Genomic DNA, 144179 nt, shown 5'->3' on the forward strand with positions numbered 1-144179 from the left:
AGCATTCCTTTTTCTCCACAACCTCACCACCATCTGTTGTTTTTTAACTTTTTACTAATAGCCATTCTGACTGGTGTGAGGTGGTATCTCATTGTGGTTTTGATTTGCATTTCTCTCATGATCAGTGATATTGAACTTTTTCACATCTGTTGGCAGCATGTATGCCTTCTTTTGAGAAGTGTCTGCTCACGTCCTTTGCCCACTCTTTAATGGGGTTGTTTGTTTTTTTCTTGTAAATTTGTTTAAATTCCTTGTAGATTCTGCATATTTGACCTTATCAGATGAATAGATTACAAAAATTTTCTCCCATTCTGTAGGTTGTCTCTGATGACAGTTTCTTTTACTGTGCAGGAGCTCTTAAGTTTAATTAGATCCAGTTTGTCAGTTTTTGCTTATGTTGCAATTGCTCTTGGTGTTTTCATCATGAAATCTTTGCCCAACGTGTACAATTTTTTTGAGACGGAGTCTTGCTCTGTCGCTTAGGCTGGAATGCAGTGGCTCCACCTCTGCTCACTGCAAGCTCCACCTCCCGGGTTCATGCCATTCTTCTGCCTCAGCCTCCCCAGTAGCTGGGACTACAGGTGCCTGCCACCACGCCCCGCTAATTTTTTATTTTTATTTTTTGTATTTTTAGTAGAGACGGGTTTCACCATGTTGGCCAGGATGGTCTCAATCTCCTGACCTCATGATCTACCCGCCTCAGCCTCCCAAAGTGCTGGGATTACAGGTGTGAGTCACTGCGCCCTGCCAATGTGTACAATTTTTTTTAGCAAAGTTTTTAACTACTACTTATGGTCAAATTGGAACAAACCAGTAGATATAGTAGTAAAGAGCACAAACTATAGCACAACACTGCCTGCATTCAAATCAGCTCTACTAAAATGTGACATTGGACAAGATATAACTGGTAATTTGTGTCTAAGTTTCTTCATATGTAAAGTTTGAACAATAATACCTGTTTCATTGGACTGTTTAAAAGATTAAATAAAATAACATCTGTAAAGCTCTTAGAACAGTGTCTGGCAAGTAGTTAGCACTATATGACTGTAAGGATCATTATGAATTGGTTGTTATAGCTATTATTATTATGAATTGGTTATTATTAGTTGGATATCAAGTAATATAATTTTCACTCCATTTGCTAATTTGAAATCCCCTTATCTCCAAAATTAGGAAAAAACTTATTTTAAAAACATCTAACTGCTATATATGTGTTGGCACCCACAAAACAGGACTTTTTTAATATATCCTATAGGAATAATTTTATTCTTTTCATTACCTTATGATATTGAAGTAGCTTCTTCATAAACATAAATCATATTTCACATAACCAAAAAACAAAAAACTTGTTACTGGTATTATCCTGTAGAATACCGAGGAAAATACAAGTCTTTTCTTTATAAGCTTTATTTAAATATTCATAGACTTGTATGAAAAGACCATCTTCCTGAAAATCTATTTGTGTATATATTTTGTCAGAAGAATGTGGTGTTTTTTTTCGTGAAGTACTTTTAGGATTTCTTTTATTTTTCTCACTTAAAAGGAAACTGCCTCTGTAAAACCAATGTTTTAAAATCACACCAGAACATTCTGAGCAAGAGATGCACTCCAGCTCTGGCTGAGTCAGAGAAACCCCTAATGAGGACTCTGGCACTGACTATGAACCTCTGAGGCCTTCCTACTGTGACACATTCTGCAATATTAGTGATAAACTGATGTCTGAGGTATCAGGCATCTCAGCAAGTCCTCATCAGTGAATGTTACAACGTCAGGGAAGAGTGGTCACAAAAAGAAGCAACTATATTTCTTTTCCTTTCAGAAATAGGATTGATTCTTTATTAACTCTTACAATAGAGTTGTGGGATTACAAACATCCATAACCAAATGGAAACAAGAGAAAACACCTCACAAAATATATCCACTTGAAACCCACCCTTGATCATCATAGTGTGCACAAACTGGCACACACATATACACATACTCACATCCATATACACACACTCACAAAATGTTCGTAAACTACAGTCACCAAAGAAGTATGAGATTAAGTAAAACTCAGATGATACAATAATAGAATTTTTGTATGTAATAGAAGATTAAATATTTGGATAACAACACTATCCTGATTCCTACAAATAAATTTAAGCAATACAATATAGAACTGGTATTTTCCAATCTGGTATATAATCACACATAAAAAGATATCAAGTTCAAGACTCTATTAATGAAGAAATTTTAGTTACAGCAATTTTTATTACTAAATATTGATTTAATAATAGTTAGCTTTAATTCCTGAGCTTGTGATTTCAATGTTACTTAAGACATTATTACCAAGGGTGGAAGCAACAAATGTGGATCAGAGATGTATTATTTTCCTTGTCAGGCTTTAAGGAGGGCTACCATGTTGCCATGGAAAGCTCTGTTTCCTCAAGACAACCCACAGAGTAGGAGAAAATCTTCACAATCTATACATCTGACAAAGGACTAATATCCAGAATCTACAAGGAATTCAAACAAATCAGCAAGAAAAAAAACAAACAATCCCATCAAAAAGTGGGCTAAGGACATAATTGGACAATTCTGAAAAGAAGATATACAAATGACCAACAAACGTATGAAAAAATGCTCAACATCACTAATGATCAGAGAAATGCAAATCAAAACCGCAATGTGATATCACCTTATTCCTGCAAGAATGACCGTAAGCAAAAAATCAAAAAATAATAGATATTGGTGTGGATGTGGTGAAAGGGTAACACACTGTTGGTGTGAGTGTAAACTAGTACAACCACTATGGAAAACAGTGTGAGATTTCTTAAAGAATTAAAAGTAGAACCGCCATTTCATCCAGCAATCCCACTCCTGGGTTTCTACCCAGAGGGAAAGAAGTCATTATACGAAGAAGACTCTTGGCCATGCATGTTTACAGCAGCACAATTTGCAATTGCAAAAATATGGAACCAGCCTAAATGTTCATCAATCAATGAGTGGATAAAGAAATAATGGTATATATATACCATGGAATACTAGTCAGCCATATAAAGGAATGAAATAATGTCATTCGCAGCAACCTAGATGGAATTGAAGACTGTTATTCTAAGTGAAGTGAATATTCTGAGTGAACTAAGGAATGAGAAACCAAACATCGTATGTTCTCCCTCATAAGTTGGAGCTAAGCTGTGATGTTGCAAAGGCATAAAAATGAGACAATGGACTTCAGGGACTCAGGGAAATGGTGGGAGGGGAGTGAGGGATAAAAGACTACACATTGGGTACAGTACAGTGTATACTGCTCAGGTGATGGGTGCATCAAAATTTCAAACATCATCACCAAAGAACTTATTCATGTAACCAAACACCACCTGTTCCTCAAAAACCTACTGAAACAAAATAATAGTAATAATAATTTAAAAAGAAAACTCTGTTTTCTCATAGATAAAATGAGGATGATGATATCTACCTCTTAGCTTTGTTGGAACATTAAATGGAACAATGTATATTTCAGAGGCCAACACACACAGCCTGTCATCGATTAGTGCTGGTAAATAGTATTTCTCCTCCTGTCCTAGAGGTCACTCAAGGACTTAGTGATGTGAGGCCATACATAACCGCCTAAGCCAAAAAAGGCTTTAGAATGTGGGTCTAAAAGAAGACACGGAAGTTGGGGCCCAGCCCTTATTTGCATAGTATTTTCTATTACGTACTTATGCACCCGAAGAGCAGCGCTGGGAAGAACTTTGGTTTAGCAAACTCCCAACAAGGCCAACTCTGTAATTCCAGAAGAGCAATTAACTACCTTAGCTATGAACTCTGTACGAACGTATCATTCGAGTACTTTGTGAATGTGCAAAGGGGATTCCTATTATCATTTGCTCACATGATGATCCTATTACTTATGTACAGGTAGGGGACTTCCAGATTTCTTAAGCAAATAAATAATTCTACGGTTGCAAAAAATGTGAAAATTTTAAAGACTAGTTTGGGAAATGATTAATGCAAGATTCCAAAACTGAAAATTAAAAGAAAAATTATTCTTTATCTCTGAAAACAAAATTAAGGATAAAATAGGTCTGGACTAATTTTAGACTTAAAAATGATAGTTGACTCCTTTAATTGTGGATATTTTAGAACCCAGGCTTCAGTTTCTCAACTAACTCGAAGTTTAATCTATAGATCTTATATGCAAGGAGGTTTTTTCTTCTAAGTAACTAACCTTCCTCTATACCATCAGGGCTACATCCACATAAACTGAGGCCTCCCCAGCCATGCTTCATCACTTAATCAGATGGTGAACTAGCTGAGCCTCACTAGTGCAACAATAGGTATTAAAAAGTCCTTTCTTATAGGAAATATACTTGGGGGACATTGGGGTTCTTAAAATGAGTCTTTCCAGAAACATACCATTTTGCCACCGTTTCCTCTTTATCACCACTGACAATTCTATGAATTTCAGAAAATAAATTTATAGACTAGAATAATCTTTAACTGTGAGGAAAAAATATTTTAATAGCTCTATTAAATATCTTACTGAACATTTTTTGGATATATTTGTCACTTTTCAATAACCTCTTGTCTTGAGGTTAGTTTTCAAAGATCTGATATTGTATTCCTCCTAATTAACAAAGAAATCAACGTCTCTAAAAATTTTCCTTATTTTCACTTCTGGTGAATTGTCTTTCGTACTCCTTTTAAAGTTGAATCCTTTGAATTATTTAACTTAGGTAATGTTTTGATAGGTTGTAGAATTATTTAGAACCTTAAGAAAGACATTTATTAGCATTTTAACATGACTCTTTTACTTTTCCCTTTGACCCTTATGGTTTGGGTCTGTGCCTCCACCAAATCTCATGTAAAGTTGTAATCCCCATGTGTTGAAAGTGGGGCCTGGTGGGAGGTGATTGGATCATGGGGGTGGTTTCTAATGATTTAGCACTCTCTCCCTAGTGCTGTATCATGATAGAGTTCTCAAGATACCGGATTGTTTAAAAGTGTGTAGCACCTCCCACTTGTACTCTCTCTCTCTCTCTTTCTCTCACCATGTAAGACGTGCCTTGCTTCCCCTTTGGCTTTCACCGTGATTGTAAGTTTTGTGAGGCCTCCCCAGCCACACAGAACTGTGGGTCAATTAAACCTCTCTTCTTTGTAAATTACCCTGTCTCAGATAGTTCTTTATAGCACTGTGAAAATGTACTAACACAACTGTCAAACAAATCGATATAAGAATATTCAAACCAATGGCATATAGTTTCTGAACACACTTACTTGATGGCACACATTTCATTTTGGAACAACAAAGTCACTAGGTCAGTTCCTGAACTTCTGATTTCAATGTTACTTAAGACAATACTGGAATACATACACATTCTTTTCTTAAGAACTTAAAGAGAAAGTTGCAGTAGTTTCTCCAGAAGTGCATCTGAGACTCACAACTAAAGACCATTTTCCCTCCATCTGTAAGGATATAGCACTACAAAATCGGCTATGCAAAGAATTTCTAAAAATTCATTACAAGATTTTTTGATTTACTTATTTGTTCTTTAGTAAACATTTACAAATAAATTAATAAATGAACACAAGAATGCCCATTATATGTAAGACACTACAGCCCACCTATCTTGGATATGTAGTAAGAGAAAAAGCATGGTTTCTGCTCTCATAAAACTTGTAGTCTAGCAGGTAACAAAACATGATACAAAGAATCATGAAAATAATTATCTAATTACAATTTCAATAACAATATTGTTGATGAGTTGCTGAGTCGTATGATTTTTTTTCTCCATATGAAGATGAAAACATATAAGACATACCTTTTTTGTTTGTTTCTCTGTCGCCCACGCTGGAGTGCAATGGTCCGATCTCAGCTAACTGCGACCTCCACCTCCCAAGTTCAAGCGATTCTCCTGCCTCAGCCTCCCAAGTAGCTGGGACTGCAGGCACGTGCCACCACACCCGGCTAATTTTTTGTATTTTTAGTAGAGACGAGTTTTCACTGTGTTAGCCAGGATGGCCTCGATCTCCTGACCTCATGATCTGCCCACCTCAGCCTCCCAAAGTGCTGGGATTACAGGCATTAGCCACTGTGCCAGGCTGGAAATACTTTTTTAAGTGTAAAATCTGAAAAATAATTTCTCCTCAAAAACCTATCTCCCATGACGGGAAGCCATTTACTCATTCCCTAGGTGGAAGTAGAAAGCAGTTGTGTCATATTGACTTCACTTTCCATCTTTCACATTCAACTTTGTGCTACTGCTTACTGATTTTATTATCAGATGTATCTCATATTCATCCTCCTTTCTCCATTTCCATATCCAAACATAGTACTAGTTGATATGGTTTAGATTTGTGTTCTGACCCAAATCACATGTTGAATTGTAATCCCTAATGAAGGAGGAGGGACCTGGTGGGAAGTGATTGGATCATGGGGGCGGATTTCACCCTTGCTGTTCTCACGATAGTGAGTTCTCATGAGATCTGGTTGTTTAAAAGTGTGTTGTACTTCCTCCTTCTCTCTCTTCCTCCTGCTCCGGTCATGTAAGACTGTGGATCCTTCCTCTTCGCTTTCTGCTATGATTGTAAGTTTCCTGAGGCCTCTCCAACCAAGCTTCCTGTACAGCCTGTGTAACTGTGAATTGATTAAACCTCTTTTCTTTATAAATTACCCAGTCTCAGGTATTCCTTTACAGCAAGATGAGAATGGACTAATACACTAGTCCTTTGATCATCTTGCTCAAATTGTTTTCATAGAGTCCCAGAATCACAGACAAAATAGGAGGATATTAAAAGTTGGAAAAGATCCTAGAGAACTTTCTTCAGATGAGGAAATTGAGGCTCAGAAAGGCAAATATCTCACCCAGTACTTCACAATTCAGCCTAGCTACAGGCATGTCATTTTTTTCTTTAGAGCAGCCATGGTAGACACTGTTGGTTATCTGCTCATAGACATTCCCATCCCTTTCTTCTTTGTTAGAAAATCCCACCTCCCATAATAGCAGTCAAAAAAGACAAATACCATTATGCATCACTTAATGATGGGTTTATCTTCTGAGAAATGCACCATTAGGCAATTTTATCACTGTGCCCACATAATAAAGAGTACTACACAAACCTAGACAGCACAGTCTACTACACACCTAGGTGGGCTATATGGTATAGCCTATGGCTTATAGGCTGCTACAAACCTGTGCAGCATGTACCATAGTGAATAGTGTGGGCAGTTGTAACACATGCTTAGTATTTGTGTAGCTAAACATATCTAAACATAGAAAAGGTATTGAGTTGACATCGTGGGGTCTATGACGTCACTGGATCACAGGAATTTTTCAGCTTCATTTGAGATGATGGGATCACCATCCTGTATGCAGTCTATTGTTGACTCAAATCTTGTTATGCAGCATAGGACTATACTAGCTTTCCTAGGGATGCCATGCGATCCATTTATGGCCACTGAAATGTAAAGGAAAGTGTGCGTGATGGTTTTTGAAAAAGATTTTGCTTCCTCATGAAAAGAAACAAAAAAGAGCCACCTCTCCTACTTTCTGTCTTTGGATCTGAACCACGCAGCCTCAGGACAAAAAAGCCAACATCTGAGGAAGGTAGATCGGAAGAATGGGAAGCATTTGGGATCCTTATCTATGAGCCCTGAGCTAACTCTTGGGACTACCTACCTGCAGACCTTCTATTACATGAGATTATTTATATCTTTATGTCATATATTCTGTTACTTGCAGCTGAGTGCACCCTGGATGTACTACTGCTTTATTTCTTCGTTTTCTATCTACTGCATTGAGCTCCATAGAGCAAGGAATTGGCCTATTTTTTCATTGCCATATCACCAGTTCTTAGAACAGAGCCTGGTACATAGTCGATTCTTAATAAATTTCTGTTGAATGAATAAATGAATGAAAGAATGCATGTCAATAACCTTAATTGGCCCTCTACTTCTATAGAATAAAGTCCAAAGGCTTAGCTGGTATTTAAGGCCCTTCATGATCTGGCCCCAATCTATCTTTGCAGGCTAATCTTTTACCTTCACATACCGTACAACTCAGGAAAGCTGGGCTACTTCCTGTCCTCCCAAATATCCTGTCTTAGTCCTTCTGTGCCGCTTTTACAAAATACCACAGACTGGGTCATTTATAAGAAACAGAAATGTATTTCTTACAGTTCTCCAGGCTGGCAAGTTCAAGATCAATGCACTGGCAAGTTCAGCAGTCCGGTGAGGGCTGCCTCCTCCAGATGGGAAGAATGTTGTGTCTTCACATAGCAGAAGGCAGAAGCACAAGCCAGCCAAACCCATGTGAAGCCTCTTTTATAAGGGCCTTAGTCCCATTCAGGATGGAGTAGCCCTCATGGCCTACTCACTTTTTTTAAGGGCCCCACCTCTCAATACTGTCACATTGACAACACCTGAGTTTTAGAGGGGACCCATTCAAGCCATAGCACAGCCCTCATGCTTTTTTGATGCAGGACTTTGACTCCCTGGACTGACATATGCTCCTCCTCCTCCACCTCTCCACTTTTCTCTCATTCTTCAAGCTCCAGATCTTCTCCCATAGCCCTTTCTCCAATACCTGCCAGGTATAAATGTCTTTTCTATTCTGTGTTTCCTTCTTCTTTGTGCCTTTATCACTCTTACACATTTATGATAACTGTTTGGTGTACTCATTTCTATTAGATTAGAAGTTCCTTGAGGCTAAGAAATTCACCCTTCTAAGAAAAATACAATGTTTTACCCTAGTAGGTGGCTAACACATTTTTGTGAGTGGAGGCATAAATAGTATTAAAGTGAACACATGAAAAATTTCCATTTAAAAAATAATTTAGACCCAGGAATTGGTGCAGACTGTCATGGAAGCAAAGATCAGGAGGGGAAGGAAGGGAGGGAAAGAGACTTGTTGGAAGTGTTAGGAGCAAGCACAAATGTCTTTTCTCTTGCCGATGATAGCAAAGTTCTTAATGGAAGATGATCCCAATCAATAGAGCCAGACAGTTGATTTATATAATGGCATCAAGCCGAAATCGTGGTCTTCGCATAGTGTTGTGAAAGGGGAAAAGGCTACCAAGACTGGAACAGCCAGGGGACTCCACAAGTAGATCTGTGAGTATCAGTCGGTGGTCATAAATATGTTTCCCCACCAGCAAGCCACGGAAGAGTTCAGAGAGCAGCCTGCTGGAGGCTGGTCGCGGAAGACTGACGGTGGGGCTAGTGAGGCTGCTGTATTTTGGCTGCCGCCGCCGCTGCTGCCACTGGGCAGATACCGCAGTGAGGGGTCTGACCGCGCTGAGTGCTCTCGGGAATCTGGGCTCTGGCTAGGAATGAGAAGTTAAGAGAGGGAGGGCTGGAAGGTGGGCAGGGCTCACCAAGGAGCTGCAAACCCAAACGAGAAATCTAGGGAGCAAAAGGAGAGGAAAGAGTGAGCTTGAGCCAAGACATCAGGCCAAGTGGAACTGGAGGAAATGTCATCATTGGTAAAGGAGGACTTGGAGAAGAAACTGTTTAAGCCACTCTCGCAGAATCTGTACGAGTTTATTGAAATAGAGTTCTCCGTCCAGGACAGGTATTACCTCTGTGTGTCAGGTAATCTGTTCCTTCTGTTATCATTTCAAAAAGCAAGTCACCCAAAGATGCTTGGATGATAGAGGGAATTTTTTTTTTTTGTATTTATTTTCCTATACAGCACTTGCACCTTCTTCTGATGAGAACTTAACTATGCCAGGTTTAAGAATTTGGGTTCTACAGAATTTTTTTAAAGTGTTAAAAATGAAAGAACAAAACATTGTATTAGAACATTTTGGTTAATCGTGGAGAAATGAAACTGATATGTACTTCTCCTGATTTGATTATTTTGTCTCCAATCGTTTGTTTAATTCATTTGCATGGCATGGAATTTTATCGTGTAAGAGCTCATTTTAAAAAATGCAACAGAGAGCTGTCCGTATACTTTTAAATACGTTGGAGAATAGAGTTATACAGCACCATTTGCAACCAGTCTGGACAACCGGCATTATCCCTTTTCATTCTAGGAAAAAAACAAAGCCTTAGATTTTCTTCTGAGGGCTTTAGACTTCCTGGTGGTTTATTTGAAGAGAGAAATTATATTTTAAAACTTCTTTATCTTATAGGAAGTGTGCTCACAAAAACAGTACCTTAATGGTGAAACTAGTTTATGAAAATGGAACTTTAAGGATTAGAGCATGTTCTCCAAACTATTTAACTAAAATAAAGATTTTACCCTCATGTTTCTAAAATTCATGAAAATTGTCCAAAGCTAGAAAAAGGATTTTACACTTAATTAAGATTTGCCTAAACTGTGATTTCTGTGCTGAATTTAGACAGGAATGCTCATGCCACTATTGAACAGAATATACAGCACTCCCTTTTCTTGGTCCATGCCTTTTAATACTTTTCAGGGGCTTAGGAGAAAAGAGCTTAGAAGCTTCGTGTTCATTGTGGACTTGCCTATCTAAGGCACACACCCATTTTCAGAAAACAACTTCTTATAATTCCCTTTCTGATAATTGACTTAGAAGGCCTTTTCAAAGTTGCCAGGAGGGAGTGCTGTAAGGGAAATAGAATGTCTTTAAAGAAAGTGCCAAGAATTTTTTTAAATTCTGTCATTTCTAATAAATATAGTAATATTTACCCAATAATGGCATTAGAAATATTTATCTGACACTTTAGCATATTTTGCTATATAACTACAAAGTATAGAGGGTATTCTAGTGACATAAAAAAATTAATTGACCCAGGAAAAAGAAATTAAATATTTTAAAAAGTCAATTTAAAACAATTTAAGAAACTATACTGTATCCTAGCCATCACATCACTGTATCTTAAAATATTTTTACTGAATATATTAGAGACGATGCTTATTCCAACATTAAAATGTAATAATTGTGTACTTGTTGTAATTTCCACTTTATAAAGTTGATTTCTCACTGGTAACATTAGTATACACATATTTTTAAAGAAAAACATGAAAAATTAAATAATCACAATAATTTATATATCTAACTTACCAAATACATCTTAGTTTCTCCCTCCAAATTATGTAATTAACTAGACTTGTTCTATCTGACATGAAAAAAAAGTCTCCTAGATTTAAATGTTTGGAAATAATTCAATAATTCTGTCATGTAAGAAGCAAGGAAAAAACAAGATCTTCTCAGAGATGAAGAAAAGAAGACCATATTGTGCTATTCTAGATACAAGTTAACTTTATAAGCCCTATCAGTTCACTAACTTCACTCTCTTCTACATCACATCCATCAATTTGAGAGCACTTTCTCTAAATGTAACACTTTTTTATGGCAATTAAAAATACATTTTGCTGGAACAGTAATTTAAAATAAGTCAGTGTGTTGCTTGAATAGTCTTGGCTTTGACCATGCTGGACTCAGACAATTTCCATTGGTAACGAATCAAACAGATCACATCACAATTGTTGAGACGCGGAACTCCGTACTTTGAACGATGCCACCTTCATGGAGTAGAGTCATATTATGATTTCCTCTTCATTCCCTACAAGCTAGCACTTCTAAATTTGTGAGACTCACGAGTCCAGTGTAGTCAAATTCCATCATGTATTTTTTCAATTAATGAAAATATGTTTAAATATGGTTAAGCTTTCTATTTATCTGACCAGAGTCTCTATTGCAGGGGTCTCGCAGTCAAAGGATTGTGACTTACCATTAAATCTTGATGCTTACCTGGTTGATGTTAAAACTAGATGTCAAAAACTCAAATTTCCCTTTCTGGTTTGCTAGGATGTACATGGGGGATTTCCTGGGACCTCAGCCCACTCCCACCTTAGGGTTTGCATAGTCATTTCTCCCTGGGACTAGCTTCCCCTACCTAGAACATTATCACTGGAAGTTAAAAGCAGCATCTTCTTATAAAGGAGGAAGGAGCTCTGTTATGTGCTGGCACTAGAAAGGGATAAGTCACATGTGCAATGAAGAGAGTGCACGTGAATTAAAGAAACGCTGAAGGACTTGACACAGCGTACTAAAGCATTAGCCAAACCTGGATGGAAAGTAACAGGGCATAGTGGAACAGACCTTCACACACTTGGAATCAGGCAAACTTGGTGTGAAACCTGGTGCTGCTTTGCCACCCACCAGCTGTGAAATTTAGGGCAAGATAATTAGGCTCTCTGGCCTCAGTGGTGACATCTCTGAAACGGAAATAAAAACACTTATATCTGCCCACAGTGCTCCCCTGTTAAATTCTTACTAGGATAAAACCAAATGTGATACATTATATTCTAAATAAATAAAATTAAATTAAAGTTATAATTTTCAGATATACAGAAAAAATAATTTGCCATTAAAAATATGCTGAAATATATGTTTATATATGTATATATTATAAATACATATTTGTAGTAAAAACAAAATAGTAAACACGTATGTATATTTAATATAAAATGAAAAATTAATATATTTTATATTATATTAATTTAAAATTGTATGTATATTCAGATGTTGATTATTTTTCAGTATTCTCATACCTCTAGAAAAATATCTTCCATTCATAGATATTAATCTGAAAATAAATGGCATTTTCTAGAATTATAAAAATAATATGCGTAAATTCTCTATACATATTGTTTTTTAAGCCGTACCAGAACTTCTCTGTGAACCAAAAAATTTAATAATTTTGTCAAATCATTTACAATAAGAATGTTAATAAGATTGTTAAATAAGAACAAGTTAACGAGAAAAGGAGGTTGCTAAAAACAATTTTAAAGACTTCATTTGGTACCACTGCTGCTATATTTGCGAATTCCCAACATCTTAACAACAGAGCACAATCTAAAGAATTTCTTTCTTTAAGTTGTCATTTCAGGAGATAACAGTATTGTCTGGAAGAGGTTAGTTTAATTTTTCAACTGTGAATTGAGAACAAATTATCCTGATACATAGTGTTTTGAAGAATCAAACATGGACTAAAGCTTTAAAAAGTTTTCGTATAATTAACGATGTTATTAGCAGTAGTAGAATAACAATTACGCAGGCCAAAATATATCCAAACAGCTATACGTATGTTCTGATTATAGAGCCAAACATAGTTTATGTGTATATTCTTTTTTATTTTTCAAGTTGCAGGTTTACTCAAGGCTGTTTTTGTTTTGTTTTGTTTTGTTTTGTTTTGTTTTGTTTTTTGAGACAGAGTCTTGCTCTGTCACCCAGGCTGGAGTGCAGTGGCGCGATCTCGGCTCACTGCTGTCTCCACCTCCTGGGTTCAAGCGATTCTCCTGTCAAGGTTGTTTTGCTACACAATAATTTAATATCTTCCCTTTCATGACCTATAATACCTCCTTTAATAAATATGAATAGATTTGGTTCTGTGACAAGACAGAAATCTTGTGCTCAAAAGGAGATCACACTTGAAGAAATTCTAATTTGACGGTGTTTATTATCCTCTATGTTAAAAAATTCTGAAAAGATGAAAGGTAGGATTGATTTCCAAGAGATACATTTTATTAAAAAATAAAATACATATATCATAAAATTCACAAAACTTACTAATTGTTACTCATTGTAACAATTAGTTACAATCAGAATTGTCAAATGGGGAACAGGCCTTGAATAAAAAGGTAGGTTTTATACTTTAAAATTCTTGCTCTTTGTCTTCTAAAGGTAGAAAAAAAACACTTTATTATTCTTGTTCAAGACTCTCTCTATATATATTTTGTTCAGGTCTCTCTCTTTCTCTCTCTCACACACACACACATACACACACACACAAACACAAAATGCATTTGTGGAATATCACTAAATGTCTCTATGGAGGAATTTATTTTAATTTAATTTAATTTATTTTGTTTTTTTGAGACAGGGTCTCACTTTGACACCCAGGCTGGAGTGCAGTGACCTGATCTTGGCTCACTGCAGCCTCAACCTCCAGGGCTTAGGTGATTCTCCCACCTCAGCCTGCTGAGTAGCTGGGACTATAGTCATGTGCTACTATGCCTGGCTAATTTATTAGTCTTTTTTGTAGAGACGGGGTCTCACTATATTGCCCAGGCTGGTCTAGAACTCCTGGCCTCAAGTCATCCTGCTTCAGCCTCCCAAAGTGCTGGGATTACAAGCATGAGCCACTGCACCCAGCCCTGTGGAGGAATTTAAATAAAATATTCTGACTCTCCAAATCAGGGTAATTGTAGGTGAAGGTTACAGTATGGAAATGATGAAGCTCCCATTTGAGTCCTCTTGTTACCTTGCATTTATTGTGAGTTAGTGTTTGGTTCTAAAAGGGCCAGTGGCTTGGATTTTAGAGTGGGGATATTATCATTATCTCTAAAATGAACAACCCACATCACCATCATCAGTTAGTAACTTATGAGACAGATTCTCCCAGTGGCTAATCTATTACCTTGGAGATCTAAATATGGAAAGATCTAAATATGGCTAATCTATTACCTGGGAGATCTAAACTCCAAGCCATTTGCCTCATTTGTAGAGTGAATAGAAACTTGATTTCAGAGCTTTGAAGGGGAGAAATATTTAAAATATTTCATTATTAGTATGGCATTATTGATGATGCAATAAAAGGGATAGCCTATCATGTAAAGGCATGCCTGCTGAGTGCCAGGCACACGTCCATTTAGTACCATTTATATTAATCTTCACAACCACCTTATGTGATAGACAAAATTCCTGTTTTACAGATGAGGAAACCATAGGTCACAAGAAGTTAAATACGTAGTCCAAGGCCCACAGGTCATAAATCTAAATCTAAAACCCAAGTTTTTTTCCACTTTACCACATTGCTTCTAACCGGTAAGAGTAGATGCTTTTCTTAACACATTTGCCAGGCACTATGGTAAGTCCTTCACATATTTTATCCTATTTGCCACATCTATGCATGATAAAACTGAAGTACACAGTAGCTAAATAACTTGCCCAAGATAATCAGCTCATAAGTGACTAATGGAGGCTTTAAATGCAGGTCCACTTGTGCCAAATTACTATGCAATATTACTTTTAGTAGGGGCACTGAGTAATGCTAGATTGGAGCTCATAAAGCCAAACCTTGCATATGCCTCGTTGGATGTCCCTTTTCTCTTGGTGCTTCTATTCCCACAAAATCACTTTCCTTCTCTTTCATTCTATCTCCCATTCTGTAAAAATATCAGCAACTCATGTCCTTACTTGCTTATACCCCATCTTTTTCATTTTAAAGACACTCAGTGCAGCACAAAATTTGATTTTAAAAAATATTTCTAAAGAAAAATGTTACATGAAAACTACTCTTTTGGCCAGGCATGGTGGCTCACACTTCTAATCCCAGCACTTTGGGAGGCCAAGGTGGGCATCTGGATCACCTGAGGTCAGGAGTTTGAGACCAGCCTGGCCAATATGGTGAAACTCTGTCTCTACTAAAAATGCAAAAATTAGCTGGGTGTGGTGGTGGGTGCCTGTAATCCCAGCTACTCAGGAGGCTGAGGCAGGAGAATCGCTTGAACCCAGGAGGTAGAGGTTGCCATGAGTCGAGATCGTGCTGTTTCACTCCAGCCTGAGCGACAAGTGTGAAACTCCATCTCAAAAAACAAAAAAGAAAGAAAGAAAGAAAATTACTCTTTTGATGAAAGCAATGATAGCCTTCTCAGTGAACCCAGACAGCACCACATATAACATTTCACTATTGCTGCTTTTCTGCAATATCTCATAGTAATTTCTCTCCATCATTTAACTTAAATGATGAAAACAATTGTATAACAATACAACATAAAAGAAGAGTTGTTTCTTTAAAGCATTCTGTGCAACTTACTTGTGAGCTACTGTTTTCTTCTATTCTGCCAAATTATATTGGATCAATTGGGCAATGTTCCTTCCATTTAGCCTCATGAATAATAGTGACTATTTTATCATGGTAACAGAGGCATTTATTAATGGCAAAGTTTATTTTAAAATTTAAAGTGAAAATAAAGTGATTGGCATGAAGTTAAAATTATAATTCTGAAAATGCTGATTAAAATTAAAACTAGAGCAGATTAACTCTGAAGTTCCCTTACTCTGTAGATATTATTCACTAAATCATAATTCAATAACGGAAACTCTGATGTAACTGAAAACAACTCTCTAACATTTTGATTATATAAACACATTTCTGTTTTAAGACAATGTGATAGGTTTCCACTTTGCCACTGCATTAATGTGGATACGGCCATTTAATTTTAGTTGGCAGCAAAGCTCAAGTGTGGAAATTAGGGATTGGGTTGACTCCAGGCTGAGTAGACTTCTTTGGCTTGTGGCTAAAGACAATTCTTGGAGCCTCCTTAGCTACAAAGGAAGCTGTTTTGTCAAAAGGTTAACTTTTAAAGAATGCTTTTTTATTTTCTTAGTTTGGTGTTAATGGGACACTGACCTTTAATATAAGAAAATGTGATGACTTGTAGGACTCACCTTCTTCACGTCTCTTCTCTCCATTCCCCACCTCCAACCTATCCTTTATGGAAGATCCCAAAAGAAATTTCTGAAATTTAAAAGCTCAGTCTGTCCATTCACTTTAAATCCTTCAGTGACAACTTCTCTCTCTTACACAGATAAATGCATGGCTTTCAGAATAACCTTTGATCTTCTCAGCCTGATATTCTAGACTCCTCAGGGACTAGTCTTGCCTAACTTGTTCCCTTCCACCTGTCTGCCCTCAAACCTCATGCCAGCAGTACCAGATGCTTTTAATGACTTTAAAATGTCAAGTATTTCATGCCTTTGTGTGAATGCTTTTCTAGAACTACCTTTACCGCATCTTCATTCTGCTAACTTCTACTGCCCTTTACAACTCAGGTTACCTCTTTCAGGAAGCTCTCCCGGACCCCCACTTGGATGAAGACATCCTTCCTCCACGTTCCTTAATTACTTTGTCTATTTCTTCTTTGCAGAACTGTGAGCACGGGTTTTCTTTCTGAAGACTCCACTCCCTACAGTCTCAGCGACAGCAGGAATGATGCCTTATGAGAATTAATGTTTTCAATTCCTAACACAGTGCTTGGTATAAAAAGGGCACTCAAATATTTATCAATTTAATGAGATGAATGAGTGGCCTACAGATGACTATAACATGCTTATCATAACACGTAGACGAGGCAGTGGAATTTGCTCAGTGAAAATACGTTTTCCATACCTCCCCAACCCCATTCTCTCCCACCCGCTAAGCAGCATGTGAGACAGCGAGCTGGAGCAAGAACATAGTCCTTTGGTTATGGGGTACAGCTTCTTTCTGGGCATACAACTGCCTCCTGGTGGAGGAGAATGTCTCCAAGATCTTGTCCTTAGTAAGCATGATAGATTCAAGTGTGCCTCCACTTCACCACCTCTGCCTAATAGCTTTACTTTTAATCCTTTCATCTTCCCAAGGCTAGCATCTACATCAGTGGAGATAGAACCTTTTTAGTGCTAGAGAAGGATAGATGGACAGAAGCCCACCAACTTTGGCACACTGTCAGGGGGATCACAGACTCTAAACTAGCTCATTGACCCCAAGCTAAGATATTCTGCTTGAGGTCCTCTCCAGAAGGTGTGCCTTAGTCACTTCCTCTGCCTCCAAAATGTACAATCCCTCCTTTTCCAAACTCCTGGAATATGTGATCTCAGTCATAGCCTTTAGTCTTCATTCCTATTATCTTTGTAAATCCTACCTAACCTTGAGGCTGGCACACAGTGTGCACTCAAATAGTGTTGGTGCATGAAGGAGTCCTCTGCAGAAGGAGTCTTCTGCCCTCAGCATTCTAGAGAAACTGCCCTCGTGGAGGAAATTCATGATCTTCTTCCAAGTCAGATTCAGTGCTAGGGCTGAACTCCGCCTTACCTAGCAAAGGGACTTCATGGGATAGTCTCCAAACCTTTAAACTTCACTATTCTCTTGATTCCCATAGCATTACACACCTGGGCCTGTCTCTCAGACGTCTTTCTTGGCATCTATTCTTCTTCTCACTTTCTCTCACCTCTTTCCTCTGCTCTTTTCTCTACAAATTTGGTTTGGGAGCCAGGCATGGTGATTCTCACCTATAATCCCAACACTTTGAGAGGCTGAGGCAGGAGCATAGCTTGAGGCCAGGAGTTTGAGACCACTATCACTATCACTATACAGTGAGACCCATCTCTACAAAAAAAGATAAAAAATTAGCCAGGCATAGTGGTGCATTCCTGTAGTCCCAGCTACTCAGGAGACTGAGGTGGAAGTATGCTTGAGCCCAGGAGGTTGAGGCTGCGGTGAGCCATTATCATGCCACTATACTCCAGCTTGGGTAACAGAGTGAGACCCTCTCTCAAAATGAAAAACAAACAAACAACAACAACAACAAAAAACTGCCCTTGGAAACTTTTCCACACGCAAAAAAAAACCCAAGTCTGTATCTCCATTCGTAAACTACAAAACTTCCATCTCATTCTCTTTTGAGATAATTTGTGGCTACTTCATCTGTGTGTCAAAAACAAAACTCATTTTTCCACCCAACCAACTCACCCTCTCTACTTTCCTATTTGGGTTTGTGTCTAGTGTTTGGTTTTCATCCAGTGTTGTTTCCATCCAGTGTTATTTAAAATCTTACTTGGATTTTCCAATTCTATATCCATGACCCACATCCCATGCCCAGGTTACTACAACAGCCTCTTAAACAAAACAAAACATTTTTAACAGTTACTGTAAACCAGGCACTATCTTAAGTTCTTTATATATTTTGTCTACTTTAATCTTTACACCCTATTAATTTGTATCATTCTGATGTCTGTTTTACAACATAAGAAAACTGAGGTTTAAACTCTTTAGAGATTAAATCATTTACTCAGACCATGCTGTTCAGAGGTGGTGTCGTGATTTAACTCCAGAATGTCTAGTGCCAGAACTCACTAAGATGCACTGTATTTTCCAGGGTCCTCCAGTTCCTCTTTCATTTCTTCTCCCAGGTATTCTGTACATCACTGCTGCCAGAAAAAATTCCTCTTTAATAGGGCACCATTTTATTAGCCTTTTGCTACAGAAGGAGGGAGACTTAACAAACAGGTATTGCTACATGAGCTTTCACTGAACACCCAACACAGTGCCTTCTTCTGAGATTTGTCAGACTGCTCCCACTCCTTCTCCTGAGGACTGAGCTCCATCATCAACTCTCAGCTCAACTGGCTGCCTTGATTTCAGTATCACTAGCACCTTCAGGCAATGGATGCTCCCTTTGCTAGACCCAATTCTAGAGCCCTTACTATAATAGGTCAGCCTCACATCACTCCATCCAGAAAAGAGAATTCAGACACAGGTCCAAAGTGCTTTCTGTTGCATTTCAAATCCAGAGTCTTTCAAAACATTTTCACAACCTTCTGTAACTAGTGAATCCTATTGCCCACAAATCTTAACATCAACCCACCCATGCAGTGCACTTTCTTTAATTCTACCTGGTGACGTTAACTTCTGTTGCTGATGCATTTCCACATGCTGTCCTTCACCTAGAAATGTCTGCAGTATGACCCTTGTCTTTTCAAAATTTAAGCCTTATCTCAAATTCTATTTCATTTGTAATTCCTGCCTTAACTACTCCAATCCTTTCCCTTCTCAGAACTCATTGAACATTTGGTCTGCTCCACATTACTTATCTTTCACTACGATTATACTGTGATGTATTGTTTCATGTCTACAGAGCTGGGAGAGCATGTCAAAGTGATCCTTTCCAGAACCAAGACAGAGTCTTCCCCGCCCCCCAAGAAAAAATTCCAGAGTCACTCTTAGAAGACAGAACCAGCTTCCAACTCTCTAAGTGACATTACTCATCTTGAAGGGAAATCCTAGGCATTCAATCCCCACCTGCCACCTCTTTATAATATGCTATTGTATGTGACATGTGTGTTAGCCTTGTCTCACCAATGAAACCATAAATTTTTAGAGGGCAGGGACCATGTCTTTTACTTGTATCCCCTGTGGCATCTATTACAGTTCTATCACGTGAGTAGCAAATACTCAGTAAACACTTCTTTATTATAATAACTCATTGATAATTTTCAACTTAAGATCTCTATGCTCAAATATTGATTCTTCTGATGTGTATATATAAGACCAAATAATTTTAAAACCAAAAAAAGCATTTCCCTCATTTTGTTCCCACAAAATAAGCAAAAATATTCCCATATCTTTCAAAGTATAGTACTAAAACCTTTTGTGCAAGTGGCACATTTTGAATACTAGAATTTGAGAGACACACTTGAGAGGATTACAATCTCAAGCAATACCAAGCAGGTTAACAGTAGGTGTGATGCAAGCATTTCTACATTGTAAGTCTCAGAGCGAATTTAAAGGCAAGTGTCCATAGTTACTGCAGTATTTGCTTGGTCACTCACTCTTCAACACTGTGTTGCTGTAAAGCAGTACTGTTTACTTCCATGACCTCACTTTCTTACATTGTCATAAATTAAAATTCCAACCTGTTCTGATAAACACTTGGCACTGAATGTATGCTAAGGCTAAGCCTCTTATTTCCTGCCCCAAGGTGAACACTATTCTCTACCACAATGCTCAGAGCTCAAAGCACACAGCTCAATGTTCTATTTAACAGACATTACTGTGGCAGTATGTAACCACAACTGTAGCAAAAATAAAGTTAATACGTTGAGCAAATTTGGGTGCATACTGTGAGGATTCAGATACATCAGGGCTCACAATTGAGGTGCAGCTGTAATACAGGTTCAAGGTCATTTTATTAAAAGGGGATACATAAATACCAAAAAGTATAACTTGAATAATTTATTAGCTTCTAAGAATTTATGTAAACTAAGTATTTTTCTGTCCTACAGTGACCAAAAAGGAAGAAGTAAAAATAATCATGGTGAAACACTACAGGATAGGTTTAGATGAAAAATATGAAGTAACAAAAAAGTGGTCTTTGAATGATCTGAAGATGATTGATGGAAAAGAAGCAGATACTGTAAGTGTTACATTTTATAAGGAGATGTGGAATCAGTATGCTGGAGATCTTTATGTTCAATATCCTGCTTCATATATTCGTGGCATGTACTAAGTGTTACGATGACATTATATTGTTCATAAGTGGAATGGTTTAATCTACTGGGATGATGTACCGGTTTTTTGGTTCTGTTTTTATGAGTTTCAAGTGGAATTTTGTCTATTAAATTTAAAAGCACCTTTCCCAAGGGCCTCTTAACAGGTTAAACACAATCTACCAGTCAATCCTGAAAATTTAAATGCCATTTTTCCAGATATATGATGCTTCTACCATCACTTTCTCCCCACCACAATTTCCTCTATAAATTTAGGGGATTTCTTCCCTCATCCTCACATTTTACCGTCAGCAAGCCCACTTCATCCTCTAGAAGGATGGAAATCCTGTAATCTTAGAGTTGAAAGGCGAGAAAGACTAGATACTCCAATCTCTCCACTTGAGCCCTGGCAAGTGATTTTCACAGTGTGTTCTTGAACTCTGATGTTGATGGGGAACCCTTCCCCTTTGAACCTTCTACATCCACAGTGCTTACGTACTGACTCCTGAGGCTTCAAATGTCCAATTACCTTTAACTGCTACCCAGATTTCCCATTGAGTAAAGTCCTATTGACTCTCTGCCCTCCACTCATTATGGCGTGGGTGGAAATGTATTATAACCGTAATCCTACAAACTGCAATTGTCGGGTTACTCTGTATTCCCTCTAGATGGAAAGCTCCTTAAAAATTAGGACCATGGTTTTCATCCTTTATCGTAGCCTGATAGATGATAGGCATTCACTAAATCTTTGTGGTATTATTGTTGAATGAATTAGAACTTTAAGCTCATTTATTTTTAATCTTAATAAATGCCATATTCTTCACTTGGCCTGTTATTCCAACCTTTAAAATCTTCTAATATCGTTATTTTTTAGTATTACTATAGTATGATTCAGATTTAATGAACACAACATTTAGGACTTCATCCAAGTCAATAATAAAATTGATGAGGCAGGCAGGGCCAAGTATGTACCTCTAAATCATTGATGGTTACTGTTACTGCTGCTAGTAGTACTGTTACTTGCTACTACCAATATTCAGTAAACTTTTATGAGGTGCCAGGAGCCAAGCTAAGCTCCTTTCATGTATATTTTTACATAATCATCATAAAACCTCATGATTTAGATTCCATTATTCCATTTTACAGATGAAGAAAATGAGACTTAAAGAGATTGACTTGCCCAAGGTGACACAGCTATTAAGTGGTAGAGCTAGACTTTATCCAGAAATCTATTAATTTGCCTTCTTCAGATTGGTTGCTGAAAGTCTATACAAATTTATATATTCATTTATTCCTTCATTAATTTATTGAGAATTTATTGTATACCAGGCATTGCTAGGCTCTGAGGATACAGTAGAGAATTAGCCAAAAGCACTTATTTCTGCCCTAATTATTCATCTAACCTGAATATCTAAAATTTGTCGTTTACTAAAATCAACATATACTATCTACTGTTACCTTGACTTACCACCTTACAAACCTTTTTTTAAAAATTGGTGTGTTTGACATGACTTCTTGGCAAAAGAATGCTGGATTTCATTGCTGTGTTTCCTAAATATTCATGTAACACTTTTCTGACAATATGTTCTACCTAAATGTTTGATGCTTAGGAAATGGTTAAATATATCATTACGTATTTATATGATAGAATGTTATACAACCGTTATAAAATAGGCTTCCAAAAGAATATCTCAGAACACAATTGTTCAGCCACTTAACAAGTTTTCTAAAAATCAACTAAATATAAAACTTTTCTAAAATATTATCTCAATTTTGCATATTTAGTTTGTCATGTTATTGAAATATGAATCTTAATATTTTTACAAAAAATATATGTCAGTATATGTATATGTGTATATATGTATATGTAAAACAAACCAGTACTTTAATAAGTTATCTCAGTGATAAGATTACACATTTTTTAACTATGATTTTATTTTTTATATTTTTCTGTACTTGTCAAATTTCTATAATACTGCATTTAATTTGATCAGAAGTGCATGTCAAGTTCACTAAGCTGTAGTTTCAGGAACTATCCCCACAAATTAACTATCCCCACCAATCTTTGGCCCATTTTCCTTGTCTTTTTTCTCCAGCTCTCAAATATTACCGATGTTATCATTGGTTTTTACAAGTTTGTTCAACGCCCAAGATTGTATTCACCAGGACTGTCAATTTAGACTCATTTCAGATCACCTAACTGTGGTCTATTTTTTCCTCACTTTTCATGGTCTTTAATTCCATCCCAACATTGTTGATTCTTCCCTTTCCAATTTGAAGATCATTATCTTTCATAGTAAACAAGATACAAAAGATAAGCTGAGTATTTCTGGTTTTCTCATCACTTTAGGACTTAAAATACTAAATTGCCAGAAGAAAAACCATAATATCCAAAGAATAGTTCTTTGCCAGATTTATTTTCTATGGATGAAGTAAAAATATTCTGACTGTTCTAGGAATTTCTATTTCTCTTTTTTGGAATCAAATCCTTGGGGGTCAGCACTTATTACATTTTTTACACTTACATGATTGCATTTAATTTATAATAAATTTACATTATTTACATTATTACATTATTTACATTATTACATTATTTACATTATTACATTTACATATCAATAGCAATGATACAGTTTTATAGAGAGCAATTTTCAGCCAAAAAGTTGTCAACTTTAAAATGGAATGGAATTGAAATTGAAGTCAATTTATAAAGCAGAAATCAAAATGACTGGGGATTTGGAGACTGACTGGTGCAGCAGGAGACAGGATGATGTAGCAAAAACTGAGCTTGTGCTGATTGAGAGCTTGGGTTTTGTCCTGGCTCTGCCAATAACTAAATGTGTGACCTGGACTTCATATCTCTGGAAACTACTGTGTAATCCCAGCTAAAAACAGGAGATCAATAAATGATTCCTGAGATCCCTTTTAGTTCTAGCATTCTATCAAAAGAGAGAGAGACAGAGACAGGCAGATTTGTATCCTATGTGCATGCATACTCAGGCTCCAATTATTAGGCTAAAGGAAAATATTACTCTTCTGCAAGTATCTCAAAGGCATGAGGGGTATTTTCTATCTGATGAGGAGCAAATGTTTGCAAGAGAAAACTCCCTAAGGAGCTTGATTGGTATCTGGTGATGCAATGGATGTGATTTCTCTTTATGGACATTCTTGGCAGAATTGTCTTTCAAGCTGTAGTTATGAGCACCAGAAAAAAAAAATTTTTTTGAATGTGACTATAAAAGTGCTGCACTTAAAATCACACCACCTTTATACATTGTTTTTTAAGCATGATTATGGTTTTTTAATTTTTATTTTATTTATTTCTTTTTATTTCAATAGGTTTTTGAGAAGCAGGTGGTATCTGGTTACATGAATAAGTTCTTTAGTGGTGATTTCTGAGATTTTGATGCACCCATCACCCAAGCAGTGTAACTATATCCAGTGTGTAGTCTTTTATCCCTCACCGCTCCTCCCACCCTTTTTCCCTGAGTCTCCAAAGTCCATTGTGTCATTCTTATGCTTTTGCATACTCATAACTTAGCTCCCACTTATGAGTGAGAATATACGATGTTTGGTTTTCCATTCCTGAGTTACTTCTCTTAGAATAATGGTCTCCAATTCCATCTAGGTTGCTGTAAATTACATTATTTCTTTCCTTTTATGGCTGAGTAGTATTCCACGGTATGTCTATATATATATATAATATTAATATATATATATATATAATTATTTCTTTATCCACTGGTTGATTGATGGGCATTTGGGCTGGTTCCATATTTTTGCAATTGCAAATTGTGCTGCTATAAACATTCATGTGTAAGTATCTTTTTCATATAACGACTTCTTTCCATCTGGGTAGAAACCCAGGAGTGGGACTGCTAGATCAAATGGTAGTTCTACTTTTAGTTCTTTAAGGAATCGCCCCCTTCTTTTCCATAGTGGTTGTACTAGTTTACATTCCCACCAGCAGTGTAAAAGTGTTCCCTTTTCACCACATCCATGCCAACATCTATTATTTTTTGATTTTTTGATTATGGTCCTTTTAGCAGGAGTAAGGTGGTATCACATTGTGGTTTTTATTTGCATTCCTCTGATCATTAGTGATATTGAACATTTTTTCATGTTTATTGGCTATTTGTATATCTTCTTTTGAGAATTGCCTATTTATATCCTTTGCCCACTTTTTGATGGAATTGTTTGTTTTTTTCTTGATGATTTGTTTGAGTTCGTTGTAGATTCTGGATATTAGTCCTTAGTGGGAAGTATACATTGCAAAGATTTTCTCCCACTCTGTGGGTTGTCTGTTTGTTCTGCTGATTATTTCTTTTGCTATGCAGAAGTAAAAGCATGATTATGTTTTGTTTTTAACTTTTTTAAATGGTAATATCACAATCTTTAGGAACTATCATTTATTAAGCTCCACACTCGTTTATATGATCATTCTCATGTAAATTTCACAACAGCACTATCTAAAATAAGGAGAAAAATGAGAGTCAGATCAAACAAGCATTTTGCCCATGGAACAGTCAAAATAGTTGTCTAACTTTAAAATTCATGCTCTATTTACTACCTCCTGCAAGAATTTTCCTATTTAAAAATCAAATTGCAAATATGTAAGTTGCTTGTATATGATGTTACATACTACATGACGGTGAATTATTAATACTCTGGTTTGGTTTAGTCCTTCTCTGCCTATTTGCTATTTGGGGCAATGTTTGCCTCCACTTCTCCTTTCTTAGGACTACTTCAGGTCAGTTCAACACATACTTGTTGAGAAATTAGTAGTCATCATGCATAACTACTAAGAACATGATGATAAATAATGCAAAATCTCTGTCTTAAAGGAGAGTTAGGAATTAGGCAGATAATGAATGTGAAAGCATTTTGTAAACTTTATAAATGCAAGGCATCGTTGTTACTGCTATTAACAGTAGCAGTTATTATTTTAACATGTAGGACCTAGATCAGGTTTGGTTTCCACTTTTTCTTGAAATATTTCTGCTACAGATATAGCAAGAGCCCAGAGGCAGTCTTTAGTAAATTTGTCAGTTTCAGTCGAATGATTCAATGGTCCTTACTATTACCTTCAAATGTAATTCCTTGCTGTAAAACTTCAAAGACAGAAAATTGGTGATCTATAGCATGCCAATAGCTAGCTATTGTGTATTTCTTCCTTCTGCCTTTGAAATAGCACAAGGAACCAACCTCCTACTAAAAAGGGAGAGAAACCTTTTCTATTTTCCAGAAGTCTGTGAGTTTATTCTCTGCTTTATTTATTCCCTACTCATCCTCTCCAATTCATTACATTGAGAAGACTTAATAACCACACAGTCTGAGGCACATTTTATTTGTATACTTGAAAAAACCTAGATGCTTCAAAAATAACCTTTCTTATTGTTGATTTTTAGAAGCAATTACTTTGAAGTAAGTAGCTTTGGAAAGCCCATTTGTAGATTTTAGAAATATGTTTGATACTGATACTTTACAATCAATAAACATATCCAAGAGAATGTGAGAGAATCCAGGAAACTTAGCTACTTTCTTGGCTACAAACTAAATCATGTCTCTCATTCTCTTCCAGGACAATCCATTTTTTGATCTGCACTTCAAGAAAGTGTACAGTTTGGAAGCATATAGCTGTGCTTCTAAATATGCCTTTGCTCGAACGGTAAATAAGCTGAATCATGCATATCTTAAGAAGGACTTACAGATTGTGAACTTTGATTCTACATACATTAACGATGATTCCATTTGGTCTTCCAACAATAAGGATTGTTTGGTCCTTATGAGAATATGCTTTTATGCTTTCAATCTTGTGTGCTTGTCCCTATGTCCCTTCCCACTCTGAAGCTGTGTACCACGTTCCTTCATCAGTGACCTATGAAAATGGTTTCCCAAGTAAATACTGATTGTCATAATTTTGTTTTTCCCTTCATCAGTGATTACTATAATTTAAATAAAAATAAAGTAATGCTTGTGAATTGCAGTGAAATATATTTTAATGTAATCATTCAACATTCAAGACTTCTTGCCAATGTGATCCTTGGTAACTTTGGAAGGAGCTGTGCGGTTTTGACTAAATTAGTATTCTCCTAAAGAGTGTGAAGAAAAACCCTAAAAGACCTAAGTATGTGGAAAAAGACCTTGCGTTCATGGATAAGAAGACTTAATATCATCAAGATGTCAATACTACTAAAAGTGATCTGCAGATTCAATGCAATTCCTATCAAATTTCCAATAGCCTTTGTTGCAGAAATGGAAAAGTTGATCCTCCAAATTCATATGGAATTTCATGGGGTCCCAAATAGATAAAGAAAAAGTACAAGAAAAAAAGTACAAAGTTGAAGAACTCACACTTCTTGATTTCAAAACTTATTATTAAAGCTATAGTAATCAAAACAGTGTGGTACCTATATAAGGACAAACCTATAAACCAATGAAATAGAATTAAGAGTTCAGAAATAAACTCACACATTTATGGTCAACTGATTTTTGACAAGGGTGCCAAGTCCATTCAAAAGAGAAAGAATAATCTTTTCAACAAATTGTCCTGGGATGACTGTATGTCTACATATAAAAGAATTAAGCTGGACCCCTACTTCACACCATATACAAAAATTAACTAAAAACATAAAACAAGAACAAAACATAGAGGTATATCTATAGGACCTTGCATTTGGCAATGGGATTTTGTGACATCAAAAGCATGAGCCAAAAAAAAAAAAAGATAAATTGGACTTTATTAAAATGAAAATCTTTTGGCATCAAAGGACGTTATCAAAAAAGTGAAAAACCTACAAAATGGGAGAAAATATTTACAAATCATGTATTTTATAAAGGTTTAATATCCAAACTATATAAATACATTCTACAACTCAATAACAAAAAGACAAGCAATGCAATTTAAAAATGGGCAAGAGCTTGAATAGACATTTCTACAAAGAAGATAGACAAATGGCCAATAAGCACAGGAAAATATGTTTAATATCATTAGTCAAGAGAAAAATGCAAATCAGAACTGCAAAGAGATACCATATCACTGACAATACCACTTAGATACCACTAAGGATGACTATTGTTTTAAAAATGGCAGGGGTGGGAGGGGATAAGTGTTGACAAGAGTGTGGAGAATTGGAACCATCATACATTTCTGATGGGAATGTAAAATGGTGCAGCCACTGTGGAAAACAGTTTGGCAGTTTCTCAAAAAGCTAACAGAGAATTAATATATGACCCAGCAATTCCACTCCTAGGTATACATACACACAAAGAAATGGAAACAGGGATTTGAATAGATATCTGTACACCAGTGTACACTGTGGCATTATTTACAACAGCCAAAAGCTGGAAACGACTCAAGTGTCCATCGAAAGATGAATGAATAGACAAAAAGTGGTCCAACCAAACAATGGAATATTATTCTGCCTCAAAAAGAAACGAACTTCTGATACTTACTACAGTACGGATGAACCTTGAACATGTTATTCTAGGTGAAATAAGCCAGACACAACAGGATATATATTGTATGACTCTCCTTATGTGAAATATCTAGAATATACAAATTCAGAGACAGAAGTAGATTAAAGATTTACAGGAACTGGGAGGACAGAAGAATGGAGAGTTATTGCTTATCAGTTACAGAGTTATTGTTTATCAGTTTCTGTTTGGGGTGATGAAACAGTTTTGAAAATGGTGATGGTTATACAACCTTGTGAATGTAATTAATCCCACTGAATTGTGCATTTAAAATGGTAAAATAGCAAATTTAATGTTATATATAACCACGAGTTTTAAAAAAAAATGTAATAAGCCAAAAACCATTGAACTGTATACTTTACATGGGTAAATTTGTATGATATGTGAATTATATCAGTATCTACATAATTATATAACCTAGATCTATAATCTATAATTATATCTAAGCCTATTAAAAAGGGAAAAAGTGGTCTTTAAAAAGAAGAAAATGTTGTCATTTGTGACAATATGGATAACCCTGGGAGACGTTATATGAAGTGAAATAAGCCAGGTCCAGAAAGATAAATACCATATGATCTCATTTATACGTGGAATCCAAAAAATCAGATTTCATAGGTGAGTAGAGTAGTGGTTACCAGCAGCTAGAGGGTTGGGAGGGTTAGAGGGATTAGGGAGATACTGTTCAAAGGATATGAAATGTCAGTTAGACAGGTGAAACAAGTTCAAGAGATCTATTGTATTATATATTATGGTAACTACTGTTAATAATTACATATTTGTGTACTTGAAATTTGCTTAAGAGAATAGATTTAGCTTGATTTACCCATTGTTCAATATATACATATTTCAAAATATCATGTTGTACACCATAAATATATACAATTTTAGCCAGTGCTTTGGAAAGCCGCAGTGGGAAGATTGCTTGAGACCCAGGAAATTCAAGACCAGCCTGGGCAACGTGGCAAGACACTGACTCTAGAAAAAATTAAAAATTAGACAGGCACAGTGACATGCTCCTGTAATCCCCATTACTCAGGAGGCTGAGGCAGGAGCCCAGGAAGTCAAGGGTGCAGTGAGCTATGATCGCACCACTGCACTCCAGCCTGGGCAACAGAGTGAGACTCTGTCTCTAAAATAAATAAATAAATAAATAAATAAACAAACATAGGAGTAATTGCTGCAGACATGACCAACAAATTAATGCTTAAATTAGTGGGTAAAAGTTTAGGTAGAGATGGGATATTTTAATAGCCTCAAAGTGTCCCCCCTAACATATTTGTTGATTAAAAATGAAAAAAAAATAGTAAGTTTGCAATGTAGACACCTGCTAGACATCATCTTAACCAGGGATCAAGGATAGCATTCCAGTATGGGGACATATCTATATTGCATGCCACTGGATATGAGGCACTAAGAAAGGCACATCACCTCTGATATTCCTCCCAAATCCATAACCCTAGTTTAGCCATGAGACAATATCAGGCATACTCAAATTCAGGGACATTCTACAAGGTACCACTCTTCGAAAGTGTCAAGGTCAGGAAAAACAAAGAAGAACTGAGTGTATTTGTTTGCTAGGGCTGCCATAACCAACTATCACAAATCGAGTGACTTAAACAACAGAAATTTCTTGTCTCACAGTTCTGGAGTCCAGAAGCCCAAAATTAAGGGGCTGCAGGGCTCGTTCCTTGTGAGAACTGTGAGGGGAGGATCTGCTCCTGGCCTCTCTCCCTCGGGCTTGTAGATGGCCATCATCTCCTTGTCTTCACTTCATCTTCATTCATGTCTTTGTACAAATTTCCCCTTTTTATGAGGATACCAGTCATATTGGATTAGTATTGGATTACCACTCTATTGATATCGTTTTAACTTGATTACCTGTATAAAGATAGTATCTCCAATTAAGGTCACATTCTGAGGCACTGGAGGGTAGGACTTCCACATATGAATTGGATGTAAGTAAACACAATTCAATCCATAACCCTGATGAACAGATTGGAGGGAAGTTTAAGGAGACATGAAAATGATGTACAATGTAGATTGCTAGAATGGATCCTGGAGCTGAAAAAAAATATTGGTGAAGAAGCTGGCGAAATCTGATAAGGTCTATAATTTAGTTAGTGGTATTATGCTAAGGTTAATTTCTTAGTTTTGATCATTGTACCATGGTTATGTGAGATGTGTTAGCTGTGGGGGAAGCTGGGTGATGAGTGTGTAGGAATTCTCTGTACTATCTTTGCAATTGTTCTGTAAGGCTTTTTTTTTTTTTTTTTTTTTTTCAAAATAAAAAAGTAAAGATCTATTCAAGTTTATTTCCCATGAAGGAGCTAAAATATAAAGGCCATCATTTTACAGACAGCATCAAAATGTGGAAAAATTAGTTAGTTTAATCTTATTCCCTGAAAACAAGCCATCTAGTATCTAGTTGTGTTGAGAATTGTCCATATTGTTGAGAGTTAACAAAGAGGGCAAGAGGTAAAAACAACTTTTGATCAAAGCAGAGAGTGAAAATGATGATGTGCTTTAAAAAACTCATATATCCTATGCCAAGTCTTGCATTGCCCTCTCCAATGAATAAAAACCCATCTATATAGTTCATGTGTTTGATTCTTGGGGGAAAAGTTCAGACTGTGGTTAACAAAAGTGACCACTTCCTATATTAGAGTGATGTCTTTCTAAAGAGAATAAAGATAGTATCTCATTCACCTTTGGATTATATACAGGAGGCACTCAAGATATACGTATTTAATTTTTGACATATAATTTTTATAAAGGAAATATGACTTTTGAGGTATTTGTTGAAAACCTAATCACATTAGCACTACGTCCTCTTATGTTTCTTTTCTCTCCCCTTTGCATTCTCTGTCTTCTTTTCTCCCCCCACTCTTTCTGTTTAATTCCTCTGTAAGCCAAAATATCTTTATTTATCTACACTCTATCCTTATATATTTTTTCTTTTACTCCTTTTTTGCTGTAACCATTGCAAGCAGTTTGAAACCCCTAGAGCCTAGGCACCAAGAGTGACAGAGTCACCCATACTGGCATTCAGGTTGTACACCACACCTAAAGGAGAATCAGTCCTATCATAGATGTAAATTAACTCAGATGACAAAGTACGAGTGAGCTCTACAATTTTAGGCCACCCAGCTGAGTTCTGGAGCAGTGGACAAGAGCTGCCTCCTTCATAAACCCTCATCAGCACACACAGAGAATACCCATAAACGTCCTCACTGGCACACACTCCAGCAATTGTCTGCACTCTCTTTCTCTCTCTCTTTTTTTTTTTTTTTTTTTTTTTTTTTTTTTTTTAAGAAACAGAGCCTTGCTAATGCCCAGGCTGGAGTGCAGTGGTGCAATCATAGCTCACTGCAGCCTCAAACTCCTGAGCTCAAGTGATTCTCTCACCGGTAGCTGGCACTATAGGCACATTCCACCACACCTGGCAAATTTTTTTTTTTTTAATTTTTTTTTAGATACTGGGTCTCACTATGTTGCCCAGGCTGATCTTGAATTCCTGGCCTCAAGCAATTCTCCTGCCTTGGCCTGCTAAAGTGCTAAGGTTACAGGCATGAGCTATTGCACCTGGCCTGCATCCTCTCTCGGCCACATTCTGAGCATCTCTTTGTATTAGCTTGTAACTGAACCCAGGTTCAGCTGCTTGCCACTTGAAAGGCTAACACAAGAAGTGAGGTTTGGTGGGAGAAAAAGCAGATTTTCACTGGAAAGCCTGCAAACCGAGAAGATGGTGAACTAGCATTCTAAGGTACCGTCTGAAGTGTTAAAACTTACTATAGGATTTTTAAAGGGAAACTTGGTATGGGAGACATGGGAGTGGTGCAGGCTGCAGGGTCTGTATGTCTTGTTCCAATGGCTGTCTTGGGTAATTGCCCATCTGGAGGTCTGGTTGGTGTTATCTTGAGTTCAACCAGATGATGGCGGACTAATTGTTCACAACTCCCCCTAAGCAGGAGGATTCTGTAGGGGCTTCATGCCTGGGTTGTTTCAAAATTAGCCCCTGAAATTTTAAACAAGCATATAGTTAGAGAAGCATGCATGGTGCAAGGGAGAGAAACAGAGTTTCAAAGTACATTTCAAGGTCATATTTTAAGACCCAAGAAAAAAGTGTTAAAATGCATTCCAAAGCTGAGATGCTTGGTTACAATCTGGTTATTTTCCCAATAATGCTATGTGACAAACAGTCATAAACTGAGAGGCTTAAAAACAAGCAGTTAGCTCTTGTTCATGCATCTGTAGGTTGACTGCAATATGGTTGATCCAGGCTGGATTAGGCTGGACTGGACTGGACTGGACTGGGCTGGGCTCCAAGCTTCAGGTTAGGTTCAGGTTTGCTCCGCATCTCCTTTCCTCCTGCTACCGACAACTACCCGAAACATTTTTTTTTTTTGTTTTGTTTTTGAGATGTAGTCTTGCTCTGTTGCCCAGGCTGGAGTGCAATGGTGCCATCTTGACTCACTCTAACCTCCACCTCCCGGGTTCAAGTGATTTTCCTGTCTCAGCCTCCCAAGTAGCTGGGACTACAGGCGCATGCCACCACGCCTGGCTAATTTTTTTTTTTTTTTTTTGAGATGGAGTCTGCCACCCTGTCACCCAGGGTGGAGTGCAGTGGCGTGATCTCGGCTCACTGCAACTTCCGCCTCCCAGGTTCAAGTGATTCTTGTGTCTCAGCCTCCCAAGAAGCTGAGATTACAGGCGTGTGCCACCATGCCTGGCTATTTTTTTGTATTTTTAATAGAGACGGGGTTTCGCTGTTGGCCAGGCTGGTCTCAGACTCCTGATCTCAGATGATCCACCCACCTCGGCCTCCCAAATTCCTGGGATTACAAGTGAGAGCCACCACGCCCGGCCAATTTTTGCATTATGGCTTCACTATGTTGGCCAGGCTGGACTCAAACTCCTGACCTCACGTGATCTGCCCCCCTCGGCCTCCCAAAGTGCTGGGATTACAGGCGTGAGCCACCATGCCCAGTGCAAAGCCTTTTTTTCTTATGGTCAAAGACAGAAACACAAAAGTCAAGTTCAAGTATACAAGCACATTTCAAGCTTTTACTTACATTATGTCTGCTAGTAATCCATTGTTCAAAGCAAGTCACTACACCAAGTCCAAAGTTAAAGAACAGGGAACTACCGTGAGGTCATATCAAGGATTTGAATGAATAGTAGGAACAAAGGGGGATAATAAGGACTAATAATTCAATCTACAGACCCCTCATGTTGCTTCTCTTGCTCACATGCTACTCTCAGAAGCCTGAGCCCTACCTGCTGTTGTCTCCTCACCTAGGTGGGGATTGGGAGGAAGGCTGGTTACACAGAAGGCATTCTGCCTGCCTAGGTTCTGGAAATCCCTTGCATAATTCAAGCTATTCAAGAACATACTGCTTACATTATTATTATTATTTTTACTTTTAAAAAGCATAACATATGCTTCACTAAATTCACACCAAGGTATTTCATGGGCAAGGAAGTGGTAGCCCTACAGAGTGAATATAGCCAAGGTCATCAGTTTTCCGTCCAAGATTCTTGAAGGCACATTGAAAACTGGTTCATCTTTGGGCTCTTTATGGCACATAATATACTGTCTGCCCCAATACATGTCTTATGTCTTCATTGCTTGAAATAAGTGAGATTTGGAAAATCTGAATTTTTTTTTTTTTTTTTTTTTTGTGACAAGGAGACCTAAATTTTAAAGGTATTTCGTTGATTGATATTTGCCATAGTTCCCATTTGCAACATATACATTTTTTATCCTTACTCAAGCAGCAAATGGGTCTATGATTCTGCAAATCCATTGACTATGTTTTTTTAATTACAAAAAAGTTCCCCTTGAAGTCTGGTTGTGGGAGAAGCTTGAAAACTTTCAGTTCTTGCCTAAAGTGAAGTCAAGCCCTGATAAAAGAGAACTGATGGATCTGTGACCATTTGCTTAGATAACCTCTAAGAATAGCTTATTCATGATGTGAGAACAGTCATTTGCCCCTTCGTGGGGAAGTTTCAGTCAAGAAATTATGAATTAACATAATTATTTCCCAGAGATTGTAGAAGTGCTTAAAGAGACAAATATTTGTTTATCTTACACAGTATTTTAAAATCATCTAATTCTCTACTAAAAAATTCTATTAAAAGAAAATAACACTAAATAGAACAGTGGTTAGCAGGGGTTGAGGGGAGGGGAAAGGGGACTTACTGCTTAATGGCTATAGAGTTTCAGTTTTCAAGATGAAAAGTGTTCCGGAAATGGATAGTTGTAAAGGTTAGACATTATGAATGTACTTAACACCATTGAACTGTACACTTAAAATGATTAAAATGATAAACTTTATGTTATGTGTTTTAACACAATGAAAATTTTAAAAAGAAAATATCACTGAAAATATTAAGAAAATAAACAATTTCCTGTGCTTTCAAAAAATTTTCCCACCCTTAGGGAGAGCATTAGGTCAAATGTGACCTAATGCATGAGGGGCTTAAAACCTAGATGACAGGTTGATAAGTGCAGCAAACTACCATAGTACATGTATACCTATGTAACAGCCCTGCATGTTCTGCACATGTATCCCAGAATTTAAAGTAAAAAATAATAACAATAAAAATCCCACCCTTACACACACACAAAAAAAAAAAATAGAAAAAAAATACCCTCTCCTAAAAGTTACCACTGGGACTAATAATTCAATCTACAGACGCTTCATGTTGCTTCTCTTGATTACACGCTATTCTCAGAAGCCTGAGCCCTGCCTGCTATTGTCTCCTCACCTAATAGGGATTGAAGGATGACTGGTCACACAGAAGGCATTCTGCCTGCCTAGGCTCTGGAAATCCCTCTCAGATGGGATAGTTTCAGTGCATAGTTTAAGTGCTACTTATCAGAAAGTTACTACTATTTAAACACTTACTACTAAATACATGTGAAAATATATCTTCTTATTGAATTTAATCCATACAAATGCTGAGCAATTTAATAACTCTTTGGGATAAAGGAGGGGTATAAGTTTAAAGCAGAGTATTCAACATTGAATCTGATTTTTAATAAAAATGAATATGGTCAAGCCTGTGTAGTCAATTACGTTTATATTGGTTTGCTTACACTTTTAGAGTGCAGGTCTAGGCTTGCTAGTGGCAAAGCTCCTGAAGTGCCCAAGTACAGAAAAGAGAAAATCCTGTGTCCAGTGCTTAACCTAAGTGTATTAACAAAGTCACACTGAAAATCATTAACTTCCACTTAAAGCCAAAATATGCATATGATATCTATAGTGACCAATTCCTAGAAGAGATGCAGAATGAATTAGGTAAGAGATGATCTCTGCACTTCTGAGAGAATCTCCTGGAATGTGTGTAAGGAGTTCAGCACTGTGCATTTGTAATGACTGCTCTTTATTGTAATATCACTCTACAATATGTATATTAAATAAGGCAGCTGCGTAAGAAAAGCATTGAGACACATTGTGATTCTGCAAGCCAATCTTTGCCTTCCTTATATTTATTTGTATGTCACATTATATTACTTTATCATAATGATGTCAAATGTGCATCTACCATATAACTAATATTTATTTATAATATTTACTTAATTAGTATTGATACAGATAATTACCATCCTCATTTAGTGACTCCTTGACTTCCTCCCATAAAGCTATGAAGAAATGGAAAGTATCTTCGTAAATGGGGATATTTACATCTATTTCTAACAAAACCTAAAACAAACACCAATTGCTTTATGTATTTAACAGTAGAGACATTTCTTCTTTGCTGCAATTGTTAAAGATATTTAGAAAATAAAGAATCTGGTGAAAGGCCAAGGTGGGCAGATCACTTGAGCTCAGGAGTTCGAGACCAGCCTGGGCAGCAAAGCAAAACCCCATCTCTACTAAACCCTGTCTCTACTAAAAATACAAAAGATCAGCTGGGCAGAGTGGCACGTGCCTGTAGTCCTAGCTACTTAGGAGGCTGAGGCAGGAGAATCGCTTGAACCTGGGAGACAAAGGTTGGAGTGAGCTAACGCCATTGCACTCCAGCCTGGGTGACACAGTGAGACTCTGTCCAAAAAAAAAAAAAAAAGAAAAGAGTGAAAAAGAAGATAAAGAAATAAAGAATCTGGAGAGTGCAGCACTTTAACTCTCATTGTCCACCCCCCACCCCCACAAAGAGTTACTTGGTGTTCTTTGTGTTGATACTAATAGTCTTACATCTCTGAAAAAAAGTTCTTTCTTAAACAGGAACATGCATCATTAATTAAATTATAAGAAAACAATGCTAAGTAATAGAGAAGAGAAAAATCAAAGTAAATGTCATAATAAATGTCAAATGTTTAAAATGTCAAATTTCAAAATGAAATTATATAAATCTACATTAAACATTTGAACATTTTAAACATTTGAAGATCCCTTAGCTTTATACCCAAATTAAAATTAATCAGACTGATATCAAAGGACAGTTTGGATGACAGTAAAAGAGGCATCCAAATATGAAATATGAAAGTCCACTTCCATAAAATCTATGAGTTTTCTCACTAAACAACGTCCTCAAAGCCAGTGGAGCTACCACCAATGGATGTGTCATCAGAGACAGCCCTAGAGGGAGTGGGGCGCCTTTGCCCTTCCTCCTTCAGGGGTTCAAGCTGAGGAAAAGGATTGTCTCCTTCCCCCTTCAAAAGGTGCAAAATGGATTCAGGTCTTGAGAAGAACATGAAGTCTTTACAGGCTTCAAGCCTCTGCTTTACCGGTGCACAGTAACAAAAGTGAGTTCTCTGAGGGAACAATTAACTTCTATAAATCATCAATATTTACTACTCTTCACCATTTAGAAGAGGCTTTTCCCTTGGAGCTTACTAACAATGGAAAAGTTATTTCATGCTATGTAAATATGAGATTCCCTCATATGTGATATATGGTAATATATGCATCCTTCTTTCTATGTAAAGGAAGCAGGACCTCCGAACCTCCTTGGGCAGAGAACTGGGTGACTATTATATGTTTTACAAGAAGGTAAATCTGCCCAGTTTAGTCTACTAAACCAATCTGCATGTAATAACAGCTACCATTTATTGAATGCTTACACTTGTGCCAAGCAATGTGACAAGTGCTTTACAAGAAACATCTTAGCAAATCTTCCCAAGATGGGATTACTGTTTTTTATTTACAGATGAGAAAATTGAGGCTATGAAGAGTTAAGTAACTTGCCCTGTGGTCATTGACCCAGTAAAGGGTAAAGACCAGATTTGAACCCCTGGTCCGTGTGATTCTGAAACAGGAAAAGTTCCCTCATCCCCCTCGCAGGGCATGCGATGGGGGTGTCACTCAATTCCTCAGTGCCCCACTGCTCAAACCTCTAGGGGGAGCATGCAGAAGGGCAGGTTGTGGGGCTCTGACCCTACAGCAGCATATAGGGGTGAATGTTTCCAGCTCCTAAAGGCCCACTTGGCGTTGTTACAGGGTGCTCTTTTAGTTTATGTACGGCTTGTGTTAGCTAGCTCAATTAGACCTCCTGCCTTATCGCAAGGAGAGGGCTTTCTGTATCCTGAGGTTTCTTGCCTTGGTGTACCAGAAGAATCGGATCCCACGTGGGCTTGGAGAATGAGTGCAAGGTTTTATTGAGTGGAAGTAGCTCTCAGCAGACGGGGACGCCAGAAGGGAGATGGAGTGGCAAGGTGGTTTTTCCCTGGAGTCCAGCTGCTTAGCAGCCCACATCTCCCCTGACCACCTGGGGCCAAAATCTGCATCATTCCACTGGTGGATGGCCTGCTGGTTGATAGCCTGCCTGCATCTGTTGGTGTGCTCTTCCCCTGGCATACTTCTATGCGCATCCAGTTGCTTGTGTATTCCTCTCAACACCCGCCAACGTGTTCCTCTCAATGCCCAGCTGCTTGTGTCTCTGCCTGGTCTCAGGGTTTTTATAGGCACAAGACAGGGGTGTGGTGGGCCAGGGTGGTCTTGGAAAATGGAACATTTGGACCGGAAGGCAGGAGTGCCTATCCTCACCTAGGTCCGTGGGCACAGGCCCAGGGGTGGAGCACTAGCCAGGAACCACACCTTTCCCTTCCCAGCACTTCCCTGCCCCACTCCCATGTCAATTCCAGTAATGATATACTTTTCATTATTTCAGGTTGCTTCTTAAGTCTTCTTTATGCAGTGGGCTGTGGTGACATAAAGATATTCACTGAGAGACTACCATGGTATACCATGTGTCCTAGGACTAGACAATTTGTTCCTCAGTTTTCTGATTTTAAAATGAGGATATAAAGATTCCTTCCTCACAGGGTAGTTGTGATTATTAAATTAATTAATACATGAAAAATGCTTAGAATAGTACATAGCACATAATAAATGCTATATAATTGTCAGATATTATTCTGAGTTCCAGGAATCAGGGATATATCAGTGAACAAAACAGATAAAAATCTTTGCTTTTATAAAACTTCATTCTAGAGAAACAGCAAATGAACAAACAAATAGCATATACAGTACGTCAAAATGTAGCAAGAACCATGAAGAACAAAAGCAAAAAAGGAAGATTAAAAAATGCTGGGAGGAGGGTGGTTGGGGAACTGTTACACAGGGTTACCTTGGAAGGCCTCAGTGAGGTAATATTTGAGCAAAGACTTGGAAGCGACATGGTAGTAAGCCACGCAGATATTTAATGGCAAATCATTCCAGGTGGAGGGAATAGCAAGTGCAAAAGTCCTGAGGCAGTTTGCCTGGACTTTTGAAGAACCAACAATGGGTACAGCAGGGGGGCGTGGGTCAAAGGAACTGGAGTAGACCAATCAAAAGGGGGTAGTAGAAGATCAAGTCCCAGTGGCTGGGGAAAGAGGACTTGTAGTTCTCACAGGTAACTGTAAGGATTTTTGCTTTTACTCTGAAGCTATTGGAGGGTTCTGAGCAAAGAGTAACCATGATTTGACTCATGCTTTTAAAAAGATCATGCTGACAGTTGTGTTCAGACTAATCTGTAGACAGATAAGCATGTGGTACTTTATAGGCTCATGCCTATAATCCCAGCATTTTGGGAGGCCGAGGTGGGAGGATTGCTTAAGCCTGGGAGTTCAAGACCAGCTTGGGCAACATAGGGAGACCTTGTCTACACACACACACACAAACACACACACATGAATTTTTTAATTAGCTAGGTGTGGTAGTGTGCACCTTTAGTCCCAACTATTCTGGAGGAGAATTGCTTGAGCCAGCCTGGGCAACAGAGCAAAAGACAAAGAGAAAGAGAGTGTCCCTAAAAAGAGAAAGAGAGTGGGAGAGAGAGAGAGGGAGAGAGAGAGAGCACAAACAGTATAGGAGGCTTTGCAATAATTCAGGAGAGACATGATGTTGGCAATAATCCAGGAAAGAGAAGCAGTGAAGATAGTGAGAAGTGGTCTAGATATATTTTGAAGTCAGAATCTACAAGATTTTTTGAATGATTGGATATAAAGTATGAGAGAAAAATAGTAGTCGAAGCCAGGCATGGTGGTGCACACCTACAGCCTCAAGTGCTTGGGAGGCTGAGGTGAGAGAACCCCTTGAGCCCAAGAATTTGAGGCCAGCCTGGGCAAGGCAGCAAGACATCATCTCTTTAAAAAAGCAGAGGTGTCAAAGACTGGTCTGAGTATCTGTAAAGATGGAGATGACATTAACTGAAACAGAGAAAACTGGGGCATGAGCAGTATTTGAACATCTCCCATTTAGCATTTTAAATCCTCCTAGCCTCACTCCTTATTCTAGGTGTTGCTGCAGTGATGAATGCTGTGCAGGCATTAACTGCCCTCTGTCAAAGGCCATGTAACAGCACCTTGCCTCTCTCACCCCCATCCATGACATAGGATACTGCATCTCATGCCATAGTATGGAATACCTGCAGAAGTCAACCCTACATGTATATATGCAACTAGAAGAAGTATGTGGTGAAAACTTTGACCAATGACAGACAGGAGCCAATGGATAAACGTTTTCCTCTTTCTTCACTCCAGTGCAGAGTTCTGAGACACATTTCATAAGGCACACATTTCAGTAGGCACTACAGGATTTATCAACTAATTGCCCTTGGTGGGAGTCAATTCAATAATGTACCCTTGACTTGGCTTTTCCTTCTTTTCTGTTTTATTTCCTCTGAATTCCAATCTAGTCAATGAATTCATATTCTCAAGCAAACTACCAGCACATTAGCCTGTGTCTTAGGCTCTGCTTTCAGGTGAATCCAGGCACCAAAACTGACTGTAATAAGCAAATCTTCAGTGTGGAATTTTGGAATCTGACCCTACAAAACTGATCACAAGACAATAAGGAACCCTGCTGGTGGTAAGTGGTGAGTGGTAAACTGTAAGTGATGGCAACCTCTGGCATGCAATAGAGTCACAATTACTCAGACACTCAACAGTAGTAGAATGGAATGAGATACAAGCAGAAGATGAGGCATTCGATTATATGGTGGATATGGTACTTGACCATTATGGAAGCAACTATAACTATGAAGCAAGCTGACTTCTGTGAACCGCTTTGGAGATCTTAACAAAAGAAAATGACAGGCTCAGTCCACCCAACTATCTAATCAGGAAACACTATGAAAGCCTTGAAGGCAATGTAGCCACTGAGCAGATTGTACTGAAAATCATCTCCAGGATCTAATCATAAGGGTTATGCTTATACTCCATTCCAACCATAGCTGCAAATGCACAGCCTGTAAACATCATTCATGCTAAATCAGGTCCCTAATAGAAAAATAATAGACCTTTGAGATCTGGAATGGGGGCATTTGTGTGGGCCTTTAATCTTAAATTCCCAGATTTTCTTTTTTCCACTATACCAAGTCTTCTTAGAAAAAACAAAACAAAACAAAACAACAACAACAACAACAACAACAAAAACCAGCCTGCCTTCTGCCTTCTCTGGAAATGCTGCAATATGGCCTCATTTTCCACAATACCCCTTTTACCACCCCCTTGCCACATACACACAGTGTCTCAAGCCTATAACTGGTGTCAGATTTCAACACAACCTATGTGGGGAATTGCAATCTCTGATCAGGGAGAGCTAGAAAAGGGTTTCCAAATCTTGGTACTAGAGACATTTGGGCCAAATAACTCTTTGTGGTGGAAGGATATCTTATGTATTACAGATTGTTTTGAAGTATCTCTGGTATCTACCCACTAGATGATAGTAGAACTCTCTCAGTAATGACAACCAAAAATGTCTCCATACATTGCCAAACACCCCCTGGGGGTAAAAAATCATCCCCATTTGAAATTTGCTGAATTAGATGAACTCAAAAGGAACTTCAAAATGGGCTAGCATATATTAGTAGGAACAAGGGAGACATGAGTGAGAATTAATACTTAGAATGTTAGAGCACAAGAATCAGATTGTAAGGCTGGACAAGGGACATTTTAGATGTGGCGCCATGCACCTATGATTATGGATTTAGTGTTTTAGTCCTAGTAGACAACTTTGGGGTCTCCTTAAATATTGGGCATAATGATGGCCTGTGCTAAATGAGGTTGAGATGCTAGAACAATCTTGAATGAGTATTGAGAAGGAATTCAGAAGACTCAAAGAATCAGGAATGTTAGAATGAATTTATTATGTGTGAGTGAAGAATCACCACCAGACAGTTTCCCAGGAGTAAAAATATTAGAATAAACTTAACTGTGAAACTAAAATACCCACCACTTGGATATATTGCCCAGAAGGGTTGAGATGCAAAGTTGTCCTAATGTTCAGGCCATTTGTTGCAGCAGATCTGATGGCGCTAGAAGGACCTGTTATGAATAAGAGTACTTTATGAAATTCCTGGAAAGCTCCAGCAAGAGCATTGCAGCACAGTTCCCTAGAGGTCTACAGGACCATGCCTTCCAAGGCAGAGAACTATTCTCCATTGGGAAAACTAGGGCTGGATATTAACAGTCAAACCAAATCATAAGTACAGAAACAGTCTACTGAAGTATGGAAATCATATAGATTCTAGTCTAAGTAGGTCCAGAAGACACAAGTAAATTACATGAATGTGTGACTCAGAATCCCCTGGCACGTACTTTTATAGCATTGACATCTCTTCCTCAATTCACTCCTATGGCCTCTCGGGAGTTCTTTATGAAAACCTCACACAGAATTAAACATTTGAGCCTGGTTCACAGACAGGTTGGCACATTATCTTGGTGGGTAGGTAAAAGTGAACTGCTACACTTTAGACCTACTCAGGAATGACTCTAAGAATGGTAGCCTGTGGCTAGGTGCAGTGGCTCAAGCCTGTAATCCCAGCACTTCGGGAGGCCAAGGTGGGTGGATCACGAGGTCAGGAGATTGAGACCATCCTGGATAACATGGTGAAACCCTGACTCTACTAAAAATACAAAAAATTAGCCAGGCATGATGGTGGGTGCCTGTAGTCCCAGCTACGCAGGAGGCTGAGGCAGGAGAATGGTGTGAACCCAGGAGGCGAAGCTTGCAGTGAGCTGAGATGGCGCCACTGCACTCCAGCCTGGCCAACAGAGCAAGACGCCATCTCAAAAAAAAAAAAAAAAAGAAAAAAATGAATGGTAGCCTGTAGGAATACTTTTCCAGTTGGCAAAGCTTAGAGCAGCACACTTTGTTGTTCACTTTATATAGAAGGATAAGTGGCCTGAAGCAAAAATATTTACAGACTTCTAGATTTTCCTTTCTTGCCTACAGTGATTCTGCCAACATCTATAATCACCAGAGCTACTTCATTCTTCATCAACATTACCTCAACCAAGGAATCCACTTTATAGTCCCCCAAAAGTAACAATGTACACATTGAATATACCATAGAATCCACGGATATTCACGTATCTTGCCATATCCCTCATCTCTCAGACTCAGCTAGCTTTAAGAAATGGTGGAATGGCCTGTTACAGGCTCAGCTAACATGTCTTCTTGGGATTGGGGTGTTGTCCTACAGGAGGTGGTAAATGCACTGAATTGACTAATAAAGTGTGCCCCTAACAGCTAAAGACATGGCTCCAGAAACCCAGGAATGGGAGAAGGATTAGTCCTTATTATCATTCCCAGTGACCCACTTACAGAATTTGTGTTTCTTGCCTCTCAAATTTAGGATTTGGGCTGGGCAACGTGGCTCACGTCTGTAATCCCAGCACTTTGAGAGGCCAAGGAAGTGGGCGAATCACCTGATGTCGGGAGTTCGAGACCAACCTGGCCAACATGATGAAACCACGTCTCTACTAAAAAAATACAAAAGTTAGCCGGGTGTGGTGGCACACGCCTGTAATTCTAGCTACTTGGGAGACTGAGGCACGAGAATTGCTTAAACCCAGGAGGTAGGAGGTTGCAGTGAGCTGAGATCATGTAAGTGCACTCCAGCCTGGGTGACAGAGCGAGACTCTGACTCAAAAAAAAAAAAAAATTAGAATTTGCTGGATTGCAATAATTGGTTCTTCAGGAGTTGAGTGGGGAATGCTGCCACCAGGATAAACACTATGGAATTCATTGCACTTAAAACTTTTACTTGATTACTTTGTGCTTCTTATGGAAGTGGACAAGCTGACAAAGAAAGGAATTACTATGCTTGTGGGAGAAATCAACTGTGATTAGCAAAAGGATGTGGGATTGTTGCTCCACGATAGCACTAGGGAGGAATTTGGAATCCAAAGAATTCGCTGGGGCTTATTTGGTGTTTCTGTACCCAGGGATAATTTGAACAGGCAATTACAGCAATCATGGCTTAACCAGAGAAAGGAAAATAAAAGCTGAAGTGGGGGTCATCTCACCGGAAAAACAACCTAGACCAGCTGATGTGCTGGCCAATGGTGAGGGAAAATTAGAATGGGTAGTGGAAGAGGGAGTTAATATAAGTATGATCCTGACATCGGTGCAGCAGTAAAAACTGAAGCTTATTCTGTTAACTCTCTTATATCAAGGCTTTGCTGAGATTGTGGCTGGCCATCACCTTGAAGAGACCTCTGTGAAGGACTGAACATAACAGAGGGCACAAGCAGATCAGAGCGCTGCAAGGTATGGACACCTTCTAAGTCCTTCTGTGCAACTTAGGCCACGACTTCAAATCCCTTCAGCCTATTATTCTAACCACTGCTGCAGCAACCTGCTCGGAGCAGGTTTGATGAACTTTGAACAAATGCGAAATAACAGCACCTCTCCTCTCACTTCCTGCCCCAGCGTGTCTCTGATGTGGGAGTCAGCTTGGCATTCATAGCTGTGCGATTTGGAAGTGTGGAGTAGTTAATGCCCTCTTCGATCAAAGAGGACAGGAGCCGACATAAAAATGCTTCCTCCATTCTTTCCTTTAATGAACAGTTCCGAGACTCATTTCATAAAGCTTCTTAGAAGGTCCTAAGGGACTGAGAAAACATTCAAATATGGTGATGACCAATTCAGTAACACATTCTTATACTGCATCTCCCTCTTCTTTGTTTTGTCTTCTTCCTCTTCCCTCATTTTGCTCCCTGGGATCAAATTTCCAAATAAACTATTGCACATAAGTGTCACTTTGCAGGGAATCTAAGAGGAGAGAGGATAATTTAATTTTTGGACACACAAGTTTGAGGTATATACACAAATCTTGAGGTTCAAGAAAGAGATCTAGGCTTCTGAAAGGCTATAAACATACAGGTAAATAAAAGAAAGATAATAGGACTAAAAAACACATGCAATTGTCATAGAAAGAGTGTCCACAGTAAGCATTCTGGTGCCAAGCAGGAAAGGGTCTTTGTAAAGATATAACCAGATCCTGCTCATAGAAGGGAAGTCATGTGATGAAAGTGAAAAGTATTCTAACTACTGTTTGCTCCTTTACATTTCTAGCACACTTATCTGATCTACGCCTTTCTTTGGTCACTTATTTTGTGTCCTATTTTATATATATTTGTATTTACACCTTGTCTAGTCCTACCACACTGTGAACTCCTTTAGGGTAAGATTCATGCCTGAATCACCTCTGTAGCTGGAATCAAAGTGCCTAGCATTAAAAAAAGGTGCCAGGATTATGGAATAAATAAAACACCTACCTCGCAAAAAGCAACATTGGCATCATTTATTGATGTTTGGCATGGCCAAACTTAAACATGCATAAGCATCATCTTGCTAAGATGCAGATTCAGTAGATCTGAAGTGAGCCAGAGAGACTGCATTTCCTAAAAAGCCCCCAGACGATGCCCAAGCAGCTGATCCACGGACCACACTTTGAGTATCAAGGTCATGAGGACAATGGTTCTTGACGTTAGCTGCATATGAGAATCATCTGGGAAGATATTAAAAGTACTGATGTCTGGGTCCCACCCGCAGAGATTCTGATTTAACTCATTTAAGCTCTCCAAAGTTTAAGTAGCTAGAGTTAATAGAGCTTTACATACGAAAAAAGAAAACATTTAATCAAATTTCTTCTTAAATGAATTGCTGCAAACATCTGAATAAATAACTATTTTGGAGAAAGTAAATACCACACAGCATCTAATCCCCAACTCGCAAATCAGCTTCTGTGCCACAAAGGCCCCGCCCCTTCCCTTCCCTGACACGCCCCTCCAGTGAGGCCTAGCCCACGCCCATCGGTTGGCGCCGCGTCCCCCGTGTCTATTGGCCACGCCCTTTTTCCCTTATAGATTCTTCTTCCTTTTCTACGGGGTCAACTTCCGGCGCGGAGTTTATCACGTGCCCGGATATAGGAAGTGTTGGGGGAACGGCCGCTTCCCGTTCAACGCTTTATTGAGGGGCGCATCCAAGTGACCCCCATCCGGTCTCCGTTTTGGAAGACCCGCCTCGGCACAGCCGGGCCCAGTCCTTGCGGTAAGCCTTCGGCCGCGGCTGCCCGGTAGTCCTGGCGGGGGCGGACAGAAGAGCTGACAGGCACCAGGGTCTAAGGCGGCTCCTCAATCCGGCTGCTGTCTCCACGCCTGGGGTCGGGCACCGCTCCCTCTGACCTTCCTTTCCCCGTTTGTCCTGGTAAGACGCAAAGGCTGGTCAGAGCATTCTCCAACCCCTCGTCCTCGGGTCTAGGAGAATGCGGAGCTGGGAGGGCAGCCCTCACGCGCCCCGTTACGGTTCCGCCCATCAGAACCAGATTTTATTTGTGCAAAATGACCCTGATCGTAAGCTCTTTGGTGTGAACCAGGAGAGGAGAGCGTGACAGTGCCTTCCTTCTTCTTCAAGTTCACATCCCGGCCCCCCACCCCCCGCCAAATCTCTTAAGTGTTTTTCTCTATTTCCGTGCACAGTTTTATCTTCTGGATGACAATGCTTCATGCACTAATATGTCTCAGCAGCATACAGGGCCCATCGCACACGGGCACTCACACTGACCAGCTATTTGTCACACAGTGTAGTGGTCCAACTGAGCTTAAGGAAATTCAACCAGTACAGAGTAAGCAGTGGCTGGCTGCCTTTGGTCAGACATGGGTTCTCAGACCTGGAAAATAATTTTAGAGGACCTCTAGGGATTTATTTACTGACTTTCAGAAAAGTACCGTAAAGACTGAAGAGTTAATCACTCGACTCTCAGGGTGTAAATGCCATAGAAGCACGCGGCTTCAGGTCTTCATAAACATATCTGTCATGTTGACTGCTATAACCTAGAATAGCGTCTGGCACCTAATAAGCATCAGTATTTGCTGAATGAGTGAAGAGTCACATAGTGCTTTTCATTATGCCTAACTCCTTTATGATGTATGCCCAATCCTGTCTTGTTTGCCAACAACACTCAGTTGTTGCTTGTAGCCAGAGAGGGAGTATGTGGTAAACGTTGGTCCCTATTATTCGTTTGACCAGTTTTTACTATTCAGTTCTAATTACCTTAAGAGATATTTAAGTATCCACTAAACACAAAACTATGATGAATATCCCTCCCTTCTTTCTCTTTAAGAGAATTCTTGATATACAGAAGCTTATGATTTAATGAGCCCATTAGACGGCAGATGCTTGATTTGTTTAGCTAATGCGGTAAGAGCTGTAGAAATTTAGAGGAGAGATCACTTTGGATTAAGATCTTCATTGAATCAACTTCATGTAAATTATGAAGTGTAATTAGGGTTTGGATAGGGCGGAGATGATCTTCCTTACATGGAAAGTACCAAAGTAAAGATTTGACGTCAAAAATGAACAAGAGTGCTTGGAGTGCAATGTTTTGAGACCATTAGGAAAACGTTGAGTAAGAGTGTGATGTGATACAAACTGTCTTTTAAAATTATCTTGTTGTTCAGGGTTGTGGGACCTTGCGAAGAGATAACCAGATTTTGTAAAGTAAAGTTGATGTGAACCTGGGTTAGTATATTTGCAGTGGGAAAAGAAAGGAATAAATTACATGTGGATGGGGTGAAATCGCAGAATGTGGTAGCAGATTTCATGTTGACAAGGGAATAGGGAAGCAAATATGGTGGATTTTGAACCTGGACATTTGCTTATAGATATGAAAATTAGAAAAGGGGAATCTTGGAGGAGCTATACTGTCATGTTAGTTAATTTAGGCATTTATTAAATACCTAGTTTGCCAAGTTCTAGAAATACAAAGATGATTAAGACATGGTCCTACTTTTAATAGGAGATAAAATACAGCTAGCTAGAAAATACAGTTCATAAATGCCATATTATCAGAATAGAAGGGAAATATTAGAGAGGTAGAAATTACTCTTTGCGCGGGGTGGCGGCAGGGAGGGGGCTGCTTTACAGAAGAGATGACATTTTAGCACAATCTTGAGGGATGAATTATAATTTCCTAGGGAGAAGAGAATTCTAGGAAAAGAAAATTGCTTAAACAAAAGCCCAGAGATGGAAAAGTAAACTGGCCAGTGCCAATGTGGCTTGGGTTTAGGAAGAAATATAACGTAGTGTCTGGGCCCTACCACATATTAAGGGATTAGCAGCATGGACACTCTATAATAGGCAAAAAGGAGGATAGGTTGAGTGAAGGTGTGGAGAGATGGAGAAGCGAGCAATTGGGGAAAATTGCATTTCATCGCTTTTATATTCTCTGCAAGGTAGGTTGTTAAGTCATTTGCAGAGACGGAGAAGGCTAACCTCTAGAGCTGGGAACTGAAGGAGAGTAATAAGGATTTGCAACAATAGTCATGGGGAATGGAAAAAGGAATCATCAAATGAGGGATTAATTGCTGAGCAGCATTGAAAGTCTATCTTTCACTGGATGTAGATATTTGTAATGCATGCAATGAGCATGGATATGTGGCTTTTGAAAGCGGCATCTGGTAGTCCAAGAGAAGTGAAGAAAAGAATACAGTTTATGGAGATTGATAAAAACAAGATCAACTGGTCTACAAACAGGGTGAAATAATTGTAGGGGATAGTTTAGGTATAGGGAAATGAGCACTGTCTCCAGGCTAGGTTGGAAAAGAAGTAAACTTGGAGAGGCCAGATTAAGAGAACAGAAAGGAGGGCAGTGTCAGAAGACTAGAGGCTGAGATGAAGTGGAAGTGGGAAGATGTGAATTTTATGAGAAAAGCAATTTTTGAAATTGGAGCAGATATAGAAGTTTTACAGATTGAGTAAAATATTGGAAAGACCTGGTTTACAAAGTAGTCATTGTGCTATAAAAATGCACTGTAAATCATTTATTTAAAAATCATAATTTCTTCATTTTCCAATAGAAAGAAATAGTGTTTTAGAAGTTAGTGTCCTAGGCAAGCTCACATGTATGAAATACTACACATTTGCGTTGAAAAAATAGTAATATATATCCACACAAATATGTATATGAAAAATAAAATAGAGATTAAAAATTATTTTAACTTAAGTTGATGTTTGAAAAGATGCTGAGTTAGGTAAGATAAAGGAGATAAGTGGAAACCTATTTTTATAACAATTTTATTGAGATTACATATGATAAAGTTCACCCTTTTCAGTTATATAATGTAGCGATTTTTGGCATATTCACAAGGTTGTACAACCATCATTACTATCTAGTTGAAAAGCATTGTCATCACCCCAAAAAAGAGACTCCATACCCATTAGCAGTCAATCCTCCTTTCCACCTTCCTCTCCAGCTCCTGAAAACCACTTATATTTCTGTATCTATGGATTTTCCTATTCTGGATATTTCATATAAATGGAATCATACAATACATGGTCTTTTGTTTGCTTAGCATAATCTTATCAAGATTCATCAATACTGTAGCATGTTTCATTACTTCATTTCCTTTTTTTTTTTTTTTTTGTAGCCGAATAATCCATTGTGTGGCTATTCCACATTTTACTTATATATCATTTGATGGACATTTCTGTTATTTCCATTTTTTGGCCATTGCAAATAGTGCTACCATGAACATTCATGTACAAATTTTTGTGTGGACTTATGTTTTCAGTTCTCCTGGGAGTGGAATTGTTGGATTGTAGGGTAGCCCATGTTTAACTTTATGAGGAGCCACTAAGCTGTTTTCCAAAGTGGCTGCACCATTTTACAATCCCGCCAGCAACGTACAAGAGTTCTGTTTCCTCTCATCTTCACCAACACTTATTATTTTCTATCATTTTTATTTTAACCACCCTTGTGAGTATAAAGTGGTTGACACCTCATTGTGGTTTTGATTTGCATTTCCTAGTGGCCAGTGATGTTAAGCATGTTTTCATGTGCTTATTGTCCATTTGTATATCTTTGGAAAAATGTCTATTCAGGTATTTTATTCAATTTTTAATTGGGTTATTTGTCTTTTTATTGTTGAGTTGTAAGGGTTCTTTATGTAGAAAACTATTTAAAGATTGAGCAGGGAGTTGAAGATTTTTTTCTTAAATCTTGTGTGTGGGGGGTGTGTGTGTGTGTGTATACTCGGTGAGCATTTCCAAACATTTTAGATTTTGATAACACTGGTTCTCTAATTTTATTTCCAAACTTCCAGCTTTATATTTTTGTGATATAGGTGTATTCATATAGTAAATCGTTTTTCCTAGGCTTGTTAACCAAAAATCATTTTCAAATCATAAATTCAGAAGTATAAGGTGGAATGATGTTGAGAGTGAGCTTAATATCTATACTCCAAATTTTTCAGCTGAGAAAAGATGACAGCGATCAAGCATGCGTTACAAAGAGACATTTTTACACCAAATGATGAACGCCTGCTGAGCATTGTGAATGTCTGCAAAGCAGGAAAAAAGAAAAAGAACTGTTTTTTATGTGCCACAGGTGGGTATATAGTAAGAAAGAGTACTTGTTTTGTATCCTTTTGTTATTTAGGAGATATTTCCTTTTGTTTTGAATATCCCAGTTGTCTCTATAATTGAACAAACTGTTGGGTCAACAAATTCCCACTTGGCTTTGACAGGCTGTTAATTGTTGCCAATCTGGTGGTAGTGAAATAGTATCTCATTGTGGTTTTAAATTGTATTTCCCTATAATGATGAGATTGAGCATCTTTTCATGAATTTCTTGGTCATTGCATTCTCTTGTCTATGAAATTTACCTGTTTAAGCCTTTTACTCACTTTTCTATTGTGTTGCTTGTCCTTTTACTGATTTGTACAAGTTCTTTCTATAATCTTTCTACAGTCTTTTGTTGGTTGTATGCATCCCAGGTAGTGGCTTGTCTTTTCACTTTTTATGATGCCTTTTAATGAAATTTATAATTTAAACTAAATGAAATTAATTAATCCTTTATGGCTTTCCCTTTTGGTGTCTTAAAGATCCTTCCCAGATATCTTTTGTACAGTCATAAAAATATTTTCCTAAATTCTAAAAGTTTTATAATTTTGTCTTTTACATTTTAGTCTTAGTTCACCTGTGTCGACATCTGTCGTGGTGTGTGTGAGCATTTCTGGTTATCATCTTATATCTTATTTTTATTTTGTTTTTGTTCTTTATTCCACCTAAATTTTAGAAACAACTTGTCAAGTTTCAGACTTTGTTGGGATTTTGATTGGAATTGTTTTGAACCTATAGTTCAATTTGGAGAGAACTTACATTTTTATTGTATTGAATCTTTTGTGTCGATGAACATGGTACAGTTCTCTGTTTAGGTGTTTTATGAGTTTCATCATTTTCTCTAAAGGTTTGGCATGTATATTGTTGGATTTATTCCTGGGTATTGATTTATTCTTAGATTTTATTTTATTTGATAGTCATGAAAGCTCTTTTTAACATTAATACATTTTAAAATCATATATTGTTAGAATTCTACAATGAATTGTTGGTGTTTTATATGGATATCTATCAATCTTGCCAAACTTTCTTATTAATTCCAATTATTTATAGACTCTTTGAAGGTAGTGATATTTTTCTTCCTTCCTTTATAGTCTTTATATCTTTTATTTATTTTTGTTGGTTTAGTTTCCTAGTTAGGACTATCCATCCAGGCTGCATCTCAAAGAGAATGACTTCATTTTTAAGCATGATATTTGGTAGAGGGTTTTTATAGCTATCCTTTACAGTGTTAAGTAAGTTCCCTTCTATTCCTGATTTCTTCCAATTTTTTTAAAAAATCATGAATGGGTGTTGAATTTTATCAACTGCTTTTTATATCATTGATAGTATCATAAAATTTTCTCCCTTGTTAGTGTAGTGTATAATTGTACTTGGTTTTTCAAATGATAAATTGACTCTTTAGAATGACCTCACTCAATTATAATGTATCTGTATTAGGCCATTCTTGCATTGCTATAAAGAAATTATTAGGCCAGGAGTAGTGGCTCATTCCTGTAATTCCAGCACTGAGGGAAGCTGAGGTGGGCAGATGGCTGGAGCCCAGGAGTTTAAGACCAGCCTGGGCAACATAGTAAGACCTTTATATGTAAATATATTGTTGCTCTTTGAAATGCTATTTTGCTCTTTCAAGCCTCGCAGACTTTACATATGTCAATCATTCTTTAGATTTTTACCTCATACTTTTCTTTAAAACTGGTCTGAATTAATGTGTTATTAATATATCATTCCTTTATTTCTCAAGGAGTCTACTCTGATCCTCTAGTCTGACTGAGATGCGTCTATTAGGATTCTGTGCTTTCCTCAGTCAAAGCCCTTGTTGCAAAGTATTACACCTCTTTTAGTATCAGCTACTAGGCACCTGAAAGCTATACTTGCAAGGAGCAAAAGAAGAATGAGTGAAAGGAGTAATATTTCTAATAAAAGTGTGTGTTTTACTTAACAGTGACAACTGAACGCCCTGTGCAGGTTAAGGTGGTCAAAGTCAAGAAATCCGATAAGGGAGATTTCTACAAAAGGCAGATTGCATGGGCCCTTCGAGACCTTGCTGTGGTAGATGCCAAAGATGCTATCAAAGTAGGTTTTTCTCAGTTCTTTGACCTGTGTTCAGAAAGCATCTTTCATTTTATAACATGGTATTACGTATTCTAAGATGATCTAAAAACAAATTAATGTATATGTTTGTTTTCTTATTTTTTTGCTTTTTTTAAGCTATAATTATGTTTGTGCACAAGCTACATAAACTAGAGCAAAATAACCTTGACTGTATACATTTCTGTGTTTAGATTAAGTATAATTTGTATAAAATCTATACGTAGTATGGATTGTAAAGTGGTGTGTCATGAGTCTTTTTGCTTGTTTGTTTTTTTAGTCAAAATCATGTAACCAAAGTAATCCTTCCTTAGTCTTCATGAGTAAACATAGAATCACCAGCTGGGGCAGCCAGACTGGCCTTTCGAGGCCACCATGGCTTTGATGTTTGTGGATCAACAAAAAAACAGAAGTGATAGTGGGTTACATACCTTATTTTAAGGAATGTAAATAATAAGATCTATAAAGATATAAATCTTACACTTTATACATAAACCACACTCAAACTCCAAGAAAGTTGAATAATGTGATAATCACATTAAAGGACCACCTATATTCCTGACAGTTCAAGGCTTTTCACAGCAATATCCTTTTTTCAAAGCAATCAAGTAGGCCTCCTCTGATTAAATTAGGTGCTTCCTCCCCCCTCACCCTCTCTCACTCTGCCCTTCATCTTTCTCTGCAGCCCTAACACACCTACAGAGCACCAGGGAATACTTTGTACCACAACTGCTTGTACTGTCGGTGGGACTAATATAATAGCAAGGCTTAACACTAGTGAAACTACAGGCGCTCTTTAGCTCTACAAATCTCATACATTTACTAAAAAGGCATAAAGTAAAAACAACAAAAACAAAAAAATTGCCTGTGTAAAGCAATCTGGTAAAATAAAATTCTGATTTTACCCTTACTTTGGTACAGACCTCCAAGGATCAAAACTCTGGACAAAATGACAGGTAGTTGAGTTGGGTGCAGAAAAATGAAGTAAGAACAATTTGAGGAGAGCCCTCTATATCTGTATAATTCAGATTTCTTCCAAATGTAAATCATGCCTTTTCTTTAAGTATTCTAGGCTTACTGGCCCTTTGCTTTATCCCTAAGGAGCACTCAATGCTTACAAAAATGTGAAATGTATAAACAGGATTTGACAGAAATTTAGAAAGATGGAGATTGGAAAGAAAATTATAATGAGATGTTTAAAAAACAATTTAGTCCAGGCGTGGTGGCTCATGCCTGTAATCCTAACACTTTGGGAGGCTGAGGCTGGTGGATTGCCTGAGCTCAGGAGTTCAGGACCAGCCTGGGTAACACGGTGAAACCCTGTCTCTACTAAAATACAAAAAATTAGCTGGGGGTGGCAGCATCTGCCTGTAGTCCCAGCTACTTGGGAGGCTGAGGCAGGAGAATTGCTTGGACCTGGGAGGCAGAGGTTGCAGTGAGCCGAGATCGTGCCGCTGCACTCCAGCCTGGGCAACAGAGCGAGACTCCATCTCCAAAAAAAAAAAAAAAAAAAAAAAACACATTTTAATAAGTAATTTTTATTACCATGGGGAGGGATCAAGAGTGGAAACTTTTCTGGTTGGTTCTGTTTAAGACAAAACACCTTAAGGGCTTTTAAAAACTGCACCTTTATTAAGAACCATTTTTCCCTTCAGTAGTTTTGCACTTCATAACCCTGTTGACTTGCATAATTCAGTAACATTGCTGAATGCTTGTTTGAATGCATTTTCACAGCTGACGCCTCTTGCCAACTTGCTTAATGGATTTTTTTTTTTTCATTTTATGTACGCACCTTGGTGTGTGTACACTATATATGGATATAAAACATAAAATTTTTATACATAACTTAACATTAGCCATTTTGTATCACACATTGATTTGTGTGAGTGTTGCCACTAGCGCACTCAGCTTCTTTTATGGTATTATGGGAAATATTCCCAGGGAAGAGATTATTTCCCATCAAGTTTCATATTAGTTGCCAATATTCCTATTGTATTTTTTTAAGTAATAATGCAATTACCTTTTCATTGTAAATGCAGGTTTTAAATTTTTGACACTTTAATTCTGTTTATTAAACTATACGTTGAACTAATTAGTAGTTCCATGCTGCTGTAATATGATTGTTGTACCAAAGGTCAAATCCTGATTCCTAAGAGATTCCAATTCTTCACAGTAAAAATCTGATTTAACTTCCCTTATTTTAATGTATTTATATTTCCCCCAAATAACACTTTAAATGAATCAAATATATTATTATTCTTTTATCCTGTAGAACATTAAGAATATTTTAGCCTATTTTTTAATTCCTTGGATGTGAAGTATACATCCATAAGTTTGTTTGTTTGTTTGCTTGTTTGTTTTGAGACAGGGTCTCACACTGCCACCCAGGCTGGAGTGCGGTGGCACAATCTTGGCTCACTGCAGCCTCCACCTTCCAGGCTCAAGCCATCCTCCCACCTCAGCCTCCCAAGTAGCGGGGACTACAGGTACATGCCACTACACCTGGCTAATTTTTGTGTTTTTTGTAGAGAAGGGCTTTGCCATGTTGCCCAGGCTGGTCTCAAATTCCTGGGTTCAAGCAATCTACCCACCTCGGCCTCCCAAAGTGCTAGGATTACAGGTGTGAGCCACCAAGCCCAACCTGGTTTTTTATATAATAGTCAAGTAGTTCTGTTCATTCAAGGGAGAAATATTAGCCTGGCGTGGATTATTGCTGTAACGTGGCTTAAGAGACTTGTAGAAAGTATAGTGTAATTCTCTCTGAGCTTCTTTGTCACATGAAAGAACTTTCAGCCAGGAACAGGGCTCATGCCTGTAATGCCAGCACTTTGGGAGGCCGAAGCAGGAGGATCAACTGGGTAACATGGGGATATCTTGTCTCTACACAAAAATTTTAAAAATTAGGCATGCTGGTATGTGTCTATGGGCCCAGCTACTCAGGAGGCTGAGGCGGGAGGTTTGCCTGAGCCCAGGAGGTCGAGGCTGCAGTGAACCATGACTGCACCACTGCATTGTAGCCTTGGCAACAAAATGAGACCCTGTCTCAAAAAAATAAACTTTAAGACCAGCAGCACTTTTAGCTTTTGAGATATCTTTGATCATTCCTTATTTTCTAAATAGTAAATAATTAGGAGCAATCTCTGCTTTTCACCTCACTTGTTCTTAGAAAGTACACCATACACCAGGATATACACTGCATTTTTCTCAAGTTTTATGCTTAGAAAATATAGTCCTTATTAGGGAGTTAATGTCCAATTACGGTTTTGAATAGTAGTACATTATTAAAGAAAATTTATAACTAAAACTCAGTAGGCAATTTAAAAAGAAAAATTAGATCCATGTCAAAGCTAAAGACCATTGTAGTCTTACTGATGAGGAAGCTAAGCCACAAAGCCATTAATACATCATCCTATACTTCTGCTCATAGACCTAAAGGGCATAGGAAGAAAATGACCACAACAGTATGTTGTTTTTTCATCCAGCTTCTATGGGGTGGTAAACTTTTTGCTATAAATTGAATTCTCCAAACCCTTTTCTTCCAGTTGCTTAGCTGATTTTTAATACCCTTTATTTTCCAAAAACAGCAGAAATTCCTTTTTTTAATGTAGATTTTACATTAACAATGTAAAAGGATGTGATCAAAAATAATATCTTTTGTGTATTTTTATTTTAGGAAAATCCTGAATTTGATTTACACTTCGAAAAAATATATAAATGGGTTGCCAGCAGCACTGCTGAAAAGAATGCATTTATTTCATGCATTTGGAAATTGAATCAGCGATATCTCCGGAAGAAAATTGATTTTGTCAATGTTAGCTCACAGCTTTTGGAAGGTAAAGTTAAATAAAAATGTATATGTAAAAATCAATTATATCTTTAAGTGAATATATAATTTGACATCATTCAAGTTAATTAAAATACTGAATTATCTTATTGTAAAAGAACTTTAAAATGATTTCTCTTATTGCAGAAATATGCTTTATTGTAGAATATTAATACATTATGATAAATAAATAAAAACCACTTATTCTTCAGCGATAACTACTATTAGCACTTTGTTAGATATTCATCTAGTCTTTTTCCTGTGCATAAACACCTTTTTAAGATAAAGAAATTTACATTACATTTTTTAACGTGCTTTTCCACGTATGCATCATGAACATTTTTCATGTTACTGAATACTTACCCCAACATTATTTTCAGTGGCACCACAGTATCTTATTATATGGATATACCATGTTATTTAACTAATCATTTATTTTTAATTTTCCAATCGTTGCTTCTTTTAAACAGCTCTGGGACAAATATCCTTGTAGCAGTAATTTTTGTACAGAGGGTAGATGTAGTAGTTAAGAACATAGCTCTGGAGTCAGACTTCTTGGGTTCAAATCCTGGCTTTGCCATTAACTAGCTGTATGACTTTGCATTGATACTTACTCTCTATGTTTCAGTTTCCCTTATCTCAGAACTAGAGATAATAATAGTATCTACCTCATAGGCTTGTTATGAGGATTAAATTACTTAATATATGAACATAGTAAGAACAGTGCCAGGTACATAGTAAGTGCTCAGTAAATATTAGCTATTATTATGTTACCAGTATAAAATCCTTAGACATGAAGTTTATTAGAATATTTTTGATCAGTATATCTTCAGGAATGTTACTGTGCATCGTTTTGTGTTATAAGACAAAAACTCTGCCGTTAATTAGTGAAAATATACAATGAGATTTTCTCTACTTTTAAAATTTCTTTCCTAAAGATATAAACATTGTAAGATAGCACTTAGTAATTAGTGAGTCTGCTGCTGATTTTAGGCTTAATGCTTGGCACTGGCAGAGACAAGTCACATCTGTCAGGCACCAGTAGTGCTGGTCTTATGTAGGAATCCCCAGGGTTGCCATCTCACCTGCACTAGTCCCCAACATCTTGGTAATTGAGTGTGTTGAGGGAATAACCTTCAAGAAATTTATGGTAACTTTTCATGCCTTGAATTGTGGTTTAATTTGCTTTGAATGGCTTTTATTTTTTTTTTACCATTTCAGGGTTGAACATTCTGATGAGTCAGTGATTCAGTGATTCACAAGCTTGCTGTTCTGTCTTCAAATATTATGCATTTCCAGATGTTATTTATTGTGTAAGATGATTTGAAACCAGTATATTTTAGGACAATCATATAGAAAAATACATAACCTACCTGGATCTGTCTCATTAAGAAATATTACCAAAATCAGTGAGAAGAGTAGTACTGTTTTTGAAAATGAAGTGTCTAACATAAAAAAAAAAAGGTATTTAATTTTTTAGGCCCTAAAACAAGAGTATAGACATGTTCGTGTTTGCAAACATTAACCATAATTGAGATTGATTTTAAGAATACTGAGAAGATCCTTAAGGATCTCATTTTGAAAATCACTTGCTATCCATCAATAACTCTTGCTTTGGTTTAGTGGAGTTCAGGGAATAGCTTTATTAATGTCTACAAACTTGTTTTATGAGCCTTGAAATCACAGCCTTTAATTCCCATTAAAAAAAAAATGTCTCTAAGTTTTGGGTAATGTTAGAAAAGAAATAAAAAATTATTACCACCCCCATTTAAGAGCTCAATAGTTAAGTAAGACTGTTTTGATTATAAATGCTAGCAGTGGCAACTTGGTAGTTTTTATTGTTGACAATTGAATATGTAAGTTAAATAATGGGGCTCCTCAGCAGAATAAGGTTTGTAAAAGAGGACTTTTCAGCAGTTGAAGTAGAGTGAAGCTTTTATTTGGCGGCCTTTTTCATTCTTTTACTTGCAACCAGCTTTTAAAAAAAAAAATCTTTGACTTGAATCCTTAAATGCCAGCTTGAACTGTTATTTTGTGTGATTTTTTACTTGCCTCAATCTTGTCCTTTCTTACCGTGCTTTGTGACTAATCCTTTGTGAGGGAGTGTCTGGGTGAAGCTTTCAGGCCTTGAGTAATATAACTAGACTAAATGCATGAGTCACAACTGACCTAAATATAATCCCCAGGAAATGATTAGTTTCCCAGGTTTCTCCTCTAAGGATTAGTTAGTACTGTTTCTTAAAAGACTAAGAGAAAATAGAAAGATAAATATATTTGTAGTCACTATCAGAAAGTGAGTAAGAAGAATGAACACTGCAAATTTAACTTCTTATGAATCTTTCCACTTTGTAGTTGATTTGGCTGTCTTTTGAACTTTAATTTAACATGAAGTTCAAATGAGATATGGGTAGTATTTTAAAATTTAAGCCTGTTTACTTTTCTACCCAGCTAATATTCTTTGCTTACTTTCCTCTGCTTTTTTCATACCTTTTTACTCTCCAGAACTGCCTAAAGTTACAGAAGGTGCGTAACACCTTTTCTTCTTCTATTCCATATGTTTTTATTAGTTGCCATTGTTGTATACCGTTGGTTGTATATTTTATGAAATTATGTACTGGGACAAATTTATTTTAAAAATCTACATAGTAATAAAATTAACGATAGTGTTTATTATTGGTTTTCAAAGGACATATCATTAGAAAATACTTCTGAAGCAGTTAATTATAATCATGTAAAGTATTTGTTTAAGTCTACTTGTTTAAGGACCTGTACAGAATGATTTGGGCAGTCCCTGCCCCCTAGTGGCTAATAAGCGGTCACACGTGACAGTGGAACTTTTTCCGCAGTGAACTAAATGGACTCATTGAAAGTACAAGGAGTTCGGTAATATCTCTCTAAGAAACTTATATACTGAAATCTGTAATTGCCTGTACCAAAAGTTTTAGTCTTCTTTTTTTTATGGGATGTTATCTAAATCTGCCTAATTTATTACCATTCTTAAGAGTAAATCTTGTGTTACTTCAAATTAGCTGGTTTTTGTTCTGGGACAAATTAACGTATTTCAGGTTATGCTGAATGTAAATATTCATTTTCCTATAAAATAATGAATACTAAAAGCATCCAGAGTTTGTAATTTAAATCATGCCCCATTAAGTCTATGAAATTGCCAACTTTATTTAGAGTGGTAAAATAACATCTTAGGAGTTAAAAATTATTTCTTTCATTTTACCTCTCTTAACCTCAAGCTTTATATACAGGGTTCACATGCTAGTGTATTTCCTCCAAAAAAAAAATGAACTGAAACATCTAGAAAGCATTTCAAATTTGACCTCTTGGTCTTTTGTTATAAAGCTTGAAGCCTGTTTAACTTTTTATAATTTCAAACAGCCATGTTGTTGTTGCTCTTACATTAGAGTTATTGAGAAAGCTTCTGTAACTTATCTTTAGAAATGTTATCAATGCCTGTGAAATTTTTTTAAACAAAGAAATGGAAAATTCAGTTAATATTCTAGTGACCAAAATAAATTATGGATTATAGATGCATTTTTCATTTTAATTAAAAATTATTTGGCAAAAATATACATACCGAAGATGAAAGTAACAAAAGTAACAAAAGAAAAATTTCACCTGGGAATAAAAGGAAAGAAAATTGTTTTTGTGTGTACTGAATTCATAGTCATTGTTTTGTTAGAGCAACAGCCACATCAGGTACGAAAAAAATGTTTAGGTTTGTTTCCACCGGTTTTTGTGTTTTGTTTTTACATTTTAGCTTAATTGTATTTTGGGAAATTGTGGTGAAAGCCTGTTGTAACACTTGTAAGTTAGTGCATTACACTGCATGCTTTTTATTTATTTTTTAAGACTTTATTTCATTAACATATGAAATTTATAAAAATAAAGTTTGATTTTTTCATATGGTTTGAATCATTCTTTCCTCTTTTTCAGCTGCTAAATGTGACCTGTGTTTATAACTATACCTAGCTATATGTATTATGTTACAGTCTTTTCTACTTTTTTGACTATTTTACTTTGAATTTTTACGCTCTTTAAGAATCTGTTCCAAGTGGAGAAAATCAGAGTGTGACAGGAGGTGATGAAGAAGTAGTAGATGAATACCAAGAGTTAAATGCAAGAGAAGAACAGGATATTGAAATAATGATGGAAGGCTGTGAATATGCAATCTCGAATGCAGAAGCCTTTGCAGAAAAATTGTCCAGAGAGCTGCAGGTGCTAGATGGGGTAAGACTTTCTTGAAATCTATGAATAAGTGATGTATAGTGGATTGAGAAGGCTAATGATGTTCATACTGTGCTACCTCAGCATTTAAGCCTTTATAGTGTGTTATTGCCATCTTTATCTATAAGCACGTTACCAGCTACCATCAGTCTTTTACTGTTCTTGTTCAAAAGATGAACTATTCCTATTAAGCCAATGAAGACAGTTGGCTGAGATGCTGGATTTGGAGACGTTCTTGATATGAGGTGATGAAGTAAAACGTAGGCCAGAGAACATCTTGGAAGTTGATTCACTCAGCCTCTGAAACATGTCGGAATAGTTCAGTGCCAAAGAATAGCATTTGTGTGTGTGTGTGTGTGTGTGTGTGTGTGTGTGGTTTGAAAAAAATAGGGATGAAGTATGAAAAGAGAAATGTGGCTAAAATATGTGAAACATTTACCAAAGAAGAGTGGAGGGAGTGTGGTGAAAACAGGAGAGCCAGAGAAAGAGATCTGTGACTTCTCTGCTAAAATGTTTTAGAATAGAGCTTTTTGTTTTGTATGCAGTTTTTGAGTGTAATTCAAATGCACAGCACCTGCTGGGTGCAGTGATTCACAGCTGTAATCTCAACACTTTGGGAGTCTGAGGTGAGCAGATCACCTGAGGTCAGGAATTCGAGACGAGCCTGGCCAACATGGCAAAACCCCATCTCTACTTAAAAAAAAAAATAAAAAATTAGCCAGACATGGTGGCATGTTGCTGTGGTCCCAGCTACTCGGGAGGCTGAGGCACAAGAATCGCTTGAACCTGGAAGACCGAGGTTGCCGTGAACTGAGATCGTGCCACTGCACTCCAGCCTGGGTGACAGAGTGACACTGTCTCAAAACAAAACAAAACAGAACAAAACAAAAAAATCAAATGCACAGCATCTCTTATGCTAGAATAGTCTAAAATCATTTGGGTTTGTTCTGGTTTTAAGAAAAGGTAAGCATTTAAGAAATCCCTCAGAGGATAAGGAACATTTTAAAGACTTAAATTTTAGTGTTATATACATGAAAGGTACAGAAGTTATGGGGTCTGACTCAGGCCCAGAGAGATTATATAAATAGTCCAGGCTTACAAGTTTACAGAGCTCACTGAAAGCAAAGCCTAGAAATGATTTTAAGATGTTAAGAAAGAAATTATCCTGGGCAGATTCAAACGCCAGCTCTGTTACTTAAGAGATGTCAGTGTGTCAGTGGCTTCTGAGCCCTGCTGACTCTTAAAGTTGTATTGCACTTATATTTTATTTACTGTGAATAGTGTATAAATAACGTGTGAAACCACAGCATCAGCTGTACAATGATATTCTTTAAATTTCTGGTCCAGGTTTTTCATCATACCATGTTACTTGCCTTTTTAATATGGCTTAGTGATTTATATTTTTTGTTCTAATTAATATTGTATATATGTTCCAAGTCAGCATATTGCTTTGCAGTTTAATTTTGGATTTGGCAGTTTCCTTATTTCAGGGAATTCAGAATCAATAGTTAGAATCGTTTAGAAAATAGTGATGAGGGGATGATGGTTTGTTACTGCTTTGCCTGGGGAAGAAGAAAAACAGAGTTGCAAATGAAAGAGAAAAGAAAAAAGATGATAGAAGGAGCTATCTATCAGCCATATGCTCTTCTACGTCCTGTTACTAGTTCCCTTCATACTACAGTTATAAATTAGTTTCATGTGTCCTTCGGAATCTGGTATACCACCGCTGCTTTCTCAACTAAGATATCACATAGGTGATTATGCTCTTATTTAGTGTTTCACATAGATGTTAAGAAAATTTCTAGCTGGTAGAATTGGAGGAAATGTTAGAGATAACATGGCCTAATGCCTCCTAAATGTATAGAAATGAGAATGTGCCATTACTGATGATACATTCTGGCACTGTACTTGTGCATTCTGGAACCTTACTTGTGCAGTCTGTGGAAGTATAAAATCCTAAGGCATGTGTATCAATTTAACATTGATAGGCCGGGCGCGGTGGCTCAAGCCTGTAATCCCAGCACTTTGGGAGGCCGAGACGGGCGGATCACGAGGTCAGGAGATCGAGACCATCCTGGCTGACACGGTGAAACCGCGTCTCTACTTTAAAAATACAAAAAACTAGCCGGGCGTGGTGGCGGGCGCCTGTAGTCCCAGCTGCTCGGGAGGCTGAGGCAGGAGAATGGCGTGAACCCAGGAGGCGGAGCTTGCAGTGAGCTGAGATCCGGCCACTGCACTCCAGCCTGGGCGACAGAGCGAGGCTCCGTCTCAAAAAAAAAAAAAAAAAAAAAAAAAAAAAAAAAAACATTGATAAAGAGGCAAGTGTACCTGCATGAAATACTGTGTAAAACATGGAAGACCATAAAGTGATAAACTAAAGTAGATGTGTAGGTATATATCAATTTTTGTTACTCTACTTTAAAGGAAATTTAGCAACATTTCACCTTTAATCTTTTACACACTTAAGTAACATGAAATGTGTTTTTTGTTTGCTTGTTTTGGTCTTTAACTTTGTAGGCTAACATCCAGTCAATCATGGCATCTGAAAAACAAGTCAACATCTTGATGAAATTGCTAGATGAGGCTCTAAAGGAGGTAGATCAGATTGAATTGAAGCTGAGCAGTTATGAGGAAATGCTCCAAAGTGTAAAAGAACAAATGGATCAGATCTCTGAAAGCAACCACCTAATTCATCTTAGTAACACTAATAATGTAAAACTCCTATCTGAGATAGAGTTCCTTGTGGTAAGTATGATCATAAATTACCACCACCAACAACAAAAAAAACTAGTGATGATATATAAAACCCATTTGTAAACATTTTCTAATTTCCTTATGAGAACAGGATTTAAATTAATTCCAAAGACCTAATGATAGGATTGAGTAGCATCTTGCCTGTAAATTTCCCAGAATTACACATGCAAATGGTATGTTTGCATATATTCTAGAACCACATGGACTTGGCCAAAGGTCATATAAAGGCCCTTCAGGAAGGAGATCTTGCTTCTTCCAGAGGCATTGAGGCCTGCACCAATGCTGCTGATGCCCTTCTGCAGTGCATGAATGTAGCTCTTCGACCAGGTATGTTCATTAGAAATGACAAAAATGTGACCAAGAATCTGAGACTAAGCCTGTAACTTGTTATAAAGATTTTGACAAGAAATACGTGAGACAAGTGGTTTAGGGTTACATTATTAGCTATTCAAGTTTCACTGATTTCCCGCTTATTTCTATTGATACTATGAACTTTTTTACTTCAGTTCCTCCTTCTAGTTGACCTCAATGACTATAGTCAACACCAGGATCTTTATTTAGTACTATCCGCAGAACCCAGCAGAAAGTAGGTGCTTTGGTTAGACCAGAGAGCGTAAGGTTTTTCTAGGCAGTGATTTCAAAACTTGAGTGTCCATCAGAATCCCTAGAGGTCTTGTTAAAAACATAGATTGCCTGGCCGCAGCCCCAGATTCAGCAGATCTGGGCTGAGGCTTTAGAATCCACATTTCTAACAGTTCCCAGGCGATGGTGAGGCAAGACCACACTTTGAGAACCACTGTGCAGTCCCATTTTTCTCCTGCTTAACTTTTATCAGGTAAATGAATACACCCATACAACTTAGGGGTTATTCAAAACTTTAGATATGTTTAATGTTCCATTAAACATCAAGGAAATCTTTTTACCCATTAAACTGGTCACAAAATGTCATTCTGTATCAGGCCATGACATGCTTCTGGCAGTCAAACAGCAACAGCAGCGATTCAGTGATTTGCGAGAGCTTTTTGCCCGGAGACTGGCGAGTCACCTCAACAATGTTTTTGTTCAACAGGTAATTTTATTTTATTATTAAGACGAGCATGTTCCTATAGCTTATTTATGTATTATCTTAACCTTACATTTCCACAAAAAGGTTAATAATGTTTAATTGGGGTTGCAATCAATTCCTTCACATATTTGATTTTAATATTTTGAAATAGGTGCCTCTTTGCTCATAGATGTATTTTGGGCCTCAGCTGCCTCTTTCAGTAGACAGTCTAGTTCCCTTCAGCTGATGCTCTCTGATTCTAGAAATCAAATAACTGTGCATATTAATTGCATATACTACTTAGATATTTTTACTTATAAAAGTAAGTCCAAACTTGTTAGATGTTTACTATTGGACTTGTTTTATTTTTCAATATTTTGAGGTGAGACTTAGGACTTGATTCAGTGTCTTAAATGTTTTGTAAGTTCTATGTACTTAGAACATAGTATGCTTGTTAAGAAAATGACTATAGCTCAACCATAAATTTCAGTTGATCTAATCTTCATATAAATGCTTTGCCTATATTTTTATATGGAGAAGGATGTTATAATTAAGAGTGTGGTAATAATATTGTTATTAAAAATATTAAGAGTACCTTTGGGAGATTTGAATAAAAGCCATTTTAATATCTAATGTAATAAATTAGGTTTCTCATTTTTTCATCTCTTTTAAAAGTCCCTTTTATTAGAGTTACTGAATGAAAAAAAATTGGGGGGATATCTTGTTCATCAAGAAATACTGCCTGAAAACAGTGGATTTTTACTTTATTTTCACTTTGCAATATTCTAAAACAATTGTATTTACTATATTTTATTTCCAATTAGTTTACTCAGGCCCTCCTTCAACTCTATAACAGGTCCTACTTTCTTTCGGTTCCTGTGAGTACATCAAATTTGGCTCAAGCTTCTCTGATTCTGTTTTGTTTTTTTTTTTTTTCTATAGAGTTTGCTAAACTTAACAGCAGCAGAATCTTTACAGATTATAACTTACTGATTTAAGCTACTTGTTAACCACATTCGTAGCCGGTTTTTAATGTCCCATAGTAGAGACTATTTGGGCCAAAAAGGCATTTAATCTCATTCTGCTTGCTTTTCTTTCTGTCATTTTTTCAACTCACTTCATTTATTTAGTAATAAATAGTAGTATTATTCTTCATTTAGTAATAATAGTAATATTACTCCTTCATTTATTTAGTATTGCCAGGTGGTTGAGGTACATACCAGACATTGACTTGGGATAAATGAGAGACCAGTCCTGTCCTCAGGTAGTTCACAGTCTAGGGAAGGGAGACAAACAAATAATATACTCAAGAGGGATAAATGTTACGGTGGTGAGACTGTGGGAGCATAAAGGAAGACCACCTAACTAAAAGCACAGTAAGGGGAAATCAGAGAAATTCCCTTAACATTCCACTTGACCTGAAAAGTGTCAAGAAAAAAGTAAGCTTAGATGTCACATAGGAACTACTAATTCGTGTTTTTCTTAGGTAATTACTACAATAACATCTATTCCTGTACAGTTCCTTAGTTTGTAAAAATGACACTGTTGACAATTATGTTATCCACATTTGTAGATAGTATTGAAAATATCAGCCAATAAACAATAGTCTTTTCTGTACCCTTAACTGTTTGTTGTAACCTGCAGTTATTTATGATTTTGCTTCTTGCCTTGTAAACTAATGGCTTCGTTTAAAATGAATGCTTCCCGTTTCTGAAAAGCTAATATGTGTTATTACATGTGAATGATGCATGTTAAATACCAGAATGCTGTGACAACCTAGGATGTGCCAAAAAAGGTGGAAGAAGATATCCCACGCATAAGAAAGAGATTTTCTTAGTGTTGCATTCAGTGCATCAGGTCACCTAGCAAAATTGTTGAGAAACATGGGTATGTCTATTCCTGGTAGGGGCACAAGCTGGGAAAGTTGATTAAAATAATATGGTACACCTCTTTGGCAATCACAAAATTTTCATTGTATGCTTATTATGTACTCACTGTCTACCATATGTGAGAATAAGAAATAGTTCGTACCCTCAAGATGCTTGTAAGAAGAAGTTAAAACTAATGTACTTACTCTTTGTAAGGAGTTAAGACTAATATACATTAGCAATGTGTGTAATATATTGCTAATTGTAGAACTGTGGACTGTAAGTGCTAAAAAGGTTTAATCAAAAGTGAGTTTATTGAGAATTTAAGGAGTCAGATATGGAAGGAATCGCAGATAAGGTAGGACTTGAACTGAGTCCATGCAATACAGTTTATAGCAAATGTATAGTTACAGTATTTACAAATATTATACTGAAGAATCCAGTGAAAAAATCTGTTCACAATATAACAGTAATTTCAAAGCACTGATTCTCAGTCTTTTTAAAATTCACAAATTAGTAAAACTAAAAGAAATAAAATTTGGAGACTGACCAAATCACCAATTTTTTTATTTTTACCAAATAAAGACCTTGAAAAAGAAATACTATTATCCACTTTCATTATCTTTTCATTTTAAAATGACATTTTGGCACTAAAAGAATAAGAATTTCCTCTCAGATTTTAAAAATTAATACGTTTACCTTTATGAAGGACTCACTTCTTTCATTGTACTTTTTCTTATTGCTATAGGCCAGGAAAAACATCTTGCATTTGGGAATCACTGATTCAGAGCATGCTATCTGTGATGCAGCTTTCCTATTAATACTTCTGTGTTATCTATACTTTAGTGAAACGAAGTGTATTTTAATATAACACTCACTGTAATATAGTATGAGAGTAATGTTACATAAAGATTAGTTAGCTTCTTTTAGATCTTTCAGATCTTACACACTCAACTTCCATTGAAATTATAGGCTCTTGCCCATAATTTTTACATTTACTGGGAATTTGTGTATCTAGAAAGATCAGGTATGAAAATTTGGCCAGTTACACTAATTAGGATTATGATATTGAAAACAGACAGTCAAATTAAGGTTAATGAAATTCAGGAAATATTTGCATAAAGAATATGTCATTTAAAAAATGGTTTTGGTTGTTTCTTGAAAGATTTATTTTGATAACTACTCTCTTTGCCTTTTGTTTCCCCCTTTGGTTCTACAGAGACCTCATGATTTTATCTACTTTTGCCTTTAGCAACATGATGAGACTGATTATGCACGTAAATTAGAGAAAATGAAAATGAACTGAAATGCACTGAACTAAAAGTACAACCAGGAAAAAACCAAAGTTGTGGAACTTTTTACCATATGCTTAAGTTTCGAAATTTTTCTTTCAACATACATATACAAAAACAAGCTATAATAAAATAAAACTTGTATTGTAGACTACCAATATTCAATTTCTTTTACAAAATTGTTTCCTTAAGCATATGTCACATTTTTGTAAACATGGATTGATGATCTCTGGTTAAAAGCTTAGAAAGAATTGTGATTAAGATTCATTTTTGTGAGGTTTGTTCAAACTTTGCTCAGATTTTTAAGAAAACAAGAATAAGTATGTCATAACGGAAAGAAAGAATTCCAAATCTTGAAAATTTATTCAAACTTTGACCCCAATGTATCATTTCTTTTAAAAAGTCACTATAGCAAAGTGCTTAAGAGTGCAGACACTAGAGCCAAACTTCCTGGGTTCCAAATCCTGACTCTCCTACCTCCTCGCTGGGTTACCTTGAACAAGTTAATTGACATTTGTGCCTGAGTAAACAGCAGTAGAAGAACATAGACAATAATTTTGAGTCTTGAATCATTGAGAAAAAATAATGAGGAAGATTGTTTTGGATAATGATACATTGTTACTAATAAAAACTATTTGCTAAACATTTGTATGATACAAGTCTGTCAAATATTCTTCCCTTTAATCAGCGTGACCAATTAAGGCACACGGTTTAGACCAGGCGCAGGGGCTCACACCTGGAATTCAGCACTTCGGGAGGCTGAGGTGGGCGGATAACTTGAGCTCAAGAGTTTGAGGGCAACCTGGGCAACACAGTGAGACCCCATCTCTATTAATAAAAATAAAAATAAATTTTTAAAAAATAAAACAATTTGGAGACATTTGTAGACCTAAAACTATAATATCTATATCCGCCTAGTATCTAATACATGTGATGCTGTAGAATCCTGATTATCCTTCTGACATGTTGGTTAAAAAACATTTCTGTAATAGAATGTTTATATTGACCTTCGGCAACATAGAAATAGATAATAGTCCAATGGTAATACCTGTGTATTTTACTTAATATTATTAATTTTGTTCATCTTTATTGTTAGCCTTTGCAGAAAAGATGTGGTGGCCCAGGCATTCTTAATACATAGAATTGTTTCATTCTTCAACACTTTAGCTCTTAGTCCTCCTTGATTCTTTTGAAAGATGTGATTGTTTTATATTCAGGTAGCCACCCATAAAAAACATTCACATAGGTTCACGCTTTGTTATCCAGAATTCTTGGGGTCAGGTGGGTTTTTAGAATTTTTCAGATTTTAGAAAAGCAATACAGTATATATACTGTATATTATATAATCACTCTAAGCACATGTTTTTGCAACAAAAAATATGAATAGTCACTCTAAACAATATAAATAGGCCCATGTCAGTTCAGGTCACATTTTACCATGAAAATTGTTCTGGTGCCAAGCTTAGTCTGAGTTTTCAGAGCTTTTTGGATGTCAGAATTACAGAAAGGGATTATGGACCTATTAATACACCTCGTGTATAACATCTGTGGTAGCTGTGAACTTCTGTTGCCCCGTGTTTTAGTTCTTGTTATTTTGAACTGGTCAGTCTCGTTTTGTGATATTTTTCTGCCATCTCTAGTTCAGTTTCCCAAGTTAACCTAAGTAGATATCAGTAAGATGAATCTGAGAAGTATATTGGTTGTTTTCTACCATTTTATATGTAATTTCTGTATAATGGGTCCTTCCTTTTTTCTTTTTAATTTCCATTTTAAATTGGGGATGTATTCTCACATGAAGAAAATTTTCCAACAGACTGATTTGAAAATGTTTATGAAGAAGGAACATGGATAGTGATGTGGGTTTTTGTACTTGGCATGTCTTACACTTCTGTCTTTCTTTCTCAGTTACCAGGGAACTGCTCATTCCTCTAGGCCAGAAATGATTCTTTCTGAATACTCTGTATTTAAAAGAAATTTTTTAAAAATTCATAACCACTAGGTTATTTTGTGTATATAGTAAAGTATATAAATTAGGTGAAAGAAATTCCTTTCAACTTAAAAGAATTTAAATTCTTTAAATTCAGGATGCTTATTAAGCTAATGTATTCCAATGAGTATAATACACATTCATAATTTGCTTTAGGTAACCTTACCAGGAAATGAGTTAACTAGTTCCAAAACTCCAGCAGTCTGTGTAATTTTAATAAAATTTTCACAAAATGCTGACAAATAACTTCTGACTATTTAGGCAAATTAGGTTGAGTGAAAATTACATCAAATAAATCTGTCTTGTTTTGCCTTTTGCTTGTTGTAGGGAAATTGTATTTTCAATTTGAATCTGCTCCAAGACAGAAGTAAGACTCAGATGACCAAGGTTCCAATTCCAAGCTCTAAGACTTTATAGTCTACGTTTTTTTATCTGTTGTTTTAAATATTATAAACTCTAATGGGAATACCATAAGTATAGACTGTTTTGAATGATTTTTCTATTTGTGTTTCTTAATTCAAGCTATATCAAGAAGGTCATTTGCTTGGTAAATTGTGAAATATGGTATGAGAGAGAGAAGCTTCATTAAAACGTTCCATCTTCATTCCTTTAGAATGAGTAGTTGATTTATCAGAGTGCCATTCTTGCGTGTTTATGATTATCTTGTGGTAATGTTCATTTGATAGACACAGGATATAAAAGTTGTCTAAGTATTTGGTTTTTATTTTTCTGTATTCTTAATTATTTTTATTTTTCTATGTCTTATTGGTTTGGCTTGGCCACATTTTGGTCATTGTTTAGACTTTTTATTGTAACAATATGTCTTTGTACTGTCGATTATATTTATTTACTTATTTACTCACTTTAGGGTCATGATCAGAGTTCGACTCTTGCTCAACACTCTGTTGAACTGACTTTACCCAACCATCATCCATTTCATAGAGATTTGCTCCGATATGCCAAGCTGATGGAGTGGCTAAAGAGTACAGATTATGGAAAATATGAAGGACTAACAAAGGTATGGATTTGCCGTCATTTACTCACTGAGAATAGAGCATTATCTTTTAGAATCAAGAGGTCATGTGTTCAGTGCCCCAAATTTAAAATACTGCAGTACGTTCTTAGCAGAGCAGAAAATTAGTCAGTGCTGTCTACCAGTGATAACATTCATTTTATTTACTTGGATAAAGGAGAGCTAAATTTTAAACTTCAGTATGGAAAAATATTAAGCCATACTGTAGCCTGAAGCATCAGTCGATTTAGTTAAATGTTATGCTTATTTCCTGAGTTTCTTTATGTACAGTATAGAAACAAGGAAGTATGAGGATTATAAGTGAGATATTTGCCCTCTGTGGATTTATAATCTGTTCTGTTAAGGAAATACAAAGTGTCTCTTCATTAAGCAAGCATTCCACTATTCCAGGCACCTGGGGCCTACCTAATAAGCATCTACCCTAATGAGCTTTAAATCTGACTGGGAAGAATCATGCATAAAACAATCAGCAAAAAATTAAACACTAAACTGGAAATGAATTTTCAGTGTGTGGCAGTATAGACAAGGAAAATCCCTGTCTTGAGGCCGTGGGGGAAACTTCATGGACGATATTGAACTTCAGTTGAGTTTAAATAATGAGTGCAATTAAATAAACCAGAAATAAGAGGAAGGGCATTCCAGGGATGGGGAGAGAGATGTGCAGACAAAGGTGGGAAAAATATACGCTTGTCCTAGGACAATGAGGTTAAGTGTGACCGAAGCAGAAATTTCCTATTCTAGGGCAGTGAGAAATTACGTTGAAAAAGATGACCTATAGGGACCTCTAGCATTCCTCAAGCATGGGAAAAGATTAGATGAAGGAAATTTAATTAAGAACCTAAAGTAATAATTCAGATGAAATCAAGTGTTGAGCCAGGAAGATAGTGTTGGGAATAGAGAATATAAACCAAAAGAGAGACTCCAACAACAGAAGGAACAGACTGATGCCGAACTTGCTGGGTTTGGAGTTTAGAACAATACTACTGACTAAAATTCTGCACTTGGGGAAGAGCAAAGTCATTTATTCATATATTCGATCGGTAAATGAATTGAGCACCTATTACGTGCTAACACTTGTAAGCACTGAGAGAGACAGCATTGAAGGAAACAGGCAAATACTTGCCTTCTCAGAGTACGTATTCTAGAGGAGACAGACAGACAAAAATGTTAATTATATAGTATGTTAAAAGGTACTGCTGAGTGCTCCAGAGAAAATAAAGCAGGGAATGCCAGGACTGGGAGAAGGGTATGGGATAAGGATTTCCAGAGGAGAGTTTTCCAGGCACAGTGCAAGTGCCCTAAGGCAGAGCATTCCTGGTGTGCTTGCAGAGCAGGGAGGCCAGTGTGGTAGGAGCACTGTGAGCCAGGAACAAACCCTGGTGGGAGCAGGGTGGATCTGGAAGGGGTTGTGGACCATGTAAGGATTTGTCTTCTACTGTGCGTGATATTGCATGGTAGGCAGGGGAGATGGTGGACTTTGAGCCATGGAATGACACGGCCTGACTTAGATTTAATAGCCATTGTAGCAGGAAGCCATAGGGACAGTACTTTTCTGGCATTTATGCTGTTGACCTTTAGTTTAGAAATTGGACATCATGTCCCTTTTTTAAAAAAACAGAGCTAAAGAATTTCCACCTATGTAGTCAACTACATAAATAGCTAATAGTATTCTAGATAGTCCTGGCTGAAGATCCATTTTATTAAAATTCTGAAATACTCTGAGAAACATCTAAAATCTTTTATCTGTAAATTTTTGTGAATTTGAAGTTTAAAAATAAGAAATCTAATGCATAAACTGTGTTAATAATTAATCATAATTATATGGACAATGTGGCCTTAAAAGATGTTCTAGAATTGGAAGGAATGATATGTTTTGTCTCTGCGGAATGAGAATATTGGAATTGCTAGTGTAAAAGCAACTTCTATCTGGTATCTTAGATTCATGCTTCAGAAGAAAGCAGAAGGGTTAAGTAGAGATTTATGAGAAGTGTGATAGTAAGAAGGAGGCAAATTATATATTCCTATCCATGCATTTGTGTTGACATATTTGACAGTAGGACATTTTTATGTATCAGTTTTCATGTATTTTCTCTTGAAGTGCCTTTGCTCATTTAAAGTAAAGTCTGGCTCTTGCACTTCTAAACAGAGATCATAAGCAAATCTCTTATTTATTTTACTAAGGATATAAACTTTAGTAAAATACATAATATCTTTAAATTTTAATTTTTAAAATGCTTTTCAAAAAAAAAGAGTCTCCTGAGGTGCTTATATACTTATTATCTGGCTGGCTATTTTAAGTGAGATTATTTTAGTTCCTCAGAATTAGTATATTAAGCATTATACATCTCCACTGTTGTGTTATATTTTGTTTTGTCTTGTTTTCATTCAACAGAATTCTGATTTGGAGCTATCTTAAGGAAAAAATTTACATTACTGGAATTCTTTGCCTTTTGAAGTTTTAGGAGGATTAATATTCTGAATAATTAAACATAAATTATATTTCCTTAAGAGTTTTGTGCCAACAAGTGCTTTGTCCCCTAGTGAATATTCAAATAAGTAATCAATAAGCTTTTTGCCTAATTGTGTTCCCAGTGAGTATTATTGCCCTATCTATATATATAATGCAGTATTCATGAATGTAATTTAAAGTGAAGAAACAAGATTATAGCCAACCTAGTAATGATTTGTGGAATCATTCTCTGCTCAGAGTTTATTTTTGATTGACAGTATTAATGAGCTTTTTAAATGAAATTGACTTTTTCTCAGGAATGTTGTATCATCCTGTGATTTGAGCTTCTGACAGATTATGTATTTTTACCTCATCATCTAATTTGGTTGCTGAAGAGTTGTCAAAAACAGGAGTTTTACTTAAAAAGGAAGAAGGAAGGAAGGAATGAAAGAAAAAAGAAGGAAACAGACAAATCAGTGTTTCTTTAGTAAGAAATCATAATTAAATTCAGAAAGCTATTTGCACTTGGTTAGGTTTACACAGCTCACTTTTTGGCAGGAACAGAAAAAACTTGTTCAAAATTCTTTGGGAATAAGAATCGTTAGCCACTGCCTCTAGCTGTACTGAGGCTGAATCTAAGCAAAGCCCCATTTTTTTGGTATACAGAAAATAGATGTAGCTTGGACTGCCCAGATTTCCTCCTCCCGGGACTGCTACCCCTATCTGCAACTCTGGGTCATACATGTAGGGCAGTTAGTAGAGATGGTCCATCCATGCTTGGGTAGGAAAGGAGTTTTCCTCTGCTAATAGCCTCCTGAGATTGGCAGTCGTACTTGAAGATGACTCACATGTCTTCTCTCCCCTTCAGTTTTACATTTGTAGAATTTGTCTTATTATTGCAAACCCCAGTCTGAGACAGATCTCAGTCAATTTAGGAAGTTTATTTTGCCAAAGTTAAGGACGCGCGCCCGTGACACAGCCTCAGGAGGTCCTGACGACATGTGCCCAAGGTGGTCCGAGCACAGCTTGGTTTTATACATTTTAGGGAGACATGAGACATCGATCAGTATATGTAAGATGAACATTGGTTTGGTCTGGAAAGGCCAAACAACTCAAAGCAAAGGTGGGACGACAAAGTGCGGAGGGGGCTTCTAGGTCATAGGTAGATAAGCAACAAATGGTTACATTCCTTTGAGTTTCTGATTAGCCTCTCCAAAGGAGCCAATCAGATATGCATTTATCTCAGTGAGCAGAAGAATGACTTTGAATAGAAAGGGAGGCAGGTTTGCCCAAGCAGTTCCCAGTGTTATGCCCAGACTGTTTGTTCCCCAAAGAAGACCACCAGAGTCCAGAGTCAAAGCCAAGCGGCAAGGATCTTTACTACAAGTTCGAACTTGGTCCCTCCTTTACACAGTATACAAGAGGGCCCCGAACAATGCGAGCGTTTGCTTTTTATAGCCCGAAAGTTGCAGGGGAACAAAGAAATTCTTTTGACTCCTGCGCTTTCAGTAACCTTGAACGGCTGTCCCCTTATCGGAGACTTTCCAGGTGGTGTTTGTACTGGGCTCAGGGAGTTTGAGAGATATATGGTGGTGGGATGGGAGGATGGGATGTGTTTGTGCTAGGCTCAGGGAGTTTTGAGCCCGGGGCTGAGGAATGTGCCCAGCTCCTTTCACCAGCTTGACTTTTCCCTTTAGCTTAGTGATTTTGGGGCCCCAAGATTTATTTTCCTTTCACATTGTATAAAGAAAAGTAAACCATGGAGGTCTCTGAAAGACCCTACAGTGGGCCCAGGTTCCACTGCTTACTACTCAAAAGCCAAACACTAGAGGCAAGGGTTGCTGGGAGGAAAGGCAGATTTAATCAGACAGCTAGAGAAGCTGAGGCGAGTGAAAGGAAAAAAAAATCAGAGCCGGTAGAGAAGATGGCGAGCTAGCGTTCCAAAGTACCATCTTAAAATTTAAAACTTACTTTAGGATTTTGTTTTGTTTGTTGTGTTGTGTTTTGTTTTTGTTTTCGCTTTTGTTTTTTTAGACAGGGTCTCCCTCTGTCACCCAGGCTGGAATGCAGTGATGTCATCACAGCTCACTGCAGTCTCAACTTCCTAGGCTCAAGCAGTCCTCCTACCTCAGCCTCCTGAGTTGCTGGGACTACAGGCATGTGACCACTCCCGGCTAATTTTGTACTTTCTGTAGATACAGGGTTTCGCCATGTTGCCCAGGCTAACATCGTAGAGTTTTCGGGAGACACTGATATAGTAAAACCTTCCTGTGGTCTTTCCTATCAGTGAGTTCTGTTGAGTGCCAGGAAAAAAGGTATCTAAGTCATTTGAGTCCCACTGAAAAAGTAATACATCCCAATGAAATAGGAATTCTAATTTATATTTGCTTTTAAAGTTATACAAAGATCATGGGAAAGAATTGCCCAATTGACTAAATGTTCTTACAGAGATTATATGAAAAATGTGTATGGCCTACAAATTGAAAAAGGACAGGATCTATATTATGTTTGGTCCAAATGCTATTTTGTAAGGATACATCTATGAAATATTTTAAGACAATCAATGGTAAACTGTGAATCAATATACAAATATTTACACAACAGGTACCTTTTGGAAGGTATACCTGATCTTTAAAGCAGGTAAACATGTTCTAAAAATGGACATATTAATTTGAAATAATATAGGAAGTTGAAGCTTAGATTTTATGATAAACTTAAAAGAATAGCTAGGTACAACTTTTCTGCTATGGCTTTATTTAAATTTAGTCAAATTCTATGTGTGGCATTTAACTTCATACTTGGAAAAATATACAGTCTCCCACTGTTGAGGAACTCTTCTTGAGAGTATATTTTTATGTGATAATAAGTAGAAATGATGAAGAAATGATTTTTGTATGCCAAAGGATAGATGTTTTTATTTAAGCGAGAATTACATCTGTTTTAAGAAAATTGATTACTTAATTTTGAAAACTGTAAGATATACTAATTAAATTCTTATGGAAAATACCTATTTTGGAGTAATACCCCAAGCTGACAGAGGATCAGTGAAACTAAATATTCTTAAGTGCCATTGACACCATTTATTATTGGTCTTTTTTAAAACAACATGGCAATACGGAAGAAGAGCAATCAAGATTCCCATACTTTTTGACCCTGTAATTCCATCCTTAAGAAATTATTTCAAAGAAATAGTTCATTAGAGGTGAAATGAACTATTGTCTATCATAGCAAAACAAGGAAACCACTTCATTGTCCTGTGTTAGGGCAGTCACTGATGTGACAAGATTTTTGCCTTGAAGCTTGGTAGGGATAATGTCAGTTGACACATCCTTTTGCTGTTTTAAAGATATTTTTACGTTTTAGTTTTATTTAATTTAAGTTTTAGTTTTACTTAATGGTGCTACGCCAACAAAACTGAATACTGTGCTGTCATTAAAATGTGAGACTGGAGAAACATGATTGTTCTTATTTAGATATTCTGTATAGTATGATTGCAGTGATATTTAAAATATGCAAAATGTAATATAGAAAAATGAAAATATAAATATAGTTATGTTTGACTTCATATTTTTGTAAATTGTTAATGTTATAATGCCTATTCAATTGTTTTTTTAAGACAGAAAATAACCTATTTTTATATCCTGTGAAATACGTCAAAGTTTTGGACCATGAAATTTAAAACAAGCATGAAGGACTTGGGGAATTGAAAAACTGAAATTGTTATATGTGTTTTATTAATAAGAAGTACATATTACTTTTATTTTAAGAATTACATGGATTATTTATCCCGACTATATGAAAGAGAAATCAAAGATTTCTTTGAAGTTGCAAAGATCAAGATGACTGGAACAACTAAAGAAAGCAAGAAGTTTGGTAAGCTTAGGCATGTCAGTTCATTATCTTCCTATTAAAAATGGTTTTATTTATAACAAATAATTCTAGGACTTCTTAAGTGAGGTGGAGGTAGATCCAGTAGAATTTATGAAAAAAGAGGTCTAAAACACTGGCTTGATTTATAGCTGTTTCATAGAACAAAAATGTATATCTGTAAATTTTCTTTACTAATTAAAATTCTGCAGTGTGTGACTCTGACAGCATTTGTGTATTCATGCTATAATCAAATATATATATTCATAGGAACATGAGTTGGTGAGAAAATGAAGTGCAGTCAAGTAGAGAAAGTACTAGACCGAGAGATAGATGTTGGGAGTTCAATTTAACTGATTCCCTAAAAGACTTTTTATAACAGTTGGGGGCAAGTCACTAATCTCTTAAGTCATTGCTCTCCACATAGAAATGAAACCGGTTCCTGGCTTCTTACTTCTCACTGGCTATTTTGAATCAAAAAGAAAGTTTAAATATTTTCTCCCCTGCCAAAGAGCTATAAAACTGTCACCAAACATTCTCATGTTATTTTACCTTATTTTTCTAAAGAGATGCTTTGAAGCATGTTAATTTTTGTTGTTTCTAAGTATTTTAAATGGACAGAAACATTATTTGAAAGAATAGCCAGTGACAGTATCAAGTTATGAGGAAGGTGATTTGCCGAGGCCACATTCTGCTCTTGCATGTATCCATCTCTGGAGTTCCTTTTGGATGGAGTTTTGTGCCTATTCAAGTCAAAACCTGGCCTTAAATGGCCACATTGTGTACTCCTCAGTGTGTCTGCATAGCTCCCCTTTAGAATAATGAGTTTAGCATTTGCCTGTTGAAAGGAGCCTATGCCCTAAGCAACTTCAGTAATCAAGAAACAGGATTGAAAACTGATAGTACATGTTTCCATTCTTTACTGTAGGACAGAGAAGACTGTCATTAGTGGGTAATTATTCTGTAACTCACTGTTTTTAAAAAATGCAACACTAATATATTGATTATTACTAGTCCAGACATTTCAAATGGTTTGAATTTGTCTGTAAATATGCTACACTTTACAGATACTGATAAGAATCTTGGGACAGTAGGCTTTCGGAAACAGAAATGCTAACTCATCCTAAAGGTTAATTGTTCTTAAACAGCAGTGTGTTTATATCCTTGTTAATGTTTCACTGTGGATATGTTATGCTTTTTTTTTTGAGTAAACAGCATATTATTAATGCAGTTACATGTTTAATGTTTTCATTAAGTATATTTGTCACCACTTGTTAGTGAACCATTTTATTTTGAGAGAACTCCTTCAGTATATGAAAACTGGAGTAAAAAAGAAATATTTCTAAAATTATCTCCTGAGTAGGTCATTAATCCCAGTATCGTAATAGTTTATCAAGTCTAAGATTCACATTAAGATAAATGAAATAATAAAAATATAACTTAAATCAAGTATAATAGTATCTTACTGTTATCATTGCATTAACCTGAAACCTAAATTGTTTCCTCCTTGAGAAATTCTTGTTAAAAACATTTTTAACTAACATAATACAGGTTAAAAGGTACTTTTGTAGTTTTATAAGTGTTAAAATCACATATCTTCTATTAAATGTGTCTATTAAATAGCAAGGAATAGGAGAGTTATTTGTGACAATTGAGGGCATAGAAAATAGCACTTACTTTAGCAGCACATGTACTAAAATTGGAACAATACAGAGATGAACATTGCCCCTGCGCAAGGATGACACACTAATTTGTGAAACGTTCTATAAAACAAATGAAAATCACAGTATCAGTTATTTTGATAACAGCTACAGGAGAAGAAAAACTAAATAAACAATTCGGAGAATAAAAATAGTTTGGTTCATGTTTGAAAATCCAACTTTTAGCCAGTATTTTAAAAATTAATTTCAAGTTAAATGCAAATGACTTGAGAAGTTCTAAATAAGGTATAGTGTACATTTTTTTCAAAGATGTCTTTTCAGTGATTCAAGTTGTGTTTAAATGAATTTTTAATACTATAGACTGTCCTGGCTTATAATTGTTCGACTTAGGATTTTTTTATTTTACAGTGGTTTGAAAGCACTCTGCAGTCAGTACAAACCATACTTCAAGTACCCATACAGCCATTCTGTTTTTTACTTTCAGTATGGTATTCAGTAAATTACATGAAATATTCAGTGCTTTATTATAAAATAGACATTGTGTTAGATGATTTTGCCCAACTCTAGGATAATGTGTCTTCACCATGTTTAAGGTAGGCTAGGCCTCTGGTGTTCAGTAAGTTGGGTGTGTTAAATGCATTTTCTCTTTACAATATTTTCAACTTGTAATGGGTTTATCAAAATGTAACTCCAGCCTGGTGCAGTTTATAGGCTCACACCTATAAACCCGGCACTTGGGGAGGCTGAACCCGGAGGATGACTTGAGCCCGGGAGTTCGAGACAAGCCTTGGTAACATGGCAAAACCCCATATATAGAAAAAAATAAAAAATTAGCCAGGCATGGTGGCGTGCACCTGTGGTCCCAGCTACTCAGGAGGCTGAGGGGCATGGATCGCTTGAGCCTTGAGAGGTCAAGGCTGCAGTGAGCCATGATTGTGCCACTGTACTCCAGCTTGGACAACAGAGCAAGACCCTGTCTCAAAAAAAAAAAAAAAAAAAAAAAAAAAGAAGTGTAACCCCATTGTAAGTCGAGGAACATCTGTAATTATAATTAAAATAGAAATCTCACATTTTGGAAAGATGACTTTTCAGTGAATCAAAATTAAGTAATTATAAATGAAATTTAAATTAAGTTTGCTTTTTGCTTGCTTGTTTGCTCTGAAAATTCTGGGTCACAAATGCTAGTAAGAATACATGCTGGTAAGAATAGTCAGAATGAATGTGTCTTACAAAAAGAAACTGTAGAGTCAATATAGTGATAGAGAATCAGGGAAATAGAGAATCCTTTCTTTTTCAGCCACTCTTGAGTCAAGTCTTTAACATCTACTTAGCTGAAATAATTCAAAAATACATTAAAGTACCAGGGAAGTAGCTTTTCTTTGTGATAAGGCCTTTGTGTAGGTTTTTTTGATTAATAGATTATTTTGATATTTTCAAAGGCATGGAATTTTTTCCCACAGGATTGATATTTCAGTGTATTTTTTTTCTTTGTATGCTACAAATTTAATGAAATGACAGGGAAAGGAAATTTAGTAATTTTTTTTAGTCACCATTTTTACTTTCTGCAGTTGAGATGTATGTATATCACTTCTCATTTGTATGAAATTTTAGTCCCTTAATGCGTACATTTACATAATTATTGCCCTCCTTCCAATTTAAGATTCCAAATCTTTAAAATAGCCGAAATTATTATATTATTGTTTCTCCACTAAACTAAGAAATCTTGTTGATTCCAAAGAGTCTTGAATACAATGCTAAATTCAGGGATGGCTGGAAGATTAACTCAATAAATATTTATAAATTACCTATTATCTAAAACTCACTGTTATAAGTACTGGGAATGCAGCAGTAAACAAAGACCCTACCTTTATGAAGTTTACATTCTAGTGGGGATTATTTAAAGATATTTAACATTTTACCTGAGTATTATCACTTGCTGATAACTGATATGTTTTATGAACCCCAAATTATAATTAATAGGCACTACTAGTAAGTCTGTATTCCTTATTGACTACTAAAGAAAAATTAGCCAGGCATGGTGGTCCACATCTATAATCTCAGCTATATGGGAGGCTGAGGTAGGAGGATCACCTGAGCCCAGGAGTTCAGGTCTAGCCTTGGCAGCCTAATGAGATCCTGTCTCAAAAAATAAAAAAAAGAGATAAACCATAAAAAAAATTAGATTTTGCTCTGGCACTGCTGAACATAGTATAGTGACACCTTAAGGCACCAGAAAGTACTGTTCAGATTGACTAGCTAGTAGCTCCATCATGATCCCTGTTTGCCGCTTTAATGTCCAGCCTTGTTTTTTCATATTCCCTTGAGCTTCAGGTAGCCAGGGCTAGAAAGATATACCTGTCGTTGATGAAGATATACCAGTCACTGATAGAAAGATATACCTGTCACTGATAAAGATATACCAGTCACTGATGTGACAAGATTTTTGCCTTGAAGCTTGATAGGGATAATGTCAGTTAACACATCTTTTTGCTGTTTTAAAGATATTTTTAAGTTTTAGTTTTATTCTTTAATACTCTGTTTCATCCTATGATCTTTCTTCACCTTTCACATCAACTTCTAATTTGAGTGTAGACTGTTTCACAAAATTAGCTCTAATATTGATCTAATAGGTATTATAGAGAGAGAAGTTTTGGATAAAAGAAATGCCTAATGACCCTAAAAAGAGTTCAGATTCTTATATTACATCTATTCCCTAAACTTTACCCTTTTATTCATACATCTGATTGTTAGTATTATGATATATACCTTTCATTCTGGGCACTCACAAAGCCAGTGACTAAGTAATTCAGCTTGATAATTAGTTTTAACTTTTCAATGGTTTTAAAGCCCCACTCATATAATTTTTTGTTAGATATAGTATAAAATTATTTAGTACAGTGGAGAATCCTTTCAGGAGCTTTCAGGGAACACAAGATTGTTGACATCTAAATCTACAGCTGCATTCTAATAAACTGCAACTTTATTTACTTGAATTATATTTTCTCAGGAAACCAAAACTTGCGAATTTAGTCTTTTAAATTTAAGTGTACCAGCTTCATAAACTTAAAAAAATAGAACATTTTAAAGTGTAGGTGTGTTACGCATAGATACTTCTACCTGAATATTTGAGTAAAAACAATACATTAAAAGTAAAGTTTTTTTCTCTCATATAATTTCTCAAACAGTAGGTGACCAACTAAACATGTGTTTGCACTTCTTGTTACTTGATGCTCATGGTTCTTTGCATGTGTCTTTTAAACTAGAGCTTTTACTTCCTCTTGTGCATGGTTTGTGCAAATTGCAGTTTATTAACTTGTCTTTGTCTTTGATGCTTGCAACCTAATCCATCACAGCTACACTGCCTCGAAAAGAAAGTGCTGTCAAACAGGAAACAGAGAGTGAGTATGCCTAGTGTATTAGTAGGTATTCTCAATGCATGTTTGTTTAATGTCTAGAAATTAGTTGTCTGGGAAAAAGGTAACACCAAAAATTTTGATTGCTCTGAATTGCCAGGTATTAGTGAAAGAAAGCCCACATGATAGTAGTGATATCCAAGAAATTTATGATATAGTTAAAATTACTTGACGAGTAGTAGAACCTTGTGTCAGAAATTTATGAAAAGACTTAACCATTCTACTTCTGTTTTCAGGCTGTTTAGAAACTATAAAAATTCTTATATAGATATGGTCAGATTTTACATAATGAAGCCAGAGTTTATCTTTAATTATTCCTATTATGTCTTCCTTTGTCTTTTCTGACCATTAGCAAATAGTACAAGTTAACTGAAAGATATTCAGGAAAGATGTTTTTAAAATATATTAGTTATTGTTTATGTTTAATTCTGAATAAAAATTTCACATTTTCTTCTAAAAATCAAATCCTTTCATTCCTTGGTGTATGTGAGTTATTGCCAGCTGTATGTTCTCAGTTTTCCTCATGGCTATGACGGATACCAAAATTTTACCTAAACACAGATGTCCTATATTAATATGGTTAGTGATATATGTATTACATGTCAGTTGTATTTTAAATATAACAAGTTTTCAGGGTGTTTTTTCTGTTCATTTTATTTCATTTTTAAAGGACTATAATCAGTTCACTTACTGGAAAAGCAGTTTCAGAGTTTGGAATATACTCAGTTGCATCATATGCAGTTGACTTTTTTTGGTAGGGCAAAATGATCAAGTATGGGCAGTTTCATGTGGTTCAACCTAATATATTGATATATTGTGGAGGTAACATTGAGATGCAGCAATTTTCTTCTGAAGTATAACAAGGTCATACTGGCTAATATGCTAACGTGGTCCTCAGTGACCTTCATCCTTATTCCTGTCTTTTTGAATGGAAAAGAAACCCTCATCTACTTTAGTCTAGTGATTTCACCAGGCAACTTTATGAAATGGGCAGGTTATAGACAATATGCTCTTTAAGGTCCCTTTCAGTCCTGTTCTATGGATCTGTGTAGTTTCGCTTCTCTTTTCAATATGCTCAGGATTAGGACACAAATGTTAATGGAAGATAAGGAAACTATACCACCTATTCCGTATAGAAGCTTTGTGCACTAATACGAGCCCTGGAAGACCAAGCCAGTAGAAGATAGAAGATCTATCCCTGCTTTATACTTTGGATCATTTATTTGTGAAGGTCACAACTTTCAAAGTTTTATTATTTCTTAGGTCTTCATGGAAGTTCGGGAAAATTGACTGGATCTACTTCTAGTCTAAATAAGCTCAGTGTTCAGAGTTCAGGGAATCGCAGATCTCAGTCATCTTCCCTGCTGGATATGGGAAACATGTCTGCCTCTGATCTCGATGTTGCCGACAGAACCAAATTTGATAAGGTAAACTAAAATAACAACTACTTCTTAAACATTAACATTAGTTTTCTTTTCTAACAGCAGTTTGTGGTTGCTGTAAGTGTGTTCAAAGATTTGGGTTCTTCTGGCTGTCTTAAGCATTAACCATGTCTTACTTTCCAACTGAATCGAATCTGGAAAAAAAAAAAACTAGTCAAAGGACAAGTAAAATGTGAATTATCAATGAAATGACATAAAAGTTTTATTAAAATTTGTTATAAATCATAAAATGCTTGTACCTCAAATCTAAGTTGTTTGAGCACCTGGAAAGTAAGAGGAAATAAAAGCTTTTGTGATGCTAACCTTTCTCTGTACTACATTAAATAAGTTTTTTTGTTTGTTTGTTTTTGAGATGGAGTCTTGCTCTGTCACCCAGGCTGGAGTGCAGTGGCACAATCTCAGCTCACTGCAACCTCCACCTTCTGGGTTCAAGCAATTCTCCTGCCTCAGCCTCCCGAGTAGCTGGGATTACAGGTGCCTGCCACCACACCTGGCTAATTTTTGTATTTTTAGTGGAGAAGGGGTTTCACCATGTTGGCCAGGCTGGTTTCAAACTCCTGAGCTCAAGTGATCTGCCCGATTTGGCCTCCCAAAGTTCTGGGATTACAGGCGTGAGCCGTCATGCCTGGCCATAAATAAGTTTTAAAAGTTGATCTTTGTGCTCCTCTTTCCAGATGTGAAGTGAATAATTGTGAGTTTTATTTTAGGTATGTTGTGTGGCCTTGTTATACCTGCTAATACCATTGTCCTGTTGATCTTGGAAGAGTTTGTTTTTGGGATTCCATTGAGGTTATAAATTCCTAGAGGCCGGGCGCGGTGGCTCAAGCCTGTAATCCCAGCACTTTGGGAGGCCGAGACGGGCGGATCACGAGGTCAGGAGATCGAGACCATCCTGGCTAACACAGTGAAACCCCGTCTCTACTAAAAATACAAGAAAATTAGCCGGGCGAGGTAGCGGGCGCCTGTAGTCCCAGCTACTCGGGAGGCTGAGGCAGGAGAATGGCGTGAACCCGTGGGGGCGGAGCTTGCAGTGAGCCGAGATCGTGCCACTGCACTCCAGCCTGGGGCACAGAGCAAGACTCCGTCTCAAAAAAAAAAAAATAAAAAAATAAAAAAAAAATAAATTCCTAGAGATTAGTGAGATTATGGATCCATGGTCTGTGCAGAAAAGAAAATTAAATGTGATGCGTTATTTTATTTGGTGTAGTTCTTTCATTATGGGATCACTTTGGTTTTCTTCAGATCTTTGAACAGGTACTAAGTGAACTGGAGCCTCTATGTCTGGCAGAACAGGACTTCATAAGTAAATTTTTCAAACTACAGCAACATCAAAGTATACCTGGAACTATGGTATGGCTCATAGTGTATTTTGGCTAGTATTTATGATCTGTAACATAATTAACTTAATTAATATGTGGTCACAATTTTATTATCGGAAGAGAAAAGGAAAGAATTTATGATGTAAGAATTTTTTTTATGATGTAAGAATTTAGGATGTAAGGAATTTTTGTAATACCACAAGGTAATAAAAACACTGACAGATGAAGTTTGGTTATCTAATTTAATATTTCAGAATATCATAAGCCTAAATAGTCTCTAAATTAGTGGGGGGATGAATTTCTGAGTTTACTTTGCAAAGAACGTTATTTAAGAGGCTATTTTAACCTTTCAGTAGTCATCAAGACAAATATAATTTTAAAAAAATGATGTTTGAGTATATACACTATGGTATAACAAATAATAATAATGATAAATAGGCCGGGCACGGTGGCTCATGCCTGTAATCCCAGCACTTTGGGAGGCCGAGGTGGGTGGATCATGAGGTCAGGAGATCAAGACCCTCCTGGCTAACAGAGTGAAACCCCGTATCTACTAAAAATACAAAAAAAAAAAAAAAAAATTAGCCGGGCGTGGTGGCGGGCGCCTGGAGTCCCAGCTACTTGGGAGGCTGAGGCAGGAGAATGGCGTGAACCCGGGAGGCGGAGCTTGCAGTGAGCGGAGACTGCGCCACTGCACTCCAGCCTGGGCAACAGAGCGAGACTCCGTCTCAAAGAAAATGATAATAATAATAATGATAAATAAAAGAAAATGAGGCCTCAGATCTGTCTTCCTTGTGGCTTTGTTACTAACTAGCCATGAGACCTTAAGCCAGTTATTCGATCCCCAGCTTTCCCCTTCTGTAAAGTGGATATCATAGTGCCTATTCAGCATGCCTTTCTGGTAGCATACATGTAAGAGAGTAAGATGAGAGAGTTTCTTGAATATTATGAAGAACTTAAAAATAGTGCAAATAAAGTGTTTTTTAAATTATCATCTTAAAATTGTATGCCTCAGACAACCAACTTATAAAAGCAGTCATAAAATAAACGAGAAATTATTATAAATGGTTTAGAGCGTTCATTGCTATGGTAGTAATGGTGGCAAATTTATTTGTTGGCTTCTGTGAGAATTTTTTCTAGCATTTTTTTAATGCTGAAGTTTTATTAGAATAATTGATGAGATTTCCTGAATTTTTTAAATTCTCTTTTGAAAGTTGTGTTTGGACATTTTCTATTTTTGTGGTTGTCGTTGTCGAGCTGCCCCCTTCCCACACCTTGCATTCAGCTTCCTGCACCTCCCCACTTCCCCTCAGGTGCACACACAAATACAACTTCTCACCCCACAAAAGTTCTTGGATAAAACCTAAGAACAGAGTATCTCATGAACATTCTTAAATAGCATACTAAATTATATAGCTAGCTTTAGCATAATGCTACCTTTAAAAATCACTATTTTTCATAATGTATTCTTTCCTAGGAATTTTAAGACTGAGCAGGCTTTCGCTATATAAATACTAGTTAAATTGTTGGTCTTCTATTATGTAAAGTGCCTGAATAATTTTTGCAGGCTGAAGCAGAGGACCTGGATGGAGGAACATTATCACGGCAACATAATTGTGGCACACCACTGCCTGTTTCATCTGAGTATGTCTTTGTTACTATCATTTATTTTGGAAAAAATAAACTTTAAAACGTGGAATGGGCCGGGCGCGGTGGCTCACGCCTGTAATCCCAGCACTTTGGGAGGCCGAGGCGGGCGGATCACAAGGTCAGGAGATCGAGACCACGGTGAAACCCCGTCTCTACTAAAAATACAAAAAATTAGCCGGGCGCGGTTGTGGGCGCCTGTAGTCCCAGCTACTCGGGAGGCTGAGGCAGGAGAATGGCGTGAACCCGGGAGGCGGAGCTTGCAGTGAACCGAGATCGCGCCACTGCACTCCAGCCTGGGCAACAGAGCCAGACTCCGTCTCAAAAAAAAAAAAAAAAAAAAAAAAAAAAAACGTGGAATGCTGCTCATGGCGGGGTCTAGATGTTTCTCAGTAGCCTGACGGTACTCTGAGCACCAGTGTGTGTGTGCATTGTCTTATCAGACATTTTACTGATTTAAAATTCATCCTATTTTATGGCTCTTCAGCTCTTCCTTGCTCCAGGACTCACAGAAGATGAAGTCAATCTGTTGTTTGCTGGTATGGGGAAGCCTTTGAATTGTAGTGTATTTCTTAGAAATCACAAAGCACATTTCATGACCCAGCTTTACAAATTAAAGCTAATTCAAATGATAAAGCTCAACGTTAGTAAAATATTTTTATATCAAAAACTGCTATAATCATATTTAGACATTTTTATTTGTTTTTTGTTGTTGTTATTGTTGTTGCTGTTTTCTGAGACCGAGTCTCCCTCTGTTGCCCAGGCTGGAATGCAATGGCACCATCTCAGCTCACTGCAACTTCCACCTCCCGGGTTCGAATGATTCTCCTGACTCAGCCTCCCAAGTAGCTGGGATTACAGACATGCACCACCACGTCTGGCTAATTTTTGTAATTTTGGTAGAGACAGGGTTTCACCATGTTGGCCAGGCTAGTTTCGAACTCCTGACCTCAGGTGACCTGCGCGCCTTGGCCTCCCAAAGTGCTGGGATTACAGGCATGAGCCACCGTGCCCGGCTATCTAGACATTTTTAATTGAAATTTAATTATGGTATTTTTGTCCTTTTGTATATACCCAGTGGATTAAAGTTAAAGGTGAATTCACCTGAAGCTTGTTATAACTTTATATATCTTGTCTGTTTTCTGAACAGGAAAGATATGATCCGCCAAATGATGATTAAAATATTTCGCTGCATTGAGCCAGAGCTGAACAACCTAATTGCATTAGGAGACAAAATTGACAGCTTTAACTCTCTTTATATGCTAGTCAAAATGAGTCATCATGTGTGGACTGCACAAAATGTGGACCCTGCTTCTTTCCTAAGTACTACATTGGGAAATGTTTTGGTGACTGTCAAAAGGAACTTTGACAAATGCATTGTGAGTTTGCTTTTTTAAAAAAATACCTTAGCATCCTAGTCATTGCAAAATATAGGTAAATGTATTTAAATCGAGGGATTTCCAGCTTTCTGTTGGGGAATCTGTTGTTCATGTCCCTCAAAGCAGGGCATGGCAACAATCTGCATGAACAGAGTTAGTTGGGTGGCACTATGCCAGCTAGTTTCCCTTCCACACTGTGAATCTTGGCAAGTTCTGGAGGACGTGGCACAGCGGCGGCAGTTGCTTAAGAGATCCACTCGAGGCCAGACGTAGTGGCTCACATCTGTAATGCCAGCACTTTGGGAGGCTGAGGTGGGCAGATCACCTGAGGTCAGGAGTTCGAGACCAGCCTGGTCAACATGGCGAAACCCCGTCTCTACTAAAAATACAAAAATTAGCCAGGCGTGGTAGCACACACCTATAATCCCAGCTACTCGGGAGGCTGAGGCAGGAGAATTGCTTGAACCTGTGAGGCGGAGGTTGCAGTGAGCCAAGATTGCAACAGTGCTCTCCAGCCTGGGTGACAAGAGTGAAGACTGTCTCAAAAAAAAGAAAAATTCACTGAATAACTGACATCTCAGTTTATTAGTCAGTGACCATTGATTTAATGAAACAATTGAAACTATCACTTGGGTTTATTGTTATTGTTCTTTTAATACTTTCTAATAAGAAAACTAATTTGATTATTTTAATTGTTTAATTTATTTTAATTAATAGTTTAGTAGCTTTAATAATTGTATTTTATTTTAAGAATAAATTGTTATAACTGAGCAATTATCATTTTCTTCCTAATAGAAAAAAATTTAACAACTTTCTTACTATCTGTTACTTTTTTTTTTTTTTTTTTTGAGATGGAGTCTCATTCTCATTGCCCAGGCTGGAGTGCAACAGTGCAATCTCGGCTCACCTCAACCTCCGCCTCCTGGGTTCAAGCAATTCTCCAGCCTCAGCCTCCTGAGTAGCTGGGATTACAGGCATGAGCCACCATGCCCGGCTAGTTTTATATTTTTAGTAGAGATGGGATTTCTCCATGTTGGTCAGGCTGGTCTCAAACTCCCAACCTCAGGTGATCCGCCCACCTTGGCCTCCCAAAGTGCTGGGATTACAGGCATGAGACACTGCACCCAGCTGTCTGTCTGTTACATTTTTTACACTTGTATGTATGAATTGGGCTGGGCCAGGTTAAAAAATGCTTCATGAACACTTCTCAAGGTGTGGCACTAGAGAAAGTAATCGAGACAAAGATATAAATTCACATATTCTCATAAGTTGCATATATATATAAAGGACATAGGTTTGCCACTAAAGGGTGGTTTCTTCTACCTATCATCCTTCTCTATATCTTATTTTAATTCTTATTTTAATAATATCTTATTTGTGATAAGATCTTATCTCTCATTTATGAATGCTGGTCAATAAGATCAATAGACCAGCATTTATAAATGAGTGCTTACTGTGTACCAGGCACAAGTCTGAGCACTTTGCACATACTATGTCATCTAATCTTAAACCCAGCCCCTCAATAGGGTAGATTGTTTGAAAGGTGAAGTTACTTTCTCCAGGTCCACAGTTTAAAAATATGGGTCTTGTATTCAAGACAGTCTGGTTCTAGTACCTGCGATCTTACCACTACCTTTTCTACTGCATCCATTTTTCACCTCACAGTTGCCAATACTGATGAAGTGGAACATGAGTACACATAATATGAAATAATTGACTATGCTCATAGGGTTTTTTTATACTGATGTCAGAAGCCTAGAGATAATTATTTTGCTAATCCATATGTCATATGGTTTTCGAGTTATACTCCCCAAATCTCAATACAATGAAATTTGAGGTAGAAACTGAAATAATACAAAAGTATTTGGCAGTGTAATCATTCCTACTGAGTAGATTTAGATCCCTTCAGAACCATAGAACCATAATTGAATCCGTGGATCGTTTTGAACCTAGGATTCTGTCTGCATGAAACATGTCTTTCACATTTTGTCATATCATGCACAAGCAGTTTGTGGAACTAAGAATAAGTGACTAATAAATATATGGAAAACTAAATAATGCAAATCCATATGGAAATGCCTGTCCTCCTTCTTTGTTTCTATACTCTGAAAATAGAGAATTTGTCTATCCAGACAGAAATTTTAGACTGATGAAAATTGGAAATGACTGTGGTTCTCAAACTTGACCATGTGGCCACCAACCAGAAGTTACCTGGAGGGATCCTATAGGTGCTCTAGAATCTGCTCTCCTGTAACCTAAAATCAGTAATTGCCTTGTACTCATCTTTCATAAATGGTAGAAATGTGTGTTGACTGTTTTTACTTTGTACAGAGACTTGAAGTTCACAGCCTTGATTGTATTTTGTTTTGTTTCATTTTATTTTATTTTTTGAGACAGAGTCTTGCTCTATCGCCCAGGCTGGAGTGTAGTGGCGCAATCCTGGCTCACTTTAACCTCTGCCTCCCAGGTTCAAGAAATTCTCATTCCTCAGCCTCCCAAGTAGCTGGGATTACAGGCATGTGCCACCCCGCCCAGCTAATTTTTTTGTGTGTTTTTTGTAGAGATGAGGTTTCACTGTATTGGCCAGGCTGGTCTTGAACTCTTGGCCTCTAACGATCCACCCACCTTGGCCACCCAAAGTGCTGGGATTACAGGCATGAGCCACCGTCCCCAGCTTATAGTTGATTTTAAATAATCTGTATTACTTTGATTTTCTTAAACTTACTGTAAAATGGTTTTATTATCTATAGAATTAGTTTTTCTTAATTAGTAAGCATCCAAAGTGTTCTAGCTACCACGTGATATCCTGCCTCTATGATATCTGTGCATATATCTATATCTCCATCTATATATTTTGTTGTGATTATATGTAGTTTTAAAGTTGCTTGGTTATTTATCTCCCTTGCTCTCTGCCTAACTATAGAGTAACCAAATAAGGCAAATGGAAGAAGTAAAGATCTCAAAGAAGAGTAAAGTCGGAATTCTTCCATTTGTTGCTGAATTTGAAGAATTTGCTGGACTTGCAGAATCAATCTTTAAAAATGCTGAGCGTCGTGGAGACCTAGATAAAGCATACACCAAACTTATCAGAGGAGTGTTTGTTAATGGTAAGCTTTTGTTATGTTCTAAAGAATTGTTGTAGCTATTGTTTTTATTTCTGGTAACTAAGAAGTCGGGAACAGATAGGTTCATTATTTTGTGTATCTTACAGTCTTTTTTAGGTTTTCTAACATTAAAGATTTCTTGAATTTGAAAAATAAAACCTATTCATAATCATTAGGAACCACTTACATTTTAGGGTTCATATGGGCTTATGACTATGCAAAATTGAAAATCTTTTTTTTTTTTTTTTAAGATGGGCCTCACTCTGTCACCCAGGCTGGAGTGCAGTGGCATTATATTGGCTCACTGCAACCTCCACCTCCCAGGCTCAAATGATCCTCCCACCTCACCTTCCCAAGTAGCTGGGACTACAGGTGCACCCCACCACACCCTGCTAATTTTTTGTAGAAAATCATTTTTTAAACACAAAAACATGACCTTCCAGATTACATTTGCATTTCAACAAGTGGTCTTCTAGAGATGATGGGCTGTGATGTGTGTGTGACCTTAAGCAAATCAATTCATTTATTTAGGCCTCAGTTTTCCATATCTATTATACAAGGAAATTAGTACTAAAATACAGGAGAAATTAGTGCTGAAATACTATAACTCGCTTTCTTCCTGTGTCAGATCCCACAATTAAGTTACAGAAAAGTCTGGGCATGTCATTTCATGTGAAATAAATGATCTGATTGCATATATTCAGGAATTGTAGAAGCTAAAGAATTGGCAGGAAATGGAATCATTTCACCAATTATTGCCCAGGCTGGAGTACTGTGGCATAATCTCGGCTCACTGCAACCTTCACCTCCTGAGTTTGAGCAATTCTCCTGCCTCAGCCTCCTAAGTAGCTGGAATTATAGGCAGGTGTCATCACACCCAGCTAATTTTTGTATCTTTAGTAGAGACGGGGTTTCACCATGTTGGCCAGACTTGTCTCAAACTCTTGACCTCAAGTGATCTGCCTGCCTTGGCCTCCCAAAGTGCTGGGATTACAGGCATGAACCACTGTGCCCGCCCTTGATTTTTCCTTTTAAAATTCAAAGTAGCTTTGCTTTATCTGATTCTAAAGTAATGTGGCTAGGCACACTGGCCCACACCTGTAATCGCCGTACTTTGGAAGGACCAGTTTGGGGATTGCTTGAGCCCAGGAGTTGAAGACCAGCCTGGGCATCATAGTGAGGCCTTGTCTCTATAAAAAAAATCAAAAAAATTAGCCAGGTGTGGTGGTGTGTCCCTGAGTTTCAGCTGCACAGGAGGCTGAGGCAGGAGAATCATTTGAGCTCAGGAGGTCAAGGCTGCAGTGAGCCTTGTTCATGCCACTGCACTCTAGCCTGGATGACAACGCCAGACCATGTGTTAAAAATAAATAATAAATGAATTAATTCATTCATTATTCTTTGTAAATGAATTAATTCATTTATAAAGAAACTAAAATGTATAAAACTTAAGAACAGACAGATATTCCTTTAATTGGATAAAAAATCTATCTCAGGCCTAAAGCTTACATGACACTTAACTGCAATAGTAGAGACATTCCCTCTGAAATCAGTTTAAAGCAGAAATATTGTTAGATCCTTTATTATTTAGCATTGTTATTGAAGTGCTAGCCAGTACAAGACCTGAAACATAACTATTTATCCACAAAAATCAGCAAATAGAATTTTCAAATCAGGAAGAAAGATCATTTTTAATCTTATTGTACAGAGATAATGTTAAATTTTTATTCTTCCAAACTTTTCAATTCCCTGTCCCTCTCTTCTATATATGTGCATATTGTGTGTGTGTGTTTTCTTTAATATAAAAATGTTATCATATCTGACACACTATTTTTGAAGCTGCTGGACTCTATGTAATCTTAGTACCTTTCCTTGTTAGTTAATATAGATAAACAAAATCATTTTTAACGATTACATAGTCATCCATATGTCATTATCCATTTACCAAATCTTCTATTAATAAACATTTAGGGTTTTTTTAACCTGTATCATTTTCCTACTAAAAGTTACCAGTCTTTCCCTACTGTCACAGGGAGTTTTGATTTATGTCGCTCACTGTGAGGATTCAGTGAATAAGTTGTGTACACATATAATAGTTCGTCTGGTACTGTCATTTCCCTTTTACATGACATTCCAAAATGACAAAAACCATTGGCGATCATACACACACACACGCGCGCGCGCGCGCGCACGATCAAGACATATTGATCTACATCAGAAAGAATAAAATGTAAAAATCTAATGCAGTATAAAGAGTCAATGATCAAATTATGCTTAATGAATCTTATAATTCATTTAATTTCCCCTGCCCACAATTCTCCTAAATTGTACTTTTGTTGTAATTAGTTTAGAACATGGAAATTTGCAATGTATTTTTATTTTGAACATATTGTCTAAGTTGGAACTTTCCAAAATTTGTCAAGAATCAAAATAAAGAGAAACATCTTGTGAGTTTCAAATATCTCTTCTAATAATACATGCTCAAAAAATAGATAATGAGATTACTTAACTACATATGCACACATCACTCACTATGAAGATTCAGTAAATAAGTTAATGCATGTTCTTCTATACTCTCTGGTACATACAATAAAAAGTTTTCAACACAGAAAAAAATAAAATAAAATAAAATAAACATTTAGGGTTTTTTTAGTTTATATATCTTTGTATACTTGTCAAATAATTTCTTTAGGGTAAATTACTAGAAATGGAATTACTGGGTCAAAGGGTTTATGTATCTCAAGTCTTTTCCCAAATTGTGATACAGAAAGCTTATGTCAGTTTAGTGCTATGAGCAGTTGCATTACAACTGTACAAATGCTGGATATTACTAGGTATTACCAATCTTTTTATTCTGTGTCAACCTGATAGGCTATAAATTATCTCACTATTTTATTTTGCATTTCATTGATTTTGTGTATGGTGTGTTTACATGAATTTTCAAATTTTATGTCCAATTTATTCATCTTTCCCCTTAATAGTCTTCTGAATTTTGGGCCATTCTCAGCAAGGTCACCCCATCACAAAATTATTATTTTTCAATTAGCTATATTTTCTTTAGTACTTATGATTATATTAATTTATTTGTTTGCTTTTTACATTTTAAATAATTTAGCAATTCAGAATTTGGCTGCAAGATGTAAAATAGGGACCTAAATTTCATATATTAAAATGGTCCAGCTGGTTGTCCTAACACACTTTGAATAATTCATCATTTCTCCATTGATTTGAAACGCTACTTTTATTATATACTGAATTTCCATGTACACATGGGACTGTTTTAGGATAACTTTTTATGATGATTAGGTAGATCTGAAAACTCCCATTACAATATATTTTATTAAGTCCAGAAATGTGCTTAATTCTTAAACTTACAAATGAAAAAATAATTAATCATATAAATGTGGCTAAATACGGTCATACTCAGAGATGTTATTTTATTTTTTCTGTTTTGGTTTTAGTGGAGAAAGTAGCAAATGAAAGCCAGAAGACCCCCAGGGATGTGGTTATGATGGAAAACTTTCACCATATTTTTGCAACTCTTTCTCGATTGAAAATCTCATGTCTAGAAGCAGAAAAAAAAGACGCCAAACAAAAATACACAGATCACCTTCAGTCTTATGTCATTTACTCTTTAGGACAACCTCTTGAAAAACTAAATGTAAATATATTTTCATTCAGTATTTTTCCTACTTTTGAACCTATACACATAAGTTTGCATATGAATAACCTGCAGACATTTATCTTAAATTTTCTCATGTGTTGGTGCAAAGGGGAGTCAGTTATTGAAGCTGCCAGTGAGCCAGACACTGCTAGATGCTATATATTTTATTTCTTCTTTCTGTACATTATTTTTATACATTATTTATCTATTATATTTTAATGATAATTTTGCTAATATTCTATTACATATGCATTATTTCTTTTAATTCTTATAAACAATGATGTGTAAGCTAAGATAATATTATCCCCATTTCACAAATGAAGAAACTGAAAGTAAAAAAAACTTGCCCAACATTATAATAGCTTATAAATTACAAGCTGGGGGATGAACCTAGATTAGGCTTTGCCATTATTCTTTCCCATTTCTTACTTTATAAATGACCAAGTTAGCAATGTCTAGGTGGAAATTTCAGAAATATTATCAAGATAAAAGAAAAACCAAAAATTGCTTTCTACATTGCCTTTTACTTTTCTTTCCCTTCTTTTTCTTTCCTTACTTGAGTCATTTCCCAGAGCAAGTCTGTTAATTAAAGTTAAGAAATGATGATTTTAGGGAACTTTACGACATAGTGAAAGCTTAAATGAACCTTTTTAACTAACTTTGTCTACAATATAATTAGTTATCTTTTATAAGTTCTTAACTTGAAGTTAGAGTAAAATAGCACAGTGACTCACACCTGTAATCCCAGCACTTTGGGAGGCCAAGGCAGGTAGATCACGAGGTCAGAAGATCGAGACCATCCTGGCTAACACAGTGAAACTCCGTCTCTACTAAAAATATTTTTAAAAAAGTAACCGGGCGTGGTGGCGTGCGCCTGTAGTCCCAGCTACTCAGGAGGCTGAGGCAGGAGAATCACTTGAACCTGGGAGGCAGTGATTACAGTAAGCCGAGATCACGCCGCTGCACTCCAGCCTGGGCTACAGAGCAAGACTCAGTCTCAAAAAAAAAGAATATGTATCTACTATCAGCAATTCAGAGAAATACTTGAAAGGCATTTAATCAAATGCAGAACTAATTCCTTATAAAACTTAAGAACAGACAAATATTCCTTTAATTGGATAAAAGATCTGTCTCAGGCCTAAAGCTTACATGATACTTAACTGCAACGTTAGAGACATTCCCTCTGAAATCAATGTAAAGCAGAAATATTGTTAGATCATTTATTATTTAGCATTGTTGTTGAAGTGCTAGCCAGTTCAACAAGACCTGAAACATAAACAGGAGATATGGAGAAGAGAGACAAGATTATCACTGCCTGTATATGATATGTTGAAATTACTGGTGTTGATTAAGTGACAGGATTCAAGGCAAATATACTGAAAAACAATGTATTTCCTGTCTACCAATTAAGAGCTTATGTAACAACAAAAGTTTTAAAGCACTAAGAATAACTTGTCAAAGAATGATAATTTAATGAATAAATAATCACTAAGAAAATTTTAGAAAAAAGTAATGAGAGGGAATGGGGTTTGTCAGTATTAATTCTTTGTATCGTGCTCAAATACAGGCATGCCAGTCAATAAAAGTATATATATATATATAAAAGAAGACCTGGGAATAATATTTATAACAATATAACAGAGTCAGTATATTTAATATAAAAGATTTATTAAAATCAATAAGAAAAGCACTAAGACCTCAATTTATAAATGGGGCAAGGGGCCTGAATCACTACTAAATATATGAAAGCAGGTTAGCCTTATTTATAGGCAAAGAATTATAAAATAAAATGACAAACTTTTTTCACTCTGACAACCATTGTTTTAAATTGTCATAATGCTTATGGTAGTATAGTGAAGTAGCAACCTCATACACTGTTGACAGAAATATAAATTGATTGAGCTTTCCTGGCAAGGAGTTTGTATATATACTGAAGAATCTTTCAAATACTTAAAGTTACGCTCTTCAATAGAGTAATTATAGTTCTGGAAATTTAATCAGTAAGGTGGGTAAATACTTATATACAAAAAAAAATTATGACAAATATAGTAAATTTTCTAAAGTCCCACTAGATCTGGCAAGTCCAAAAAAAGACGGGGGAGTGGGATAAGTATCTAGTACTAGAGGAATGAATAATAATTGTGGTTTAGTCATAGTATGAAATATTATGCAGCCATTAAAATTTATATTCAGCAAAAAACAATATTAAATGTAGAATGTGACGTATGAAATATAATCTCATGTATGTATTCACACATCAAAAGATTAGAAGGAACTCTACAGTGTTACCAATGCTCGTCTCAGAAGTATGTGAATAAGGTGATTGTTATTTTATTGTTTATACTTTCACACACTGATTTTTGCATGGTGATTATACACTACTTTGTAAACAGATTTTTTTAAATGTAAGTAATAATAAAAACAGGTCTTAGCCATTGTTTCTTTTCATTTCCTTGAAGCATTTCTTTGACGGTGTTGAAGCTCGTGTGGCACAGGGCATAAGGGAGGAGGAAGTAAGTTACCAACTTGCATTTAACAAGCAAGAACTTCGTAAAGTCATTAAGGAGTACCCTGGAAAGGAAGTAAAAAAAGGTCTAGATAACCTCTACAAGAAGGTTGATAAACATTTATGTGAAGAAGAGAACTTACTTCAGGTATGCTGAGTTCTTTTGACCGTCTGGCTTGAGGATCCTTATATATATTGCTTTTCTTTAAATATTTTTCTAGAAATGCTATAGATCTAGAGCAGGACGTGAGTTCCATTAAAGTACAGACCAGATTAATGAATTGTGAGGAAGAAAGGAATACTACTTATATAAGAATATATGGCTATTTCTGCTTATTTCGTATTTCTACTTTATTATGGTGAAGCATTAAGTTTGTTTTTCTTTGGTTGGTTGGTTGGTTGGTTGGTTGGTTGAGTGCTTGGAATTAGAAATGGGTTCATAATCTGGCTCCAGATTAAGCTGCGTGACTTTGGGAAGTTACTTAACCTCTGTGAGCCTTAGTTCCCTTATTTCGAAAAGTGGAAGTGATACCTCTCTTGTATAGTAGCCACTGTATTGGGCAACATAGCAAGACCTTGTCTCTACTAAAAATTAAAACAATTAGCTGGGCATGGTGTCATGTGCCTGTAGTCCCAACTACTTGGGAAGCTGAGGCAGGAGGATCACTTGAGCCCAGGAGATTGAGGCTCCAGTGAACTATGATCATATCACTGCACTCCAGCCTAGGCAACAGAGTGAGGCCATGTCTCAAAAAAAAAAAAAAAAAACAAGAAAGAAAATGAGCTTAGAGGCTTAGAGAGTTGGAGTAATAGGACCAAGCTCCCATAACTAATGGGTAGTAGAGCTAAATTTAAAGACCAAATTAGGCCATTATTCTTTGTAAACCATATTGAAAGGCCCAGATATGAGTGAGAGTAATTCTGATTTCACCATCATGGAAGACTTCCTAAGGGATATTGCATTGTTTGTTTTAACCTCTGAAAGTCAGATGTATTTTAACAGGCAAAATGGGGATACAGGGAGTAGCATTCTAGAAAGAAATAATAAGAGCTAAACGACGAAAAATAAAAAGCATAATACTGCTTAGGGAATAGTGATTGGTCTCAAGTTGACAGGAATTTAGGATTTATGAGATTTAGGGTTTACATGAAAAAACCTTGGAAGAATACATTCCCTCAGCTGTCAAATAGGGAAGATGATCATAATACCCACCCTCACCAGGTCATCGTGAGACTTAGTACTCTAATATATTCATAAAGTGCTTTGTACTGTGCTGATAAAGAGTGAGCTTCAATTAAGCCATTATGTCAATATGTGTATCACATTGTGTCTTGATAGTTGTCTACATATTAGTCTCCACTGTTACACTGTAAATCACATGATTGCAGATAATGGGTCTGACTCATTTTGCTGTCCTCCAAGGCATCAAGCAATGTTTTGCATCAACAATTTTAGATAAAGAAAATTTTAAATTTTATAGGAAATGAAATTAAAGCATTATATTTTATATAATCACTAGTCTTAGTTCTATACATAATTGTGCATATCCATATCTGTGTTGCATATTGGAGTGTATGAGATAATAGCTAAAATGTCATGAGTGCTTACTTGTGTCAAACACAGTTCTAAGCACTTTATGTACATTTCTTATTTAATTCTCACAGCATTATGAGGAAGGTCTTATTATTATCTTGGTTTATAGATGAGGAACTTGAGGCGTAGAGCAGTGATGTCATATACTGAAGGTCACAAATCTTGTTGGTAAAAGTAACTAGGATTCTGGTTCCAGAATGCATGTTCTTAGCTACTATACTACCCAGATTCTTAGAATATGCCTTGGCATTATTTCCGCATACTAGATTACATATTATTTCCATTCATAGCCTAATGAATTTTTTTTTAATAATAGGTTGTGTGGCACTCCATGCAAGATGAATTTATACGCCAGTATAAGCACTTTGAAGGTTTGATAGCTCGCTGTTATCCTGGATCTGGTGTTACAATGGAATTCACTATTCAGGACATTCTGGATTATTGTTCCAGCATTGCACAGTCCCACTAAACCTTGGGAAAGAAGAAAAGATAAATGAATGAAGCATTTGAGTATACCAGACACTATACCAAAATACCAAGCAACTGTTTTGAGAACCCAGACTTAAAATTTTATGTATTATTAAATGTTAGATAAATGGGTAGTACCATACTACAAATGTTTAAATGTAAAATTACCAACCTATATAGCAGTTTTATTTGCCCTACAGGTTGCATACTGACTTAAGCATTTATGTCATCCTAAAATGCCTTTAGCATTTCTCAATGACTGGATGGGAAATTTTCCTTTATTGCCTAGCTGCTTGTGTTTCAGTGGTTGTCCTGTGTGCAGCGCATTTGGAGTTCTTCAGCTTTCACTGCTTCTCTGTTGCTTGCTAATCATGTAACTACTAAAATACTGTACAAAATTGTTTTTTTCACACTAACAAATGTGTATATGGAGAAGAGGGCTCATGTGATCATTTGTAAAGTTAGATTTTTGAGGATTATGTGACTGTAGTAATAAATGTGAAATAAATTTTCAAAATTGACATTTGATAATATTTTTAGGTCTATTATATGCTATCTTCTGTATTAAAGCAAGTTCTTACAAAATCCACATACAAAAATTAATTGCAAGTTTATATACCACAAAACACTTAAAACTTTAATAATAAGTAAAGTAAGCTGGGTGCAGTGGCTTATGCCTGTAATTCCAGCACTCTAGGAGGCCAAGGAGGGAGGACTGATTGAAGCCAGGAATTTGAGACTAGCCTGGGCAACACAGTGAGACCCTGACTCCATAGAAAAACAATTTTTTGTGGTGGCACATGTGTATAATCTAAGCCACTTGAGAAGCTGAGGCAGGAGGATTGCTGCAGCCCAAGAGTTTGAGTGAGTTGTGATTGTGCCACTGTACTCCATCCTGGGCAACATAGCAAGACACTGTCACTTAAAAAAATAATAAGAAAAATAATAATATTGAACCTGTTTAGTATTTGGGACTATAACAAAAGATGTGCTATGTCCTGAATTGTGTCCCCACTAAAATTTTATATTGATGCCCTAACCCCCCATGTGGCTATATTAGAGATAGGGTCTTTAAGGAGACCATTAAGTTTAAATGAGGTCAGAAGGGTAGAAACCTTGATCCAATAGACTCAAAGACCTTGTAAGAAGAGGAAGAGACACCAGACCTCACTCTCCCTCTGCCGTGGGAGGGCACAATGAGAAGGCAACTGTCTGCAAACCAGGAAGAGAGCCCTCACCAGAACCTGACCATGCTGGCACTGTGATCTCAGACTTCTAGCCTCCAAAACAGAAAATAAATTGTTTGGCAGCCCAAGCTAATACAAGATGTATAAGACCTTTACGGAGAAATTGTAACTACTGAAAGATATTAAAGAAGACCAAAATAAGTGAAGTATTTAATGTTTCCAGATGAGGACACACATACTGAAGTAGAAATGGCAGTTCTTTTTTTTTTTTTTTTTTTTTTGTCTTTTTTTAATTGAGAGACGATCTCAGCTCTGTTACCCAGGCTGGAGTGCAGTGGTGTGATGATAGCGTACGGCAGCCTCTATCTCCTGGGCTCAAGTGATCCTCCCACCTCAGCCTCCCAAGTAGCTGAGACTACAGATGCGCACCACCACATCTGGCTAATTTTTGTAGAAATGGTGTCTCACTATGTTGCTCAGGCTGATCTCAAACTCCTGGGTTCAAGTGATCCTTCTGCCTCAGCCTCCCAAGTAGCTGAGACTACAGATGCGCACCACCACATCTGGCTAATTTTATTTTTTGTAGAAATGGGGTCTCACTGTGTTGCTCAGGCTGATCTCAAACTCCTGGGTTAAAGTGATCCTTCTGCCTCAGCCTCCCAAAGCTCTAGTATTACAGGTGTGAGACACTGTGCCAGCTGGCAGTTATTTTCAAGTTTAAAGATTCAGCACAGTTCCAGTCAAAATCACAACTGTCTTGGTTTGGTTTTGTTTCTGTAGGACTTGACAAGCTGATTCTAACATTTATATGAAAGATCAAAAGACCAATAGCCAATACTCCCCTTGGAAGGTGGAAGGAGTTTCCTTATCAAGAATTATAATTAAAGCAGCATTTTATTGGTACGAAGATAAATAAATAGACCAGTGGAACAAAACTGAGAGCCCAGAAACAGAACCATAAAAATATGGACTCTCTATTACCCATGTGGCGTGGCAAGTCAGTGAGGAAATGATAGACTTGGAATAAATGGTACTGAGACATTTGGTAGTCCATAAGAGAAAAGGTGAAAATGGAACACCTTTCTCACACCACACACAAAATGAATTCCATGTGGACTGAATGCCTCATGCGTCTGTGTGAAGAGACCACCAGACAGGCTTTGTGTGAGCAACAAGGTTGTTTATTTCACCTGGGTGCAGGTGGGCTGAGTCTGAAAAGAAAGGGTCAGCAAAGGGTGGTGGGATTATCATTAGTTCTTATAGGTTTGGGGATAGGCAGTGGAGTTAAGAGCAATATTTTGCGGGCAGTGGGTGGATCTCGCAAAGTACATTCTCAAGGGTGGGGAGAATTACAAAGAACCTTCTGAAGGGTGGGGGAGATTACAAAGTACATTGATCAGTTAAGGTGGGGCAGAAACAAATCACAATGGTGGAATGTCATCAGTTAAGGCTATTTTCACTTCTGTGGATCTTCAGTTGCTTCAGGCCATCTGGATGTATACGTGCAGGTCACAGGGGATATGATGGCTTAGCTTGGGCTCAGAGGCCTGACACTGAATACCCAAATGTGAAAGGCAAAAACTATAGAACTTTTCAAAGACAGTGTAAGAAAATATCTTTTTTGCCTCAGGACAGAGAAGGATTTTGTTTAAAAAGACACAAAATCACAAATTGGAAAAAAATTAATAGATTTGACTATATTAAAAATAAGAACTTACACTATTTTGATGAAAGTGAAATAACAATCCACAAATTGAGAGAATAGAACTGCAACACATCACAAAACAATCAGCATCCAAAGCCTATTTTTAAGCTCCCAAAAATCAGTTTTAAAAAAAAACCGTAGAACAAAAAAACCCAAAAAACTTACAAAGGCATTTCACAGAAGAAGGAAGCAGAATGGCTAACAAGCGTATGAAGTGTTCACCTTTATTTGTTATCAAGGAAATGTGAATTCAGAAGGATGTGAAGCCATCAAAACACAAATGCTTCTACAATCACTTAAACCATTTGACATTATCTAGTAAAGATGTGTGTCACCTATGACTCAGTAATTCCAGTCTTAGGTGTGTGCCCCAAAGGACAGATCTTAAAATCCCTTATGTCCCTGCCAGATATGTCCCTTACTTTCCTGCTTTACACATTAGAATAACCTATGTGCTTACAAATACAGGTGCCTGGGCCCCACCTCCAGACATTACATTTCAATTGGTCCAGAGTGGGGCCCAAGCATCCATGGTTTTTAAAAGCTTCCCATTAATTCTGTTACTCTAAGGATTGAGAACCACTGCCACAAAGAAACTCATGTATTATGAATTAATAATACATAGGTTGGTCCAAAAGTCATTGCTATTAAAAGTAATGGCAAAAACTGCGATAACTTTTGCACCAAACTAATACAAAGTCTAATGAAAGTTCCCATCAGTACTTTTGTTTGTAATAACAAAAAACTGCAAACAACCCATATGTCCATAATAGTAGAGTGGATAGATTGAGGTATATAGTCATTCAATAGAATACCAATACAGTAACAAAAATGAGAGTACATTTTTGCTATACAAAGAATGTAGATTAATGACAGGAAAATAATGTCAGATGAAAAAAGTAAATCACAAAAGAATACATGCAGTATGATCCTATTAATATAAAAGTTCAAAAACCTTTAAGATTAAATAATATGTGGCTTGGGATTACAAATGTAAAACCAAAGAAAAGAGAATGATAAAATTCTGGAGTGATTGGAGGAGCAGGAAAGGAAGGGGATGGTGTCTGGCAGGGACATACAGGATTTTAAAGGGATATTAGAATATTCTTAAACTGGACAGTGCATATACAGATTTTATTATATCCTGATACTTTATATCCTACATATACTTTATTTTATTTTATTTTTTTTTTTTGAGACAGGGTCTTGCTCTGTCACCCAAGCTGGAGTACAGGGGCACGATCACAGCTTGCTGCAGCCTCAACCTCCTGGGCCCAAACAATCCTCCCACCTCAGCCTCCCAAGTAGCTGTGACTACAGATGCATGCCACCATGCCCTGCTAATTTTTTTTTTTTTTTTTTTTGGTAAAGAAGGGGTTTTGCTATGTTGCCCAAGCTGGTCTCAGACTCCTGGCCTCAAGCTATCTGCCCACTTCAGCCTCCCAAAGTGCTGGGATTACAGGCGTGAGCCATCATGCCCAGTCATAAATTTTATTTTATATCAATTTAATACTTGATTTAAATATTTAAAATCAAATTCATATATGTGGATATGCATATATCTTTACTGATAGATAATAAAACCTAGACATTTATAGATAATATCTGGGGCCAAAGGAGATTTTAGTGCCTTGATCAAGGTCCAAGCCAGGCATTAACAGAGCTGATATTCCACACAACGCCATACTCCCTCTCAAAGTGCCAAACACTTCCTTTTCTCTGCTGATATCAGGGATGGCACAGATATAAATATATATCACCTCTAAGGACAAAACACTGGTATCCTCGTTAGCAGGCAATGGTTAATTTTAATGAGGTGATATGGCTCTCACTTAAAAGCTGGTGAATAACTCCCATTAGTTATAGTTTTATAAACCTTAAAGTTCTATATTATTATTTGCTAGATGTGATAACGAGAGGAGCATAGAACTTTTAAACAAACTATTGAAAATCATAACTTAGAGAATACTTGTAGATGAGAAAGCACTAAGTAAAAATAGCTTTTCTAGGAAAGTTAAATGTGTAATATCAATGGTGTCAAAGAAAGATTATTAATTCTCATGGCTATCTGCTTTGGGATCCTCTACCTCAATGTTTCTCATTGTATTTATTAAACAACTGGGGATCTTGTTGAAATGCATATTCTGATTCAATAGGTTTTGTGTGGCTCAAGATTCTACATTTCTCACAAGCTCCCAAGTAGCATCAATGCTGCTGTTCCATAGCCCCTGCAGTTTGAGTTGCAAAGCTTTAAAGTGTAAAGTTACATCATTTGTGCCTCTGAACAGGTAAGGATTATTAGTTTTTTCTCCCTTGAGAGACAGTTGATAAGCTTGTGTTTTAAAAAGGGGTTCCCGGTTGTTACATTTGGTGGTACTGTGTTATAATGCTCACTTATCTAAATACCTGAGTGAATATACTCCTAAGCACATTAAGGAGTAATTCCTATTATCAAGAGAGGATGGGGAGAACTAAAAGTAGAACTACCATTTGATCCAGCAATCCCACTACTGGTATCTGCACAGAGGAAAACAAGTCATTATTCAAAAAAGATACTTGCATACGCATGTGCATAGCAGTACAATTCACAACTGCAAAACTGTGGAACCAACCTAAATCAATGACTGGATAAAGAAACTGTGATACATGTATATACGAAGGAATATTAGTCAACCATAAGAAGGAATGAATTAACAGCATTTGCAGTGACCTAGATGAGATTGGAGACTATTATTCTAAGTGAAGTAACTCAGGAATGGAAAACAAAACATTGTATGTTCTCACTGACACGTGGGAGCTAAGCTATGAGGATGCAAAGGCATAAGAATGATACAATGGACTTTGGGGACTTGGGGGGAAGAGTGGAAGGGGGGTGAGGGATAAAGGACTACAAATACAGTGCAGTGTATACTGCTCGGGTGATGGGTGCACCAAAATCTCACAAATCACCACTAAAGAACTTACTCATGTAATCAGACACCACCTCTACCCCAATAACTTATGGAAAATTTTTTAAAAAGAGAAAGAGGGTGGGGGAAGAAAGTCAAAAGGCAGTGGGATAGATGGAACGGGGAAGAGGAATATAGGAATACAGATGGAGAAAGTGTTATAGGATCAATAGGCTCATATGCCTGCTGCAGGAACAGACCAATTAACAGAGATAGCAGAGATGCCACACACAGTGTCTGGGCACAGCGGCTCATGCCTATAATTTCCACATTTTGGGAGGGCAAGGTGGGAGGATTCCTTGAGCCCAGGAATTTGAGACCAGTTTGGACACCATGGTGAGGCTCCGTCTCTACAAATTTTTTTTAAATAAGCTGTGCATGGTGGTAGGCACCTATAGTCCCAGCTACTAGGGAGGCTGAGACAGGAGGATCGCTTGAGCCCAGGAGTTTGAGGCTGCAGTGAACTGTGATTGCACCACTGCATTCCAGCCTGGGTGACAGAGCAAGAAAGACCCTGTCTCTATTTTTTTTTTAAATTAATTAATTATTGCAGGTGCCGAGCAAGAAGATGTGAGGAGACCCTCAAATCCATCTCCCAGAGAAGTTCCAGGCTGGAATTTTTAAGGGGATCATGGAGAGCGAAGGGTTGGAAAATTGGGGTCAGACAAGGGGGCTGGATCCATCAGGACGTGAAAACTACATTCTTTGGTGAGTCAATTCCTCATGGGGGGCCTTCAGACCAGCTGAGTCAGTAGTGTGATCCGTGTGCAGGACCTGAAGGACTATTTCCAAGGGAAAACTGACATTTCACAATGTGTAAGTTGTTATCTATAGAGCAATTAAGGAAAATGGTAATCTAGGGTCTACGTGATTCTAGGACACTAGGCACCAAACAACCATGAAGAAGCAAGCCAGAGAGCAAGCTGACCTCATGGTTAATGCTGAAAATGCTGCAAGCTTGGTTTATTTTCCTTTCTCCCCTCTCTCCTTCCCCGGTTAATTTTATAAAGTTTACAGGGCAGTTTCAAAAGGGAGTTCTAGGAGGCAATGAAGAATACAATAAGCAAGACAAAGCAACGGCAGCCTGTGAGCATATTGCTTGCCCAATGGTCTTGTGAGAATGGCGTCTCCACGTTCAGCATCTCAGTCAAAACCTCACTTGCATATCTGGATCTCACATACAAGATGATGGGTCTTTCTAAAAGTTACATATTTTGTTTAATTGGCTAGAAGAGAGGGTAGTGAAGAAGTTAAATTGAAGAATCTCTTCTGATCTGAATTTTATACTTGTCTCCATTGAATTTTAAACAGCTTTTCCTGTCATCCTTTAATTTAAATTATGTTGCCCCGTAATTCCCACATAAGAGCCTATTCTTTGCCTTCGTAGCACTTACCAGAATTTGAAATATATTTATTTGTCTCTTTATTTCTTCAGTATCTTGCCTCCCACACTTAGACTACAAGGTTTATAATTTGGATCAAGACTCTTCTGTTTACTAGTATCTATCTAGCACTTGTAAGTACTTAATAAATGTTACACTTTGGGGACTTGGGGGATTTTGTTTTGAGGCAAGTTCTCGCTGTGTTTCCCAGGCTGGAGTGCAGTAGCACAATCATGGCTCACTGCAGCCTCAACCTCCTGGTCTCAAGCGATCCTCCCACCTCAGCCTCCTGAGTAGCTAGGACTACAGATGCACCACCACCACACGTGGCAATTTTTAACAATTTTTTGTAGAGACGAGGTCTCACCATGTTGCCCAGGCTAGTCTTGAACTCCTGGTCACAAGAGATCCTTCCACCTCAGCCTCCCAAAGTGCTGGGATGACAGGCAAAAGCCACAGAACCCAGCCTACTGACAGGCATAAGCTACAGCACCTAGCCTAAACATTAAGCTTAAAAAGACAAAAAGTGAGCTGGGTGCCGTGGCTCATGCCTGTAAGCCCAACACTTTGGGAGGCTGAGGCAGGTGGATCACTTTGAGCTCAGGAGTTTAAGACCAACCCGGGCAACATGGCAAAACCCCGTATCTACAAAAAATACAAAAATTATGGCTCACGCCTGTAGTCACAACTACTCAGGAGGCTGAGGTGAGAGGATCACTTGAGCTTGGGAGGTGGAGGTTGCAGTGAGCTGAGATGGCACCACTGTACTCCAGCCTGGGCGACAGAGCAGGACCCTGTCTCAGGAAAAAAAAAAAAAAAGACAAAAAGTGAACAGGTCATTGTTAATTCACGGAAAGATGAAACGGTAACTCCTATTTCTTTATACTGCCTTCAGTGTCTAAAGCACAGCCATACTCTCCAATGTCAGTTCCAGTTGTGTGGAGGCTCTGCTCACTTTGTTCCCTGCTTGAGCCCAGTACCTTGCTGCAAGAGCTCAGTAACTATATGTTGAAGACATACTCATGCTAGGGTCTGAGTGAATGAGTTGTTACCAGGAAGTTGGCCCACAAAGTAAAGAAAATTGTGCTCTGCCTCTAATTCTTACTTCATACAGCATTTAATACAGGATCCTGCACACACTGTAGTATCAATTCAAGCTATGCCTGTGGATTGAATTAAGTTCATGAAGGGAACTAAGAGAACGTTATCTCCTATAGAATTTAGACATGCTCTTTTTGGGAAGAGGATTTTCTAGATCTACTTCTGTAAGGCCCTCTGCTAGACACTGTGGGCTGTGGGGACTGCCTGCTCTTCCTTGCTAATAGAACGCTGCTTTTTTTTCACTCTTGCTCTGTTACCCAGGCTGGAGTGCAGTGGCGCTATCTCGGCTCACTGCAAACTCCACCTTCTGGAGAACTCTGCTTTTTATAAGGTAGGAACATGCCCAGACTAAGGTGAAGAATCAAAATTAGCGCAAAGCATTGGATTCCAATCTGCTGCATATTAAAAACCACTGGGGAAATGTTAAAAAATACTGATATCTGCAACCCACTTCAGCCAAATAAGAATCTCTGACTGAGAGCAGTGGCTCGCCCTGTAATCCCAACACTTTAGGAGGCTAAGGCAGGAAGATATTTGAGCCCAAGAGTTCAAGACCAGCCTAGGCAACATACTGGAAACTTGTCTCTACAAAAAATAAAAAAGAATTAGCCGGGTGTGGTGGTGCACACCTATAATCCCAGCTACTCAAGAGGCTGAGGTGGAGGATCGCTTGAGCCCAGGACATGGAGGCTGCAGTGAGCTGTGATCACGCCACTGCACTCCAGCCTGGGTGACAGAGTGAGACCCTGTCTCAATCCATCCATACATACATACATACATACATACATACTACCTCAGGATTTTCCTAAGCATAGTAATCATACTTTAAAATCTTGTTATTCAAAAATTACACTTTAGAATCTCCACATACAACTCAAAGTATGAGACCTATAACTGCATAGTGATTTGGTTTTTTGGTTTTTTTTTCCCTAGAGGCATTCTATGAAATGCAAAAGAATATTCAACAGTAGCCTCGCTCTAGCCATTTGCAATTAAAATGAGAAGGTGAAATGTGGTATCAGACACTATTGTAGATTAGAACAGTATTTTGTTTCATTAATGGTTTTATAAGCCTGATTTTACTACTCACGAGTAGTAATGAGTTGTTTCTGTGTTGAATGAACCAGCACATTATTTTAAAGTGATGTGCCATTCGTGCTTTAGGGCTAATAGAGAACAGAAGCTATGTCCTTGATTGGGAAGAAAAGATGAACTAAAAACCTTACCGGATGAACGTACAAATCCTCTGGTGAGCATTCTGAAATGCGAGGTATTAGTTTGGTTTCTTGTGCCAATGAGGGGAAGGGTAGGAGGTTTTATACTGAGGGATCAAAGAAAAATGTAGACCGCTGAATGATATGTGTGCATTCACAGCAAATATGTAAAAATAGTGTGTATATAAATAGTAGAGTGTGGGCGCTGTCATTTAAAATGTTAGAACACCAGGCTAAAATTTCTTTAAGCGTTATCTAGATGTTGCTTTTAAGCATTAGGGGGTCCTATATAAGTTTCATTGAGTAATGGATTATATATGATAAGTAAATTCTTGCCCAAACTTTTACACTCATTTACTGGGTGACATTAGGCAAGTTATTTAACATCTTTTGGTCTTGAGAAGCACAATCACGATACCTTTGTGTCTTGTACATGACACATCGTTATAGGCGCAGAAAAGTTTGAGGGTTATTTGGGAGAGATTTTATGTTGTTTCATTTGAATTTAACATACCTGGCATTTGCTATATTTTAAGAGAGACATTTAGCCCTTGGATAGTTTGTGTGGGCCAACAGTTCTTTTTAGTTTATCCCCCAGGCTTTGCCAAGTGGCAACCAAACCAATATCTATTGCTCTTCAACATCTTCAAGGTCAGCATTGACCAGTCAATATTATAGCATGTAGGCCAGCAGAACTTACTAAAAGGGTTTTAAAGTGCTGGAAGAATACTTTTAATCCAAAATACCGCATACTTTCCTAAGAGAGCTTGGAAGCCTTAAATTTAATATGAATAAAACTAATCTTAAAATAGTATTAAAATTTACTTATAATAACTTTCCTTGAAATTTATAAACCAAATTTTCTTTAAATTAATGATAGCTATAAATGTACTACATCTACCCTGTGCTCATAAAAATTCATGTCCATATTTATTTATTCAGGAGGAGTAATCTGCTGTAAGATTGATCAAACCATGAAATGTATCACAGTGAACAGGACTTCAAGTAGAAGAGAGGAGGAGGCTCTGACTTTTATTGATGAAGCCTGAACGATGTGCCTCTCCCTAGGGCACCATTCTAAGCATTCTGATTTTTCTGCTTCTTCTCAGAATTCCTTGTCTTTTAAATAATTTCTTGCTGTCTAGTCTTTGGACATATACACATAGTTTATTTTTCTGTCTGAAAAATTATATTGATTTTCAACAGAAAGTTAAAAATCTATCAATTTATTCTATAAATAAGTCAAACTGTCTCTCATTCTATATCACAGTAGAATCATGCTGGATCCTGGTGGGAATATCCACCACCGTTCCACTCGCAACAAGGATTGGGCATATGACTAAACTAACTGGACCAGGCGGACACTCTGCTTCTCTACCAGGAATCGGGATCTTGAGCAGTGTGACACTGGGTGGAATGAAAGTAGTTGGAGTTAAATCCTTCCTGTGGTCATACTAAAAGAGACTGCCCATAAGTTTATTCTATAAAGACCCCCAAGAGTTCTCCTGGTTTCTATCCCACCTCAAGGTCAGGTGGTTCTGTTTTCCTTTATTCTGTGAATTACCCAAAGTTCTTCCATGCTAGGGTGCACGAGTGGTAGGAAGCACTTAAGTTAGCTGAAGCCAATTTCTGTAGCTTGCAACCAAAGATCTCCAGTTGATACAAGCATAAAGCATGTATGTACACAAAATAAATAAACTATGTAAGACAATACAGTAAATCACAGATGCCAAACAAACGGCACAGATAGCAGGTGTTGCAATAGCTCAAAGGAGCTAGATATATCTATGGTCTGATAAAGTCAAGGAAGATTTTATAAAGGAAAAGGGTTATGTGTCTTTGAGTTACTGTTGCCCATCCACTGGGCAGCATCTATGAAAGATCAATAGCAGTATAGCATCGAGTTAAGGGCTCAGGCTCTAAGTCAGAGAGAACTTGGGCTTAAATCCTGGCTCTGAGGCCGGGCGCGGTGGCTCAAGCCTGTAATCCCAGCACTTTGGGAGGCCGAGACGGGCGGATCACGAGGTCAGGAGATCGAGACCATCCTGGCTAACACCGTGAAACCCCGTCTCTACTAAAAATACAAAAAACTAGCCGGGCGAGGTGGCGGGCGCCTGTAGTCCCAGCTACTCCGGAGGCTGAGGCAGGAGAATGGCGTAAACCCGGGAGGCGGAGCTTGCAGTGAGCTGAGATCCGGCCACTGTACTCCAGCCCGGGCTACAGAGCAAGACTCCGTCTCAAAAAAAAAAAAAAAAAAAAAAAAAAAAAAAATCCTGGCTCTGTCTGGCTATATAATTTTATTCAGGTAAGTTAACCGTTAACCTCTTTGTGCCTCTGTCTCTTTATTTGTAAAACGTAAGGATTAATACTCATATGATAGGTTCACTGTAAGCATTAAATCAGATGATGCTTGTAAATGCTTAGCACGTACTAATATATAATCAATTTTAAAAAGAAATGAATCAGGCACTGTGGCTCATGCCTGTAATCCCAGCACTTTGGGAAGCCAAGGCAGGAGGATTACTTGAGCCCAGGAGTTTGAGACCAGCCTAGGCAACATAGTGAGACCCCTGTCTCTACAAAAAAATTTAAAAATTAGCTGGGCATTGTGGTGCATGCCTGTAGCCCCAGCTACTTGGGAGATTGAAGTGGGAGGATCACTTGAGCCCAAGAGGTTGAAGCTGCAGTAAGCCATGTCTGTGCCACTGCACTCCAGCCGGGGCAACACAGCAAGACCCTATCTCAAAAATAAATAAGTAAATAATTTAAATTTTAAAAATGAAAATAAATGAATCAATGGTGTGTTTCTTGGCAATGATTGGGAACTCAAGCTCAAATATCCAGGGTGAATGGATGAAATTGTACAACATCCTTGGTCCAAGAAAAGGATAACACTAGAAAGGAATTCATTTCTCTTGCTGCCTCCTATCCAACCCCCAACCCACCCCTACACCGTCACACACACAAACATTTTCTGAGGATAGAGGGAATCTCATCAAGGTCTTTGTGAAGCTTTAATTATTCACAAAGTCTTTAACAGTGTGCCAAAGTTATTTCATTAGCCTTGTAATAACCCATTTGGTAAGCCTTCTTAGCACTTTTACACACAGAGGGTACAATGTCTTCACCCAGGCCACAGTATCACCTGACAATTAAGAAATGGATTTTTATTAGTTTGCTGCCTTTCTGAAATCATAAAGCCTCTGTTCCTTTTATATTTGGCCAAACATGACTAAGAAGGCAACTATTTTAACAACTTTTTTTGTTTTTGTTTTTTGGAGACAGAGTTTTGCTCTTATTGCCCAGGCTGGACTGCAATGGCGTGACCTTGGCTCACTGCAACCGCTGCCTCCTGGGTTCAAGCAATTCTCCTGCTTCAGCCTCCGGAGTAGCTGGGATTACAGTCGCCCGCCACCAAGCCCAACTAATTTTTTTATTTTTAGTAGAGACAGGGTTTCACCATGTTGGTCATCTGGTCTCAAACTCCTGACCTCAAGTGATCGGCCCCCACCTCAGCCTCCCAAAGTGCTGGGATTACAGGCATGAGCCACCGCGCCCAGCCAATTTCTTTTCATAAGGAAGCCTTTCAGGATTTTTCAAACAAGATCTACTTTAGCTTTCCTAGAGAGAAAAAAATATCCTCTAAAGTTTAAGATTCTGAGAGAGGTGTAGGCCCATAAGTATAATCCATTTAAAGGTGATATTCTAGAAGTATGCACAATAAGTTGGAGGAATGGATTCTAGCTGGGAGATTTTAGGGAGCCTTGATACTTTTTTTTCTGCTACTCCATATAATCCATTCTTCTCATAGGAGTCAAAATGGCATTTTAAAATATTAACAGATCATACAAATTTCCTTGTTTATACCCTTTTGTTCACAGTTATTATAGCTGTGTAACAAATTACCCCAAACTGCAATGGGGGGAAACAGCCATTTTGTTTTGCTCATGGATTCTGTGGACGAGGATTCAGGCCCAGCAGAGATGGCTTTGTCTTTGCTCCATGATGTCTGAAAGCTCAGCTGATGCAACTCAGGTTGGGACTGAAATCATCTGAACACTCCTCTTGCAGGACTGGCTGTTGGCTGGAAGCTTCCGGCCCCTCCAGATGGTTTCTCTATGAAGACTTTGTGCTTTCTTACGGCATGGTGGCTAGGTTCCAAGGGAAGGTATTAGAGGAGAGAGAAACACACACACACACTCATACACACACATACACACACAGAGATTATGACCTACCTGCAAAAGTCACATCACCTCACTTCTGCCATATTTGATTGGTCAGAGAAGTGATATGCCACTTGCCTACCCTCAAATTCAGGGAACACAGACTCTACCTCTCAATGAAGAGTGTCAGTCACTTTGTAAAAAGAGCATGTGGATGGGATATACACTGCGGCAGCTAGCTTTGGAAAATTCCACCTACCACACCTTTCAATAGTTTCCTAGAACAACGAGGCCTGGCTCAGAGTAGGTGTGCAGCACATACTTGCTCAGGGAGAAACTGAGTGAACAAGAAGGGATGGTGTTTATTCTGAGCCTTAAAAGACAAGCTACTGAGTTGTTTTTTCTTTTTTTTGACAGGGTCTCCCTCTGTTGCCAAAGCTGAGTATAGTGGCATGATCTTGGCTTACTGCAGCTTCAACCTCCTGGACTTAAGTGATCCTCCTGCCTCAGTCTCCTGAGCAGCTGGGACTACAGATGCACACCACCATGCCTGGCTTTTTTTTCCTTTTTTTTTTTTCTAGAGATGGGCTGGTCTCAAACTTCTGGGCTCAAGTGATTGTCTCATTTCAGCTTCCAAAAGTATTGGGATTACAGGCATGAGCCACTGTACCCAGCTGAGATTTTTTAAAAACAACTTTACTGAGCTATATAATTCACGTATCATACAACTTAAATACCAAATGTAAACTTTACAATCAATGGCTTTTAATGTATTTGCAGAGTTGTGCAACCATCACTACTAACTCTAGAACATATTTTATCACCCCAGAAAGAAACCCCATACCCACTAGCAGTCACCCTCCATTTCCCTCCAACCCCTAGCAACCACAAACCTACTTTCTTTGTAAATAGATTCACCTATTTTAGATATTTTGTATGAACAACTGGAATCATACAATAGGTAGTCTTTTCTGATTGACTTCTTTCACTTAACATTATATTTTCAAGGTTCATCCATGTTGTGGCATGTATCAAGAGCTTCACTCCATTTTATTGCCAAGTAATATTTCATTTGATGGACATATACTTTATTCATCCCACCAGTTGATAGAAATTTGGATTGTTTTTGCCTTTTAGCTATTGTGAATTATGCTGCTGTAAACATTTGAGTACATTTTTGTGTGGAAGCACTCTTTTATTTCTCCTGAGTATATATCTGGGAGAAGAATTGGTGGGTCATATGGTAAGTCTATGTTTAACTTTTTGTGGAACTGTCAAACTGTTTTCCAAAGTGGCTATACTATTTTACATTTCCAGCAGCCATGTGTGAGAGTTTCGATTTCTCCACATCCTTGCCAATACTTGTTATTACCTGTCTTTTGGATTATAGCCATTTTAGTAGGTGTGAAGTAGCTTTTCATTATGATTTATCCATATGGATGATTTATCCATTTCTGATGAATAATGATGATGAGTATCTTTTGATGTGCTTTTTGGCCATTTGTATATCTTCTTTAGAGAAATGTGTATTTAAATCGTTTGCCCATTTTAAAATTGGATTATTTCTTTATTATCAAGTTGTCAGCATTCTTCTTCAGCATATCCTGAATTTAAGTCCCTCTTCAGATATATAATTGGCAGAAAATTTTTCCTATTCTGCAGAAAAGGTTTTCACTTTTTTGATGTTACTGTTTGTAGCATAAAATATTTTAGTTTTGACGGAGCCCAATTCATCTATTTTTTCTTTTGTCAGCTTATGCTCTTGGCATTGTATCTAAGAAAACACTGTCTAACAAGCAAGTGTTTTTATAGTTAGGGAAAATTTGGGTGTGAGGGAGAAATAACAAGGGAGAAAGAGCCATGTAAGTTAAGGCATGGGAGAATGAAAGCACCTGGCAAGACGTTTTCAAAATTCAACATATTTGGAGGCAGAGGGGTAGAGAGGAGAGAGTCTACAGTGCCCAGAGCATGAAGGATTTGTGTACAGCAGAGGGGTAGAGATTTGAGAGTCATTACCATAGCGACAGTAGCAGAATTCACAGAAGTCTATTGGATTGCTCAGAGTGTTATACTCAGAAGACAAGAGCCTGAAGCTGGAACTCTGGGGAGTGCCAAAATTTAGAGAGGATAAGGAGCTCACAATGGAGGTTGAACAAGAGTGGCCAAAGATGTAAGAGGTAGTCGGGAGAGATTGTGTTACAGGGACCAAGAGAAGAGCATGTTCCAGAAAGAAAGGTGTGATCCACAGTGTCTAATAGTGGTTAAATAAGACAAGGATGGAGAGAATCCACTAAAATTGGCATTTGGTTGGTCATTGCTGACCTTGGTCAAGGCATATCAGTGCTTCAGTAGCAGAGAGAAAGCCTGATAGTGGTAGAATTAAGTGCAAAGGTGCTTAGGAAGCTTTAGGTATTAAGGAACCACTCTTCCCAGAGGCTTGATCATGAAGAAAAGAACAGTTTTGCCAGCACTTTGGGAGGCTGAGGTGGGTGGCTCATGAGGTCAGGAGATGGAGACCATCCTGGCCAACATGGTGAACCCATGGCTACTAAAAATACAAAAATTAGCTGGGCGTGATGACACGTGCCTGTAATCCCAGCTACTCAGGAGGCTGAGGCAAGAGAATCGCTTGAACCAGGGAGTCAGAGGTTGCAGTGAGCCGAGATCACACCACTTCTCTCCAGCCTGGTGACATAATAAGACTCTGTCTCAAAAAAAAAAAAGAAACAAAAAACAAAGAAAAGAACAGTAGTAACCCAGATTGGTACCCAGGGTCAAAGCCAGGATTTTATTTAAATGACCTTGAGCACATGTGTCTGTCAGAGTTCAGTGAAGAAAATCAAAAGCATTCTAGGTATTTGAAGAATTTATGCTGGGCAAGGTGGCTCACACCTGTAATCCCAGCACTTTGGGAGGCTGAGGCAGGCAGATTGCTTAAGCACAGGAGTTTGAGACCAGCCTGGGCAACATGGCAAAACTCCATCTCTACTAAAAATACAAAAAAAAAAAAAAAAAAAACAATGACGGGCGTGGTGGTGCCCGTCTGTAATACCAGCTACTCAGGAGGCTGAGATGGGAGGATTGCTTGAGCCCAGGAGGTCAGGGTTGCAGTGAGCTGTGATCATGCTGCTCCACTCCAGCCTGGCTGACAGAGAAAGACTCTGTCTCAATAATAATAATAATAATAAATAATAATAATAATAATAAATTCATGAAATTATGTGCTTACAAAATCAGTGGAAGTGCTGGAGGGCCAGAAGTCAAAGGGCCTTCACTGAACTTTTGGCTTCAAGATGACATCACTACTGCTGCAATCCACAGCTTCCACCACTGCTACCACTGTAGCTGCCACACCATAGCCTCCCTGCTCCACCTCCAAGATAGTGAAGGGGAAAAGGACGACAGTTGGTTTAGATTTTTTGAGCTGGTTTAGATGACCGTGGATGTGGAAGCAGGAAGTGAAGATTTGCTCCTTCCCATATGTAGCAACCCAAACATATACTGGTTAGAAACAGAGCCTTGTTTCCAAATGGATAGTCATTTGTGATTATCCCAGAGCACCGTGTACCAAGCACTGCAGTCAGAATGTATTGTCTGGTTTAATTTTCACAACAAGCACACTAAGGGAGGTCAGCTGCCCATGTAAGCAGTTTTCCAAGTCACATGGCTAACAAGTAATGCAGCCACAATTCCAACCCTGGCTTGTCTGACTTGAGCTGTGCTTCCCTGGCCCGGTCACCAAGCAAAGCTGCCCGCTTGAGACACAGCAGAGAAGAAGGGCTTTTATCTTCAACCAACCCTCCAAGAAATTGGTTTAGAACACTCCAAAACGACCTTGGAAAGAGCCCTGCTCACCAATCCTGGAAACTAGACATAAACTGGGTCCTGTTTCTTATGTCTATGCCAACAATCGGTTCACTGGATTGGCCTGTCTCATCACCATTTTAATCAGCTTGTCAATCAGTTATGTCTTCTTTAATTTAAAAAAGAATCATAGTACTACTCTTTAAGACACTGACAAATCCAATTGATCAATCACCACTGCATTCCATGTTACTCTATCACATTAGAGAGCAGAGCTGTATTGGCTATGCCTTATGACACATCAAAAATAAAATAAGACATGAAAGCTTTGAACATTCCTGCTATGGTATCAGTCACACGAAAACAGGAAAGTCATGATAAAATGCCTTGTCATCATCTATCTTCATTCTATTACTCAGTGTAAGGTCACTTATATATGAAGCACTTTTATAGGAAGCAATTAAAAGGAACCTGTAAATAAAGCCTCATTAGACCAGGCACAGTGGCTCACACCTGTAATCCTAGCACTTTAGGAGGCTGAGGCAGGAGGATTGCTTGAGCCCAGGAGTTCAAGATCAGCCTGGGCAGCACAATAAGACCTCATTTCTACCAAAAAAAAAATTGTTTAATTAGCCGGGCTTGGCGGCAGGCGCCCGTGGTCCCAGCTACTCAAGAAGCTGAGGTGGGAGGAACACTTGAGCTGGAGAAATCAAGGCTGCAATGAGCTGTGATTGTGCCACTGCACGCCAGCCTGGGTGACAGAGCAAGACCCTATCCCCTAAAATAAATAAATAAATAAAATTAAAAATAAACCCTCACAATTTAATCTCTGTTCTATTTAAACAATTTTAATCAGATATAATCCTATCAAGAAAGCTAAAAAAATAACTAGGCATCCCAGCAAGTTTATATAACAGCATTTTTTTTAAAAGATACTTAATTTACTCTGTATTACTTGATAATTGTGTCCAGTAACTATTCAATAATTTATTCATTCATCAAACATTTATTGATGGCTTATGGAACTACCTCTTTAGGTTACTTACTTCAAAAACTCATAGTGTAATGGAGGAGATGGATGAGTGAAAAAATTCAACCAAAATATTTAGTCTTCATCTTTAAGGAAAAGAGTAAAATGGGGGCCAGAAAAGGGAAAATGTTCAAAGTTAAGTGAGGGGCCAAGCATGGTGGCTCACACCTGTAATCCTAGCACTTTGGGAGGCTGAGGCAGGCTGATCACTTGAGGTCAGGAGTTCAAGACCAGCCTGGCCAACATGGCGAAACCCCATCTCTACTAACAATGCAAAAATTAGCGAGGTGTGGTGGTGCATGCCTGTAATCCCAGCTACTCGGGAGGCTGAGGCATAAAAATCGCTTGAGCCTAGGAGGCAGAGGTTGCAGCAAGCCGAGATCCCACCACTGCACTTCAGCCTGGGCAACAGAGCGAGACTCTATCTCAAAAAATAAAAATCACAAAGTTAAGCAAGGACTTTTACTTTGCAATCACGACACTTGTATATTGTTTGAATTTCTCTCCTAGCATATATGAGTTGATAATTTTGAAATATGGTAAAATGTAAATATTAATGAGGTTGATATCTCAGAAATTATTAATATGATTTTTCTCTTTTGCTTTTGCTGGAACATATTTTTCTTAGTGGGCCCAAGACACTAACCAGCCTCAGAAGGAGATTAACTAATTTGTTATACAGTAACAACATTTGTCACTTACTGTGTCCCCGTCACTCTTTTAAGCAATTTACATGCAATGCAAAGAGACAGAATTAATATTCAATTTCTGATCTTCAAAATAAAATTGTGCAACCAAACAGTGGCCTTAAAAACCAGGCTACTATAATTTTTTTTTCTTTTTTCTTTTTTTTTAGACAGCGTCTCACTCTGTCACCCAGGCTGGAGTAAAATGACAGAATAATGGCTCACTGAAGCCTCAACCTCCTGGGCTCAGTGGATCCTCAGCCTCCTGACTAGTGGGAACTACAGGTATGTGCCACCATGCCCAGCTAATTTTTTGTGTTTTTTTTGAGGAGGGGTAGATATGAGGTCTCACTAAGTTGCCCAGGTTTGTCTTGAACTTCTGGGCTTAAGTGATCCTTCCACCTTGACCTCCCAAAGTGCTGGAATTACAGGGGTGAGCCACCGCACCTGGCCTCAAGCTATTGTATTAGGAGAGGACTTTTCAAATTATTTTATTAACCTTCATCCCCTATCTATTAGAAACCAAGTGTATTAATCAAGGTTCTCCAGAGGAATGGAACCAATAGGGATACACACACACACACACACACACACCCCTCTCATATGTATACTTACATTAATATATTTCCCACATATATTGTACACACTATAGATACATATGAGAATTGGCTCATGTAATTATGGAGGCCCAGAAGTCCCGCCATCTGCCATCTGCAAGCTAGAAAACCAGGAAAGCTGGTGGTGTGATTCAGTCTGAGTCTGAAGGCCCCAGAACTAGGCACTTCAATGCGAAGGGCAGAAGAAGATGAACGTCCCAGCTCAAGTAGAGAGAGGATTTGCCCTTCCTCAACCTTTTCATTCTATTCAGGCCCTCAATGGATTGGGTGATGACACCCATATTAGTGAGGGTAGATCTTGTCTACCTATTCAAATGCTACTCTCTTCCAGAAGCACCCTCACAGACACACCCGGAAATAATGTTTCACCAGCTATCCGGGCATTCTCAGCCCAGTCAAGTCAACACATAAAATTAACCATCGCACTGAGCCTGGAGACTTAGCTCAGAGCATTCTCTCATACTGCAGAGAAGACACCCTCCTGTTACAGGGAGAGCAGCAGGGCCATGGGTTTAACTCCTCTAAGTAGAAGGGTTACAGAGGAAGAGAAGGAAGGAAGTCTTTCCTCTTCTGTCCCAGAATTGGGGGAAGGAAAAGGAGAGACAGACAGAGCCAGGGACAGAGACAAAGAAGCAACGCAGTCAGATGTGTGTCCTGACTGTGCAAGAGGTGACTGGGGGAAACACCAAGGATAAAAGGGCATCGTTCTCCCCAGCTCCCCATCTGAGACACTGAGAAGAGACTTTACTGCAGGCTACCTCATCTCAACTCTAGTGGGGCCAGCATGGCCAAGTAGGGGGAGGTTATGAGGTTTAACTTTAGAGTCTTCTAAAGTTTCCACAGGGGGCCCTGTGACCCAGAAGTCTATGAGAATCTGGCTGGGATCCATAGTGCAGGTGAGGCGGGTGAAGGACTACCAGGTTGGCCAGGACTAAACGGGAGTCACAGTCAGAAGTCAGAGGTGTCCTGCAGGGAGGCCCCAGGGGAAGCCGAGGGAGTCAGAGAGGATCATCAGAGAGAGTTGATAAGGAATCACTCCAGCCCCAGACATCAGCTGCATTGCCAGCCATGCTGAGAGCTACCGGGGGATAACAGTCGACAAGGTGGAGGACACTGTTCCCAAGACCTCCGGGTCAGGCAACCCCATTCCTCCCCACATACAAAATACCTAGTCAACATCTTGGGGCTGAAAAGGTGAGAAATCTGACAGCTGAACTTTTCTTTTCCTACACAGACTAACTTCACTTAAGGGATTTCTAAGTGAGTAGATCAGATTAAGTTTAAACAAGTAAGGATTTAAAAGTTAATTGTTTTTACTCCTCACCAGCAGGTGGGATTCAAGGAAGAAGGCTGGACTCATTAACAAAGGGACTATACAATGTCTCCATACTCCTGAGATGCGATGTGAGTTGAATTCACAGTCCTGCTAAATAAATTTAAAAATCAATGACAATACAGATTGTTAAATGCTACGAAAAGAAGCATAGGGTGCTATGGGACCTCTAGGCTGCAAAAGTAATTGCTGTATTGGATCAGACCCATGGAGCACCCAGCCTGGGATCTGGTCTTCCCAGTGAAACCTCTGCACATTCGCTGAGGGTTGGAGCAAGGGAGCGTGGTTGATCCCATTTTGTCAAGTGGAAAATTAAGAGCATTCCTTGAAGTATGACCAGATTCTCTGAAAATCCCATTCTCTATTTGGCATCCATTGATTTATCCAACTCTTCTTGAATATTTTAATACATCTGTACTACCTCCTGGATGCTTCAGGCATCTGCAGAGAATATTTCTGAAAGTTCTGTTTGTTAGCATCCAATTTTGGAGTATTAGAAAGAGAGGTGAAACAGGCCCTGTCTGTGTATCAGAATATTCCTCTTCTGATGCATTTTTCCCTTAAGAAGAAAAATAAATATACTCTATTTATGTGCAAGGTTTAGATAGCATGTTACTGGAAAGGGGTCCCAATCCAGACCCAAGAAAGGGTTCTTGGATCTCATGCAAGAAAGAATTTGAGGCAAATCCATAGAGTAAAGCAAAAGCAAGTTTTATTAAGAAAGTAAAGGAATAAAGAATGGCTACTCCATAGGCAGAGCAGCACCATGGACTGCTCAGCTGCTTGTACTTATTGTTAGTTCCTTCTTGATCATATGGTAAACAAGGGGTGGATTATTCATCAGTTTTCCAGGAAAAGGGAAGGCAACTCCTGGAACCAAGGGTTCCTCCCCTTTTCAGACCATATGGGATGACTTCCTAACATTGCCATGGCATTTATAAACTGTCATGATGCTGGTGAGAATGTCTTTTAGCATGCTAATGTATTCTAATTAGCGTATGATGAGCAGTAAAGATCATCAGAGGTCATTCTCATTGCTATCTTGGTTTTGGTGGGATTCAGTGGGCTTCTTTACCGCAAACTATTGTGTCAGCAGGGTCTTTGTGACCTGTATCTTGTGCCAACCTCCCATCTCACCCTGTGACGTAGAATACCCAGCCTCCTGTGAATGCAGCCCAGTAGGTCTCAGCCTTATTTTACTCAATCCCTGTTCAAGATGGGGTTGCTCTGCTTCGAACGCCTTTGACAAGTATTGTTTCACTCAGAATGGCTCAAAACATAAATTTTATATCCTCACATTCAATTCTTCCCCTTGCTCCTGGATAATAACTCAGGCAAAATCCATGACTTTTCTGGTCTCTCTGTTGTAAAGCAAGTCCTTTATCAGTAATTAAAATATCTAGTTCCATTTTATAACCAAATCTTTAAACACAGCTTATAATCAATATTTTCATCCTTCTCCAGCTCGGGACTGCTGCCAGCAGAGAAGAAAAGGGAGGTGGTCACGGTCACGTTCTTTACTCTCATCATGTCCACTTCCATTCTTCCCCTCCCTGAATTACTGATGGAAGGAAAGAGAGAAGGAGAGCTCTCACTTGACCAGTATTGCTATGATCCAGCCTCTGCCCTCTGGCCCTACCAGGTGTTTAAACCTGACTCTGTCTTTTTTGCTGTGGGTTCTTTGGGGATCCCCCTCCCTTGAGAGAGAGAGAGAGTGAGAGAGAGAGAGAGAAACAGAGAGAGAGTGAGATGAGAGAGAGAGACAGGAAACAAGTGGGCAAGTCACTCTGGACCTAGGAAATAGACCAGTATCAAGCCCAAGTCAACAAGTGAGTATTTTCATGTTTCCGCACAGTTAGGACTTTCTGAGCAAGTTTTTCTGGAGTCCAGATTAAAGAACAAGGCTTAGAAGTTAAATTATGACTATGACTGAATAGGTAATGAGATAACTCTAGAGAGATTTGTCTCCCCAGAGGTCTGTGTTTACACTTCAGAGGAGCAGGGTGGGAGGGGGTAAAACCTGCAACCAAGAAAACATCCCAAGAGTTGTAAACCAGGAGAAACTTCTCTTATCTTCCCACGAGACACTTACTTGCATTCCAAAAGGTAAGAAGCCCAGACCTTTCCCTTTTCTTCCCCAGGAAAATTGGTGTACACTAGAAAGCAAAGGTTTCTCTCCCTTTCTCAGAAGGGGAAAAGAGAAAGCTGACCCTCTCATATATAAGCTCTCAGATTCATAATTTTGAGGGGGCGCTTTCTCTCCTGCAGTATAGAACCTAGTACATATAAGATGACATCTGGCTTTCATCATATCACTCTAGGGGGTTGGGGCAGGGGAATGGATAGTTTTTGACATGAATTATAATAACTTTGATCCAGAAACTTTATATTTGCATTCAGGATAACATAAATAAATACAGGTATTAAAAACCTATCAGCCATTGAAAGAGGACTGTGCATGGTTCTGTCAGAGGTTTGTGAACCAGAGCAACTCTATCTTAAATAGGAACTGGGTAAAATGAGGCTGAAACCTACTGGCCTGCATTCCCAGATGGTTCAGGCATGTAAGTCACAGGATGAGACAGGAGGTCAGCAGAAGATACAGGTCATAAAGACCTTGCTGATAAAACAGGTTGCAGTAAAGAAGCCAGCCAAAAACCACCAAAACCAAAATGACCACAAGAGTGACCTCTGGTTGTCGTCCTCACTGCTACACTCCCACCAGTGTCATGACAGTTTACAAATGCCACAGCAACATCAGGAAGTTATCCTACATGATTTAAAAAGGGGAGGCATGAATAATCCACCCCTTGTTTAGCATATAATCAAGAAATAACCAGAAAAATGGGCAACCAGCAGCCCTTGGGCCTGCTCTGCCTATGGAGTAGCCATTCTTTTATTCCTCTACTTTCTTAATAAACTTGACTTCACTTTACTCTATGGACTCACCCTGAATTCTTTCTTGCGTGAGACCCAAGAACCCTCTCTTGGGGTTTTGATCGGGACCCCTTTCCAGTAACAGTTCTTCACTGGAACATATGTGATTCTCATGCTAAAAAGGTTAATGTAATACTGAAACTGCCCTTACAATGACTATGACAGCAAGAGAAATTTAGCATGGCTGACTCTATCTTGCTTCCAGACTTACGGGCTAGCTGTACTCACTCACTCCTGGGCATAGGTGAGGCTAACCATGCGATGAATTTAGTTTACAGCTTAACTATGAAACAAGGATGATAATAGTCCCCTCTAAAACTGATTCCCTCCTTGTTGGGGGGCTGAAACTGCCTTTATAAGACTAATGAAAGGCCACAAGATTAGAATTTTGGGAAGGGCCTACATTCTGCTAAAGTATAGACATAGATTCTATAATCCTTTACTGTTCAGGAGTCACGTGGCCAGAGGTCAGAAGGTTTGTCACTTCCCCATTTGCTCCTATAGATAACATCACTATGATAGAGCCTAAGATTGGTCTTTTGAGATACTTCTCAGACTTTTGCATTCTGCAAACCAAATGACCCCACTCAGACCCATGAATTATTACTCAGCTGGTCTTGTGGCCCCCAATCAGAGGCAGAATCAGCACATGAGGACTGTTTCCACACCCCTATGACTTTGTCCCCAACCAATCAGCAGCACCAATTCCCTAGGCCCTTGCCCATGAAATTTTCCATAAAAATCCTAGCCTCTAAGTTCTCTGAGAGAGAGACTGATTTGAGTGATAACTGCAGTCCTTCACTCAGCTGCCTTGCATTATGTAAACTCTTTCTTTACTGCAATACCCTGGTCTCAGTGAATTGGTTTTGCCTGTGCAGTGAACAGGAAGAACCCATTGGGCAATTACAGTAATAGACTGATATACATTGAGTGTGCTGTGCAGGCATATTAAAAGAAATAAGTATATCTCAATACTCAGCCATAATCTAACACAATCATTTCTGAGAATACATTTTAATAAGAAAACTGAGAAACTAGAGTGTTTCTACTCCAGAGGAGTTAGCCAGATAAGGGATGGGCTTGGAGACCATGTCAAGTGAGCAAAAATGGAAGGATCTGGGTTTATTCTGAAGAATTATCACATGCATAAGAGAAAAAATTCATTTTCTTTTGATTGCTTGGAACAAATTGCTCATACTTATGGAGAGACAGATTTTGGCTTCATATAAAGAAGAATTTTTCCAACAAAGATGTTCAGCAATGCAATGAGCTGCTTTAACAAGTAGAGAGCTCTCTTTTGTCATTGGATGTGTTTAGGTGGCAGCTGGGATGGCCATCTGTTGGAGAGGTTGCAGAGGAGGTCTGTGTTCTATGTTGGAGGTTGGTCTAATTGAACTTTTAGGACTCTGGCAACTCTCTGTCTCCACAAAGTTTAATTGATCTTTGTCTGAACATTTTCATTTTTGGTCATTGTCCTATGGAGCTCTGTTTCTTGGCAATCTGCTATATTCTCAGAGTTGTTTTAACTTCCAGAGCTCAAGTCAAGGCTCTATGATTTACTTTGTGATTTTTGGTAAATTACTTAATCCCATCTGTAACCTTGTGAAACCAATACTTCCTACTTTTAGGCTTATTATGGAGATTAAATGAAATGGTACTTGTAAAACATGAATTGTGTAAAGCAGCACTCACTAGAACCCAGTAATACACAATGGCTATGATTCGTTTATTAGTCTCTTAGCTTCTTGTCTGTCTCCATCCTTCTTTCACTTGGCTACCTACTCACCCTTCACATCTCACTTAGTTTTCATTTATATGCCTCTTATGTCCAGTGAGTTTGAGTCTCTTCTTATGGTAGAGAACCATTTGGCAAATTATATTTTCATACTTGTGCCTGTTAAATTATTTTTCTAATTTGTTCTACTATTTGTTAGTCATTTTACTGTCAATTTATAGGATCTCTTTCTATATTAGGTTTATGATATTAGTTGTAAATATTTTCCTGGTTTATTCTTTGTCTTTTGATCATAGACCTTTTGACGTGAAGCAGATTTGTTGTTCTAATTTTATTATTGATTTTATTTTTTTTACATAGGGTCACACTCTATTGCCCAGGCTGAAGCACAGTGGCACAATCCTGGCTCACTGTAGCCTCAACCTCCCCAGGGTCAGGTGATCCTCACCCCTCAGCCTCCCAAGAAGCTGCGCACAGCTCTTAGATTGGTGCAAAAGTAATTGCGATTTTTGCCATTAAAATAGCAAAACAGCAATTACTTTTGCACCAACCTAATTAATTTTTGTATTTAACGTAGGGATGGAATCTCTCTATGTTGCCCAGGCTTATCTCGGGGCTCAAGCAATCTACCTGTCTCGGCCTCCCAAAATGCTGATATTACATGTCTAAGACACCATGCCCAGTCTGTTGTTTTTAATATAGCAGTGTTTATCAAGTCTTTCATTCATACAGAGGCCGTGAATCTCTATTTCTTACTAACACCAAAAAGTGATTAAAAGGTATAATTCCTTGTGCTATCATTATGAAATGAAAATGTCTGATGTCATTGTAGACACACAAACTGCTACATCATCAAGATGCTTCAGCACTCTGCTTTTAAAAGGGACCCTTTCTTGAACAATTTTCCAGTGTCTCTGCTACTAAAGAATAGCTTCTCATAACATCTGATCATTTACACAGCTTGAGTTTCTTTTGTAGCCAAGGTACTACAGAGGCTCCACTACAAGGCTCCAGACAGGCTGGAACTATTGTAACCATTATCTTTACCTGACAAGTAATCAAGTTGCCAGTCAAACCATACACCTGTGGAATAGGGAAATTGAGTCCCTGCTGCTTAAATAAAAGACCCTGAATTAGCTGGCAGTAACATTGACATTTTAGATCCATCTCTGGCCTAGTCACTACAGGGAAGCAACTGTGTTATACTGGAGAGAATGCTGGGCTTGGTGTCAGAAGGCTTGATTCATTCACTTCAGTGCAGCACGATTCAATTCAATTCACATTTCCTGATCTCCTATTAAGAACAAGATAGTCTGCTTGGGTTATGGGTACAAAGAAGCTGTTTCACCCCTTAAAGAGCTCACAGTCTAGTGGGAGAAGCAGGATCATCGGTGACTACAGTAAACAACATCCAAATACACAGACTCTGTCTTAAAAATACAAAGAAGAAACCTAAAAAAAAGGAACTTCAATTTCTCTCTGTTAAGTTTCTCTTACATATTATGTGCACACACCCAACTATATCCTAGACATTGCTGTTATATTACTTTCAGCCCCTTATATCACAAACCAAACTTACTATTGGTCCCCTGTCCCTTTCCAGTCCCTCCGCCACACCAAGATGGCTTCCTGATTATGCCATCTCAGGGTCTTCAGTCTCTGAAACTCAAAACCTTGATGTTTATCTGGATTCCTTCCCCTCCACTCACAGAGGCCCTTCCCTCACTAAGCCCTGTCCATTCTTCCTTTGTAATATTTCACACATTTCCTTCAGACCTTTATCATGTTATTAAAACAATCTTCTGACTCTTGTCCTAGACCACATTGTTTTCTGCACCAGTCACCATTCACCATTCCATCCTTCTACTACCCAGATCTATTTCCCGCAAACTAATTTCATCATGTGATTTCTCCAGCTTTAAAAGGTCAATAATTCTCCATTACATATTGGATAAAATTCAAGCTCTGAAATCTAATATTTGGTGGGTCCTTTAGTCATCTGACTTCACTTTTTATTTCCAGTCTTGTCATTTTCTATGCCATTCTTCTTGTCCCTGGCCCCATCAGATGGCTGTATTTATTATTGAGAAAAACATTCTTCCCCATCAATTTTCCCATCCTGTTATCTCCTCTCCTCCCTTTCTTCCATCCCCACATCTCTTGCTTCTTCTTCTTTATGCATCCAAGTTCTAGTCATTTCAAAGTCCAACTCCAAGTCTTATCTACTCCATAAAACTGAGAAGTACCTCAGTTTTATGCTGAGGTCTTCATATCAGACCTTCCTCTGAAGGTCTTCAGAGCAATTTTTTCTTTTCTGAATTCCTAAGATATTTATTCTGTGGCCTTAACTGGTACTTAAACTTATATGTGTCAGATTGCCAGGGCGGCTTAACCAACAGAAATGTATTGTTTCACAATACATTTGTTTCACAATACATTTCTGGAGGCTTGAGGTTATCAGGGTTGATTCTTTCTGAGGGCTGTGAGGGAGAATCTGTTCCATGCCTTTCTCTTGGCTTCTGGTGGTTTGCTGGCAATGTTGGCATTCCTAGTAGATGACATTCTCCCTGTGTTTGTATGATCTTCTCTCTATCTCTTCACATGGTGTTCTTTTTGTAAGGATACCAGTCATATTGGATTAGGAGCCCACTCTACTCCAGTATGACCTCATCTTAACAAATAAATCTGCAATGACCTTATTTCCAAATGAGGTGATATTTTGAGGTATTTAGAGATAGAACATTAACCTATTAATTTTGGGGCAGACACAAGTCAATCCATCACAATATATAATGGAGTTCTATCACATAAGCATTTACTTACACGAGTTCAACAAAATGCTCCCAGCTGAGAAACATAAAAATGAGAAGACAGGAAAAACATAATTTGAATAATTTGGGAATCTTTGTCTTCTTTTTTTTTTTTTTTTTTTTTTGTCAGTGTCTTGCTCTGTTGCCCAGGTTGAGGGGCAGTGGCGCAATCTCGGTTCACTGCAACTTTCACCTTCTGTTCCAACAATCCTCCCACCTCAGCTTCCCTTCCCAGGTAGCTGGGTTTACAGGCATGCACCACCATGCCCAGCTAATTATTTTGTATTTTTATTAGAGATGGGGTTTCACCATGTTAGCCAGGCTGGTCTTGAACTCCTGACCTCAAGTGATCTGCCTGCCTCGGCTTCCCAAAGTACTGGGATTACAGGTGTGAGCCACTGAACCCTGTCCTTTGCCTACTTTTTAACTTTATGCCCACCAGTGAAATTGTGGCAGAAGATGTGATTCTGCTATTTAATCAGTTGCAATTTCTTTGTGCCTCTTGGAAGTGGGCATCTAGTCACTCAGAATGTGACTTGTGTATAAAAATATGTATTTGATAATATGTGATATTTGTCTTACTGGCCAGTCTTGTAATTTCACTTCGAATAAGACAATATTTCATATTTTGTCACAGTACTCTATTTCAATGCACAGCGGTAGCAAAGTAATGCTTTTACACCTCATTGAATTCTTTCCCTTGTACTTGGACAGCCTTTCCATCCTTTCTCCAATCCTAGCCACAAACTAAACAGATAAACAAAGATGGGAAATTCTTAGCTTTTAAGTGAAATGAAAAAGCAAGAGAGGAGGGGGGGAAAAATGAAGAACAGGAAGGAAGAAGGAAGGAAAGAAGGAAGGAAGGAAGGAAGGAATGAAGGAAGGAAGGGAGGGAGGGAGGGAAAGGAGAGAAGAAGAGAGGTGCAGAAAGAAGGGAAGGAGAGAAGAAAACAAAAGATGAAAAACCTTTATGCAAGTGTAAGGGTTTTGTCTTCCTGCTCCCCCTGACTAAATAAGAATATCAAGACCTAGGCAAGTGTGCTGAGTTGAACAATGGTCCCCCAAGAGATATGTCCACGTCCTAATCTCTGGAACCTACAAATGTCACTTTACCTGGAAAAAGGATCTCTGCAGATACAATTAAGGGTCTTGTTACAAGGATAATCCAGATGATCTGGATTATCCCTGTGGGCCCTAAATCCACTGACGAGTGCCCTTACCAGAGACATATAGAGGAGATTTGGCATACAGACAAGAAGGCAACATGGAGACAAAGGCAGAGATCAGAGTGATGGGGTCACATGCCAAGCAAGCTGAGGATTGCTAATAGCCGCCAGAAGCTGGAAGAGGCAAGGAAGTCTCCTCCCCCAGAGCCTGGAAGGGAGTGCAGCCCTGATGACACTTTGATTATGGAATCTGGCCTCCAGAACTGTGACAAGATGCGTTTCTGTTGCATTAAGATGCCTAGTTTGTGATTTTTTTTTTTCTTTTTTCTGAGACAAGGTCTTACTCTGTCACTCAGGATGGGGTGCAGTGGCTTGATCACAGCTCACTGCAGCCTCAACCTCTTGGGCTCAAGCTCTCCTCCTGCCTAAGCCTCTTGAGTAGCTGGGACTACAGGCATGTGCCACCACGCCTGGCTAATTCTTTTTTATTTCGTAGAGACAGGTTCCTATTTTATTGCCCAGGCTGGTCTTGAACTCTTGGGCTTAAGCAGTCCTCCCACCTCAGCCTCCCAAACTGCTGGGATTCCAGGCGTGAACCAGTGTGCTTGGCCCATTTGTGATCATTGTTAACAGCAGCTTGAGGAAACTAATACAAGGAGGAAAAGTAGGAAAGGGACCAGATACACTGATGGAATCAGTGTAAGTCAGGATGGAATCAGCTGGGCCATGCACTGATGGAATCAGCTCTGGCCCAGGAAATTCCTGCCTTTCACACCCCACACCCTGAGCAAGCAAATGCCAAGGAGCTGCTGGAAGACAGGTTAGTCTGGGGAGACAAGTTAGCCTGTGCATTTCTATCACAGTGTCTAGGGGCGTTGTCATCTGTCTTTCTTATTGCTCCATAGAGAAGACCACATTGATAGCGGCCAGAAGAGAGCTTGTTGATGTCCGGCATGAATAATGCCTGTCTGTGCCCAGAGTTTGCTCAGCCTGCCATGGATCCTTCCTGCTGGGGCACCTGCAGAAATCATGAAGGTGGGGAAGGAAAGCATCCACCCCTGCCTAAGGTGAAACTGCATGGAACCAGCTCATGATTCTCTACAGCAAAAGACGGTGGGAAACACTCCACTGAAGACAATCCTGCTGCTTTTAGCCCCACTTCATTTCCACTTCCAGAGTTACCTGGTGTCGCCTGGGCCTTTCGAGGTTTCTACAGAGTAGTTAGGTTGCTCCTGAGCTTTTCCCACTGCTGGATGAGATTCAAAATTTTCAGAGCTAAGTCAATTTCCAGCTGTCCTTCTGCTATTCAATCCCGACATTGTATTGATATTGTCTCCTCTACCATCTCTTTGTCCTAATGGTTTTTAAAGAGCACCTTAAAAATTCCTTTATTGGCTGGGTGTGGTGTCTCATGCCTGTAATCCCAGCACTTTTGGAGGCTGAGGCAGGAGAATCACTGGAGCCCAGGAGGTGGAGACTAGCTTGGGCAACATGGTGAAACCCCATCTCTACAAAAAACACAAAAATGAGCCAGGCATGGTGGCGCATGCCTGTGGTCCCAGCCACTTGGGAGGCTGAGGCAGGAGAGTCACTTGAGCCCAGGAGCAGGCAGGTTGCAAAGATTGTGCCACTGCACTGCAGCCTGAGCGACAGAGCAAGACTCTGTCAAATAAATAAATAAGCCCTTTATTGTAATTTTAGGGGAGCGAAAGAGGGAGAGAGCTGAAATAACTGCGTATGTTTAACCTGCTTTCCTTAGTTAGATGTTGCAAACTTTTTATCTGAATATTTGTGCCTAGATTCAGTTCTGGATAATTTTTACCTGTTATCTCTTCACGCCTGACTTCTCAGCTATATTTGTTTTTCTGTTGCTACAAAAAAAAAAAAAAAAAAAAAAAAAATTCACCCCAACCTTAGCAGTTTAGAACAACTCACAGGTATTATCTCATAGTTCTGCAGGTCAGAACTCTGTAGGTGGGCTCTGCTCCCCAAATCAAAGTGCCTGGGCTCTTATCTAGAGATAAGAGAATCTGGGGTAGGGTCCACTCATTCAGATTGGTGTAAGGAATTCCGTTTCCTACAGCTGTAGGGCTAAGGTTCAGTTAACAGTTGCTGGCTGTGAACAGGCTCTCTCTCAGCCCTTCTAGGATGCTTGCATTCCTCTCAGCCTGCCCCTTCTATTTTTGAGCCAGTAAGTCAGCTTGTTATGTCTTTTCCCATGAAGTCCTTCTTATACTTCACTGCTTTTTTTCTTTCTTTCTTTCTTTTTTGGAGACGGAGTCTTGCTCTGTCGCCCAGGCTGGAGTGCAGTGGCATGATCTCAGCTCACTGCAGCCTCCACCTCCTGGGCTCAAGTGATCCTCTGGCCTCAGCCTCCCAAGTAGCTGGGATTATAGGTGTGTGACACCATGCCCAGGTAATTTTTTTATTTTTAGTAGAGACAGGGTTTTGCCATATTGGCCAGGCTGGTCTCCAACTCCTGGCTTCAAGTGATCCACCCGCCTCAGCCTCCCAAAAGTGCTGGGATTACAGGCTTGAGCCACCACGCCCAGCCCACGTCACTGTTTTTAAGGCCTCGTGTGAGTATATTGGGCCCACCTGTAGAATTGAAGACAATGCCCCCTATTTTAAGGCCTTTAATCGTAATTACATCTGCCAACTCCCTCCTGCCATGTAGTACACTAGTCCCAGGTTCCACAGATGAGAGTGTAGACACCGTTAGGAGGCCATTCAACCTACGATAGCTGCTATCCCTCTAGGGCCTTCTTGGAGTCTCTCAAGTTATTATTTATATTTCTTAATTACTTTTTCATATAGTTGATTGTTTTGTCTGCACTGGGGTCCAGGTAAATATGTCTAATTCTTTTAGCTGTGTGTTTTCTTTTAGCTGTGTGTTTATGCCATTTAACAAATTTTTTAAAATTTTGATGACTATATTTTTAATTTCAAAGTTTTCTGGTTAGTTCTCATTCATACCCACCTGTTCCTTTTGAAAGTTTTTATTTTCGTGGGTACATGGTAGGTGTATGTATTTGTGGAGTACATGAGAGATTTTGATACAGGCATAGAATATGTAATAATCACATCTGGTAAATGAGGCATCCATCTCCTCAAGCATTTATCCTTTATGTTACAAACAATCTAATTATACCCTTTCACTTTAAAAAAATGTACAGTTAAATTATTTTTTACTATAGTCACCACATTATGCTAGCAAATACTAGATCTTATTCACTCTAATTATTTTTTTAGTATCCATTAACCATCCTCACTTCACCCCCCCAAAACACACTATTTGTTTCAGCTTCTGGTAACAGCTTCTGAGTTCAGTGGTTTTAAGTTTTAGCTCCCACAAATAAGTGAGAACATACAAAGTTTGTCTTTCTCTGTCTGGCTTATCTTAACACAGTGGCCTCCAGTTCCATCCATGTTGTTGCAAATGACAGACTCTCATTCTTTTTTATGGCTGAATAGTATTCCATTGTGTATATGTACCACATTTTCTTTATCCATTCATCTGCTGATGAACATTTAGGTTACTTTCAAATCTTGGCCACTATGAATAGTGCTGCAATAAGCATAGGAGTGCAGATATCTCTTTGATATACTGATTTCCTTTCTTTTAGGAATATACCTGGCGGTGGGGTTGCTAGATCATTTGGTCGCTCTATTTTTAGTTTTTGGAGGCATCTCCAAACCTTTCTCCATAGTGGTTGTACTGATTTACATTCCCGACAATTGTGTACAAGGGTCCCTTTTCTCCATATCCTATCCAGCATTTAGTATTGTCCCATTTTTGGATATAAACCATTTTAATTGGAGTGAGATGATATCTCATTGTAGCTTTGATTTGCATTTCTCTGATGATCAATGATGTTGAGCACCTTTTCATATACCTGTCTGCCATTCATATGTCATCTTTGGAGAAGTGTCTATTCAGATCTTTTGCTCATTTTTAAAATTGGATTATTATATTTTTTCCTTTAGAGTTGTTTGAGCTCCTTATAGTTTCTGTTATTAATCCCTTGTCAGATGGTAGTTTGCAAATATTTTCTCCCATTCTGCAGGTTGCCTCTTTGTCGATTGTTTCTTTTGCTGTGCAGAAGTTTTTTAACTTGATGTGAACCTCTTTTACATTTTTGCTTTGGTTGCCTGTGTTTTTGGAGTATTACTCATGAAATCTTTGCCTAGTTCAATGTCCTGGAGAGTTTCCCCAATGTTTTCTTAGTTTCATAGTTTGAGGAGTTAGATATGTCTTTAATCCATTTTGATTTGATTTTTGTATATGAGGAGAGATAGTGGTCTAGTTTCATTCTGCATATGGATATCCAGTTTTCCCAGCACCATTTACTGAAGAGACTGTTGTTTCCCCAATGCATGTTATGGGCACCTTTGTCAAAAATGAGTTCACTCTGGATGTATGGATTTATTTCTGCATTCTCTATTCTGTTCCATTGGTCTATTTTTATGCCAGGACCATGCCATTTTGGTTACTATACCTCTGTAGTATTATCTGAAATCAAGTAATGTGATTCCTCCAGTTTTGTTCTTTTTGCTCAGGATAGCTTTGGCTACTCTGGGTCTTTTGTGGTTCCATATAAATTTTAGGATTTTTTAAAATTTCTGTGCAGAATGTTATTGATATTTTGACAGGGATTGTATTGAATCTGTAGATTACTTTAAGTATTATGGACATTTTAACAATATTTATTCTTCTAATTCATGAACATGGAATATCTTTCCATTTTTGTGTGTCCTCTTCAATTTCTTGCATAATATGTTCTAAGTTTTAATTGTAGAGATCTTTCACTTCTTTGGTTAAGGTAATTCCTAGGTATCTAATTTTATCTGTAGCTATTGTAAGTGGGATAACTTTTAAAATTCTTTTTTAGATTGTTCACTGTTGGCATATGGAAATGCTACTGATTTTCATAAGTTGATTTTTATTGCACAACTTTACTGAATTTATCAGTTCTAATAATGTTTTGGTGGAGTCTTTAGGTTTTTCCAAATATAAGATCATATTATCTGCAAACAAGTATAATTTGACCTCTTCATTTCCTATTTGAATGCTCTTTATTTTGTTCTCTTCTCTGAAATTCTCTAGCTAAGACTTCCAGCACTATGTTGAACAACAGTGGTGAAAGTTGGCATCCCTGTCATGTTCTAGATCTTACAGGAAAGGCTTTCGGTTTTCTCTCTTTTAGTATGATGCAAGCTGTGGCTTTTATTACGTAGAGGTAGTTCCTTCTATACCCAGTTTTTTTAGATTCTTTTTTGAGAAAGGGTCTTACTTCATTGCCCAGGCCGGAATGCAGTGGCATGATCTCCTCACTGAAGCCTCGACCTCCCAGGCTGAGGCAATCCTCCAACCTCAGTTTCCTAAGTAGCTGGGACTACAGGTGTGTACCACCACGCCTAGCTAACTTTTGTATTTTTTTGTAGAGATGGGATTTCACCTTGTTGTCCAGGCTGGTCTCCAACTCTTGGGCTCAAGCAATCTGCCCACCTCAGCCTCCCAAAGTGCTGGGATTACAGGTGTGAGCCACTGTGCCTGGCCCTTTGAGGGATATTGAATTTTATCATGAAGGGATATTGAATTTTATCAAATGATTTTTCATCATCAAGTGAAATAATCATATGGTTTTTGTGCTTCATTCTGTTAATGTGATGTATCACATTGATTTGCATATGTTGAACCATCCTTGCATCCCTGGGGTAAATGCCATTTTGTCATAATCATCTTTTAAATGTATCGTTGAGGCCGGGCGCGGTGGCTCAAGCCTGTAATCCCAGCACTTTGGGAGGCCGAGACAGGCGGATCGTGAGGTCAGGAGATCGAGACCATCCTGGCTAACACCGTGAAACCCCGTCTCTACTAAAAAATACAAAAAGCTAGCCGGGCGAGGTGGTGGGCGCCTGTAGTCCCATCTGCTCAGGAGGGTGAGGCAGGAGAATGGCGTGAACCCGGGAGGCGGAGCTTGCAGTGAGCTGAGATCCGGCCACTGCACTCCAGCCCGGGCCACAGAGTGAGACTCCATCTCAAAAAAATAAATAAATAAAATAAAAAATAAATAAATAAATAAATGTATCGTTGAATTCGGTTTGCTAATAAGTCAATTAAACCTCTTTTCTTTATAAATTACCCAGTCTCAGGTATTTCTTTATAGCAATGTGAGAACTGCCTAAAACATTCAGGGACCCTGACCTCAGGCCTTTAAGTTCAGCAGTGACCCTGACTCTGGTCTTCCATGTCACTTGGAGCAAAGCTCACTAATGACTTTTGTCCTACTCACCTTTTTTTCTTTTTTGGGTTTCATTTTTACATTTTCTAATTGGTATGTGTTTGGGGCAAAGGGAAGCTAAAGAGTAATCTTGACTGGATGGCGGTTGCACAGCCATTTTGCTGATATTAATCTATTTATGACTACCTCTTTTCTTTTTGTATTTATTTATTTATTATACTTTAAGTTCTAGGGTACATGTGCACAATGTGCAGGTTTGTTACATACATATACATGTGCCATGTTGGTGTGCTGCACCCATTAACTCGTCATTTACATTAGGTATATCTCCTAATGCTATCCTTCCCCCCTCCCCCTCCCCACAATACGCCCTGGTATGTGATGTTCCCCTTTCTGTGTCCAACTGATCTCATTGTTCAATTCCCACCTATGAGTGAGAACATGCGGTGTTTGGTTTTCTGTTCTTGTGATAGTTTGCTGAGAATGATGGTTTCCAGCTGCATCCATGTCCCCACAAAGGACCTGAACTCATCCTTTCTTATGGCTGCATAGTATTCCATGGTGTATATTTGCCACATTTTCTTAATCCAGTCTATCACTGATGGACATTTGGGTTGATTCCAAGTCTTTGCTACTGTGAATAGTGCCGCAATAAACATATATGTGCATGTCTTTATAGTAGCATGATTTATAATCCTTTGGGTATATCCCCAGTAATGGGATGGCTGGGTCAAATGGTATTTCTAGTTCTAGATCCTTGAGGAATTGCCACACTGTTTTCCACAATGGTTGAACTAGTTTACAGTCCCACCAACAGTGTAAAAGTGTTCCTATTTCTCCACATCCTCTCCAGCACCTGTTGTTTCCTGACTTTTTAATGATTGCCATTCTAACTGGTGTGAGATGGTATCTCATTGTGGTTTTGATTTGCATTTCTCTGATGGTGAGTGATGATGAGCATTTTTTCACATGTCTGTTGGCTGTGTAAATGTCTTCTTTTGAGAAATGTCTGTTCATATCCTTTGCCCACTTTTTGATTTTTTTTTTTTTCTTGTAAATTTGTTTGAGTTCTTTGTAGGTTCTGGATATTAGCCCTTTGTCAGATGAGTAGATTGCAAAAATTTTCTCCCATTCTGTAGGTTGCCTGATCAGTCTGGTGGTAGTTTCTTTTGCTGTGCAGAAGCTCTTTAGTTTAATTACATCCCATTTGTCAATTTTGGCTTTTGTTGCCATTGCTTTTGGTGTTTTAGACATGAAGTCCTTGCCCATGCCTATGCCCTGAATGGTATTACCTAGGTTTTCTTCTAGGGTTTTTATGGTTTTAGGTCTAACATTTAAGTCTCTAATCCATCTTGAATTAATTTTCGTATAAGGAGTAAGGAAAGGATCCAGTTTCAGCTTTCTGCTTATGGCTAGCCAATTTTCCCAGCACCATTTATTAAATAGGGAATCCTTTCCCCATTTCTTGTTTTTGTCAGGTTTGTCAAAGATCAAATGGCTGTAGATGTGTGGTATTATTTCTGAGGGCTCTGTTCTGTTCCATTGGTCTATATATCTGTTTTGGTACCAGTACCATGCTGTTTTGGTTACTGCAGCCTTGTAGTATAGTTTGAAGTCAGGTAGCATGATGCCTCCAGCTTTGCTCTTTTGGCTTAGGATTGTCTTGGCAAGACTACCTCTTTTCAAAAAAGATATCTGTTGTTCACAAAAAAGTGTTAAATTGTACATGTGCAAGATGTACAAAAGTCATCTATAGAACTCAACTCATTGCCTCCTAGAAATTCCATAAAACAACTCATTAAGGCATGGGAAAAACAGGGGTGGCATAAAAAGTGGAAACATTAATATATGCATGGGTACAACCAATAGAGCAGTTACATGATATACAAAGAATAAGCACATTTTTAGAGTGAAAGTGTTACCAGATTGGAAGTTGGAGTTCCAGGTTCTTGGTGTTGCAAACAAAGAATTGGAGGAGACACACAAATAATGACACCACAAGATTTATTCAGCAAAGAATGTTCCAGAGAGAGGAACAGGCTGATCTGCGAGTGGTATCAGCCCTGGGTTAACACAGCCTTTGTTCGTTTATACCCCCTTACTACTCTTGCTTAACTTTTAGGGAGGAGGTTGCCTATAATTGACATATCCGTTTTCTTGTTGTTTTTCTCTCTCAGTGTGCCTGTGTGTGCTTGCCATACCATAATTTTAAGCATATGTATGATATGCATTCCATATGTATGGGCTTTAAGTAACTTATTATAATAAAAGGTTATCCTGAGGACACATTTTGCCCCTAATGCGCATGCTCTTCTTTCAGTGACTCTCCTGTTCCAGTTTATACCAGATTTGTTTACTGCAGAAAGCACTGGTTCATTGCTTCAGCTTCCTTATCAGATGGTGCCTTATGCTTGTTTTGCTGAGAACGGGCTGCTGGTTGATTTTCTGACTTCCTTCCCTATTCTCCTGCCTCAGTTCCCTCTGAGAGATGTGATCCCCATAAATCTCTATAGCTTGCTGAGGGTCGAAGTTCTTTCTTCTATAGCTGCTTCCGGCTGAGTAGGACTGTTGACCCTACCTAACGGGGGACCACAGAACTCTCACCCTGCTCTATCCAGGGGGAAATTATGAAGTCTGGACTTATTTCTTGTATGATGATATATGGGGCTTCAGGCAATACAGCCATTTGTAGCTTGGTAGACTCTAAACAGGAAGAAATAAATCTGGTTAGCAATTTTACAGTGTAAGGGCCAAAAATGAACAACAGAAGAATTACAGTTAAGGGTCCTGTAAAAGGGGCTATCCAACTTTTTGCAGTTATTTAAACAGAATTTAGGGTGTTGTGTGCAGGTCTTAAATTGGTTACATTAATTGCCTTAGTCAGATGTCCCAGTACCTTGCCTGAGGAGTTATTATAGAAACAACATTCTTCTTTTCGAAAAACGCATCCCTTCCGATTAGCTGCGAGGAGATCTAGCCCCCTCCTGTTTTGTAAGACAATGCCTGCCAGGGAATCTATATGTTGTTGTTCTTGGATAGCTGCTATAATTTCTGCCAAAGCCTGTGTTTGTTGTGAAGACAAGTGAAGAGAAATGGGCCCAAGTGTGGTTCCTAAAAGTCCTGTTATTGCAGTTGCTAAAGGATGTAATACCACTGGAGCTGCCCTTTTTACAAATGCATGGCTGTGTCTTATATGTACTAGCATTTGCATAAAACAGTCTTGGAAGTAAAGCAGCGATGCCGCAAGTCCCTTTCCATTGACTCGGAAGACTCATGTACCCTGAATTTCCACATACGAAATACAACCCTTGCCCAGGGTCCAAAGATACTTCATATCCCCATGATGCTAGTTCCAAAGGTGTGTCTGAGCCACTAGAGGAAGTTCCAGTGAGTTGTTCCCATAAAAGTGTTCCAGCCACAGCAAGTTGTTCATTAAGCCTAGAGTGGAAAAATAAGCTGGGGTGGAATTTTACGAATGATCTTTGGACCCCCCAAGCCAAAGCTTGAGCTAGAGGCAAAGATGAATTGTTGATTAACACTGTGGTCCAACCAGTGGAAATACTGGAAGTATTGGTATTACTTGTATATTGAGGTCACCTTGGATCAGGATACTTAAGGAGGAGGAATTGGTTTTGTTTTCCTAGTTTGTGATATGAATTGATTTTTGTTTCTGAGGAATTATAATGTTTGTCTTGATTTGTCCAACTGAGGACAACCTCATATAAACAATTGTTTAGGGATCCCAGAAAGGTCCCATTCATTCGGTGGGAAGTGAAACAAATTGGGAATTGGCTCTCTGAGGTCAGGTTGTGAAAAACCCTTACAGGATTTGGGGCATTTGTAAAATTTAAATTTGGCTTGTTTCTTATGATCTGAGATAAGACTGTTAGGAATAAGCTTTCCACAGCTGGACTGGGATATGTAGCTTCTGACTGGGTGGCAACAGTGACTCTTGCATTGCCCTTGACTATATCTTCTAACGGTAAAGGTAAAACTTCAGCTGATAGTGAGCCTGAGGTACAAATGTAACAGGAAGTTAAGTTAGTGTGGCTAACCGTTGAATCTGTTTAAACACTTGGTATTGAGGCTGGACCCCCAATATTGGTGAAAATAGGATTATGGACATAAAAAGTGGTTCCCTTGTGGGGGAAGCAAGCAGTTAAATGACAAATATATATAAATAACTAGGATTACGTATCCCACAGTAACTATAAACACAGACACCAGCAAAGTCAGTAGGAATTTACTTATCTTTTGGATGCCCTTTAAACAGGTACTTCAGATCCTCCACAGGTTCCCAGGGTAGCGATTGATGGGAGCTTCAGGTTCTAGGTCTGGAGCTTTAGGTATTGCAGGTTTGAAAGCCTGGAAAGATGTATCCAACTATTTAATCCTAACACATTAATTGCAGAGGGTGTGGTTATTATAACTGAAAAAGGTCCCTTCCATTGGGTTGTAGCTGTTGAGTGGGTGACCCCTCTTTAAGTATTCTATCTCCTGACCTAATCTTGGGTTGCTGGTTAGTTCCTGGTATGGGAAGCCTTTCAGTCCAGAACCTTTGTAATGCTTGTTGAAATTATCCCAGATTAATTAGGTATTTTATTAGCCCAGCTGTTTCTGGATTAGTTATTAGATCATTACTTAAGAAGGGTCTCCCATACAGCATTTCCTATTGGCTCATCTTTACTTTTGCCCTTGGGGAGTTACGGAATCTCAAAAGGGGTATAGGTAGTAAACTGACCAAAGTTTCTGACATTTCCTAGCATAGCTTAGCTAGTGCCCATTTTAAAGTTTGATGGGCACTATCAAACTCCAGGAAACCTCCAGGAAAGTAGAAACCTCCAGGAAAACTTTCTACTTTCCTGGAGGATTGAGGTCTCCATGCTGAACGCAAATAGTATTTAATTCTGAACACCTTAACCACCCCTTGAGTTATCTGGGAGGCAAAGGATGGGCCGTTATCACTTTGGAGGCTTCGGGATAACTCAAACTGTGGAATTATTTATTTTAAGAGGACTTTTACAATTTCATTAGCCTTTTCTGTTCTAGTAGGGTAAGCTTCAACCTAGCCTGTAAAGGTATCTATCAGTATTAGCAAAAAACTTGTATCATCTGCAAGCAGGCTCATGGGTAAAGTCCAGATGCCAGTCTTCCCCAGGGTAAGTTCCCCTTCTTTGGACTGGTTCCACTAGTAGAGGCATTTTGTTTCCTGGGTTGTTAAATGCACACAGTAAGCAGTCTTGACAGACCTGCTTAACTACTGAGGCTAAGTTAGACCCAATAAAGACCCTGTTTGCAATGGCCAGCATGGCATCTCTCCCCATCTGGAAAGAGTTGTGCAGGGTTTCTAATAACCTTCCATTGGGCTGTTTGAGGGATATGTATTTTTGATCCCATATACCACCAAGGTCCTTGTTTCTGTCCTCCTTGCTCCCTTATAACCCGTTCCTCCTGTGATGTGTATTCAGGTTCTACTCAGGAATCACAGAAGGGAAGCAATGCTAAGATTTTTTGAGATTGCACCTTGAGGTCCGCTGCTTTTGCTTGCCTGTCCACCTTTTGTTCCCTTGTGCTGTAGGAGCTAAGGCCTTTTGATATTCTCTACAAGGGATTATAGCCATGGCTTTTGGCAAATGTATTGCCTCCAACAACTGGAGAATTTCAGGCCCAAGCTCTGTGGGTGAGTGCTTCCTAGTTAGTAGTCCTTTTTCTTTCCAAATCGCAGCATGAGCCTTAACCACAAGAAATGCGTATTTGGAGTCTGTATAGATATTCTGCTTTTTTCCTTTCCCCAATATCAGGACTCATATAAGAGCAATTATTTCAGCTTTTTGTGCTGACATGCCCTGGGGACAGCAGTTGGACTTCAGTGATGGTGTTGTCATTTACTATTGTATATCCAGCCTGGCATTTCCCATTTGACACAAAACTGCTGCCATCTGTGAACCAGTCATCCTCTGAGTCTGGGAGTGGCCAATCTTTTAAATCAGGTCGGCTTAAATATGTATGTGTGATGACCTGCTCACATGAATGACCAATTATTGGGCCTGTGGGCAGCAATGGAGCTGGATTCAGAGTATTACACGTTTTAAGAATTACTTCTGGATTGTCTAGGAGTATAGCCTGGTACTTGGTTAACCTTTTCCTCATTATCCAAATATACCCTTTTATTTCCAAGACTGACTTCACCTGATGTGATGTTAAAACTTCCAGTGGTTGACCTAGGGTGATTTTAGTGTCTTCTTCCACTAAAATAGCAGTAACTGTTATTGCTTACAGGCAGCTTGGCCACCCAAAGGTCACATGTTCAATTTCTTGGAAAAATAGGCAGTTGGTCTGGTTCTGAACCCAATTTTTGGGTTAGCACACCTATAGCTGTGCCCTTCTTTTCTGCCCTTCTTTTCTGCTACATACAAGGAAAAGGGCTTAGTGAGGTTTGGGATGCCAAGAATGGGGGCTTGACCAAATGCCTGTTTTAACTTGACAAAGGCTTTCCTCACTTCTGAAGTCCATCCATTCTACTAACTCATTTTATGGCCCCCTTGTTGCTTCATAAAGGGGTTTTGCTATCAGCCCAAAAATTGATACCCATATCCTGCAGAATCCCACCATTCCTAAAAGGGAACAGAGCTGTTGTTTGGTATAAGGGGGTCCAGACTGCATATGACTTATAGCTGTTCTGGGGATATCCGCTGGGCCCAGGGGTTTAGCATATAACCCATATACTGGACTTGTTGGAGGGTGATTTCAACTTTTTTCTTTGACATTTTGTATCCCCTGTCTGCCAGGAAATTCAAAACTTTTACAGTATTTTAGTCAGATGCTTCCTGGGTTGGGCTACACACAAGAAGGTCATCTATATATTGAAGTATGTTTCCATTTTCCAATAATAAATCTCTTAGATCCCTTTACAGGGTTTGAGCAAAGAAATGGGTGCTATTCCAAAAGCCCCGAGGGAGCACTGTCCAAGTGTATTGTTTTTCTTTGGTATCTGGATTTTGCCATTCAAAGGCAAAAAAATGTTGAGACTCTGGGGCCAGAGGAATGGAAAAGAAAGCATCTTTCAGTTTTAGGACCAAGAACCATTTTGCATCCCGTGGCACCTGAGCCGAGACCGTGTATGGATCTGCCACCAATGGATGGATAGGGATAACAGCTTCATTGATTATTCTGAGATCTTGTACTAGCTGATATTCCCCTGAAGTTTTTAAGATGGATAAAATGGGAGTATTACAAGGTGAATTTGCAAGGCTTTAAAAGTTCATGAGTTAGCAATTCCCGAATTATGGGCCTCCAGCTTGATTGGATATGACTTTTGGTTGGGAAAATAGCTGGAGTCTTTTAAAGCTGTATTTTGACTAGCTTTGCCATTTTGGTGTTCCCTGGTTTCCCGGTACACCAAGCTAGTAGGTTGACCTGTTTGTTAATGGGATCTAGGATACTGTTTATTTCCCCAACCGTCATCAGTCCTGCTGGGCAGTGTTTATATTGTAGTAATTCACCTGTTTTAACCATGATATCTGCCCCCAACAAGAGGTCTGGGCAGCTTGATATTACTAGAAACTCCTATTGGAAAATTTGCTTCTCAAATTGACAAGTTAAAGGAGGAGCAAAGCATCTCATTTTTGGCTTCCCCTCCATTCCCATAACATTCATGGACTGGGAGGAAAGTTTTCCTGCATAAGCAGTAAGGACAGAGTAATTTGCCTCTGTATCAAAAAGAAACTAAATTTGGGTGCCCATGATGTCCAGAGTTACCCAGGGCTCCTCAATAGTAATGATGATGTTCCTGGACAGGGACAGTGAGAAAGACCCCAGGCCACTTCAGTCTTCATCTAACTCCTCCTTTTACACTGCCAGAGTTTTGACTGACCGAGCCCCTCAGTGGGAGCAGGGGCAGTCAATTGGCCAGTGCCAAGGGTCATGACTGGTGCCTTCACATTGATGGCAGGGGCCCAGTGGGGGCTTAGTATGGTCCTTTGCCCAGTGCCCATCTTTTTTTGCACTTGAAGGAAGACCCTTTGCTAGCATTATCTTTTTAGCCCTTTGTGTTTCCCTTGGATGCTCTTTGGGCATTCAGGGCATCACTAATGATGGCTGCCATAATTCTGGCTTGCGGGGTTTTTTTACTCTGTTCCGCTTTCCCTTCCTCCAGTTCATGATTGCTGTACACCATAAAGGTGGTGTCAAGGAACTGGTTTTGTCTGTGGCCCCATTTGCAGCTTCTGGAGCTTATGTCTAATGTCTGGGGTAGACTGACTAATGAAATGTTGTGCCATTAATATCTTGCCTTCAGGAGAAGCAGGATCTAAGTTTGTATATATTTTAAAGGCTTCTTCTAGTCTACTATAAAACATGGCTGGATTCTCTTCTTTCCCCTGAGTGATCTCCCTAAACTTATCATAGTTTACTGTCTTTGTTACCCCTTTTTTCATTCCCCTCAGTGGTGCCTCAAGAAATTTAGTTTGATTATTCATTCTCATGGGGGTATTATATTTCCAGTTGGGTTCAGTAGTACGGACTGTATCTGCTCCTGGTCTGTCTTGCCCTGCAGGCTACATGCAAAATGTTCATCAGTGTCCTGGCGAGCAGCCTCAAAAATTCATTCCTTTTCCAGAGGTATGTAACAGGTGGCCAAAATGAATTGCATGTCTCTCCAAGAAAGGTTGAAAGCCAAAGTCAAAGTCTGGAACCCATCAACAAATTTCTGAGTAACTGCCCAGTTTTTCCTTACATTGTTGGATATCAGTAATTAAGAAGGGGATCTGTACCCTGATGGGACCCTCAGTTCCTGCCACCTCTCTGAGAGGTAGCAGGGCAGGTGGTGTCATTGAATATGGTGTTCCTAAGCTAGTATGGGGAGGGCTCGCTAGGACCCGTGACTCTTGT

At 38.1% G+C, this 144179-nt stretch overlaps 2 protein-coding genes and 1 pseudogene across 11 annotated transcripts; all 3 read left to right on the forward strand.

Moving 5' to 3' along the window:
- Nucleotides 1-9219: 9219 nt before the first annotated feature.
- Nucleotides 9220-26977, forward strand: EXOC1L (exocyst complex component 1 like). The gene is made up of 3 exons (XM_050790638.1): nucleotides 9220-9577; nucleotides 20788-20918; nucleotides 26573-26977. The coding sequence occupies exons 1-3, from the start codon at nucleotides 9457-9459 to the stop codon at nucleotides 26837-26839; spliced, it is 519 nt and encodes a 172-aa protein (XP_050646595.1). The 5' UTR covers nucleotides 9220-9456; the 3' UTR covers nucleotides 26840-26977.
- Nucleotides 26978-46060: 19083 nt separating this feature from the next.
- EXOC1 (exocyst complex component 1) lies at nucleotides 46061-99741 on the forward strand. 10 transcript variants are annotated; one of them, XM_050790538.1, is made up of 21 exons: nucleotides 46061-46394; nucleotides 50441-50574; nucleotides 52531-52661; nucleotides 56350-56509; nucleotides 59002-59022; nucleotides 60551-60738; nucleotides 63253-63480; nucleotides 63684-63816; nucleotides 64449-64558; nucleotides 65359-65412; nucleotides 70550-70699; nucleotides 76931-77036; nucleotides 82045-82089; nucleotides 83368-83531; nucleotides 84789-84896; nucleotides 86433-86509; nucleotides 87663-87891; nucleotides 90815-90998; nucleotides 94454-94653; nucleotides 97116-97310; nucleotides 99073-99741. In XM_050790538.1, exons 2-21 carry the CDS (start codon nucleotides 50451-50453, stop codon nucleotides 99223-99225), a joined length of 2760 nt encoding a protein of 919 aa, XP_050646495.1. In that variant the 5' UTR covers nucleotides 46061-46394; nucleotides 50441-50450; the 3' UTR covers nucleotides 99226-99741. The 10 variants fall into 10 exon arrangements, with proteins under 10 accessions (XP_050646495.1, XP_050646493.1, XP_050646498.1 ...); XM_050790536.1 differs by having other exon boundaries at nucleotides 46087-46238; XM_050790541.1 differs by lacking the exon at nucleotides 82045-82089 and having other exon boundaries at nucleotides 46087-46394.
- Nucleotides 78704-78803, forward strand: LOC126955801 (uncharacterized; annotated as a pseudogene).
- Nucleotides 99742-144179: the final 44438 nt, after the last annotated feature.

This window comes from Macaca thibetana, chromosome 5 (genome assembly GCF_024542745.1).
Source record: "Macaca thibetana thibetana isolate TM-01 chromosome 5, ASM2454274v1, whole genome shotgun sequence".
Lineage (NCBI taxonomy): Eukaryota > Metazoa > Chordata > Mammalia > Primates > Cercopithecidae > Macaca > Macaca thibetana.

What these genes read in the sequence shown, in the direction of transcription:
- EXOC1L (XM_050790638.1), top strand. Translation starts at nt 9,457, where the DNA reads ATGTCATCATTGGTAAAGGAGGACTTGGAGAAGAAACTGTTTAAGCCA. An exon ending in GTATTACCTCTGTGTGTCAG is followed by an intron (nt 9,578 to 20,787) that starts GTAATCTGTTCC and finishes TCTGTCCTACAG; the next exon opens with TGACCAAAAAGGAAGAAGTA. An exon ending in ATGGAAAAGAAGCAGATACT is followed by an intron (nt 20,919 to 26,572) that starts GTAAGTGTTACA and finishes ATTCTCTTCCAG; the next exon opens with GACAATCCATTTTTTGATCT.
- EXOC1 (XM_050790538.1), top strand. Translation starts at nt 50,451, where the DNA reads ATGACAGCGATCAAGCATGCGTTACAAAGAGACATTTTTACACCAAAT. An exon ending in CTGTTTTTTATGTGCCACAG is followed by an intron (nt 50,575 to 52,530) that starts GTGGGTATATAG and finishes TTTACTTAACAG; the next exon opens with TGACAACTGAACGCCCTGTG. An exon ending in CAGAGGAGTGTTTGTTAATG is followed by an intron (nt 90,999 to 94,453) that starts GTAAGCTTTTGT and finishes TTTTGGTTTTAG; the next exon opens with TGGAGAAAGTAGCAAATGAA.